This window comes from Salmo salar, chromosome 10 (genome assembly GCF_965601325.2).
Source record: "Salmo salar chromosome 10, fSalSal1, whole genome shotgun sequence".
NCBI lineage: Eukaryota > Metazoa > Chordata > Actinopteri > Salmoniformes > Salmonidae > Salmo > Salmo salar.
Window position 1 is genome coordinate 104,119,211 of NC_138300.1, and position 111,274 is coordinate 104,230,484.

At 42.4% G+C, this 111,274-nt stretch overlaps 2 protein-coding genes across 13 annotated transcripts; both read left to right on the forward strand.

Annotated features, from left to right (window-relative positions):
- Nucleotides 1-12,662: 12,662 nt before the first annotated feature.
- Nucleotides 12,663-49,971, forward strand: bmal2 (basic helix-loop-helix ARNT like 2). 6 transcript variants are annotated; one of them, XM_014125375.3, is made up of 16 exons: nt 12,664-13,347; nt 31,834-31,960; nt 32,413-32,466; nt 32,579-32,620; nt 35,898-36,055; nt 37,852-38,024; nt 40,727-40,844; nt 41,523-41,672; nt 42,002-42,251; nt 42,582-42,688; nt 43,165-43,315; nt 43,463-43,533; nt 43,641-43,755; nt 44,535-44,625; nt 44,726-44,837; nt 45,102-49,971. In XM_014125375.3, the coding sequence occupies exons 1-16, from the start codon at nt 13,290-13,292 to the stop codon at nt 45,257-45,259; spliced, it is 1,935 nt and encodes a 644-aa protein (XP_013980850.1). In that variant the 5' UTR covers nt 12,664-13,289; the 3' UTR covers nt 45,260-49,971. The 6 variants fall into 6 exon arrangements, with proteins under 6 accessions (XP_013980851.1, XP_013980850.1, XP_045544251.1 ...); XM_014125378.3 differs by having other exon boundaries at nt 12,666-13,347; nt 31,883-31,960; XM_014125376.3 differs by lacking the exon at nt 32,413-32,466 and having other exon boundaries at nt 12,663-13,347.
- Nucleotides 49,972-52,880: 2,909 nt separating this feature from the next.
- ppfibp1b (PPFIA binding protein 1b) lies at nt 52,881-104,788 on the forward strand. 7 transcript variants are annotated; one of them, XM_014125367.3, is made up of 29 exons: nt 52,881-53,051; nt 73,583-73,667; nt 74,938-75,149; nt 76,853-76,942; nt 79,124-79,237; nt 79,386-79,505; nt 83,960-84,052; nt 84,331-84,423; nt 85,636-85,753; nt 86,174-86,218; nt 87,363-87,424; nt 87,524-87,605; nt 87,950-88,092; nt 88,514-88,626; nt 89,147-89,203; nt 89,358-89,418; nt 92,326-92,503; nt 94,499-94,531; nt 98,249-98,408; nt 98,878-99,015; nt 99,432-99,582; nt 100,015-100,126; nt 100,381-100,469; nt 100,931-101,053; nt 101,342-101,467; nt 101,675-101,863; nt 102,069-102,224; nt 102,582-102,647; nt 103,396-104,788. In XM_014125367.3, the coding sequence occupies exons 2-29, from the start codon at nt 73,604-73,606 to the stop codon at nt 103,477-103,479; spliced, it is 3,072 nt and encodes a 1,023-aa protein (XP_013980842.2). In that variant the 5' UTR covers nt 52,881-53,051; nt 73,583-73,603; the 3' UTR covers nt 103,480-104,788. The 7 variants fall into 7 exon arrangements, with proteins under 7 accessions (XP_013980842.2, XP_013980843.2, XP_013980845.2 ...); XM_014125368.3 differs by lacking the exon at nt 94,499-94,531; XM_014125370.3 differs by lacking the exon at nt 89,147-89,203.
- Nucleotides 104,789-111,274: the final 6,486 nt, after the last annotated feature.

The following is a 111,274-nucleotide window of genomic DNA, read 5'->3' on the forward strand; positions in this document are numbered from 1 at the left end:
ATCATGTTCCCGGTACACCACTCCCCATTCTTTGGCAGCTTTTCCATAGGACTATCACTTGGATTATCTGTCAGCAGCAACAGAGCTAGCTACCTGTGAGCTATTCAGACAGAGATACTGTAGCTAACTATCGCCAGTGTCATACTACTCTGCAGGTATACACTTACCTGCATGTGCATCTATTCAGTCACACCAAATGACACCTTTATGGGGGTTTCCCTAACTTCATGCTTATTTAACTGATACGGGCAAGCCCCACCAGCCCACCTTCTTCCAGTGTGACTCTCTTTATTTGCCAGGTCATTAAATATGCATGGGGATATTGAGATTTAAAAATGTATCAGTAGACTGCTGGTGGTGCACCGAGCTCTAGACTCTGTTTCACTAATGGGTTGCTCCAGAGTGACGGCTTGGGGCAGTGCTGTGTGTGTGTGTGTGTGTGTGTGGTGTGTGTGTGTGTGTGTGTGTGTGTGTGTGTGTGTGTGTGTTGTGAAAATGCCCTGCACCCACTTTTTCTGCAAGGACCCACTATCCAGACCCTCCAATTCGGTGGCAAGAACATTTAGCCTAAGAGGAAATGAGGGAATTCTGGATTTTGTTTTCCTTGAGGTGGAGATGATGCTCTAGGAGTGTAACTCAGTATGGAGTTATCTGGGATGGAGATGCTATCTGGGACGACATTATGATATGTTGGTTGTGGTTTCATATGATGGGTCATTGATAGGGCCATAAAACTTGGGCCTGGAGCGTTGTCTCACGTCAGATAGAGCAACGACTCTTCATGTTTGCATTAATGTTCATTTGAGATGTGTCACGTTAAAATGATGCCACCTGTCGGAGACAATGGGGTCCGGAGTGTACATTCAACTCCTTTTGGGTTCTTCTCTTTACACTTTCAGGAAAAGCCGTGCCTACCATCTAGTGGTTAGAAGGAGGTACAGGCCTAGACCATATCTATAATGAACCGATTGCTAAGTCTATAACCCCTTTCTAAAAGGTGCATAATTTAAAGTGGTTCTCTAAGCACAATTGCTTCACCTCTTCTTTGTTAATAATTCCAGAGAGAAAAGAACGTGTCTATCTATTTAATTTGGATAGTATGTCTGCCTATTTCCATGTTAAAGCCTCAGCCCTCCATACAAGATACCTTAAGTTTAAATCCATCAAAACCTGCGCTGGATGAATGTGGAGGGCATTGGAGCTGTCGATGATGGGTCATGGACAACCATAGCTAGACCAATGCCTCACTGTTGAACAGGAGCGTTTCTAGTAATATTCTAATGGGGGGACCAAGAACCAGTCATGGGTGGCCATGGAAAATCTGCAAATTGTATCAGAAATAGCATTGAAAATTGGCACACAAGGAGGGGCTGGTGCCACCCCGGCCCCCCTTCTGGTACCGCCCCTGCTGTTGAGTACATAGCTGTATACAGTAGAATAGATCACCTGCTGTAGGCGGTTGTCACTAGTTACCACAGCTACAAAGTCAAGATGGGCTATATTATAAAAATTTATCAAAACAAAAATCAGATTATGGGACTTAATTTAAGGTTAGGCATAAGGTTAGCAGTGTGGTTAGGGTTAGGTTAAAAATCAGATTTTAAGAAGAGAAATCTAAGAAATAGGAGGGTTTAGGACTTTGTGGCTGTGGTAGTGACGACTACTGTAGGCTACGTTGACTCTCACAGCTCCATGAAATCTGCGGCATTAAGCAACATTAATGGGTCTAAATGAGCAAAACGTTTCAAAATAAAAGTTCTCAGCTTCCTTGAACACAAGATAACAAATCGTAGCACATTTTTCCTGTTTCAAGATACGTTATTTTTCTCTGATTCCACCCTCTCCCATTCATGCTATTTTAGTAGGTATTAAGGCTTATTGTTGAGTTCTAGTGTTTATTTAAGTGATAATGCCCGAGAAGCAGGTGTTTGGAGGATATATTTGAACGGGTGTTGTTAGGCCCGAGACCAAGTCAAGGGCCTGCAAACCGTGTAAATATATCCTCCAAACACCGGCTTCGAAGGCATTATCAAATCAAACTTTATTTGTCACGCGTGCCAAATACAGTAAGTGTAGACTTTACCGTGAAATGCTTACTTACAAGCCCTTAACCAACAGTGTAGTTCAAGAAGAGTTAAGAAAATATTGACCAAGTAGACTAAAATAAAAAGTAATACAATAAGGATAACAATAACGAGGGGGCACAGGTACCGATTCAGTGTGCGGGGATACAGGTTAGTTGAGGTAATTTGTGCATGTAGGAGGGGTGAAGTGACTGTGCATAGATAATAAACTAGCGAGTAGCAGCAGTGTGCAAAAGGGAGGGGGGGTGGGGTCAATGTAAATTGTCCGATGGCGATTGTATTAATTGTTCAGCAGTCTTATGGCTTGGGGGTAGAAGCTGTTGAGGAGCATATTGGTCCTAGACTTGGTGCTCCGGTACCGCTTGCCGTGAGTTAGTAGAGAAAATAGTCTATAACTTGGGTGACTGGAGTCTCTGAAAATGTTATGGGCTTTCATCTGACACCGCCTATTGTATAGGTCCTGGATGGCAGGAAGCTTGGCCCCAGTGATTTACTGGGCTGTTCGCACTACCCTCTGTAGGGCCTTATGGTCAGATGCCAAGCTGTTGCCATACCAGGCTGTGATGCAAATGGTCAGGATGTTCTCGATGGTACAGCTGTAGAACCTTTTGAGGATCTGGGGACCCATGCCAAGTCTCCTGAGGGGGAATAGGTTTTGTCGTGCCCTCTTCACGACTGTCTTGGTATGTTTGGACCATGACAGTTTGTTGGTGATGTGGACACCAAGGAACTTGAAACTCTCGACCCGCTCCACTACAGCCCTGTCGATGTTAATGGGGGCCTGTTCAGCCTGCCTTTTCCTGTAATCCATGATCAGCTCCTTTGTCTTACTCACATTGAGGGAGAGGTTGTTGTTCTGGCACCACACTGCCAGTTCTCTGACCTCCTCCCTATAGGCCGTCTCATCGTTTGTCGGCGATCAGGCCTATCACTGTTGTGTCGTCAGCAAACTTAATGATGGTGTTGGAGTCGTGTTTGGCCACGCAGTCGTGGGTGAACAGGGAATACAGGAGGGGACTAAGTACACACCCCTGAGGGGCCCCAGTGTTAAGGATCAGTGTGGCAGACGTGTTGTTACCTACTCTTGCCACCGTCGGGCGGCCCGTCAGGAAGTCCAGGATCCAGTTGCAGAGGGAGGTGTTTAGTCCCAGAGTCCTTAGCTTAGTGATGAGCTTTGTGGGCACTATGGTATTGAGCGCTGAGCTGTAGTCAATGAACAGCATTGTTCCTTTTGTCCAGGTGAGAAAGGGTAGTGTGGAGTGCGATTGAGATTGCATCATCTGTGGATCTGTTGGGGCGGTATGCGAATTGGAGTGGGTGTAAGGTGTCTGGGAGGATGCTGTTGATGTGAGCCATGACCAGCCTTTCAAAGCACTTCATGGCTACTGGCGTGAGTGCCACGGGGCAGTAATCATTTAGGCAGATTACCTTCGCTTCCTTGGGCACAGGGACTATGGTGGTCTGCTTGAAACATGTAGGTATTACAGACTTGGTCAGGGAGAGGTTGAAAATGTCAGTGAAGACACTTGACAGTTGGTCCGCGCATGCTTTGAGTACACGTCCTGGTAATCCGTCTGGGCCAGCGGCTTTGTGAATGTTGATCTGTTTGAAGGTTTTGTTCGCCTTGGCTACAGAGAGCGTTACCACACAGACCAGAGAATCTTGTTTCTCATTGTCTGAGACTCTTTAGGTGCCTTTTGGCGAACTCCAAGTGGGCTGTCATGTGCCTTTTACTGAGGAATGGCTTCCATCTGGCCACTCTACCATAAAGGCCTTGCTAGTGGAGTACTGCAGAGATGGTTGTCCTTCTGGAAGGTTCTACCCATCTCCACAGAGGAACTCCGGAGCTCTGTCAGAGTGACCATCAGGTTCTTGGTCACCTCCCTGACCAAGGTCCTTCTCCCCCGATTACACAGTTTGGCCGGGCGGCCAGCTCTAGGAAGAGTCTTGGTGGTTCCAAACTTCTACCATTTAAGGTTGATGGAGGCCACTGTGTTCTCGGGGACCTTCAATGCTGGTACCCTTCCCCAGATCTGTGCCTCGACACAATCCTGTGTCGGAGTTCTACGGACAATTCCTTCGACCTCATGGCTTGGTTTAATCACACAGTCATCCAGAACAGCTGGTGCTCTCGTGCATGCTTCAGTGTTGCTTGCCTCGAAGCGAGCATAAAAGGCATTTAGCTCGTCTGGAAGGCTCGCATTACTGGGCAGCTCGCGTGTGGGTTTCCCTTTGTAGTCCTTAATAGCTTTCAAGCCCTGCCACATCCGACGAGCGTCAGAGACGGTATAGTAGGATTCAATCTTAATCCTGTATTGACAGTTTGCTTGTTTGATGGTTCGTCTGAGAGCATAGCGGGATTTCTTATAAGCGTCCGGATTAGTCTCCCACTCCCTGAAAGCGGCAGCTCTAGCCTTTAGCTCAATGCGGATGTTGCCTGTAATGCATTATCACTTTTATACAACAGGTTACCAACATATTCAAATAATGATTTACATATTTTAATAAAAAATGTTATTTTGATGAATTTATTCATACTATTTCATCCTTCCACAAGATATAGTCTCGACACAAATCTAGGGTTGCTTCCCAAGCTGGCTGGTCGTTCATTCGGTTGCCAGAGACACGACCCAGTTGTTCAGTCTTGTTCTGTATCTATGGACGCTACCCAGTCGTTCGTTCTAAATGTTCCATTGCCATACTGGCTGGCAACGTTCTTATCCCTTGCTTTCTAGCTAGCCAACTACGGCTAACTTAGAGTCATGTCAAATAACATGAATAACAGCAAAACAGCAAAGCAACTGCATTTGCATTTGTTTAAGCTGTTTTCTGATGAGATTTATTTGGATACATCCATAACAATGAGCTAATGAGGCGTAATTTCGCCTGTCGTGTGATCTCTCGTCAAGACACGGTTGTTCAGAGGGGCTAGCCAACAACATAGCTAACACAATCACTTCAAACTGAAGCTGGAAAGACTGCAAACTGTCTCATCCCGACTCCCAACACGTTCATTACTATAGGACAGCTGGAGTTCTCTACATTAACTAACATATTCCTATCAATTGTAAATGTTTTGCTTGACTTGTTATGACGTGATAATTACTTAAATTAGCTTCCACCGTAATGTTTTGTCAGCCATCTTTGCTGAAGAAAGTCACCAGGGACGGTTGGCTCGCGTCAAATTCGTCATTGGAACCACTCGATATGATTGGTCATATAAAAACCTTGGGACCCAAATGCATAATGAGTGCTCTAACTTCCCCTTGCGGTGGTCTGGAGCAATGAAGCCGTGACGCTGGGTACCTCTATGTCCTGCAGTGTAAGCTCAAAACCTTTAAAGGAGGAACCACTGTAGCTAGCCAACGGTTAATTTACAGTCACGTCAAACAGTGCAGCCAGAATAACAACGAAGTAACTGCATTTGCATTTGTTTAAGCTGTTGTCTAGTGACATTTATTTGGATACATCATGCTCCATTTCACCTGGCATAGAACCTTTTATCTTTCGTCAAGACACTGTTGTTCGAAAGCTAGCAAACAACACAGCTAACACAGTCACTTCAAACTAAAGTTGGAAAGACTTCAAACTAGCAGCACTTCATTTCATTTTGTCTGTTTTCTATTGATAGTTGTTTGTATATATCCATACAAATTATGCTGATTCAAGATTTCGACTGGCTGAGAACAGCTGCCTACCTGTCTGTCTCACCCCGACTCCCGACACGTGCATTACTATGGAACAGCTGGAGATAGAATTTGAATATTGAAACAATGCTGTAAATGTCGGAGAGACAGACAGCAAGGTTTATACAAATCTCTGCTGTTGAAAATGGAATGTTAGTCTAAAAGAAATGTGAGATAATGTCTAGATGCTTTTTATAGAGGAGATCAAGTTTATAAATTGCCTGGCTGGGCTGATGAGACAGTGGATTGTGGAGTCAGTTGGAACAGAGTAAATAGGCATTTTAAGGTCATAGTTTTAGCCAGTGGTAACTTGTGGAATAGACACCGGCTGGAATTCAGTTTTAACCAATCAGCATTCAGGATTAGACCCACCCATTGTATAATTGTAAATAGGTACTCTGCAAAGGTGGATAAAATAAATGTACCTGCAAAATAAATAGCGGGTGTATGTCCTACCGGTAAATCATCAGCCTATCACAATAATGAAAACAAAATGTCAAGAAAACTGTAGACTATTACATCATTATTTATCATTACCATATGTCAGAGACATGAAAAATGAGCGAATGGACTTAAAAACGGGTGGTAGGCCTATAGCCTACACTCCAAAATGTAATGTGGTTTTGCCAAGGCAGAGATGAGTGGCTGACACCGAGACATGCGCTGACAGCAGTGGAGGCATTAATTCTGGTTTAATGACAATCACCAAACATCATTACACTTTTTGGTGTTTTGTGTAACAGATGTCTCTTTCCACCACTGTTTGGAGGCTGGAAATATGTTGTGAACGGATGAACATGCGCGGGTAGCCTAGTAAAGGAGCCCTTTGAAGTGATTGTTTGACAATCAGATGAAAACATCATGACTGGTTGTGTTAATGCCAATATAAAAGGTATTACATTTTAAAAGTTAAATGACAAATCTTGATTTCTAGGCACACAGAGATGTTATTGAATTCATAGTGATTTTAAATATAATTATATGATTAAGCCCCACGGTCGACACGCCTTTTAGGCAGGATTAGGCAGCCGCCTAGAGCTGCAGTTTGACAAGGGCGGCATTTTGCCAACTGTTTCGTTGCAAACAAAACACTCTGGTTTGACATAATAGGCTTTCTTACATGGTAAGAAAGCCTATTATGCTGTCCATTATTCCCTGAAACATCCCTTTTCATTTTCCACCTTTCCTTTGAGACTTTTTCAGAGCGAAAGTTTCTCTTGATTGCCAGCTGTTTTTCCCCAATCAACGAATTTAATAGAGACATTGGTGATATTATCACTGTAATCAGAAGATATTAGAACATGTTATTGACATTTGACTGATTATACATTCTTGTTTAATTTGCCTATGAATTGGGCCGCTATTATGTTCTGCCAACTATTAGCATAGAGAAGAATTGGCCCGCGGCCAAACCTATAGCGAACCCCTGCTGTACACTAGCCTATTATAGTTAAACCGGATTAGGATCTGGGCGGCAATTTTTTGTGTCGCATAGTGTGGCAGAACGTCCAGCGCCGGGCTGGTACAGTATGCCCATTTTTTTGGGTGCACGTGCTTGGGAGGTCCCGTGCAGGGAAGAAATTAAACCTACTGAGGTAAATGAAATAAAATATGCAATCAGAAAACGTAATTAATGTTATGTTAATAAGGGTAAATCAAAATGTGTATTAAAAAACAATGTTAAATATGAATGACTTGAAAAGGAATTCATTTTTGACAGTTCAATAGTCTTCATTAAATAATATCTGGAATAATATTTCAATTTCCATTCCCCTAGATGGCACTGTCCCCCATGCAGCACCTAGTAAGTGGTCTCTGGATTCAGAAACAAAATAGTTTATGCTCTTGAAAGGCATCAGTGGACTGGTAGATGTGCTGTGCATTGTTATAAACAGTTATGTTACACTACTATAAACTGTTATTGACACGTGTAACATAAATTGTATTACATTGTTAAAACAACAGACCTATGCTGTGAAGGTCTTTAGCTTTTTAAAATTAATATTTGTGTTTCGATGTTTACATCAATTGGACAGACAGTACATGTATTTGATTAATTATTACCTGATTCAAAATTTGTGGACAGAAATGTGGGTAGAAATGTGAATACAGTGTGTAGTCTATTCACCAGTTACCAATTATAATACAAAGTATCATGTAAAGTTAAAATAAAATAATGACAAGAACATCTTGTTATTTTTTTATTCTGGTTTTATTCAGAGAATAATTCATTTATTCTATTCATTTATTCAATAATTAACTATACAGAATTAATTTATTCAGGGTAACTTGGTTATCATAGTATTAAGACCTCACTCTGGGACCAGAACTGACTTCAGTATTACTGACCCATATATACCAACTATATAGCCAACCATACAGAGACACAGCAATATCAACAGTATTGGAACAAGATCATAGTGTTTGTCATGGAACTATTATTTTCAATGTTCAAATCCAGAAATGGAAAAGGGTTCATGTACTGCAAAATACAGAGAAATACGAAAATTATAACACCTTCCTCACTCAATGATGAGCTCTGTACTCACTGTAAAAGTCTTCAGGACGCTGTCCAATAGTGTATGATCAGAGGGAAAGAATATGCATGAAACTAAAATGCTCCATCATTTTTGCCAATGCAGGTTAGTCGAAAAAGTCCAAGGTTTTTGTGTTCTAATACTGTAGCTACTAAAAAAGTTTAGATTGTACAAATGGGGCTTGACAGGGCTTTTGCGGTCTCCATGCATACTCTCTCTACCTCCTGGAATGAAGGAAGCGTTGAACATAATACTCTACGGGCATATCAAAGTTTAGAGTGCGATATCTGCTACTTTTAGAGTTAGAATCCAAATTGTAAGCATTAACAACAGAGTAAATGTGGAAATGGATTCAAAGTGTTCACCCTCTGCAGGATGTGCAAGTAAAAGGACGGCTGTGATATTGTTTGTATTTATTTTTTTAACCTTTATTTAACTAGGCAATGACGGTCCAGGAACAGTGGGTTAAATGCCTTGTTCGGGGGCAGAATGACAGATTTTAACTTGTCAGCTCGGGGATTCGATCTAGCAACCTTTCGGTTACAGGCCCAAACCTCTAACCACGAGGATACTTGCCGGTTTCATTGCATCCTATGCCAATTTCTCTATTAAAAATGGGCCATAAGATCCCACTCTGGAACTTTTATATGCCCATGGTGATACCAAATCACCCCCCTTTATTGGAGACAACTTATATATCATTAACAGTACATTAGAAAATAGCTGTATAGTGCTGTAAAAGAGGTCTGCATTGGCCGTAGCTTTCTGACTAAAAAAGACCCTAATGATTCAAATCTTCATGATATGACACAGATGCTATTAGAACAGTCTCTGAGGATTCTAAATCACCCCCTTTATTGGAGACAACTTACACTGCATTTGGAAAGTATTCAGACCCCTTGACTTTTTCCATTTTGTTACGTTACAGCCTTATTCTAAAATTGATTAAATAAATATGTTTTTTCTTCATCTATCTTCACACAACACTCCATAATGACAGATTTTTTGAAATTTGTGAAAATGTATTACAAATAAATAAAAAAACACCTTATTTACATAAGTATTCAGACCCTTTGCTATGAGACTCAAAATTGGGTTCAGGTACATCCTGTTTCCATTGATCATTCTTGAGATGTTTCTACAACTTGATTGGAGTCCACCTGTGGTAAATTCAATTGATTGGACATGATTTGGGAAGAAACACACCTATCTTTATAAGGTCCCACAGTTGACAGTGCATGTCAGAGCAAAAACCAAGCCATGAGGTCGAAGGAATTGTCCGTAGAGCTCCGAGACAGGATTGTGTCGAGGCACAGATCTGGGGAAGGGTACCAGCATTGAAGGTCCCCGAGAACACAGTGGCCTCCATCATCCTTAAATCAAATCAAATTTTATTTGTCACATACACATGGTTAGCAGATGTTAATGCGAGTGTAGCGAAATGCTTGTGCTTCTAGTTCTGACAATGCAGTAACATCCAACAAGTAATCTAACCTAACAATTTCACAACAATTACCTTATAGACACAAGTGTAAAGGAATGAATAAGGATATGTACATAAAGAAATATATGAATGAGTGATGGTATAGAACGGCATAGGCAAGATGCAGTGGATGGTAGAGTACAGTATATACATATGAGATGAGTAATGTAGGGTATGTAAACATATAAAAGTGGCATTGTTTAAAGTGGCTAGTGATACATTTATTACATACATTTTTCCATTATTAAAGTGGCTGGAGTTGAGTCATTATGTTGACAGCAGCCACTCAATGTAATTGATGGCTGTTTAACAGTCTGATGGCCTTGAGATAGAAGCTGTTTTTCAGTCTCTCGGTCCCAGCTTTGATGCACCTGTACTGACCTCGCCTTTTGGATGATAGCAGGGTGAACAGGCAGTGGCTCGGGTGGTTGTTTTCCTTGATGATCTTTTTGGCCTTCCTGTGACATCGGGTGGTATAAGTGTCCTGGAGAGCAGGTAGTTTGCCCCCGGTGATGCGTTGTGCAGACCTCACTACCCTCTGGAGAGCCTTACGGTTATGGGCGGAGCAGTTGCCGTACCAGGTGGTGATACAGCCCGACAGGATGCTCTCGATTGTGCATCTGTAAAAGTTTGTGAGTTTTTTTGGTGATAAGCTGAATTTCTTCAGCCTCCTGAGGTTGGGAGGTCGTCAGAGAACTGGCAGTGTGGTGCCAGGACAACAACCTCTCCCTCAATGTGAGCAAGACAAAGGAGCTGATCATGGACTACAGGAAAAGGCGGGCTGAACAGTCCCCCATTAACATCGACAGGGCTGTAGTGGAGCAGGTCGAGAATTTCAAGTTCCTTGGTGTCCACATCACCAACGAACTATCATGGTCCAAACATACCAAGACAGTCGTGAAGAGGGCACGACAAAATCTTTTCCCCCTCAGGAGACTGAAATGATTTGGCATGGGCTCCCAGATCCTCAAAAAGGTTCTACAGCTGCACCATCGAGAGCATCCTGACCGGTTGCATCACCGCCTGGTATGGCAACTGCTCGGCATCTGACCGTAAGGCGCTACAGAGGGTAGGGCGAACGGCCCAGTACATCACTGGGGCCAAGCTTCCTGCCATCCAGGACCTATATAATAGGCAGTGTCAGATGAAAGCCCATAAAATTGTCAGAGACTCCAGACTATTTTCTCTGCTACCTCACAGCAAGCGGTACCAGAGCGCCAAGTCTAGGACCAAAAGGCTCCTCAACAGCTTCTACCCCAAAGCCATTAGACTGCTGAACAATTCATAAAAATCGGCACCGGACCCCCCCCCCCCCCCCCCCGCCCCCCGCAGTTTGTTACCTATGGATAGTCACTTCGCCTCCACCTACATGTACAGATTACCTCAACTAGCTCGTACCCCTGCACACAGACTCGGTACCGGTGGCCCCTGTATATAGCCTCGTTATTCTTATTGTGTTACTTTTTATTTTAGCCTACTTGGTAAATATTTTCTTCTTCTTGAACTGCACTGTTGGTTAAGGGCTTGTAAGTAAGCATTTCATGGTAAAGTCTACACTTGTTGTATTTGGCGCATGTGGCAAACAAAAGTTTATTTGATAAACCAAGATTGAACTCTTTGGCCTGAATGCCAAACGTCACATCTGGAGGAAACATGGCACCATCCCTATGTTGGTGGCAGCATCATGCTGTGGGGATGTTTTTCAGCAGCAGGTACTGGGAGACTAGTCAGGATCGAGGGAAAGATGAACGGAGCAAAGTACAGAGAGATCCTTGATGAACACCTGCTCCAGAGCGCTCAGGACCCCAGACTGGGGCAAATATTCACATTCTAACACGACAACAACCCTAAGCACACAGCCAAGACAACGCAGGAGTGGCTTCTGGACAAGTCTCTGAATGTCCTTGAATGGCTCAGCCAGAGCCCGGACTTGAACCTGATCGAACATCTCTGGAGAGACCTGAAAATAGCTATGTAGTGACGCTCCCCATCCAACCTGACAGAGCTTGAGAGGATCTGCAAAGAAGAATGGGAGAAACTCCCCAAATACAGATGTGCAAGCTTGTAGCATCATACCCCAGAAGACTCAAGGCTGTAATCACTGCCAAAGGTGATTCAATAAAGTACTGAGTAAAGGGTCAGAATACCTTTGTGATATGTCCGTTTTTTATTTTGAGATATTTGCAAAACATTCTAAAAACCAGTTTTTGCTTTGTCATTATGGGGAATTGTGTGTAGATTGATGAGAAAAACAATTTAATCAGTTTTAGAATAAGGCTGTAATGTAACAAAATTTGGAAAAATTCAAGGGGTCTGAACACTTTCCGAATGCACTGTATATAGAACTAACAGTACAGTAGCAAATAGCTGTAGAGTGATATACCTTCTTTAGTTTAAATGGTACAGAAGCAAACATGTGTAGACTAATCAATCAATCACATTTATTTTATAAAGCTCTTTACAGTGCTTTATAGATACTCGGCCAAAAAAACTAAAGAGCAAGCAATGCATATGCAGAAGCACAGTGCCTAAGAAAAGCTCCTCAGAAGGCAGGAACCTATGAAGGGCAATCTTTGTTTATTTATTTCAATAATATGTCATTTTTTCCCCTTCAATAAATGTATACTTAAGTCACTTTAAACTATGATTAAACTATGATTTTGTTATTTTAAATCAGAAACATTTCCTGTAAGTTAAGTAAAAAAAAATATGGGAAACTTTTATTTAGAAATTTAGCTCATGATCACGTGACCTTAATTTCGTAATATTCACAATAGAGCTCGCCTATGGTTCGTTCAGCCATCCCTTTGAAAAAATGAATGCGGAAAGAATAGAGTTTGGAATAAACGCCGAAAATAAGGTCTGAGGTTAACACAGGTTTAGGATAGTATAGACGTTTTGTTATATGACATTTTACCGTCAGTTAACATTACCTTTATGTGATTTGTGTTTTGTATTATTACATACATTCTTCTAATTTCACAAAAAGCGACATTAGCTCATAAAGATTGTCAAAGAACAAAATGTATCGCCTAAGCCTGTGTTTACCACAATCATTAGTTTCGGTGATTATTCCCCAAAAAACTACAACGCCATTAATTTGCCTCATAGGCTTTGTCCAACGAACCATGGCAGAGTTATCGCCTATAAAAAGGCGCCATTACTATTTCTCTCTATGCCCTCTCTCACCCCGGTTTAGCAAGAAAATCCGTGAAGAGCCGTGCTTTTTTAATGGGTGATTTGAGTGCAGTGATGCCTACCATACTAAACCATCTTTGGCCAGACAGTGGATGGACGCTGTGTCTCCACTTCCGCATGTTCACGGATTTGTAGGTTACGTTGTGTCCCGATTACACCGTGTACTTTCCTTTCACGTTTTTGTGTCCCCGATCGCTCCACCCTTGGAAGAATAAATCAGTCAATTATACAACACACTCTGCCCCCCTCCTCCTTATCCACATGCATTGGAGTCTTGGGCCCCGGCGTACCGGCTCCAGCCATGTCGGCAAGGAATGCAGCGGCTGGCGGCGGTGACAGAGCGACAGGGGAACAGACAGGTAAATTACATTACACCCACTATATCTGGTAGCTTCTACTGGTGTTATTTTTTTCGGCCTGTGTCGACTCGCAAGTGATTGCCCGTTCTAAAGTGGCCGCAGAGGGGTATGGGGAACTATGCAAACGTCTCAATGATTGGCCAAAGCTCCTCTGCGCCCTATCCAAAACTAGGTCAGTAGATCAGTCGAGCAATCTTACACCACGGTATTCCTGTTGACAATGTAGCCAAATTAGGTAGCTAGGTAGCTACTATGTATCGCCGTCGAGGTTTATGAATACTGTCGGCAACTGTAGCAAGAACACACGTCTAATAATACATGTTTCCTTGAATAGCTTAGCATAGTGCGCTATAGCCTACCGTGGGTCGGGCTATGTTATTCCATAGTAGCCTATAGGCCTCTATTGTCAACGTTAGATCCGAAATCTGCTACAATTCAGACTAAGCGATAAAAAATGATGTAGGCTTATGATTTGGTTATTTTTTTTCTAAAGATACGCTGCAGCAATTAGGAAGATATGCATGTGGTTGATAAGCTAAAAGTTATAATTTTCATTTGATGGGCCTACATATAGGCCTATGTTATTAATCTTTGCAACGAAAGGCTATAGCAAAAACAATAGCCTGATATTTAGGCCATGGCCGTCGCCTAAATGGTATGGATACTTTTTGTCTTTGGTTGCTACAAATGTAGAAAATACAACAGTTTTTGGTTGCATTTTGTGTTTGTTACTTGCACTACATTGTGTGATTATCACTGCCATTATTGAAGTGTTAATTGAAGATGGCCTACTTCGTTTCAGTTACCGTTAACAAACAGTCCAAAAACGAGCGTAACATTTATATTGCAGAAAAACAACTTTTTCAATCGTTATTGTATGCCTGATGACTGTGGTAAAGAGAGCCTAGTGGTTGTGCAACCATAGTGCACTAGTGGCCTACATTGCCTTATACTATAGGCTATTTGTTGATAATACTTTTTTAAAACATGTATTTAGCTAAATATATTATTATATTAGGCCTAAACATAAATATGAGGCAAAGTTTTCCACATGTTTAAGCCCCTAATTACTATGAATATACACACACAGACTGAAAAACAGCTTCTATCTCAAGGCCATCGGACTGTTAAATAGCCATCACTAACACAGAGACGCTGCTACATACAGACTCGAAACCATTGGCCACTTTAATAAATGGAACACTAGTCACTTTTAATAATGCCACTTTAGTAATGTTTACATATCTTGCATTACTCATCTCATATGTATATACTGTATTCTATCCTATTCTACTGTATCTTAGTCTATGTCGCTCTGACATTGCTCGGCCATATTTATATATTCTTAATTCCATTCCTTGACTTAGATTTGTGTGTATTAGGTATTTGTTGTGAAATTGTTAGGTATTACTTGTTAGATATTGCTGCACTGTCGGAACTATAAGGACAAGCATTTCGCTACACCCGCAATAACATCTGCTAAACACGTGTATGTGACAATACGATTTGATTTGAAATCACCAAAACAAAATACAGTTTAAGGACTAGAGAAAATAATAATAGCGTGGCCTGTATTTGAATTGTATTGACACTGTATGGTTTTTCGTCATCTGTATATTAGAAAAAATTCACTGTGTTCGATCATTTCATAAAGATGTTCCTTGTCTGTGTGTTATGGGCAGGCTGAGTGCTGAGGTGTGACAGTTATACAATAGGCCTATCTAGGTCAAACAGCAACTCTTCTAGGCCTGACTATGTTGTGCTCTTTCTCCCCTCAAGCTTGTCTCAGTAAGTCTCGTGCACTTATTTACAGAACTAAAACATTGTTTAGGCTACAAATTTCAACATTCATATGCTCTTAAACTGTAGTTTTGTTGACAAAGTTGTGTGGTGAATATGTTAGACGAAGAGAAATCTGCCGCCTTGCGTGTCAGAGTAGCCTACATATCAAGTCACATGGCGCCATTTTGCCTCCATACAATGGCTCAGAACCATAATGGATGCTTGCACACACTGCATATGCTTTATCAAACAGCTATACACACACACACACACACACACACACACACACACACTCACAGTCCTTGAGACATAGGGCAAGTGTCAAGCGCAAGTTAGTTTGAAATGTCATCAAAACTGTCACTCTGGCTTTTTCCAGCCCAAATCCCAGGTTTGCCAATTTACCTATCTAACATCAGCTCACTTCCGCTGAGGTGGGAGGGGTGACAATATTTGAGGTGTGTTCTTAAAAACAAGGGCAAAAGTGACAATTTCATGCCGATCTAATGTGGAGTTATATAAAAAGGTCTCAACGGTAATGCAGTTGATAATGGCATGGATTTTGAGAGCAGAAGCACACAATAGTAGGGGCCGCAATGCAGGTGATTCCTATGGGTACAGGGGGAGAGAGTAATGCAGTACCCTGGAGGAGTGAAGAGAAGCAGTGAAGAGTAGGAACAGTGCTTTCAGAATGTTGAAAAGGTCCCATAATTACCAGCACCTGATTCAGAATAAACAAGCACAAGCAGTAGTAAGGGGATCGTTAGGACAGCTAAGAGGGCCTATTGGCGCCGGTTCTGTGGAAACATAGGCAGGACCACTCCTGTGGGAGAGGTATAGGGGATGATTAAGAGGATGAGTGGGATCAGAAGATATTGGGATCTCCCTGTGCTGAAAAGTGAGGAGTTTGTTGCAGTGAGAGATATGGGGAAGTCAGATGTTAGCCCAGGCATTTGTGAACGTGCACAGCTCAAATAATATGACAAAAGAGGGGCAGCGTGGGAGAGAGGGTAAGAGGAGAACATCCAGGGGTCCTGGATCAGAGCGAGATGGTGGGGGTACAATGAATGGCCCTTTTACGTTGGCTGAGATGAAGAGAGCATTAGCTAAAGTTGGGGTAACATCTCCTGGGAAGGATGATATGTGTTACATCATGATGGCTTATCTCAGTGACAAAACAATGGGGAAAGTATTGGGCCTTTACAATAAGGTGGGGCAGGAAGGGAAGCTGCCTGGAAGTTGGAAGCAGGTGGTAGTGGAAGCAGGTGGTAGTGGTGCCAATACTGAAACCTGGGAAAGACCCTACTACTCTTTCAAGCAAGCCATAGGCTGATAGTGTTGACATTTCACATATGTAAAGTTATGATAACGGAAAGGCTGACTTCCTTTCTGTAGAGTAGAGGACTAATGTCACCAGATCAAAGTGGGTTCAGGAAAGGCAGGGGAACGATGGATCCTGTACTGTGCCTTGAGTCAGTCATACGGAAGACACAGGAAAATAAGGAGGTGGTGGTAGCCGTTTTCTTTGATGTAGAGAAGGCTTATGATGTGGAAGGAAGGCCTACTTATCAAGCTTGATAACATGAGGGTTGGAGGAAGGGTTTTTAACTGGATAAAGGATTTTCTTTTCAGGCAATCAATACAAGTGAGGGTGGGGAGCTTTATGTCTGAAAGCTATGAGGTGGATAATGGTACCCCCCAGGAAAGTGTCATTAGTCCTTTGTTGTTCTCCCTTTATAATTGACAATAGATTCTCTCAGGTGAGACCTGATATGGTTTACTGATGATGGAGCACTGTGGAAGAGAGGGAGAAATATTACCCATACAGCCAGATGAGTTCAAGAAGCAATTAGGGAAGTTGAGCAGTGGTCCCTCAGGTGGGGCTTCAAGTTTTCAGTTTTTTTCTAGAAGGAAGGTTGTGGAGGAAATCTACTTGAAGTTCTATGGAAGGAATCTGGAGAGGGTGGGAGGGTTTAGGTTACTGGGGGTCTGGTTTGACGCTCAAATGATATGGGCAGAGTATATTAACAGAGTAGTTGTCAAAGGAAATAAAATATTGAATGTGATGCGTTGCTTGTCCGGAATGGAGTGGGGGGCAGATTGAATGTCATTGAAAATTATATATAGCGCTGTTAAGGTCATCCATGGATTATGGAAGTATAGCATATGGATCAGCCGCTCAGACATCTTTAAAAAAGCTAGATGTTATCCAGGCCCAAGCCATAAGAATATGTTGTGGAGCACTCAGGACCTCCCCGGTGGCAGCGATGCAGGTGGAGTTGGGAGAGATTAAAGTTAAGAAGACAACAGCTAGCCATGACATATTGGCAAATCTACAAGGACGTAAGGTCAAACAGGGTAACGTTAGTCATCTTCCCTGACTCCTGTGCAGCACTGATGAGCTTAAATTCATGTGTCTCAGAGCAGACAGGATGTATTGTATGAGGTTTTGCAGTGTTTGTATATGGTGAACAGATGGGGGTATTTGTGATGTTCCTCTGGGTACCAGCTCACGTGGGAGTAGAGGGGAATGAGGAAGTGGATATTATTGCCAAGCAGGCTCTTAAACATCCTAATGTTGCGATGGAATTGTCAATCAGTAAAGCAGAAGCCACGGGATTAATAAGAACAGTGGTTAAAATAGTACATTGAAAGTGGTGGGGAAACATCAGACTGGGAGGTGTGATTGTCAGGAGGAGATGGAGACAGTGGAACATGTTCTATTTCAGTGCCAGAAATATGTTTGAGAAAGGGATTGATTGTTATTAGATTTGGGGAGTATGGTGTTGAAGAGCCAAGCGTAAGTGAACTGCTGGGGAATTCTTCAGGGGATGTAGTATTTAATTATGTATTTCGTTTCCTTAGGGAGATGAGAATATTGGGTAGGATTTAGACATTCACTGTCTCTGGTCCACACTCCAGTCCAGTTGGTGGCGGTAATGCACCTTAAAGTTGGTTGCTAACCAGCAAATAAAATCCACGGGGGGAGAAGAAGAAGAAGAAGAAGAAGAAGAGCGGAAGCACAGCCTATCCAGCAATAACTCGCAGTGCCCATGGAAGGAGAGATGTGCCTTCTGTGCCGGTGAATGTCCTATTTATAAACATTTAAAAAATGACTGGTTTCTCCCCCATTTAGTTTAATTTGATTAAAAACCAAGCATAGCCTACTCTCCCCTTAATCAAGGTTAGTTAGGAGCATTGCATAGTTGTCTTTTTATCCTGGCCATTTATAGGCAAGTAGTCTATGAATAAAAGGGTTTTAAATGGTCTGAGTGCTTTGAAATACACTGCTCAAAAAAATAAAGGGAACACTTAAACAACACAATGTAACTCCAAGTCAATCACACTTCTGTGAAATCAAACTGTCCACTTAGGAAGCAACACTGATTGACAATAAATTTCACATGCTGTTGTGCAAATGGAATAGACAACAGGTGGAAATTATAGGCAATTAGCAAGACACCCCCAATAAAGGAGTGGTTCTGCAGGTGGGGACCACAGACCACTTCTCAGTTCCTATGCTTCCTGGCTGATGTTTTGGTCACTTTTGAATGCTGGCGGTGCTTTCACTCTAGTGGTAGCATGAGACGGAGTCTACAACCCACACAAGTGGCTCAGGTAGTGCAGCTCATCCAGGATGGCACATCAATGCGAGCTGTGGCAAGAAGGTTTGCTGTGTCTGTCAGCGTAGTGTCCAGAGCATGGAGGCGCTACCAGGACACAGGGCAGTACATCAGGAGACGTGGAGGAGGCCGTAGGAGGGCAACAACCCAGCAGCAGGACTGCTACCTCCGCCTTTGTGCTAGGAGGAGCAGGAGAAGCACTGCCAGAGCTCTGCAAAATGACCTCCAGCAGGCCACAAATGTGCATGTGTCTGCTCAAACAGTCAGAAACAGACTCCATGAGGATGGTATGAGGGCCCGACGTCCACAGGTGGGGGTTGTGCTTACAGCCCAACACCGTGCAGGACGTTTGGCATTTGCCAGAGAACACCAAGATTGGCAAATTCGCCACTGGCGCCCTGTGCTCTTCACAGATGAAAGCAGGTTCACACTGAGCACGTGACAGAGTCTGGAGACGCCGTGGAGAACGTTCTGCTGCCTGCAACATCCTCCAGCATGACCGGTTTGGCGGTGGGTCAGTCATGGTGTGGCGTGGCATTTCTTTGGGGGGCCGCACAGCCCTCCATGTGCTCGCCAGAGGTAGCCTGACTGCCATTAGGTACCGAGATGAGATCCTCAGACCCCTTGTGAGACCATATGCTTGTGCGGTTGGCCCTGGGTTCCTCCTAATGCAAGACAATGCTAGACCTCATGTGGCTGGAGTGTGTCAGCAGTTCCTGCAGGAGGAAGGCATTGATGCTATGGACTGGCCCGTCCCTGTTCCCCAGACCTGAATCCAATTGAGCACATCTGGGACATCATGTCTCGCTCCATCCACCAACGCCACGTTGCACCACTGACTGTCCAGGAGTTGGCGGATGCTTTAGTCCAGGTCTGGGAGGAGATCCCTCAGGAGACCATCCACAACCTCATCAGGAGCATGCCCAGGCGTTGTAGGGAGGTCATACAGGCACGTGGAGGCCACACACACTACTGAGCCTCATTTTGACTTGTTTTAAGGACATTACATCAAAGTTGGATCAGCCTGTAGTGTGGTTTTCCACTTTAATTTTGAGTGTGACTCCAAATCCAGACCTCCATGGGTTGATAAATTGGATTTCCATTGATTATTTTTGTGTGATTTTTGTTGTCAGCACATTCAACTATGTAAAGAAAAAAGTATTTAATAAGATTATTTATTTCATTCAGATCTAGGATGTGTTTTTTAAGTGTTCCCTTTATTTTTTTGAGCAGTATTCTTTTGGTCATGTAGTGTATGTGGACATCTGCTCGTCGAACATCTCATTCCAAAATCATGGGCATTAATATGGAGTTGATCCCCCTTTGCTGCTATAACAGCCTCCACTCTTCTGGGGAGGCTTTCCACTAGATGTTGGAACATTGCTGCAGGGACTTGCTTCCATTCAGCTACGAGCATTAGTGAGGTCAGGCACTGATGTTGGGCGATTAGGCCTCGCTCGCAGTTGCCATTCCAATTCATCCCAAAGGTGTTCGATGGGGTTGAGGTCAGGGCTCTGTGCAGGCCAGTCAAGTTCTTCCACACCAATCGCGACAAACCATTTCTGTATGGACCTCGCTTTGTGCACGGGGGCATTGTCATGCTGAAACAGGAAAGGGACTTTACCAAACTGTTGCAACAAAGTTGGAAGCACAGAATCGGTTAGAATGTCATTGTATGCTGTAGCGTTAAGATTAACCTTCAATGGAAGTAAGGGGCCTAAACCATTAAAAACAGCCCCAGACCATTATTCCTCCTCTAGCTAACTTTACAGTTGGCACTATACATTTGGGCAGGTAGCGTTCTCCTGGCGTCCGCCAAACCCAGATTCGTCCGTCGGACTGCCAGATGGTGAAGCATAATTCATCACTCCAGAGAACACATTTCCACTACTCCAGAGTCCACTGGTGGTTAGCTTTACACCTCTCCAGCTGACACTTTGCATTGCGTATGGGGATCTTTGGCTTATGTCAGGCTGCTCGGAAATGGAAACCCACTTCGTGAAGCTCTCGATGAACAGTTATGTTGCTGAGGTTACTTCCAGAGGCAGTTTGAAACTCTGTAGTGAGTATTGCAACAGAAGACAGACGATTTTTATGCGCTGTAGCACTCGGCTGTCCTGTTTTTGCTCCTAAATTTTTCCACTTCACAATAACAGCACTTAAAGTTGATCGGGGATACTCTAGCAATGATGTGTTGGAAAGGTAGCATCCTATGATGGTGCCACGTTGAAAGTCACTGAGCTCTTCAGTAAGGCCATTCTACTGCTAATGTTTGTCTATGGAGATTGCATGGCTGTGTGCTCAACTTTATCTACCTGTCAGCAACAGGTGTGGCAGAAATAGACATCAACTAATTTGAAGAGGTGTCAACATACTTTTATATGTGTGAGATAGAGAGATATATATATTTGAGTTTGTGCTCTCATGCTTTATGCACAATTCACGTACCTGCATACTTAATTTTGCTTGTTTAAGTAGGCTATCATCCCCATTTTCAAAGAGAGCCGCTTGTCTGATTTACAAATAGAATGCCATATCAACTGCCGATTTGTATTTTTTTTTTAAATTTTTTTATTGAGAATCTGCCTCACACATTGGCAACAATTGACAGGAGCCTAAGATTTTGTATAAAATATGTTAATTCGTCAGTGCCTTGAATTGAAAATATATTTAAATCTATAACATATACACCTATGCCTACCTCCATACTTAATTTAGCTCGTTCATGTGTCCATCTCCAAAGAGTGCCTCTCATCCAGTTACCAAAGATGCACTCTTCCAAATGTATTGATTTTAGAAGTGCGTTGAGACGAAGGACAGGCTAGGCTCGTTGAAGCCTATTACAACATTGATTGCCAACACTCCAAACATTGGCTATTGCGCAAACTGGAATGTTTTTTTCTCTGCTGTTACTTGTTACTGTAGCCTATGTTATTTAATAAACTGTAGTATCAATCCACAATGGACCAGGAGGAGAATATTCTGTGCCCCCAGCCGAATTGGTTGACGACAATGCAAAGACTGTCAATAACCGAGAGAACTTGAGACATACGCATGCATTGTTAAGCCATGGGACAAGTTGATTGATCAGTGAGTGGCCAAGCCCTCATCACATCTACAACTTGTTTAGTAATCAAAACCCATCCCTTTCCCCCCACCGCCAGCTATTTCCCTTATAATACTGGCTGTGAAAATAGCAATAATATTTCTGACAGCCCCGCACCTAGAGCGCCAGTGCTTAGATTTACCATTGTTAGGTTTGTTAAAATAGACCCTGTAATCTTTAGACAAAGTTAAAACTACCCTCTGTCAATAGCTGGTCAGATGGTAAAGGAAGGTATTGTCTTCATAGCCTTACAAAGGCATAATGACAAGGAATACAACTGTGGGTATAAACACAGACTATCTAAGACCTTGGTCGTGTGAATAACTGTGGCTAAAAAAAGCTTTTGGTTACGTGACGATTAACCTTTTAATAAAAGTAAGTCAAGGGAATTGGGATGTTTTGCAATTCTTTGTCTCTGGCTATCCATGAAAGCTATGGTATCGTTTTTATACACTCTTGCTGGCCACACTGACGCCCATAGATGGAAACAGAGGGCGGTCAGGGTCAAAAAGTGCATGTTCTAACTTGGCGAGTCTGATATGTTTCTCCTGCCAAGTCTAACGACAGTGGCTTCAGGAAGGCTATATAAAGAGATCAGAATGGTGATCCCTAATGAACACCCCCAGCGTGCCTCCGACTGACCTCAGCCAATGACGTCGTCATATAAAAATCTAATATTATTACTCATTTGTTTAAGGCACATTCTAGTTTTGATGCTTCTAAACTCGTCGTATTGATTAGTGATCCCCATGATCTATAGCCATGTTTATCAAGACCCAGGTCAAGACACTGTATTCAGGTTTTCATGTGTGTCACACCTTGATTGCTCCTGAAGCATATAGCGAGGACGATTCCCCATGGCAACTGTCTATATTGCAGTGCAAGACTTGTGAGACGAATAGCTAAATAATGATAGACTTGCAATTGATATAAGTCATTGTAAACTGGGTGGTTCGAGCTCTGAATGCTGATTGGCTGACAGCCGTGCTATATTAGACTATAGAACCACATTTATTTTTACTGCTCTAATTATGTTGATAACCAGTTTATAATAGCAATAAGGCACCTTGGGTTTGTGATATATGGCAAATATACATTGCGTCGTGCTAATGAACAGCCCTGAGCCCTTATATTGGCCATATACCACACCTCCTCAAGCCTTATTGCTTAATTAGACCACCCTTGTAGGCCTACACTGTTTTCACATTAACACATTTTACCTGCATGTAGATGGTTACTACACCTAATCTATTTGGGCACTGTTTTTGACCCCCATTTAGTGGATATACTTGTTTTTGCTGCTTAGGAACCTGGCTAATAATTAAATCCAGAAAAGCAGTGGAAAGGTTCAAAGTTCTGTAACGTGGGAGTAATGCTATTTCCCCTGGAAAGAACCTTGGCCTTGCATTAAACTTCACACTCGGGACACACTCGCCAACAGCCAGTGAAATAGCAGGGCTCCAAATTCAAAACAACAAAAATCTCAATTAAAATTTCTCAAACATAAAACTATTATATCCCATTTTAAAGATGCACTTCTCGTTAATCCAACCACAGTGTCCGATTTCAAAAAGGCTTCACCGCAAAAGCATAACATTAGATTATGTTAGGACAGTGCTAGACAAGAAAAACCACAGCCATTTTCCAAGCAAGGAGAGGTGTCACAAAAACCAGAAATACAGCTAAAATTAATCACTAACCTTTGATGATCTTCATCAAATGGCACTCATAGGACTTCATGTTACACAATACATGTCTGTTTTGCTCGATAGAGTTCATATTTATATCCAAAACCCCCATTTTACATTGGCATGTAATGTTCAGAAATGTTTTGCCTCCCAAAACTTCCGGTGAATGAGCACATCAATTTACAGAAATACTCATCATAAACGTTGATAAAATATCCAACTGTTATTCAAAGAATTATAGATGCACTTCTCCTTAATGCAACCACTGTCAGATTTCAAAGAAGTTTTCCTGCGAAAGCACACTTTGCAATAATCTGAGCACAGCGCTCAGACATCAAAACAAGCCACACAGATACCCGCCATTTTGTAGTCAACAGAAGTCACAAATAACATTATAAATATTCACTTACCTTTGATCTTAATCGGAATGCACTCCCAGGTATCCCAGTTCCACAATAAATGTTTGTTTTGTTTCAATAAAGTCCATATTTGTCAAAATACCTCCTTTTTGTTTGCGCGTTCAGTCCAGCATTCCAAATGCACTGTGCTCGTGCAGTAAGTTCAGACGATAAGTCAAAAAAGTTATTACAGTTCGTAGAAACATGTTGAACGATGTATAGCATCAATCTTTAGGATGTTTTTATCATAAATCTTCAATAATGGAATTGTTGGAATATTGTCTCCAGAAATGAAAGGGAACACACCTAACTCTCATGGGTGTGTGCCTGTCTGAGCTCATGTCATTTTTCTCAGTCATCTGATTCCAATGGCTCTTATTCTCTCCCCAATCACAGTAGAAGCATGAAACAACGTTCTGAAGACTGTTGACATCTAGTGGAAGCCTTAGGAAGTGCAAAATGTCCCCACAGACACTGTATACTGGATAGGCAATCACTTGAAAAACTACAAACCTCAGATTTCCCACTTCCTGGTTGGATTTCTTCTCAGGTTTTTGCCTGCCATCTGAGTTCTGTTATACTCACAGACATCATTGAAACAGTTTTAGAAACTATCCTACCTTCTGGGCCTGAGTAGCAGGCAGTTTACTACGGGCACACTTTTCATCCGGACGTCAAAATACTGCCCCCTACCCCGATGAAGTTAAGTCCCAGTGAGGTCAAATTGATTATCCTGTTTTACAGTACCAGTCGAAAGATTGGGCACATCTACTCATTCAAGGCTTTTTCTTTATTTGTACTATTTTCTACATTGTAGAATAATAGTGAAGACATCACAACTATGAAATAATATGTGGAATCATATAGTAACCAAAAAAGTTTTAAACAAATCAAAATATATTTGAGATTATTCAAAGTAGCCACCCTCTGCCTTGGCACACTCTTGGCATTCTCTCAACCAGCTTCATACGGAATGCTTTTCCAACAGTCTTGAAGGAGTTATGCTGAACACTTGTTGGCTGCTTTTCCTTCGGTCCAACTCATCCCAAACCATCTCAATTGGGTTGAGGTCGGTTGATTGTGGAGGCCAGATCATCTGATGCAGCGCTCCATCACTCTCCTTCTTGGTCAAATAGCCCTTACGCAGCCAGGAGGTGTGTTTTGGGTCATTGTTCTGTTGAAAAACAAATGATAGTCCCACTAAGCGCAAACCACATGGGTTGGCGTATCGCTGCAGAATGCTGTGAAAGCCATGCTGGTTAAGCACCCCCAGATCATCACACCTCCTCCATGCTTCACGGTGGGAACCACACATGCGGAGATCATCCGTTCACCTACTCTGCATCTCACAAAGACACTCGGTTGGAACAAAAAATCTCAAATTTGGACTCATCGGACCAAAGGACAGATTTCCACCGGTCTAATGTCCATTGCTCGTGTTTCTTGGCTGAAGCAAGTCTCTTTTTCTTATTGATGTCCTTTTAGTAGTGGTTTCTTTGCAGCAATTCGACCATGAAGGCCTGATTCGCGCAGTCTCCTCTGAACAGTTGATGTTGAGATGTGTCTTACTTGAACTCTGTGAAGCATTTATTTGGGCTGCAGTCTGAGGTGCAGATAACTCTAATGAACTTATCCTTTGCAGCAGAGAACTCTGGATCCTCATGAGACAGTGTCATCATAGCGCTCGGTGGTTTTTGCGACTGCACTTGAAGAAACTATCAAAGATCTTGACATTTTCCGCATTGACTGACCTTCATGTCTTAAAGTAATGATGGACTGTTTCTCTTTGCTTATTTGAGCTGTTCTTGCCATTAAGCCATAAAATGGACTTGGTCTTTTACCAAAATATACCACCCCACCTTGTCACAACACAAATGATTGGTTCAAACGCATTAAGATGGGGAAAACATCCACAAATGAACTTTTATCAAGCCACACCTGTTAATTGAAATGCATTCCAGGTGACTACCTCGTGATGCTGGTTGAGAGAATGCCAATAGTGTGCAAAGCTGTCATCAAGGCTACTTTGAAGATTCTCAAATATATATTTTGATTTGTTTAACACTATTTTTGGTTACTTCCTGATTCCATATGCGTTATTTCATAGTTTTGATGTCTTCACTATTATTCTACAATGTAGAAAGTAGTAAAAAATAAAGAAAAACCCTTGAATGAGTAGGTGTGTCTGAACTTTTGACTGGTAGTGTGTGTGTTTATTTCGGCCTCGTGTTATCAGAGTGCGCAGAGACGTCATTGAGTGTTTCCAGCATAGTGCTCAGCTGTGCGCTCTGGTTTGTTATTTTTTATTAAAACAACCAATCTTCGTTAAATATAAATACCAAAATGTTTTTTTGCATGGATTCCGCGACACGGGTAACTTTTAACAGCTAAGACCGCCATTTCTTGTCCTGGAGTCCCGCTTAACTGATAGGTTGATGTCTGCTTGACAGAGCCGCTAAGCTGCTAGCTATCAAGCTAACAAAGTTAGTCCAAGATGAGTTTTACAATGTAGCCCTCTTTGTCTGGATAAGTTAATGAACGGTTCCAGGGTTGCAGAAGCTGTATTTACTACACTATTTTTTGGCGACAAAATGGATCACTCAGTTCCAATGCGGCAATTCTTTGCATGCCAAGGATTAAAGGCTTGTGGTGTCTTCCTTGATCACGAAGGTCGCCAGCCTACGTAAAGACATTCAACAAGCACAGCACTTACACAAATGACTGATTGGATGAGAGAAAATTATAATAAAAAGATTAGGGGGGCTGTTTTGTTAGACTATAGTGCGGCTTTTTACATTAACGAGCATAGTCGAATGCTGGAAAAACGTGTTATGGCTTCATCCCCTGCTTTATTGTGGATAAAGAGTTACCTGTCTAACAGAACACAGTGTGTTCTTTAATGGAAGGCACTCCAACATAATCCAGGTAGAATCAGGAATTCCCCAGGGCAGCTGTCTAGGCCCCTTTTTTTCAATCTTTACTAACCACATGCCACTGGCCTTGAGTAAAGCCAGTATGGCTATGTATGCGGATGACTCAACACTATACGTCAGCTGCTACAGCGACTGAAATGACTGCAACACTTAACAAGGATTTGCAGTTCATTTTAGAATGGGTGGCAAGGAGTAATTTGTCCTAAGTATTTCTAAAATGAAAAGCATTGTATTTGGGACAAACCCTTCACTAAGCCCTAAACCTCAACTAAATCTTGTAAAAAAAATGTTTTTAAAAATGGAAATTGAGCAAATTAAAGTGACTATACTGCTTGGAGTAACCCTGGATTGTAAACTGTAATGGTCAAAACATATTGATACAACAGTAGCTAAAATTGGGAGAAGTCTGTCCATAATAAATGACTAGCACATAGCTCAGACACCCATGCATACCCCACAAGACATGCCACCAGAGGTCTCTTCACACTCCCCAAGTGCGGAACAAACTATGGAAGGCGCACTGTACTACATAGAGCCATGACTACATGGAACTCTATTCCCCATTAGGTGACTGATGCAAGCAGTAGAATCAGATTGTAAAAATCTGTTAAAAATGCACCTTATTGAACAGCAGGGACTGAAGGAACAAACATGCATACACACACGTGATAACATACACACTATACACACACACATGGATTTTGTGTTGTAGATATGTGGTTGTGGAGTAAGGGCCTGAGAGGACACACTTAGTGTGTTGTGAAATCTGTTATGAGATGTAATGTTTTTCATTTTGCCAGACCCCAGGAAGAGTAGCTGCTGCCTTATTTGGAAGAGTAGCTTTCAGACGGTTTTGGTGGTAAGGCATTTTGGCCTGTCTGGTGACATCACTAGGTGTTAAATTACCTTTTTTACATTTTAGTAATTTAGCAGATGCTCTTATCCAGAGTGACTTACAGGAGCTATTAGGGTTAAGTGTTGTTCTCAAGGGCACATCGACAGATTTTTCACCTAGTCTGCTAATGGATTTGAACCAGCGACCTTTCGGTTACTGGCCCAAAATCCGGAAACTTCCAAGTGATTCCATACATTGAAACTAGTTCAGTGGAGTTTGCTCACTCCCCCTTGTTCTCTCCATGTAGTGCTGTACTGAAAAGACAGCAAAAATGAGTCACGTGACGTTGCTGGATGCAGGCCTCACTCTACTCTCTTGCCAGTAAATTCGTGATTCAGGAATCTGCAAAGTGTGGAAAAATTTCTGCTCCGAACTTCAGCTTGCCTCCAGAAATAAATGTGTGCCCGAACAACCCAAAAAACCTCAACCAAGTCCAAAAGCCGAAAATCCCTCGCCCTCAAAGACATCACAAAATGTTGTCATAATATATGCATATACTGGGAAGCATGCAGATGCCTTTAAGGTCAATGGCATCATGAACTTTACCAAGTACCAGGACATTTTAGCCCAAAACCTGGTTGCTTCTGCCAGGAAGCTAAAACTGGGCCGCAATTGAATCTTCCAGCAAGACAAGAACCCCAAGCACACATCAAAATCCACAAAAATGGTTAATTGACCACAAAATCTCAGTCTCCGGACCTGAACCCCATTGAAAACCTGTGGTTTGAGTAGAAGAGGGCAGTCCATAAGCGCAGGAAGGATATCAAGGATCTGGAAAGATTCCGTATAGAGGAATGTTCTAAGATCCCTCCCAATGTGTTCTCCAATCTTATAAAACATTTTAGATAATGTCATTATCCTTGCAAGGGGAAGGTGCTGGAGTATTGAAAACAGGGTATCCAATCATTCCAATCATTTTTATTACTTGTTAAACAATATCTTTCTCTGAGCAATTGTATTAGTATAAAATATACCTTTTTGCGCATACAATACAGCTCAGTATTAGTATTTTTTTTGTTGAGGTAACAGCACCTTGGTATTCCCATCCCAACCTGGTCTCGGAGCATTTCGTCCTATTCTGTATATAAATCTAAGATTAACCATTTAGAATAAAATGTTATGAATTACAATTAGTATTAAATGTTACGTATTTGAAAAACGTACAATATGTCATGAAATTTACAAATGTACTATATGTTACGAATTCCAGATAGGTGGCTAGCATTAGCTAGCTGGATAAAGTTAGCTAGGCTAGGAGTTAAAGTCAAGGTTAGTGGAAGGGTTAGCTAACATGCTATGTACATTAGTTGCAAAATATCTAAAAATAAGTAAGTAGTTGAAAAGTTGCTAATTAGCATAAATACTAAAGTTGTCCGTGACGATATTTGAAATCGCAACCATTCGGTTGCTAGACGTTGGTGTTATACACCCACCCCGACCAACCACCTTACTTTCATTTTTGCCTTAACCATTTGTTGTTGTAACTTGATGGGGGTGTAGAGTGCCAGTCTAGTGGTATTTCAAGCCCTTTAGTTCCCACCTCTTCATAGGAAATGTTCATATGGTATGTGTAACATTTAAAAAAATAAAATAAAGTAGTTCTGTCTGCTTCTGTAGTTGAATTATGCATTATACTATGTACCTGTTTGCATGTATAGATTTGCTCACTTGACCTTTTGACATATGCAATTAAAAAGAAGCCTGGTGTGTGTGCGCGTGCGCTCACCATTCACACGGGTGGTGGCTTGATTACCGAAACGTTTGTGTTTTGCTTTCTCACCTTTCTATTCATGCATTTTTCTGTGCAATTTTTTATTTATTTATTTATTTAACCTTTATTTAACCAGGTAGGCAAGTTCTCATTTACAATTGCGACCTGGCCAAGATAAAGCAAAGAAGTTCGACACATACAACAACACAGAGTTACACATGGAGTAAAACAAACATGCAGTCAATAATACAGTAGAAAAATAAGTCTATATGCAATGTGAGCAAATGAGGTGAGATAAGGGAGGTAAAGGCAAAAAAGGCCATGGTGGCAGAGTAAATACAATATAGCAAGTAAAACACTGGAATGGTAGATTTGTAGTGGAAGAAAGTGCAAAGGAGCTAAATAAATAAATACAGTAGGGGAAGAGGTAGTTGTATGGGCTAAATTATAGATGGGCTATGTACAGGTGCAGTGATCTGTGAGCTGCTCTGACAGCTGGTGCTTAAAGCTAGTGAGGGCGATAAGTGTTTCCAGTTTGAGATTTTTGTAGTTCGTTCCAGTCATTGGCAGCAGAGAACTGGAAGGAGAGGCGGCCAAAGGAGGAATTGGCTTTGGGGGTGACCAGAGAGAGATACCTGCTGGAGCGTGTGCTACAGGTGGGTGCTGCTATGGTGACCAGTGAGCTGAGATAAGGGGGGCTTTACCTAGCAGGGTCTTGTAGATGACCTGGAGCCAGTGGGTTTGGCGACGAGTATGAAGCGAGGGCCAGCCAACGAGAGCGTACAGGTCGCAGTGGTGAGTAGTGTATATGGGGCTTTGGTGACAAAATGGATGGCACTGTGATAGATTGCATCCAGTTTATTGAGTAGGGTATTGGAGGCTATTTTGTAAATGACATCGCCGAAGTTGAGGATTGGTAGGATGGTCAGTTTTACGAGGGTATGTTTGGCAGCATGAGTGAAGGATGCTTTGTTGCGAAATAGGAAGCCAATTCTAGATTTAACTTTGGATTGGAGATGTTTGATGTGAGTCTGGAAGGAGAGCTTACAGTCTAACCAGACACCCTAGGTATTTGTAGTTGTCCACATATTCTAAGTCAGAACCGTCCAGAGTAGTGATGCTGGACGGGCGGGCAGGTGAAGGCAGCGATCGGTTGAAGAGCATGCATTTAGTTTAATTAATTTTTGGTAATTAACTTTTGGCCATTATGTTGTCCAAATTAACATCTATTTTTTGCATTCAAGCTTCTGTTTTGGATTTATTCCTATTTTTTTCACCGTGTACGTGTCACCTCTTCCAGTATTCCAAATGTCATACCTACGCACCTGGAACAGATACTGTTTTGTATAAGCTTAAACATACCTTCAAATATAAGCATTTCATTATAATGTCAAATAACTGCAAAGTGACTATTACAAAAGAGGGTTTTAGATTCATAAGGCATCAATTAATCTCTCACCCTGCTACAACTGAATGTCCTTCTTCCTGTGTGACATCAACCTAGTTCTCATGTGAGTGAGCCCTGGACAGTAGGTTATGTGAGTGCAGGAAACTGATTCGGAACGAGCGTGAGTTAGTGAATGAATGAGATGGAGGGGTGCGTGTGGCCTGAACATCGTCCCCTATCCAAAGCCCGGCAATCCCTCTACAGATCTTCAGTGGCAAGAGCAGGATTAAACATCAAATTTGGTAATGGGGTTATTTGGGTCTGTGGAACAGGCACTGTGTAATAAATAGGGGACAGGGACAGGAGCTACGCTTGGCCTATCCTGTGTTATTGTCCCCTGGCCTGGACCTATCATGAGTCATGACCAGACACACGTGCACACTCATGCACAGTGCCCAGTGAGCAGGTTAGGCTCCGGTCTTTTACATTTGTCATTTTGCAAGACTCTTATCTAGAGCAACATGGAGTTAGTGCATTTATCTTAAGGGAGCTAGGTGTGCCAACCACATATCACAGTTATAGTAAGTAAAACCGTTCCTCAATAAAACAACTGTCAGCAAAGTCGGTGCTAGTGAGGAAAGACAGATGGGAGTGTTAGCGCACGAAAGGCACAGCTGTTTTTTTCCCCCCACGTCGGAGTGTCTTAAAGAGCCCTTTGCCAAACATCCTCTTAAATAGGCTACAACAAGCCTAAATAAAATGAAAATATACTACTAGTACTGAGATATAGCTTACATCTGTTGGTAAATTCACGTTTTTTTTTGGTTCGTTTTGAACGAAAATGTAGGACTGTCCATTTCCAGCCTGGATGACCAACACAGTTGTTCACCTACTGCTCTTAGGATTGTTTACTCAGATCTTTAATCCATTGTTAATGGATACTGTGTAAATGTGTGTTGATTGTAGGGGATGTGTTGGTGGAGGAAAACCAAAGCCATTCTGTCTCTCTGCCCAGCTTGATGACCCCCACCTCAGCCGCTGGCATGACCTCAGGAATGGAACTGCCCCGGAAACGCAAGGGAAGCATGGACATGTAAGTGTGTGTGATTTAAAAAATATATATATCTCTGCCATTATCACATCCATCTCTTACAAGATTATTGGACACCATTTTCATTTAGTAAATAAAATTACAGTACAAAATTGTACAAATTGGTTAGTGTGTGGTGTTTGCGCTTTATGTGCCTGCTTGCGTCTTTTTTTTTTTTTCTTCCCCTGGAGGGTTGATACCTCTCACTGTTTGGATTTACTGTGCATGTGGGTGTTTGAGTGAGAGACATGAGAAAAAAACAGTAAAAGCACAGCACCCTTAATTATCGATGCATCGTGCAAACAACATCTTAACAGCATCTCCAGAGTCCAGACTGAAGTCGGGAGGACTTATGTTCGGTATCAGCCAGGCTAACTAGGCAGTGCAATTGACTTTTTAAAACGGAAGATGTAATTGGTTTTGAGTTTAAATAGAAGCATGCACTTTGTTCCCAGGGAAATCAAATCGGCCTCCAGTCTGGTTGCAGATATGAAAGATGAAGAAGACCGGTACCGTTCAACGACTCTCAGGGCTCTGAGCGCTCTATTCAACACACACTATTAATCCACTAGACTGTAGATGTGATTTGATTTGAATCTACTCTCTGTATCTCTCTTATAGGTCTGAAGGGGAGGACTCTCAGGCTAAAATCAAATGCTTCAGGTATCTGGGTTATTCATTGACCACAAACTGGCAACTTTGTTGGTGTTATGTGAGTTTAAATAAGATAGTATATTCACCTTATACATATAACCTCTATGTAATTATCATGTAATAGGCTAGTAAATACATGCAGTTATGGATGGAAAATACAATATGGCTATGTGGGTGAAATACAGTATATCTAAAAACTTGGTGAATGAACTACAACCAAGGTTTACAGTGCCTTCAGAAATGATTCTCTCCCCTTGACTTTTCCACGTTTTCTTGTTACAGCCTGAATTTAAAATGGATTAAATTGAGATTTGTTGTCACTGGCGTACACACAGTACCCTATAATGACAAATTGGAACTATGTTAAAAAAATTAAAAAATAAAAATTATTAAACATTTCAAAATGAAATGTCTTGAGTCAGTGAGCATTCAACCCCTTTGCTTAAAGCTGAGTCAGTAAATATTCAACCCCTTTGCTTAAAGCTGCAGTATGTAACTTTTTGGGCGACGTGACCAAATTCAATTAGAAATGTGAGTTATAGATCTTACATTCTCATTGAAAGAAAGTCTAAGAAGCGGCATATTTGTTCTATGTCCGCTATTTCTATTCTTCCCATTCTTGAGTTTCGTTTTGGTTCTTTTACTTTCGGTTTTGTACACCAGCTTCCTAACAGCTGAAAATACAATATTTGTGGTTATGGAAAATATTGTACAATGACTCTACATTATACTTGCTTCTTTTGTCTCAAACTCAAATTAGCCGAACTATTTGAATTTTAGCAACCCGGAAATGGCGGAGCGATTTCTGCATAGTGCACCTTTTGAATAAGTCACATAATAAGTTGCATGGATACCTGTGTGCAATACCTGTGTGCAATAATAGAGTTAAACATGATTTTTGAATGACTATCTGTAAGGTCCCTTGGTCAAGCAGTGAATTTCAAACACATATTCAACCACAAAGTCCAGGGAGGTTTTCCAATGCCTTGCAGAGAAGGGTACCTATTGGTACATTTTAAAAAAATTACACTTTGGATGGTGTATCAATACACCCAGTCACTACAAAGATACAGGCTTCCTTCCTAAGTCAGTTATCTGAGAGGAAGGACACCGTTAAGGGATTTCACCATGAGGCCAATAGTGACTTTAAGACAGTTTGAGTTTAATGGCTGTGATGGGAGAGAACTGAGGACGGATCAACATTCAAATCAAACTTTATTTGTCACATGCGCCGAATACAAGTGTAGACCTTACCGTGAAATGTTTACTTACAAGCCCTTAACCAACAGTGCAGCTCAAGAAAGAGTTAAGAAAATATTTACCAAATAAACTAAAGTAAAAAGTAACTACAGCCCCGTCGTTAATGGGGGCATGTTCGGCTCACCCTTTCCTCTAGTCTACGATCAGCTCCTTTGTCTTGCTCACATTGAGGGAGAGGTTGTTGTCCTGGCACCACACTGCCAGGTCTCTGACCTCCTCCCTATAGGCGGTCTCATCGTTGTCTCTGATCAGCCCTACCACTGTTGTGTCATCAGCAAACTTAATGATGGTGTTGGAGTCGTGCTTGGCCACGCAGTCGTGGTTGAACTGGGAGTACAGGAGGGGACTAAGTACACACCCCTGAGGGGCCCCAGTATTGAGGATCAGCGTGGCAGACATGTTGTAGACTACCCTTACCACCTTGGGGTGGCCTGTCAGGATGTCCAGGATCCAGTTGCAGAGGGAGGTGTTTAGTCCCAGGATCCTGAGTTTATGATGAGCTTTGTGGGCACTATGGTGTTGAACGCTGAGCTGTAGTCAATGAACAGCATTCTCACATATGTGTTCCTTTTGTCCAGGTGGGAAAAGGCAGTGTGGAGTGCAGTAGAGATTGCTTCATCTGTGGATCTGTTGGGACGGTATGCGAATTGGAGTGGGTCTAGGGTATCTGGGAGCATGCTGTTGATGTGAGCCATGACCAGCCTTTCAAAGCACTTCATGGTTACTGACGTGAGGGCCACGGGGCACTAATCATTTAGGTAGGTTATGTTCGATTCCTTGGGCACAGGGACTATGGTGGTCTGCTTGGAACATGTAGGTATTACAGACTCGGTCAGAGAGAGGTTGAAAATGTTAGTGAAGACACTTGCCGGTTGTTCCTTGCATGCATTGAGTACACGTCCTGGTAATCAGTCTGGCCCCGCGGCTTTGTGAATGTTGACCTGTTTAAATGTCTTGCTCACATCGGCTGCCAAGAGCGTTATCGCACAGTCGTCCAGAACAGCTGGTGCTCCCATGCATGCTTCATTGTTGCTTGCCTCGAAGCGAGCCTACAAGGCATTTTTGCTCATCTGGTAGGCTCGCGTCACTGGGCGTTTGGGTTTCCCATTGTAGTTACTCCAAAATATGAACTTAATTGACAGAGTGAAAAGAAGGAAGCCTGTACAGAATAAATATATTTCAAAACATGAATCCTGTTTGCAACAAGGCACTAAAGTAATACTGCAAAAAATGAGGCAAAGCAATTAACTTTTTGTCCTGAATAGAAAGCGTTATGTTTGAGGCAAATACAACACATTACTGAGTACCACACTCCACATTTTCAAGCATAGTGGTGGCTGCATCATGTTATGGGTATGCTTGTAATCGTAAAGGACTGGGGGGTTTTTCACGATAAAAAACAAACAGAATGGCACCTAAACACAGTCAAGCCTAGAGGAAAACCTGCTTCAGTCTGCTTTCCATCAGACACTGGGAGATTAATTCACCTTTCAGCAGGACAATAACTTAAGTTGCTTACTAGGAAGATGGTGAATGTTCCTGAGTGGCCGAGTTACAGTTTTGTCTTAAATCTATGGCAAAACCTGAAAATGGTTGTCTAGCAATGATCAACAACCAATTTGACAGAACTTGAAGAATTTTGGAAAGAATAATTGGAGAATGTTGTAGGTGTGGATAGATCTTAGACTTACCCAGAAAGACTCGCAGCTGTAATCGCTGCCAAAGGTGCTTCTACAAAATATTGACTCGGGTGTGAATACTTATGTAAAATCTGATATTTCTGCATTTCATTTTCAATACATTTGCAAAAATGTCTGAACATGTTTTCACTTTGTCGTTATGGGGTATTGTGTGTAGATGTAACAAAACATGGAATAAGTCAAGGGGTATGAATAATGTAAGTGGATAATGTTAGGTTGAATTTTGAGAACACAATCCCATAAAGCCAGACCAAGAAGTGTGGAGGTGTCATGAGAGAAAATGGGTTCACCACATCTGGTGTCATTGAGTGTCCATCTCTCTCCAGGGAACCTCACAGCCAGATCGAGAAGCGGCGGCGGGACAAGATGAACAACCTGATCGACGAGCTGTCAGCCATGATTCCCACCTGTAACCCCATGTCCCGCAAGCTGGACAAACTCACCGTGCTCAGGATGGCTGTACAGCACCTCAAATCCCTCAAAGGTAGCCTACTGTACAGTTGGTTGGCCTGCTCACCCACTTAACTTCCCTGGGCTAGGTCCCACCCTAGTCAACAGCCAGTGGAATCGCATGGCGCGAAATACAAATGCCTCAAAAATGCTATAACTTCAATTTCTCAAACATATGACTATTTTACAACATTTTAAAGACAAGACTCTCGTTAATCTAACCACATTGTCGGATTTCAAAAAGGCTTTACAGCGAAAGCAAAACATTAGGTTATGTCAGGAGAGTACCCTGCCAAAAATAATCACACAGCCATTTTCAAAGCAAGCATATATGTCACAAAAACCAAAACCACAGCTAAATGCAGCACTAACCTTTGATCTTCATCAGATGACACTCCTAGGACATTATGTTATACAATACATGCATGTTTTGTTCAATCAAGTTCATATTTATATCAAAAAACTGCTTTTTACATTGGCATGTGATGTTCAGAACTAGCATACCCACCGAAAACTTCCTGTAAATTTACAAAATTACTCACGATAAACGTTCACAAAATACATAACAATTATTTTAAGAATTATAGATACAGAACTCCTTTATGCAATCGCGGTGTCAGATTTTAAAATAGCTTTTCGGCGAAAGCACATTTTGCAATATTCTGAGTACATGGCCCGGCCATCACGGCTAGCTATTTTGACACCCACCAAGTTTGGGGCTCACCAAACTCAGAATTACTATTAGAAAAATTGGATTACCTTTGCTGTTCTTCGTCAGAATGCACTCCCAGGACTTCTACTTCAACAACAAATGTTGTTTTGGTTCCAAATAATCCATAGTTATATTCAAATAGCTCCGTTTTGTTCGTGCGTTCAGGTCACTATCCGAAGGGTGACGCGCGAGCGCATTTCGTGACAAAAAATCCATTACCGTACTTCGAAGCATGTCAAACGCTGTTTAATATCAATTTTTATGCTATTTTTCTCGTAAAATAACGATAATATTCCAACCGGGCGACGTTGTATTCATTCAAAGGCTGAAATATTTTTTTTTAGAATTCTCATGAACGCGCACTGTCACTGTCCCCAGGCTGACCACTGACAAATTCTCCTGCTGCTCTTGCCCAGAGACTGCAGACACCCCATTCCACTTTCTGGCGCCTTCTGAGAGCCAATGGAAGCCTTAGAAAATGTCACGTTACAGCAGAGATGCTGTATTTTTGATAGAGATGCAACAGAAGGACAACATTGTCAGACAGGGCACTTCCTGTATGGAATCTTCTCAGGTTTTGGCCTGCCATATGAGTTCTGTTATACTCCAGACACCATTCAAACAGTTTTAGAAACTTTAGTGTTTTCTATCCAAATCTACTAATTATATGCATATTCTCGTTTCTGGGCAAGAGTAGTAACCAGTTTAAATCGGGTACGTTTTTTATCCGTCCGTGCAAATACTGCCCCCTAGCCCCAACAGGTTAAGTCTACCTCATATTTGTAAAGTATTAAGTAATGTGAGTTAATACTGTACTAATACAAGGTAATACTTTATTTATACTAATACTTTCTTAGGAGACATGGTGATAGTTTAACCACCAACTGTCACCTTGTCTTAGATGGTTTCGGGTCATTTTAAGTCGCAAATTGTTAAGTATATTGTACATTGTATTAACTGTAAACCTGATATTATTTTTATGAAGAAAAGCCCAAGTATATTTTTTTCTTCTTTGGCAATGGCTCCTAAATATCACACACATTAATATATTGCTTTAATGCCACTTGACAGAAACAAGAAATCCTCTGTCCTCTCTGACCTCTGTTATACTTACCCAGGTTCCACCTGTTCCTTTGCTGAAGCCAATTATAAGCCTTCATTCCTCCCTGATGACGAGCTCAAACACCTCATTCTCAAGGCTGCAGACGGGTTCCTGTTCGTAGTGGGCTGTGATCGTGGAAAAATAGTCTTTGTCTCAGAGTCCATCAACAAGACACTGAATTACAGCCAGGTGAGAAATCTCACCACTACACACTTTATTAACATTTTCAAAAGATTCACACAGTTTCTGTTACAGAATAATAGTTCTGATGTTCTTTGTTAGCAATTTTTAGGTTGCATTGGAACAACGTTAGGTTATGATTTACTTTGACTACATATACATAATTCATTTATTACATATATAAGCATTTCATTAATGTGTTAGAACAGGTCCCAACCGCATTATGTAAGGGAAAATCAATGAACGACGTGGAAGATATGTTGGAGTGGAACTGACCTTCCATGGAGTTGCATTATTTTTCAGAGAACACAGAGCCCTGAGTTGATTACATTATAGCCATGGTATAAAAGTGAAACACATTTGCCGGTAGACATGTGTTCAACATCCACTGAAGTAGCTAGATAGCTACAGTAGTTGACGTGGTAACCAAACAGACTTGATAGTGTAGCTAACCAAGCCATCAGTCGTAGCTTGCCATTATGAGAATCAAATTCAACAATGCCCCCAAAAAAGTATATTTGTCTTTTGCTTTCAAAAGCAGCTCAAACATAAAACATGTCTCAAATAACTATAGCCATTGAGTTCTGCTGTTCAAATATACTGTGCGTTATAGGAAATTATGCACGCTCTAGAATGCACTTCAAATCAATCAGAAACAAGTATTCATTAATGCCAGGGTATAGTAAAGGTTAATGAAATATATCCATAGCATATCTATAGCACATTCGTGTCAAGCAATGCAATAGCTCATATTTCTGTATCTTAATAGATGCATCATTGCAATGACAGCATTTTGTCATCATTATGGCTGTTCTCAAAAGTGCGCTTTTATCATACCAGTGTTGGTGAATATGCCAAAAGTTTAAACCCACGTTTTGATGATGATATATAGCCTGAACTACCCCCATTTCCCCCACCAGGCAGTATAGGCCTGTGACTTACCAGAGTGGCAAACTGCGCAGTTAATTACCATGAAGTGCTAAACTATAAATGGGAAAATAGATTTGACTTTACATTGACTGCAGTGCATTCGGAAAGTATTCAGACCTATTGACTTTTTCCACGTTTTGTTAAGTTACAGCCTTATTCTAAAATGGATAAAATGTATTTTTTCCCGTTAGCAATCTACACACAATACCCCATAAAGACAAAGCGAAATCAGGTTTTTAGAAAGTTTTGCAAATGTATTTAAAAATAAAAACATATACCTTTTTTTTTTACAGACCCAACTTCATTATAGTCAACCTGTGGGGAAACTCAATTAATTGGACATTATTTGGAAAGGCACACACCTGTCTATATAAGGTCCCACAGTTGACAGTACATGTCAGATAAAAAAATCAAGCTATGTGGTCAAAGGAATTGTTTGTAGAGATCTGAGACAGGATTATGTCGAGGCACAGATCTGGGGAAGGATACCAAAACATTTCAGCAGCATTGAAGGTCCCCGAGAATACAGTGGCCTCCATCATTAAATGGAAGAAGTTTGGAACCACCAAGACTCTTCCTAGAGCTGACCGCCTGGCTAAATCTGAGCAATTGGGGGAGAAGGGCCTTGGTCAGGGAGGTGACCAAGAACCCGATTGTCACTCTGACAGAGCTCCAGAGTTCCTCTGTGGAGATGGGAGAACCTTCCAGAAGGACAACCATCGCTGCAGCACTCCACTAATAAGGCCTTTTATGGTAGTGGCCAGACGGAAGCCACTCCTCAGTAGAAGGCACATGACAGCCTGCTTGGAGTTTACCAAAGGAATCTGACCATGAGAAACAAGATTCTCTGGTCTGAAACCCATATTTAACTCTTTGGCCTGAATGCCAAGCGTCACGTCTGGAGGAAATCTGGCACCATCCCTACAGTGAAGCATGGTGGTGGCAGCATCATGCTTTGGTGATGTTTTTCAGCGGCAGGTACTGGGAGACTAGTCGGGATTGAGGCAAAGATGAACGGAGCAAAGTACAGAGATCCTTTATGAAAACCTGCTCCAGAGCACTCAGGACCTCAGACTGGGGCGAAGGTTCACCTTCCAACAGGACAACGCCCCTAAGAACACAGCCAAGACAATGCAAGAGTGGCTTCGGGACAAGTCTCTGAATGTCCTTTAGTGGCCCAGCCATAGCCTGGACTTGAACCTGATCAAACATTTCTGGAGAGACCTGAAAATAAATGTGAGGTATTGTGTGTAGATTGATGAGGGGGGAAAAGCTATTTAATACATTTTAGATTAAGGCTGTAACAAAATGTGGAAAAAGGCCAGGGGTATGAATACTTTCCAAATTAACTTTAGATCCTTCGTGTGTGTTTTATAGACCAGTATTACCAACTTAATTGTGATGTGGAGGAGGGCTGTCAATGAAATACAAAAGTTATGACCCTCAACTACAGTATTTAATCTGTAAAATGTACCCTGAGGGTTCAACCATGTAGGGATTTTCATGCACCATTCACCTCAGTGAGAGGAAGAAGGTAAGTCACAGACCCATACTGGCCAGTGGGGGAAATGGGGCTGGTACAGGCTAAATATCAGCATCATTTTCAGAATGTGGTTTGTCCTTTTGGCATATTCACTTACGCTGGTAATGCGGTTAGGACCTGTTATAACACATTAATGAAATGCTTAAAGATATGTAATGAATGTGTTATGGAGATGTAGTCAAAGTAAGTCATTACTTATTATCAGCAAGTGGAGTTGATTGGTTGTTTTTGTTTACAGACGGAACTGATTGGACAGAGTCTCTTTGACTACATTCACCCAAAGGACATGGGGAAAGTAAAGGAGCAGCTCTCAGCTTCTGAGTTATACCCCCGCGAGCGACTAATAGATGCCAAAAGTAAGTATGTGTGACTCTCAGCTGTGTGTGGGGACAGGGTGTGCAAAGTAAGGTGTGTGTGTGTGTGTGTGTATATATTTTCCATAAGGAAAATGTTGACCACAGGAATGCTGAAATGACAGTGGTAGGAGACTGGGTGGTTTCCATAAAAAAGTAGAGCAGTGTTACACCCTAACACATTGGGGTCCTCCCCCCAGGAAGTGAGTCAGCAGCCAGTGAAGGAAAGCTCTCAGGAGTGGAGTTTACCTTGGCCCATACCATGGAGAACACTGCACTGTGTGAGTGGGTCAGTTGGATGATTGTCTGAGGAGTGGGCAGGACCTTTTGGAGCAGTGTTGTACTCATGCCTGACAGTTGTAGTGGAAAACATCAATTTCTGAGAATGCTGTTTTGACATTGAAAATACCTGTATTATTACTTGCAGTGATGAATAGTCTCAGCTGATCTATCGTGTGTGTGTCTACACTATGTTCTGCTAACTGTATGTCATTCTGGATAAGAGCTTCTGCTAAATTACAAAAATGTACAAATGTAAATGTGAGGGGAATTGCGTTGGTATTGTGTGTGAGTGTGACTGAATCTCCACTGTGTGTCTGAGTGTGTGTGCGTCCGCATGCCTGTGTCTTACTCACTCTACTGTGTGTATGCCTCTGTCTAATTGGCCTTTCTTCTCCACAGCGGGCCTGCAGGTCCAGGCTGACCTCCCGGTCGGAGCAGCTCGGCTGTGTCCGGGCGCGCGACGCTCCTTCTTCTGCCGCATGAAGTACCACAAGATCTCGGTCAAACAGGAGGACAAGGAATTCCAGCCCAGCACATCGAAAAAGAAAGGTAGGGGAAAAGTCTGTCCCCATTTATAAAGTATGGTCTTCATAAATGTGATGGACATTTGGAACCTGTCTGTATAACATTGAGAGAATATTCTCCCCTCTTTAATGTGGATTGGTGTGAAGGAAAATAGTTTCCCATCTGTTCCTTAAGTGTGTGTTTGTATAAGGCAGGACTGCCCTTTTTTTCATAATAAAACATAAAGTGAAATGTATTCTCTGGATTGGAGTAGCTGCTAAACAATGAATGTAAATGTGTTCATTAAGATTTAACTGTAATGGAAAAACAAATGGATGTAAAATGTCTACGTGTTTCGCTGTCCCCCCATGTAGAGTCTGAGAAGTACTGCACTGTCCACTGCACAGGCTACATTCGCAGCTGGCCCACCAGTCAGCTGGGGGAGGAGGGGGGTGAGGGGGAGGCTGACAAGGACAGCTCTCACTTCAGCTGCCTGGTGGCCGTGGGCCGTGTCCACCCCCACGCCGCCTCTCTTGTCAACGGGGTCAACGAGGTCCTGGTCAAAGCAACGGAGTTCGTCACGCGCTACGCCATGGATGGCAAGTTCACCTTCGTCGACCAACGGTGATTGTTTTCCTCACTTTTTGATTTAATGTTTAGTTTCTCATTACACTCAATGGGAAGGGGTTTGTCCTCTTGGTCTACAAGCACTGGATGGCAAATACTGGATAATGTAATTATCCCATGAGACCCATGACAGTGTGGATGTGGTGTCTCTAGAGTCTGGGTCACTGACTCATATCACTCAGGCTCGAGTTGCCTTGAATTGAAGAACTGCACAAATTTGTGCATATCAGACTGACCTCTTCATAACCACATTGGCTCCACTGAAGAAGAAATGACTAGAAATCACATGATTACTAACAATATGTTCAACACCTCTACTCCTTACAGAGCCACCACTGTCCTAGGATACTTACCCCAGGAGCTGCTTGGAACGTCATGCTACGAATACTTCCATCAACATGACTTGCCACATTTAGCAGAACGACATCGAAAAGGTAGGATCTCGTTAGTTCAGCCAGTGGTTGATTACCAAACTAGTTTATGCTGTCGCTTGCACCATGCCTTTCCTGTTACCAACCCGAGAGACGAGAAACATTCAAAGTCTTCCCTAGAATTCCTAGAATGTGGAATCAAATCATAACCCAGAAGCAAAGAGCCAGAGGCTAGCCACAACCCACCAGTAGGGCCCCAAATCACTACATGGGAGAAATGGTCCTAGTTTTGAGCCATGTTGCTACACAACTTCAATGTTTTTCCTAGTTTCAGAATTTCCCAAATTTTTCCCCCCATTGTTTTCCTCCGGTATTCCTCTGAAATGGTCATCAAAAATGAAAAAGAAAAACATTCCTATTTGCATGCCATAAGCAGCTTTTATGCTATTATTACTCTTGTTCTAACCATACCTAGATGTTAAATGGAATAAAGAATATCTATCTCCTCCAACTTAAACTTTCACACCTTTTCCTTTCAGTGCTGCGGAGTAAAGAGAAAATAGAGACAAATTGCTACAAATTCAAAACGAAACATGGCTCTTTTGTCACACTACAAAGTCGGATGTTTAGTTTCATAAATCCCTGGACCAAAGAAGTAGAATACATAGTGTCAACCAATACTGTCATATCGTAAGTACAAATCTTCTCCTCCTTAGGATCATCACTGATCTTTCTGTACTGTCGTTGTAGCTTTGTGACACTGTGTAATTCAACCTTTTTTCTCAAAACTCTTTCTCAAAATGGTTCTCATGTGTCCACATTCTCTCACGTCTCCAGCAGTGACCAATGTCCAACAGACAGATCTGGAGACAAAGCAGAACAGTCAACTAATTCCAAGGCTTCTGAAGGTTAGTTGAGATGTCAACTTGAAAAAGCTGACGATTGGTGTTATATAAGCATTGAGGTCTATAGCTAAATAGACCTAACCTGTGGCTAATGAATGTTTTCCTCCTAGACGATGGCAATAAGTCTCTTCCCATCATCCCGGGGATCTCCTGTGCTTCCACTACCATGATCTATGCAGGGAGCATCGGGACCCAGATCGCTAATGAGCTGCTGGACTACAACAGGTGGGTGATGGGGTGGGGTGTGGTAGCCTATCAGTGAAGACGGACATGTGGCAGAGAAAGGGGAGGAGGATGTGTGTGTGTGTGTGTGTGTGTACATTACCAGTCAAAAGTTTGGGTTTTGCAAAGCTGTCATCAAGGCAAAGGGTGGCTACTTTGAAAAATCTAAAATATGTTTTGATTTGGTTAACACCTTTTTGGTTACTACATGATTCCATTTGTGTTATTTCATAGTTTTGATGTCTTACCTATTCTACATTGTAGAAAATAGTAAAAATAAAGAATAACCATGGAAAGACCATGTGTCCAAACTTTTTACTGGCACTGTCATTTATTTATATGTTTATTATTAACGTTCCAATATAACTATTTTATGTACAACCGGTATGCTTCCCTGTCTCATTTGGGGAATCGTGTCAGCTCCTAAAAGACATTTCTATCTGCAACGTTCAGTGCTTGGCACCCTCTTGACAAGATCCTGGTGAAACTTTTCAAACTGCAATAAGCTGTCAAAAATTCTCAAACACTCTCTTGAGAAGTTGCAGGTGTGAAAGACGCACAAGTTTGGACCCGCGCCTGGAGATGTCAAAATATGTTCTTTAATTTATATCACTATGAATTAGGTATGCTGTTCAAGCTATGCTTGAATGTGCTCAATGATATTGTTGGTACCTCACTGGATATATTCTGTTTGGCATTGTTGTCACTGTACCAAAGCAGTAAACAAGCTCAGAAATGCCTGAGGTGTGATTGTTGTGATCAGTTTAATCTGTCTGTTTTAGGATGAACTCGTCCCCATCCAGCGGTAATGTCAGCCCCTTCACTGTGCTGAAGGACAAGTCTCCTCTGCAACTTACACTGTCCAGCAGCAACGTAAGTCTCTAGTGTGTGTGTGTGCACAGTCTCTGTGTGTGTGTGTGTGTGTGTTCATGTATGTATTGCTTTAACTTTTTTCTTCCCCTGTCTCATTGAGGTGCCAAATGGAGAGGTGGCAGACCTGGAGATGCCAGGGAAGTCCAGTTTAGAGGAAGGAGAACAACAAGAACACAAAAGACCACAATTCCCTGCAGGAGAATCACTCATGGGTACAACATCACATCTCATCCCTTTAGCCCATTACAATCTTGACTAGTTTAGAATTTGTCCTTTGTGATACTGAACAGAGTTTTTGATGATGGTACTCTTCTTGCTGAAGATACATTGTTCAGTCGTAGATGATGTGGTTCTGTGACTGGTTTGTAATCCTCTCTCTCTTCCTTGCTCTCTTTCTCTCCCTCACACACTCTTTCTGACTCTTTCTTTTTCTCTGACCATCTTTCTCTCTCTCTTCCCTCTCTCTGCTCCCCCAGTGGAAACTTCCCAGCTGGATATGGAGAATATGATGGACCCTGGCCTGGGAGGCCTTAGTAATGACGAGGCGGCCATGGCAGTGATAATGAGCCTGCTGGAGACGGACGCCGACCTGGGCGAGGCCGTGGTCATGGATGAGATCAACTGGTCCCTCTGAACTGGTCCCTCTGTCTCATCTCTACTGAAACTCTCCACGTCTCACTAAAATTGACTGCACTGATCTCTCTGAAACATGCCACAGCTCACTGAAATTCGCAGCCTCTCTGAAATGCCCCCCCCCTTAGCTCTCTGAAACACACTACAGCTCTCCATAACTCGACCCAAACACAGCATTTCCCTCAGTACAGTTTTCTCTCTCACCAGATATCGGCTCCCTTTTTAAAACATATTTTTATTTATTTATTAGTTGTTTTAGTTTTTTTCCACATAAGCTGTGTAATCTTCAGGTGGCTGTTTTCATTTTTTTTTTTTTAAGACAATGCGATCGATTGGCGATAAGGGACAACAGCTCTCCACCACTTTCAGTAGGAGGAAGAGAAGAGTCTGAGGCTGTGCCTACAAAGCCTTTCAGGTGGCCATTTTGACTGTTCTTGGCGGCTAATTGTCCGTATCTGCTTTCCTCAGACCTACAGATCACGTTCCCCTGCTCAGACGTTGCATGCGTCTACCAATTATTGCGTGCCAAGTCATCGGCTGTGTCATCGACTGACCGATTACTATAACATATGATGTGGTTAGCTGATACGTACAATTCTTATCCAGGGGTTATAAGATCTGGCATGCATCAGCTACGCCTGGGCAGAGGAACGCGCCCACAGCCCCTCCCCATCTCTGGAGTGGCCTTAGGAGGCGTGGCCTATTTGAGCAGCAGCCATTTTGTGTCCCCACATGTCACATCCTGTAAGACTATGGCTGAATCCCAAATCACTCCCTTCACCCCTTGACCCTCCATTTGCGCTTTCACGTGTGCCTCCGCCATATGCACAAGTGTCCCAAAGCAGAGGGAGAGATTAGACAGCCAAGCAAACAAGGTTGCAGGCTTTAGAGCGAAGTGCTATCCCGACACGCTCCGCGATATGTTTTGAGTTTCCGCAAATATTTTTATTTGAATATACAAGTAGTTGAATATTGGAATGCATTTGGCAATACACTTGGAAAGTATTGGCATGTATTTGAAAATAACCAGTATTTATACAAATATTTAAATACTCCCATGCTTTTGAACCCAGGTCTGTTTGGTCCTAGGTTTATTTTAAATCATATATTTGGAAGTAACCATTTGAAAATACTTATGCTTAAATAGTAGGCTATTTTATAGGAAATCATTTGAAAATACTTCTAATAGAAGTAGTTGATTTGGCACCACATTATTTGAAAATGATTAAATACACATTTCTGGTCGACATTGAGAGTCACTGATAGTCCGCTATCAATGCGCCACTTCGAGATTTTCCCACCATCAGAGGAACTGGGTGGGTGGGTGCGGGTCACGGCCTAACCACCAACTCTCTGGCACACAGCATTTGGACCGACGTGTGAAGACCTGGTATGGATAAATGCCACGTTCATCCACCATGTTGACACAGTCTTAAAAACAGAAATGGAGGTTTAAGGGAATAGACTTAAATTCTATTATTAAAGTAGAGATGTATCAAATACCTTATATCAAAGTGTACAGTTTATAAATGATCTCTGAATCAGGGATCACTCAGGGAGCAACAGAACAGAAACCACCCCTCATTCCTCCATTTCATGTTTATTCAATCTTTTAAATTTTTTTTATCACTTGTAGCAGTGTTTATTTCTCAGGCTATATATCAAAAACCTATAGTACGTGGCAGTACAGACGTTGGTGTTGTTGTAAAGTGATTTTGTTTTTCGGCTTTATGACGCCCATGCTTTGACTTAATTTCATGTGTCATAATGCACTGATAGACAACAGTCTTATACAGCTCGTTCAGGAGGTGCTACTTCAGAGGTCAACCGAGTAGTTTGTGGTGTGTGGATTCTTTAAGGGACTACTATGCAGAGTGAACATTCCAGAACATCAATATACATCTCTGTCTCTCGCTTACTGTTCAAACCAGGGGTTGTAACCATAATTATTTTTCGTTACATTCCACTGTTCCGACCAGCAAAATAAAGTTCTGAACCGGTTCAAAACCCCTAAAAAAATAATGGTTTATATCATTCCTTTCTCTTCCTTTTTAAACTTCTTTAGCTCAACATTAAATGACTTCACCAATCCGTGTGGATGGAGCAGCTTGCTATGGAGTGGGCAAGCTGTGATAGATGTTTACATGCATTGGGCACAAGATGTGACTGAAATTTTGCAGGTGGGGAGAGAGCGAGCAAGAGGGTGGAGGAGACTTGGCTTGAAGTGCTGGGTATTTTGTTATGACATGCATTATCTGAATTAGGATCACAGCATTATACTTGTGGAGGAGCAGATTCAATGAAGGAACTTTGAATGTCTTTGAACTTCCAAGAGTTGGCTTAACTTTGGACCAGAAGCTTGTGTGTGTGCAGAGCGTCACCAGAATTAAAATAAAAACACATTTGACCTTTTTGTAGTTATTAAAGCCAACTTGAAACATGATAAGTATAGTATCCTAGTATTGTGTAAGTTTATCCATTCTTCTCAAATAAAAAAATCTATCTCCCTAATTTCGGAGTAATCACACTCAATGTCAGTAGGCTAATAGCCTATGCTTCAGACGGCGAGAGATAGGTAGCCTACACACACTGGCAAAGATTTTCAGCTGGCAGGCAGACACTGGAATAAGTTTCTGAGTGACAGAGTGAGGGCTTTGCATAGGCGCTTTTTTTTTGTGGGACTGAGAAAAAAATGCCCCAAATGTAAAAGAACAAATGAACCAGTTCCCTTGCTTCAAAAATAACGGTTCTGTTCCGGAACAGTATAGATCACTTTCGTTCCCAGTTCTGATTCTGTTCCTCAATTGTTGTTATTTTCCAGTCTTTGGTTTTGTTCCCTGAACCTGTTCCAACTCCTAGTCACAACCTAACCTGTCTGGCAAACAAGTTTGCTCAGAGGTTATAAATTAATGGGCATGCTGCCAAAATGGCAATATGATATGAAGCATGATTTGAGAATTTAAGTGGGTTGTCATCAAACAATATGGATTCCATAGCCAATTACTTTTTTTGTGATCAAATACACATGGACAAAGAAACAAGTAACAAGACCTGGACAAGACAAAAATTGCCAACTACTTTATTTGGAGTTGCCCATTTTACCATTGCCCCACCAAACTATAAGAAGCTAGATAAGCATGCTTTTTAAATGTGGTGGCTCGAGGTCATGTCAGTAAGCCCATCACCTGCCATCTATGGTCACACTGATTGGTCTATGGTCACCATGCTTTGAATGAATAATGGTTTTGTGGCAGCCTTATGTGAGGTAAGACTAAAGTCCTGAAATGTCTTTAAAATGATGCTATTTAAACTCCAATGCCTGTGTGCATACTGCTGTTTTAGCCCATCCCGCCACAGTCGTCACTTTTTAAAGTCTGTTCACGTTTTGTGCCAGTAATGATTTTGGTTCGGTTCTGAGGGTGGGATGGATGGAGGTGTATTGTGAGTTCTGAAGAACACTGTCTCTGGAGCTCCACTTTTGCTTCAATACTGAGGGAGGCACCAATCCCACTAGGACCCCCACTACCTGTCTGTGTCTGAAGTGCCTCATGCCGTTTCTGCATGGATACCTGAGAAGTGTATATTACAAACCATCAGTCCCACCTTACCTCTCAACACATTAAATGGTATGGCATTTCCCCTAGCGACTGTTTATTGGATCATGGGATTAATCAGAAGTATGAAACACGATTGGTGGCTGGATTTGACGTGCCAATCACGAGCCTGATCACAGATGATGGCATTCAACAAGCAAGCTGTGAAAGCATGTGCCATAGATACAGGCTGGTCCTATAAAAGGAAAAAAGCTGTATGATTTTGGTTTGTTTTAAGAAATGTTTTTCTTCTAATATCATTGTACTGTATTTGTGAATGCCCTGAGTTGTGAAACCGTTAGTGTACGTTTGTACAGTTGGACTGCTGCCCACCCTATTGTCATTGTGTGGTGGCATTGAGTGGAAGTCGAGTACTGTTCTGTACTTTGGTTAGAGTCAACCTCAACTGTCCCTGTCCCAGTTTGAAGTACTGAACATTATCCAAGGTATAGTTAGATTTAGTTGGGGTTTTTTTTGGTTCCTTTTATGTCCCACTCAGTTGATCTTATTGCATGCAGCTGCTTTTGTATCCTTTTTTTTTGTTTTTTAATACATTTTTTGTGTTTGCCTTATAAGACAAACTAGAGTATGAGACAGACCGGTGTGTGTGTGTGTAGGCGTGTGAATGAGTAACCATAAACCGTTATCTGTGGACTGATAAGGCTTCAGAAACTGTTTCCCAGACTAATGCTGTTTCCCAATTGATGCGGATGCCCTAGAATCTAGATATACCACAAACCAATGTTTTATAGTGCTTGTGGCACAGGGATCCCAGTTGGCCACTGTTAGCCTGTTAGCCTTGCCTTTTAGCCTATCCACACACAAGCAAGGCCCTTCTTTACCTGTGGGCTCAGAGAAGAGCTGTTTGTTAGCAGGGGAGGCTAGTCAGTGACACATTCACATTTACAGCTTCAAAATCACCTGTCCTGTTTTTTTAATATACTGGATTTGTTACTGTTAGTATCTGTTTTGTTTGTTTGTTTTATTAGTGGGCTTAAGAAGCACTTAAAGATTCATGGCGTTATTGCTGCTTCAACAGGTCTGGTTTATGGCAGAGAAGTTGTCTCTAAGCTGTCTTGTGAAAAAAAGGTTATTCTTAATAAACATTAGTTTCCTTTTACTTCACAGTGGTGTTTCGGTTATGCACACATGCACAGTCTGCGCACACACATGTGCACTTCATATTAAATCAATGTTTCCTGTCTGTACAAATGTCCTCTTTCAATCCATAGCCTTACTGCGACACCTTCCCTGTAGAGCTCATAATGAGATCACTCATGACTACAGCTTTTGGTAATTATATTTAGATCAACCCTGTCCTCTCCTCCTTTTTGCCCCCCTGCTAGGAGAATTACATTTCCATCATTTTACAAATGTGATACCACTTGGGTAAGTGTGATTAAGTGTGCCCATGGTAAGCTGGTGTAACTTTCTGTTTTCATAAAGCATCTCAGAGTAGGAGTGCTGTTTAAGGATCAGTTTTGCTTTTCAGATCCTAATAATTAAGACTGGGGGAACCTGATTATATGTCAGCGCTCCTACTCTAAGACGCTTTGTGAATATGGGTTGTGGTGTGTACATAGTCGGCACTGTGGAGGTTCCATTCTGTTGATGTGACAGGCTGCATCTCTACCCTGCAGGAGAGGAACTACCTATGTCACAGAGCTCTGTGAGTGGTTTAGGTAAGAATTCTAGCTATGTCATTTCAAAATATTTATTTTTTGTTAAGTTAAATATAAAATGTCTCTTGTTCACGAATGATAGCAATCAGAAACTGACCATAACCAAAGGACATTCAACTTAAAAGCAAGAAAAGCAATCTACTGTATTACACATTGAACCTCTTAAGAAATCCATTTAACTTTTTTGGGACAAAAGTAGGAACTAGTATCTGAGAATGACAGGGAAAGATAAGCTTCTGTTAGTCTAGCTGCCATTGTTTTTGCCATTTTCTATAACTCTATGGAACTCTGTCTTTGTGACATACAGTACAAATGTTTAAACCAAGAAACAGCCACTTTGAAAGAGTTTTTAAAACCGTTACAAATACAGCTTAATCTATATAATTTTACGTTATTGATTGATTAGAGTTAAACTACAAAATGATATCTAATCTTTTCATTTCAAAATATTTATCTCTTTTCTTTGGTTGTGCATTTGTGATAGAAAGTTTATGAATGTGTGCCCAGGTGGACTGATCACTCTGCATGAGTTCCGGAGATACTTCTGTAATGGAACTGGGGGCAATGAGTCAGCTACGCTGAGCAGATATTCACCACCTTGGAAAGTAACAGGGTAGGCACCAAAAATGTACTTTTCTTATCTTTAAACAAACTTTTTTTCCTTTGTCTTTTCAGTCTTCTCAATACTTTTTTCAATGTTAGCCATCCTCAGAACAGACAGCAGCTCTGTATTGCTGCACTGTTATTTGCATAATTCTTTACAAAATACTGGCAATACTTTACATTTTGTTACTCTGCTACCGTTGTAGTATCACTAACTATTATCTAACAAAATTGTACTAATATATTGTCAGTACAGGTAACTGCATAGTAGTAGAATTAAGCCTTTTTTACACAAGTGGAATAGGGATCAGGTATAAGGGCAAATTAAGGCAAAGTGTTACCAGAATATGTAATACTGTGTGAGAGACTGACGATCTGTGGTTATGCACAGGGTGGGGTTGTTGGTTTACAGGAGTATGTGACAGCCATCAGTATGCTGATTTGAAGTTACCCCAGTAGAGAGACATTATATTTCATTATGTCATCCCAAGGGGTACTGCAGGTGCAATGCATTATGAGGATGAAAATTGAACAATGTTACTGTTCTTTGCCTTGCTCAAATGTCTTTGCTCAAGATCAAATCCCTTCTCAGGGGAATTCAATATAATTGAATCATTAGTGGGATTTGTGTGGGTGCCATGGGAGGCTGGGAACCTACTGGCACTGCGTTGCACTGGCACTTGCCCTAGCTGCATTTGTAGCAGATGTTACTATGCTTGTTATTCACTAGATGGTGCTAAATGTCAAATTTCACAAAGTATATGGTCTCTGATTACACAGGCTGTGTACAAGATGAGTGTGGCAGCCTTGTTCCCCATGCCTAACCCACTTACAGCTGTGGAGCGCACCAACTGAATATTTGTAAGATTAGATATAGACAACAATGTTAAGGATCACACAGGAACCATTTCAAAACACAGGTAATCCTAATGTAAGGTTACAAAACCTCCAGCATCCCAGGCAGCTGGTTAGCTATTGCTGCAGTTCCTCTACCTCTATTCTAATTATCCAGCCCTGCCTTGAACTGTATTTTCTGGGATTTGTGATTGTAACTACATCTTGTGAGTGTGCAGCCAATACAAGGCTGTAAACATATGATGTTGATCATTCTATTTTCTTCCATAACATTGAGTTTTATTTAGCTATCAGCCTGGAGAAGTTCATCGTGGGGGCCCTGGATGATGAGTGGATCAGGGAGATGCTGGAGTGTGACCCCGACACTGAGTGTGGAAAGGATGGCGTTTGAGTAAAGACAGACAGAGAGGTGATGTGGATGGATCCAGACCTTAATTTCATTCTCTCCTTGATGTCAGCTGATGCACTGAACTGGGACATATGGGCTGGGACAATCTCTGGAATCTAGCTATCTGTGCAACGTTTCAACAGTTTCCAAGGGCCAAGACTATCAGTGTTTTTATGTGTTACAGATCTTGAAAGCAATACTGTAGCCGACTTCCATTCCTAAACAAAATACCATTCTATTAACAAGGTCTAAGATGTTTTTTCCCCCTTATTGTACAAGAAAGGCAATAGAACACTGGAAATTTGAAAAAAGTAATTATGAAATACATTTTCCAGACCACTTCACTTAGGCTACGTGTGTGCCCCCTACAGACCACATAGGGCTTGCTTTTTAAAATTGATTGGCAGGCACGTCCCAAACTCTGAAAAGATCACAGAGAAGTTCCTCTTGCCAAACCAATCCAGTCGGGAGCGGGGCGGGATGTGCCTGCCTGCGATGACGTTTCCACTTTCCAACTTCCCATTGTCCCGTTTCCGACATGGCGTAGAGAAGAGGCAACGCAGCGGGCTGGCATTGGAGCGGAAAAGTTGATCAAGTACAGGGATTTCGTTATTTCAGTAGGTGGATATATAAACAGTTGGAAGTTATAACTGGGATTCAAGCAAAGTTTCGGTAAGTGCGACATTTATGCAGATGTTTTGTATCCATCTAATTCAGTCACAGTGAGTAGCGGCTGCTGTGATTTGGCAACAATGACAATGTTGACAGTCGTAATGTTACTTTTATCCAACTCATTCTAATATTAGAACTTGTAATGACATACTATTGCAATGTTAGTTTTGCACATTGAGTTCTTTGCAAGGAAACTTGACAGCTTTTATTTTGTTCCAGTGAATGAGTGTAGCCTACGTACGTCAAATTAGTAAAAAAAAAAAGTGAAATTGTATAGGAATTAAACCCTAACAGATAGCATGTAGCCAGCAACGTGGCTTCTCACTTTAATCTACAGCAGGGGTCTTCAACCTTTTCTTGCCCAGGGACCCCAATCATATGTTAACAAAAACAAAATCTCACGTCCTGTCAGATGAATGATAATGGCAAGGAGAAGTAATCAACATTTAAAAAATTATATAATTTAGTTTTGACCTCCCCACGTTGTTGGAAGAGGAAGTATAACTCGATTTCAGGGATTTTCAACTAAATATAGCTGCGGGACGATTTATTTTTTTCTTCTTGAGCGATGGTCAGGGGGCCCAGTCTGGTCTCATTCTGTCTGTTAATCTGAGACACTCGATTTAGTATGATATGTTGTTACTTTTCGTATGGTATGTATTAATTTGTGGATGTCATCAACCTTATATTTATTTCGGATTGGACGTTAAATGGGTGTCCTGACTCTCTGTGGTCACTAAAGATTCCATTTATCGTAAGAGTAAGGGTGTTAACCCCTGTGTCCTCGCTAAATTCCCAATCTGGCCCTCATACCGTCAATCAACTAATCATCCCCAGTCTAGAATTGGCTCATTCATCCTGGTAAAATAAGGGTTATTTATTATTTTTTAAATATGTTACTAATTACAATTTGTATTATATGTTAGGAATTAGCGAAACGTACAATATGTTACAAATCTGAAAAATGTACTATATGTTAAGAATTTGCAAAATGTATGATTTGTTACAATTCTAACTAGGTGACTAATGTTAGCTAGCTGGACATTCGCGTTATACGCCCACCCATCCACCCCGACCAACCACCCAACTTTTGTTTTTGCCTTAAATAACCATATGTCTTATGTAACCATACCAAACATAACATACTTTTGGTCATGTAGTGTATGTGGACACCTGCTCGTTGAACATTTCATTCCAAAATCAAGGGCATTAATATGGAGTTGGTCACCCCCTTTTCTGCTATAACAGCCTCCACTCTTCTGGGAAGGCTTTCCACTAGATGTTGGAACATTGCTGCGGGGACTTCCTTCCATTAAGCCACAAGCATTAGGGAGGTCAGACACTGATGTTGGGTGATTAAGCCTGGCTCGCAGTCGCGTTCCAATTCATCCCAAAGGTGTTTGATGGGGTTGAGATCAGGGCTCTGTGCAGGCAAGTCAAGTTCTTCCACACCAATCTCGACAAACCATTTCTGTATGGACCTCGCTTTGTGCATGGGGGCATTGTCATGCTGAAACAGGAAAGGGCCTTTCCCAAACTGTTGCCACAAAGTTGGAAGCACAGAATTGCCTAGAATGTCATATGCTGTAGCGTTAAGATTTCCCTTCACTGGAACGAAGGAGCCTAAACCATTAAAAACAGCTCCAGACCATTATTCTTCCTCCACCAAACTTTACAGTTGGCACTATGCATTTGGGCAGGTTGCGTTCTTCTGGCATTTGCCAAACCCAGATTCGTTCGTTGGACTGCCTGATGGGAAACGTGATTCATCACTTCAGAGAACACATTTCCACTGCTCCAGAGTCCAATGGAGGCCAGCTTTACACCAGTCCAGCCGACGCTTGGCAGTGTGCATGGTAATCTTAGACTTGTGTATGGCAGCTCGGCCATGGAAACCCATTTCACGACACTCCCGACGAACAGTTATTGTGCTGACGTTGCTTCCAGAGACCGTTTGGAACTCGGTAGTGAGTATTGCAACCGAGGACAGACTATTTTTACTCGCTACGCACTTCAGCACTCGGTGGCAAACTGACTTGTTGGAAAGGTGGCATCCTATGACATTGCCATGTTGAAAGTCACTGAGCTCTTCAGTAAGGCCAAGCAAAGAACTTGGGTCGCCAATTAAAATCACCTGTGGGCCAAATCCGGCCTGTGGGCCGCCAATTGATGAAACCTGTTCTATAGGCTATTAGTTAGAAAGGTACTGTAACTCCAAACCACATTTTCGCTAAGAGCAGCTGTTTAGCTAGTTAAACAATGGTTAGCCCTGTGCTAGCAAAAATGTATGTCCAAGTCAAGAAAGCCTTTACACGGGTGCTTTTTCAAAGCCTATGTCAGATACTCCAGTGAGTATAATTGGCGCCAATGAGTGTAACTTGCTCAATATTAGGACTTGAAAAATAAAGTTGACATAATTTGACAGATTATCTCCTCTGTTAATACTGTAGGTATGTAATTCAAAGTTTGTTCGGTTGCTAGCAATATTCATAAAAACATGGGGGGACCAATCCATATTTTAGCGGACCAACTGCAGTACCTCCGCGGGCCCCAGGGGGCATACCCCTGATCTACAGACAGCTGTGATGCTTTCAAACACTTGCTTCCATTCATCAATATGTTACCGATTTCGCAACAGTTGTTCAAACAGCAGCATTTTAACAGATGGCCACGAATGTTCTCACCTAGATTCAGGTTGATTCATTCTTTTCGCTAAGCTTATAAGGTAGAATTTATTTTGATCCACACACTAGTTGAGTCAACTGTTATATACATATATACATATTTTGTTCTATTTCTTTAGCGCAGGGCTCTCCAACCCTATTCCTGGAGCGCAACCCTCCTGTAGGTTTTCGCTCCAACCCTAATCTAGCACACCTGATTTTAATAATTTGCTGGTTGATTAGCTGAATGAGATTAGTTACAGCTGGTTGGATTGAAAACCTACATGAGGGTAGCTCTCCAGGAACAGGGTTGGCGAGCCCTGCTCTAACGTCTTCTGTTAGTGTATATTTCTGCATGAGCTGTTCGATGGAGAATGCTTCTCAAAAGGAGGCTACTGCAGCAAATAGCCAAATAGACTTCAAGATGACGACAATTATAATTTTGCCCCTTTTTCAGAGCACTGCTCTCCTCCTGTCTTTTCCATAAATGTGCTGCTACACTGTTTCAAATGTCAGGGAACCCCTTGAGCTCATTTGTCAGAGCTTGCTCTCCTCTCCACTGCACAATAGCAAATATATGCTAAGTGGGATCCTTGGGACATCCCTAACTTTAATCCGTACCTTAACCATTTTAAATGTCAACTTCAATGGGGTGATGTCAGAGCTGGACGTCACCCCATTGCAAGGATCCCATTTAGACTTTTCCGATAGCAAATATCTTTCAGTGAAATGGAAGTGAATGGTAAAATCAGTTTGACTGTTCAATGGAATCATTGGTATGTTCCCTTATCAGGCATATGTTTAATGTCTTTTTTGTTGAGTGGCATTTTTTATTTATTTTATTTTACCTTTATTTAACCAGGTAGGCCAGTTTAGAACAAGTTCTCATTTACAACTGTGACCTGGCCAAGACAAAAACAACAGAGTTACACATGAGATAAGCAAACATAGTCAATAACACAATAGAAAATCTGTATACAGTGTGTGCAAATGAAGTAAGGAGGGAAGGCAATAAATAGGCCATAGTAGCAAAGTAATTACAATTTAACAATTAACACTGGAGTGATGGATGTGCAGATGAGGATGTGCAAGTAGAAATACTGGTGTGCAAAAGAGCAGAAAAAAGACAAATATGGGGATGAGGTAGGTCGTTGGTTGGATGGGCTATTTACAGATGGGCTGTGAACAGCTGCAGCGATCTGACAGCCGATGCTTGAAGTTAGTGAGGGAGATATAAGTCCCCAACTTCAGTGATTTTTGCAATTCGTTCCAGTCATTGGCAGCAGAGAACTGGAAGGAAAGGCGGCCAAAGAGGTGTTGGCTTTGGGGATGACCAGTGAAATATACCTGCTGGAGCGCGTGCTACGGGTGGGTGCTATGGTGACCAGTGAGCTGAGATAAGGCGGAGCTTTACCAAGCAAAGATTTATAGATGACCTGGAGCCAGTGGGTTTGGCGACGAATATGTAGCGAAGACCAGCCAATGAGAGCATACATGTCGCAATGGTGGGTAGTATATGGGGCTTTGGTGACATTAAATAGCAGGGCTCTAAATTAACATTTTGGGAGTGAGTCTGATCTGCTCTAGAGAGGTCCAAATTGGAATGCAAATGTTTCTTCCTATTTGTGCTGTTGGAATGCTTAAGCACCGAAGCTGAATAACTGCTTCTCTTACGTTCACTCAGGTGTATAGTAGAGGTCGACCGATTAATCGGAATGGCCAAATAATTAGGGCCGAATTCAAGGGTTCATAACAATCGGTAATCGGCATTTTTGGACACCGATCATGGCCGATTACATTGCACTCCACGAGGAGTGGAGAACGTATCTTATAAAAAACAATCAATCTTAACATAATCACTAGTTAACTACACATGGTTGATATTACTAGTTTATCCTGCGTTGCATATAATCGATGCGGTGCCTGTTAATTTATCATTGAATCATAGCCTTCTTCGCCAAACGGGTGAGTTTACAAGCGCATTTGCGAAAGAAGCACTGTCGTTGCACCAATGTGTACCTAACCAAAAACATCAACGCCTTTCTTAAAATCAATACACAAGTATATATTTTTAATCCTGCATATTTAGTTAATAACAAAGACAGCCAACTAAGCCAAACGGGATGATTTAACAAAAGCGCATTTGCGAAAAAAGCAGATTTGTTGCACGAATGTACCTAACCATAAACATCAATGCCTTTCTTAAAATCAATATACAGAAGTATATTTTATTAAACCTGCATATTTAGTTAAAAGAAATCCAGGTTAGCAGGCAATATTAAACTAGGGAAATTGTCACTTCTCTTGCGTTCATTGCACGCAGAGTCAGGGTATATGCAACAGTTTGGGCCGCCTGGCTCGTCGCGAACTAATTTGCCTGAATTTTACGTAATTATGACATAACATTGAAGGTTGTGCAATGTAACAGGAATATTTAGACTTATGGATGCCACCCGTGAGATAAAATACGGAACGATTCCTTATTTCACTGAAAGAATAAACGTTTTGTTTTCGAAATGATAGTTTCCAGATTTGACCATATAATTGACCTAAGGCTCGTATTTCTGTGTTATGTTATAATTAAGTATATTATTTGATAGAGCAGTCTAACTGAGCGGTGGTAGGCAGCAGCAGGCTCGTAAGCATTCATTCAAACAGCACTTTCATGCGTTTGCCAGCAGCTCTTTGCTGTGCTTCAAGCATTGAGCTGTTAATGACTTCAAGCCTATCAACTCCCGAGCTAGTTAGCGGGGTGCGCGCTAATAGCGTTTCAATCGGTGATGTCACTCGCTTTGAGACCTTGAAGTAGTTGTTCCCCTTGCTATGCAAGGGCCGCGGCTTTTGTGGAGCGATGGGTAACGATGCTTCGAGGTTAGCTGTTGTCGATGTGTTCCTGGTTCGAGCCCAGGTAGGGGCGAGGAGAGGGACGGAAGCTATACTGTTACACTGGCAATACTTAAGTGCCTAAAAGAACATCCAATAGTCAAAGGTATATGAAATACAAATGTTATAGAGAGAAATGGTCCTATAATAACTACAACCTAAAACTTCTTACCTGGTAATATTGAAGATTCATGTTAAAAGGAACCACCAGCTTTCATATGTTCTCATTTTTTATTTATTTTATTTCACCTTTATTTAACCAGGTAGGCTAGTTGAGAACAAGTTCTCATTTGCAACTGCGACCTGGCCAAGATAAAGCATAGCAATTCGACACATACAACAACACAGAGTTACACATGGAATAAACAAAACATACAGTAGAACAAAAGAAAACAAAAAGTCTATGTACATTGAGTGCAAATGAGGTAAGTTAAGGCAATAAATAGGCCATGGTGGCGAAGTAATTACAACATAGCAATTAAACACTGGAATGGTAGATGTGCAGAAGATGAATGTGCAAGTAGAGATACTGGGGTGCAAAGGAGCAAGATAAATAAATACAGTATGGGGATGAGGTAGGTAGGTGGCCCATCTGTAAACAGCCCATCTAAGTACAAGTGCAGTGATCTGACAGCTGGTGCTTAAAGCTAGTGAGGAAGATGGGAATCTCCAGCTTCAGAGATTTTTGCAGTTCGTTCCAGTCATTGGCAGCAGAGAACTGGAAGGAAAGACGACCAAAGGAGGAATTGGCTTTGGGGGTGACCAGTGAGATATACCTGCTGGAGCGCGTGCTACCAGTTTTCTGTTCTGAGCAAGGAACTTAAACGTTAGCTTTTTTACATGGCACATATTGTATTTTTACTTTCTTCTCCAACACTTTGTTTTTGCATTATTTAAACCGAATTGAACATGTTAGGTTATTTATTTGAGGCTAAATAGGTTTTATTGATGTATTATATTAAGTTAAAATAAGTGTTCATTCAGCATTGTTGTAATTGTCATTATTACAAATGAATAAATACATTAAAAAAATCTGCCGATTTAATCGGTATCGGCTTTTTCTGGCCCTCCAATAATCGGTATCGGCGTTGATAAATCAGAATCGGTCGACCTCTAGTGTATAGTCTGAGTAACGTTAGAATGTGAGGTTTATTTTATTTATTTATTTTATTTCACCTTTATTTAACCAGGTAGGCAAGTTGAGAACAAGTTCTCATTTACAATTGCGACCTGGCCAAGATAAAGCAAAGCAGTTCGACAACATACAACAACAGAGTTCCACATGGAGTAAAACAAATATATAGTCAATAATACAGTAGAAAAATACGTCTATGTACGATGTGAGCAAATGAGGTGAGATAAGGGAGGTAAAGGCAAAAAAGTCCATGGTAGCAAAGTAAATACAATATAGCAAGTAAAACACTGGAATGGTAGATTTGCAGTGTAAGAAAGTGCAAAGTAGAAATATAAATAATGGGGTGCAAAGGAGCAAAATAAATACAGTAGGGGAAGAGGTAGTTGTTTTGGGCTAAATTATAGATGGGCTATGTACAGATGCAGTGATCTGTGAGCTGCTCTGACAGCTGGTGCTTATAGCTAGTGAGGGAGATAAGTGTTTCTAGTTTCAGAGATTTTTGTAGTTCATTCCAGTTATTGGCAGCAGAGAACTGGAAAGAGAGAGAGCCAAAGGAGGAATTGGCTTTGGGGGTGACCAGAGAGATATACCTGCTGGAGCGCATGCTACAGGTGGGTGCTGCTATGGTGACCAGTGAGCGGAGATAAGGGGGGACTTTACCTAGCAGGGTCTTGTAGATGACCTGGAGCCAGTGGGTTTGGCGACGATTATGACGCGAAGGCCAGCCAACGAGAGCGTACAGGTCGCAGTGGTGGGTAGTATATGGGGCTTTGGTGACAAAACGGATGGCACTGTGATAGACTGCATCCAGTTTGTTGAGTAGGGTATTGGAGGCTATTTTGTAAATGACATCGCTGAAGTCGAGGATCGGTAAGATGGTCAGTTTTACTAGGGTATATTTGGCAGCATGAGTGAAGGATGCTTTGTTGCGAAATAGGAAGCCAATTCTTGATTTAATTTTGGATTGGAGATGATTGATGTGAGTCTGAAAGGAGAGTTTAGTCTAACCAGACACCTAGGTATTTATAGTTGTCGACATATTCTAAGTCAGAACCGTCCAGAGTAGTGATGCAGGACAGGCGGGCAGGTGCAGGCAGCGATCGGTTATGCTATCTGAAAGAATAGCAATAGCCTAAGTCCTCCAACCAACTGAACAAGGCATGCATGTAGTGAAAGACGTTTAACTCCATAAAAAAATGTGTTCAGATGCTTGTCATCACATTCAAACTTTTAATCTTAGCTCACAGCAGCCTCAAATTTTCTCGGATACATTATATATATTTTTTGTGGCTCCTGTATTGTTGCCTGACTACCCAGTCCCTGCTCCGGCTAAACGATACGCAACTGCCACAGACGCTAGTTTCTTCTCCGCGATGAGTCTGGATCTGAGTTTCTACCCACGGATTTCTAGAAAGCAAACACATTCTAACTGTTCTGATTGGACCCAGAAATCGATGGGTTGGGCCAGAGCCAGAACACACGTGGGTAAAGCAGTGTTTTGACACTTCGTTGGCTTTGATACTCTGATTAGAAATGATCCAATCACTGATGACTTTTTGTACATCACCACAATCGACTTCAACAATGACAGTCGGGCTGAGTAGCAGATCAGCAGAAGTATTCAGTTCAAGTCATCAGGCAACCTGTCTTGCACCATGTGCATATGAAAATTCCATAGAGATTGAGTATTTTCACAGTTAACGAAGCATATACATACATACATACATACATGCATACATACATACAGTTGAAGTCGGAAGTTTACATACACCTTAGCCAAATACATTTAAACTCAGTTTTTCACCATTTCTGAAGCTTAATCCTAGTAAAAATTCCCTGTTTTAGGTCAGTTAGGATCACCACTTTATTTTAAGAATATGAAATGTCAGAATAATAGTAGAGAATGATTTATTTCAGCTTTTATTTTTCATCACATTCCCAGTGGGTCAGAAGTTTACATACACTCAATTAGTATTTGGTAGCAATGTCTTAAAATTGTTTAACTTGGGTCAAACGTTTCAGGTAGACTCCCACAAGCTTCCCACAATAAGTTGGGTGAATTTTGGCCCGTTCCTCCTGATAGAGCTGGTGTAACTGAGTCAGGTTTGTAGGCCTCCTTGCTCGCACACGCTTTTTCAGTTCTGCCCACACATTTTCTATGCCATGGAGGTCAGGGCTTTGTGATGGCCACTCCAATACCTTGACTTTGTTGTCCTTGAGCCATTTTGCCACAACTTTGGAAGTATGCTTGGGGTCATTGTCCATTTGGAAGACCCATTTGCGACCAAGCTTTAACTTCCTGAGTGATGTCTTGAGATGTTGCTTCAATATATCCACAGAATTTTCTTTCCTCATGATGCCATCTATTTTGTGAAGTGCACCAGTCCCTCCTGCAGCAAAGCACCCCCACAACATGATGCTGCCACCCACGTGCTTCACGGTTTGGATGGTGTTCTTCGGCTTGTAATCCTCCCCCTTTTTCCTTCAAACATAACGATGGTCATTATGGCCAAACAATTCTACTTTTGTTTCATCAGACCAGAGGACATTTCTCCAAAAAGTACAATCTTTGTCCCCATGTGCAGTTGCAGACTGTAGTCTGGCTTTTTTATGGCGGGTTTGGAGCAGTGGCTTCTTCCTTGCTGAGCCGCCTTTCAGGTTATGTCAATATAGGACTCGGTTTACTGTGGATATAGATACTTTTGTACTTGTTTCCTCCAGCATCTCCACAAGGTCCTTTGCTATTGTTCTGGGATTGATTTGCACTTTTCACAACAAAATATGTTCATCTCTAGGAGACAGAACGCGTCTCCTTCCTGAGCAGTATAACGGCTGCGTGGTCCCGTGGTGTTTATACTTGCGGACTATTGTTTGTACAGATGAACGTGGTACCTTCAGGCGTTTTGGAAATTGTTCCTAAGGATGAACCAGACTTGAGGTCTACAATTATTTTCCTGAGGTCTTGGCCGATTTGTTTTGATTTCCCCATGATTTTAAGCAAAGAGGCACTGAGTTTCAAGGTAGGCCTTGAAATACATCCACAGGTACACCTCCAATTGACTCAAATGATGTCAATTAGCGTATCATAAGCTTCTAAAGCCATGACATTTTCTGGAATTTTCCAAGCTATTTAAAGGCACAGTCAACTTAGTTTGCAAACTTCTGACCCCCTGGAATTGTGATGCAGTGAAATAATCTGCCTGTAAACAATTGTTGGAACAATTACGTTTCATGCACAAAGTAGATGTCCTAACCGACTTGCCAAAACTATAGTTTGTTAAGAAGAAATTTGTGGAGTGGTTGAAAAACTAGTTTTAATGACTCCAACCTAAGTGTATGTAAACTTCCGACTTCAACTGTATATGTATGTATGTATGTATGTATGTATGTGTATATATATATATGGATGGATGGACGAAGGCCCCTTTAGCCATCTCTCTTTTCTTATAGTTGTGTGGGGTATAACATTTGTGATATATTTTGCCATCTCACCCAGACCCAGGTTTGAAATAGCTGGGGGCTATTTCAGATCAGCCAGTGTCCCAGAGGCTGCCTGCCCTGGATGGCTCAAATGCATCTCCTGCCTGGGGAATAGCAATGCCTTGATCATATGCAGGTGGGAATAGCTCTGGACAGCTCTGAATGTGAGGACAGCACGTGTAAATTAGGGATGGAAATTATTTCACTACTATTAGAATAATATCATTTTTGGGGGGTTCGGGATATCCGGATTGTCAATGCATGTGTTTTTAAAGATATTCAATTTTTTTTCTACTTCAATGGGGACTTGTTCACGCAGTCAACTGTTCTTGTTTCCTCACACACAGGTGGGGAGGGGCGCGAGAGAAGCAGGGGTCAGTGTGTCTGACATCTAGGGGAGGGTGAAAGTAGCCAAACCGACTCGTGCAAGTTAGACAAAATAGGCAACAACAAAAAATATGAATACTCTTGCAAGTAATTTAATACTAATGTTTCTTTGGCTATTAGAATAACTGTGCCTATCCTTAGTGTAAATAGCAACATGTTGGCATACTGGCACTGTGTTTGTTGCACGTACATTGGCATATAGAAATGGGGCACTTATAATAGAGAGCAATATAATAGATTTTTTGGGGAACCAAACTTACAGTAGAAAAACATCACTAGACCGCAGCGAATACTGCTGTACGAGACGGTACTGAATAGCAAGAGATATTACATTTACATTTTTTTACATTTTAGTCATTTAGCAGACGCTCTTATCCAGAGCGACTTACAGTAGTGAATGCATACATTTCATAATTATTTTCTCCGTACTGTTCCCCCGTGGGAATCGAACCCACAACCCTGGCGTTGCAAACACCATGCTCTACCAACTGAGCCACACGGCATGAGCTAAATAACTTTTGTGACTGAAAAGATCCAGGTAACCTCCAGTGCTCTGTCACTTAGCAATGTTATTACCTTCTGTCCTTCACCCTCAGTACAGCAGTCTGGCGTTGCTATTTCCTGTGCTGGGGAGTGCATTACGCCTTGGAGCTAAGAGGAGAATATTATAGAGTAAGAAAGCAAGGCTCAGAATTGGTCAAAAAGTCTGCGTGTTCAGTGTCGTTAACTGGGGAAAGGTGTTTAGTCAAGGCATATGAGTCAACTCGAGATCAAATCCTAAAAGGGAAGCAAGTCTTTCTACAACTCTTTAAATGACATCTTCGGTAGATCCAGCACTGGCTGAATCAGAGGTTTGTATGTTTATGAGTATCTTTAGATTTGCATTTATTTTATTGTCAACTGGATAAACATTACTGTCCTTCACTGGCTGTCTGATGCTACACATAGGAATTGGTGCCAACATCGTAAAGTCCTCTTTCCTATACAGAGCACTTTACTGCCAGAGAAACAATGCATCGCAACCCGTCTCAGCTCGATCTCTTGGAAGTCAGAGCCAGAGTTGCATGGCTGCCATAAATGCTTATTTTCTTCCCCAGATGAGTGGCCCTCAGGACAGTGTTTTTCTGCAGCATGTACCAGGAGATGGGTTTCTCTCTGTTAGGCAGGCAGGCAGAGTTCAGCGTATGTCAGGGTTGTGTTCATCAGGGCACACAGCGGAAAACGTTTTAAAACATTTCTCAACTGAAATGAAAATGAGCATTTCTTATTGGACAAGTCCAAGTTGTCCCTCTCTTTTTCAGTCCATTTTCTTCTGTTTGGTGCCTGATTAAATATGACCTGGGACTAGCGTAGTGCTCTGTGCTGTGCAGAGGATGGGTTGTGATGCTTTCTCAGCCTGAAGAGCCCAAAACTGATGGATCTGAAAAGCCATTAGTGAGAGTCTCTCTCCCTTCTTTCCCTTGAGCTCATTACTCTGCCCCAGTGGATTGCATGCCAGAAGTTTCCTCTTGAGGACAAGAGTGTTTGTGAGTGACTGTTGAATAATGTTTTTACTCAGTAGAGTACTGTAGGTCTGAAAAGCATATTCAGTCAGACAGCTGCCATTACTGTGCAGTGTGTTGTGGCTTGGTATTGTCATTGTGATTTCTTGCACACGTTCTTAGTCTTTGTAAGCTTGTCAGTTCAAAACCCTTTCAGCGTCAACAATAGCTGATTGTGTCTTCTTGCACTTAGTAGAAGTGGCGCTTATGGAACACACAGAGACTTGATGTGCGTGGCAGGGTTTCCATTAGGAAAAAGTGGTGCCGTACAACATGCCCGGGAAGCAACCAATAAAACTTCATTTTCAAACATTTGCCAACATGCAATACAGTACCAGTCAAAAGTTTGGACAAACCTATTCATTCAAGGGTTTTTCTTCATTTTTACTATTTTCTACTTTGTGGAATGATAGTGAAAACATCAACTATGAAATAACTCTTTAAAGTTGCCACCCTCAAATGCTGAGCACTTGGTGGATACGTTTCCTTCACTCTGCAGTCCAACTCTTCCCAAACCATCTCAATTGGGTTGAGGTCTGGTGATTGTGGTGGCCAGGTCATCTGATGCAGCACTCAGTTACTCTCCTTCTTGGTAAAATAGCCCTTACACAGCCTGAAGGTGTGTTTTGGGTCATTTTCCTGTTGAAAAACAAATGATGGTGCCCCTAAGTGCAAACCAGATGGGATGGCGTATCACTGCAGAATGCTGTGGTAGCTATGATTGTTAAGTGTCCCCTGAATTCTAAATAAATCACTGACAGTGTCACCAGCAAAGCACCCCTACACCATCGCTGCTCCTCCTCCATGCTTCACAGTGGAAACCACACATGCGGAGATCATCCGTCCATTGCTCGCGTTTCTTGGCCCAAGCAAGTCTCTTCTTATTGGTGTAGTGGTTTCTTTGCAACAATTCGACCATGAAGGCCTGATTCACGTAGTCTCCTCTGAACAGTTGATGTGTCTGTTACTTGAACTCTGTGAAGCATTTATTTGGGCTGCAATTTCTGAGGCTGGTCACTCTAATGAACTTCACCTCTGCAGCAGAGGTAACTCTGGGTCTTCCTTTCCTGTGGCGGTCCTCATGAGAGCCAATTTCATCATAGCGTTTGATGGTTTTTGCAACTGCACTAGAAGAAACTTTAAAAGTTTTGAAAATGTTACACATTGACTGACCTTCATGTCTTAAAGTAATGATGGATTGTTTCTCTAATTTGAGCTGTTCTTGCCATAATATGGACTTGGTCTTTTACCAAATAGGGCTATCATCTGTATGCCCCCCCCCTACCTTGTCACAACACAACTGATTAGCTCAAACGCATTAAGAAGGAAAGAAATTCCATAAATTAACTTTTAACAAGGCACACCTGTTAATTGAAATGCTTTCCAGGTGACTACCTCATGAAACTGGTTGAGAGAATGCCAAGCGTGTGCAAAACTGTCACCAAGGCAAAGGGTGGCGACTGAATAATCTCACATAAAATATATTTGGATTTATTTAACACGTTTTGGTTACTACATGATTCCATGTGTTAGTTTTTATGTCATCACTATTATTCTACAATGTAGAAAATAGTAAAAATAAAAACTTGAATGAGTAGGTGTGTCCAAACTTTTGACTGGTAGTCTACACTGAGTGTACAAAACACAAAGCTCCTTCCATGACATACACAAGCTATCATCCGTTATTGGTTTCACTTGACAAATAACGTTTGTCACATGCGCCACGTCACGTGTAAAACTGAAAGCTCGATCTACCACTTTTAACCACGGAAAGAGGTCTGGAGATATGGCTGAATGTGTAAACATTGTAGTTATTTGCTCCGCAAGGCAATCAAACAAGCCAAATGCCGATACAGGGACAAGGTGGAGTTGCAATTCAACGGCTCAGACACATGACGTATGTGGCAGGGTCTACAGGAAATCACTGACTACAAAAACAGCCACGTCACAGATACCGACATCACGCTTCCAGACACACTAAACACCTTCTTTGCCCGCTTTGAGGATAATACAGTGCCACCGTTGTGGATCGCTAACAAAGACTGCATCCCCCTCTCCTCCTCAGTGGCTGAGTAAAACATTTAAACTTGTTAACCCTCGCATGGTTGCTGGCCCAGGCAGCATCCCTAGCCGCGTCCTCAGAGCATGCGCAGACCAGCTGGCTGGTGAGTTTCCAGACCTATTTAATCGCTCCCTATCCCAGTCTGTTGTCCCCACATGCTTCAAGATGGTTACCGTTGTTCCTGTACCCAAGAAGGCAAAGAGAACTGAACTAAATGACTACCGCCCCGTGTCATCATGAAGTGCTTTGAGAGGCTTGTCAAGGATCATACCACCGCCACCTTACCGGCCACCCTAGACCCACTTCAGTTTGCATACCACCCCAACAGGTCCACAGATGACGCAATCGCCATCTCACTGCACACTGCCCTATCCCATCTGAACAAAAATAATACATATGTAAGAGTGCTGTTCATTGACTACAGCTCAGCATTCAACACCATAGTACCCTCCAAGCTCATCATCAAGCTGGAGGCCCTGGGTCTCAACCCCTCCTTGTGCAACTGGGTCCTGAACTTTCTGACGGGCCGCCCACAGGTGGTGAAGGTAGGAAACATCTACACTTCGCTGACCCTCAACACTGGGGCCCCACAAGGTTGTGTGCTCAGCCCTCTCCTGTACTCCCTGTTCACCCACGACTCCGTGGCCATGCACGCCTCCAACTCAATCATCAAGTTTGCAGTCGTCACAACAGTAGTGGACTTGATCACCAACCATGACGAGACAGCCTACAGGGAGGAGGTGAGGCCACTCGGAGTGTAGTGTCAGGAAAATAACCTCACTCAATGTCAACAAAACAAAGGAGATGACCGTGGACTTCAGGAAACAGCAGAGGGAGCAACCCCCTATCCACATCGATGGGACAGTAGTGGAGAAGGTGGAAAGTTTTAAGTTCCTCGGGGTACACATCAGACACTGAAATGGTCCACCCACACAAAGACTTGTGGTGAAGAAGGTGGTCTGCACAACACATCACCGGGGGTAAACTACCTGCCCTCCGTGACACCTATAGCAGCCGACGTCACAGGAAGGCCGAAAAGATTAGCAAGGACAACAACCACCCGAGCCACTGCCTGTTCACACCGCTATCATCCAGAAGGCGAGGTCAGTATAGGTGCATCAAAGCTGGGACCGAGAGACTGAAAAACAGCTTCTATCTCAAGGTCATCAGACTGTTAAACAGCCATCACTAACTCAGTGATTTGGCTGCTGCCTACACTGAGACCCAATCACTGGACACTTTAGTAAATGGATCACTAGTCACTTTAAACAGTGCCACTTTTAAATAATGCCACTTTAATAATGTTTACATATCTTGCATTACTCATCACGTGTATACTGTATTTTATACCATCTACTGCACCTTGCCTATGCCACTCGGCCATCGCTCATCCATATACTTATATGTACATATTCTCATTCACCCCTTTAGATTTGTGTGTATTAGGTAGTTGTTGGGGAATTGTTAGATTACTTGTTAGATATTACTGCACTGTTGGAACTAGAAGCACAAGCATTTCACTACACTCTCATTAACATCTGCTAACCATGTGTATGTGACCAATAAAATTTGATTTGAATACAACAGGTGTAGATAGACCTTATCTTGAAATCCTTACTTACGAGCCCTTAACCAACAGTTTTTTTTAAAGTAATACAAATTAGCGAAATAAAGGAAAAATAGTAACACAATAAAATAACAACTAGTCTATATACAAGGGGTACCTATACCGAGTCAATGTGCTGTGATACGGGTTAGTTATTAACATGTATGTCGGGGTAAAGTGATTATACATACAGTGCATTTGGAAAGTATTCAGACCCCTTCCCTTTTTACACATTTTATTACGTTACATCCTTATTCTAAAATGTATTAAATAATATTTTTTCCTCATCAATCTACACACACTACCCCATAATGACAAAGCCCAAAAATGTTTTTTAGAAATTTTAGCAAATTACAAATAAAACGGATACCTTATTTACATAAGTATTCAGACCCATTGCTGTGGGACTCGAAATTGAGATCATGTGCTTCCTGTTTACCTTGACCATCCTTGATGTTTCTACAACTTTTGCTGCAGGAGGGACTGGTGCACTTCACAAAATAGATGGCTTCATGAGGAAGGAAAATTCTGTGGATATATTGAAGCAACATCTCAAGACATCAGTCAGGAAGTTAAAGCTTGGTTGCAAATCGGTCTTCCAAATGGACAATGATCCCAAGCATAGTTGTGGCAAAATGGCTTAAGGCCACAAAGTCAAGGTATTGGAGTGGCCATCACAAAGCCCTGACCTCAATGGCATAAATTTGTGGGCAGAAGTGAAAAAGCGTGTGCGAGCAAGGAGGCCTACAAACCTGACTCAGTTACACCAGCTCTGTCGGGAGGATGGGCCAAAATTCACCCAATTTACTATGGGAAGCTTGTAGAAGGCTACTCGACACGTTTGACCTGCTCCTCTGCTCCTCACTCTCCTTCATATCTCATAGTGGGAATGGGGCCTAATAGCATATTTCCCTTGACCTTGAAGAGTTCATGGTCTTTTTTGTATTGTGCTGAGTCAAGTGCAGTCTACTGTGGCGAGTGAAAAAGACAAAATAAAATACTTTTTTTAGCTGATTTTTGCCGTGAGTCAAGTCTGTTTCAATCTCCAATCTCTCTCTGTAATCTTTAAAGCTTTGAACGTTTTGCAGCTAACATAAGTGAAGATGCAACTTTTTAGAAAGAAAAGTGACTGACTTTTGTTGTGCTTTATGACAGTTTTGTGTCACTGATGTTCATTGTCTTGGTGACATGATTAGGCTAGTTCTATTTTTCGTCATGAGTTTTGGAATATTTTTTTCCTTTTTAAATGACTTCAAACGTGGGCCTGATACAAATCCAAACTATTTAGAAAAACGACTGCTTCTGAAAGTTACTAAATAAAGATTTACTAGGAACTCTGGAATTACATTTCTGGGACAGAGAAAAGATAAAAGGGTGTTAGCAACTCTTGAAAGTGTTTAACAGAAATCCTTTGAATGACTTTAAAATGACTGATTAGCCCCAAATTATGTATGGAAACCTTTTGGGGGGTAGCATTAGCAAAGCACACATTTTTGTGCTCTTCTGATAATGGCAGCTAAATACTAATTTACTTAACACAGCTCTTTAAGTTAGTGTGAAGTTAATTTCAGGCCTTCTCTCAAAAACCTAGGCAGAGATTTTTGGTTGTTCGCTACTATAGCCTAAATCATCTCAACAAAATCTCTAATTTACACAATTTGCTGAAGATATGAATGACTCATAAATCATCTGATAACGATAATACAACATTGTAGGTGTTTTCAACAGCATTTTCAACACTGTAGCAGGGAAAATCCTGATGCATTCATTGTATGTGTTTTCCATAAGGAAGATGTTGACCACAGGAATGCTGAAATGACAGTGGTAGGTGGCTGGGTGGTTTCCATAAAAGTAGAACAGTGTTACGCCCTAACACATTGGGGTCCTCCCCCCAGGAAGTGAGTCAGCAGCCAGTGAAGGAAAGCTCTCAGGAGTGGAGTTTTTCTTGGCCCATACCATGGAGAACACTGCACTGTGTGAGTGTGTCAGTGGGAAGGGTAAAGGGGATACTTAGTCAGTTTTACAACTGAATGCATTCAACTGAAATGTGTCTTCCGCATTTAACCCAACCCCTCTGAATCAGAGAGGTGTGGGGGGCAGCCTTAATCGACCGTGATTGTCTGAGAAGCAGGCAGAACCTTATGGACTCAAATTGGAAAGCAGTGTCGTACTCATGCAAGACTGTTGTAGCTCAAAACATAAATTCTATGAGAATGTAGTTTTGGCATAGAAAAGGTCTGTATTGTTAGTGATGAAGAGTCTCTGTGTGTGTGTGTGCCTTTTGATCAGGAAGCTAGACTGAGAGAATGGCCATGCTGTGCTTTTTGGGCCTTTCTCCAAGCTAGGGCCCAGAAGATGTTTCCTCACTGGTCTCCAAAACAAAGTGTCCAGTGTCCATAGCGGTGGCTCACTCACTGTGCCAATAAGTGGGGTAAATGGCTTAATTATTATTCTAAATGTGTGTCCAATGACCCACGCCTGACAGGGTAACCTAGGGAACACAGGAAGGGCTTAACATTGGCCAACATTTCACCTTAAGCACAAGAAGGAGATCATATTTCTCGTTTGGATGTTAATTTGGGTGGATAGATTATGAAATGACAGGCTTATCAACACAGCTCCTTATTGAGGTGTACAGTCAGGAGCTGCTGCTGGGGCTTTAGGACTGCTCTGGATTTACTACATGGCTGCTCAAAAGCTGTTCAGATGTTTGATACAACTGAATCCAAAGATATCTGGCTATTTGTGTTTTCCAAAAGAGAACCTTTAACTATGCACAACATTATTTTTACAACATGATTCTGTTCCAGAATGCCCTGCACTTATTTTCTTTATACTTTTTATTATTTCCAGTTCCTTGTTTTGCAGCCCTTGTATACACACAGAGCCACTGTAATACTGTAGCTTATTTATGACGACTGACGTTTACGGTGTTGTGGAGACAAGTCCATGTGAAATACAGACTATTTACAGAATACAGATCTATGAATGACATTTCTCTAAGATGATGATGCTCCATTTGTCACGTCTCCTCCATGATATGACGTTATTAACTGTAAGTCTACACTCGCATATTTCTGTCTCCTCAACAGTTGTCTACTTAGTGTAAACTATTCTACCCAACCATGTGTTTTCATGACCGGCTATGTTGTCAGCAGCCATGTATGACTAAGAGGAATCCTTTAAGTTCTAATAGTATTCTTCTTGTTGCTACCATGTTGTCATTTGGTGTTGCTACCATGCTGTGTTGTCTTAAGTCTCTATGTAGTGTTGTGGTGTCTCTCTTGTTGTGATAATAAATATATATATATATTATTATTTTTATCCCAGCCCCCATCCCCGCAGGAGGCCTTTTGGTAGGCCATCATTGTAAATAATAATTTGTTCTTAACTGACTTGCCTAGTTAAATAAAAATAGCCAAAACCTAGCCATGTTTTTTTATGTTCTTGCGCATTCTGGTTCTTAGCAATCTCTTAGAATGGCGCTTGTGTCAGCAACCCAGTAATTATATTTTCCTGTGAAACACTGACGATAAGAAAGTGTTGCATATTTCTTAGCAGGAATTTCCTCCCCTCACTTCCTACCTTTTCAAACTCCATAGAGTTTGTTTTTTAAATGTATTTATTTATTCTTTTTATTTTTTTTAAGACTTCAAAATCTCTTAAGCTCTTGCTCTAGTGATGTGGAGATTACGTCTAAGTAATAAGGTGTAAGTAGACCTACAAGCCTATACCTATGGCCAGCAGTTTTTCCTGAGCTTTCACGAGAATTTTCAATCCCAATGATAATAACTAACAATCAATAAGCTTTGACCAATCTCCGAGGTTTGTAAGACCCTGGGTTTAATAATAATTAGGCAAAGACTCAGCTTATGCAAAAGGTCCGTAAAGTTTATTCACGAGAACGTTCTGAATACAAAATACAAAGAACATGTCATTTTATAACTCACTCCCTCCCTACTTACGTGCATTAACTACACACAAACAGTAGATGGCCTACGCACATACATACACACGAACAGTAGGTGGGATGTATCCTTTCCAATAGTTCTCACCACTGTTTATCACTACCAAGCTGGCAGTTCCATTCCCCCGAGATTAGAGGGACCTTGATGGGACTCCCTTTCCTGCCGTAAGTTTCTCAGAGTTCTAGCCAGGTCAGGTCATACACAGTTTAATTGTTCTCGGTATTTTCTTAGTCACACACATTTCTACTTGTCTCGACCAAACCTTATTAGACTGAGTTTATCATTCTAATTCATTATACATGTTACAGAATCTAATTATTACTAATAGTTACATTTGTCTAATTATTCGTTATATATGTTACATAATGTCATAATTACGTTTCAGGGTGGAATTGTTTAGTCATTACCTTTAGACATATAAATTCCCTTATCACCTGACCACGGCTCAGTTGGTAAGAGCATGGCACTAGTAATGCCACGGTCATGGGTTCCATTCCACAGGGATCACATACAAAAAATGTATGCACTCACTGCAAAGTAAGTCAATCAGTGGAGGCTGCTGAGGGAAGAACGTCTCAAATGGAATGGCATCAAACACCTGGAAACCATATGTTTATAGTATTTGATTCAATTCCACTGATTCCACTCCAGTCATTTACCATGAGCCCTTCCTCCCCATTTAAGGTGCCACCAACCTGTGAAGTCAATAAGTGGCATGTATTGCCAAACCCTAGTGGGTCAGGAAAAACTCCTAGCCCTTAATTACATATAGCTTAATGGTTCATTGTCCCTTTTCTTTCTCCCAGGGTGCCCACTGAGTGTTGAAGATGATGTCTGATGCCAGTGACATGTTGGCAGCAGCCTTGGAGCAGATGGATGGGATAATAGCAGGTAAGAATATCTGTCTGTCACTGCTGTGTTGGCATGCTGAAGAACAATGACTGATCTCTCAGTGGCGCAACACTATCGGAGTTGGATAGTTAGACCTGGGACTGTGTTAACAAAGAGTCTGAGTAGTAGTGCTGATTCGGGATCAGTTTGGCCTTTTGGATCATAATGAATAAGATTATATGGAGGGGTCGGAGAGCTGATCCTAGAGCAGCACTCTTCCTCTGAGACACTTGATACATACAGAAATTAATTTACAGTACAATATGCCTTTCTCAATGCTCACTGAAGGATTAATGGTCATACCTGGCCCAACCAGTGTAGCTCTGCAACACACATTTCAAGAGGCAGAAGAACATTTTTAGACTGACTAATTAACTGTGAATACCAGATCATTATGATGATCACACTCTCAGGCTAGTTTGAGCAAGTACTATCCCCTCATGTCTGTATCCCTAATGTTAACTGTTTTTGATGATCATGTTTTCAGGCAAGAACTGCTATGTCAGGCCATTCCCTAAAGTTTTTTTCTTCAAGAAGTGGACATTTCCCATTGTGGTTTGATAGATGAATTCACCACGTGGCAGTTAAATGTATTACTGTAGCTGATGGGGATAAATGTGAAGCCCATCTCAGTACTTCAGTATGGCTGTATTAGTACAGTAATGTTAATGCACAGAGTCAGCATGGACAAGCTTTAAGGCTAATCTTATTTTATGCATTGGGTTAATTATAGGCCTGACATTTCAGTTAACTGTCCGATCACATGATGTCTACGTTTCCCAAGTAACTCTAGCCTTTCTTCTGTCCTCATTCAAGCTCTTTCTCTCTGTCTTGCTCTCTCTCTCTTGTTCTCTTTCTCTTTCTGTCTCTCTTTCTGTCTCTGTCTCTCTTTCGCTATCCCACTCTTTCTCTGGCCTGTAGCTGTGTTTCCCTGTAGAGTTTCGTGTGTAAATTAGCTAGATTTCCTCACTTGTCGTGTCGGCTAGTTCCTGTAATGAGGAGCAGTGACGTAATGGTATAACCGAGAGTTATTTTCACTCTACTCTAGAAATGCAGGGCTGTTGTGAACCTGTTATACATTGCACAGAATGTCCTCTTTCTTGGGCTAAAATACAACATAGTCATTTGATGAAGTTATAACATTTAATAGACCTTATAAATGACTGAACTTCTTTCATGGGGAGGCTAACTGCAAATAGAGCATCTTTCTCCATCTTTAAAGTATGGAAACTGTTTAATTGAGTGTTCCCCCCCCCCCCCCCCCCCCCAGGTTCCAAGGCTATGGACTACTCTAACGGGCTGTTTGACTGCCAGTCGCCCACCTCTCCCTTCATGGGCAGCCTGCGGGCGCTGAACCTGCTGGAGGACCTCCGGGGCGTGCTGGAGCTGATGGACACAGAGGAGAGGGAGGGCCTGCGCTGCCAGATCCCTGACGCCACCGCAGACAGCCTGGTGGACTGGCTGCAGCAGGGACACCTGATGGTGAGACCAGTCAAAAGTATTGCACTATATAAGGAATAGGGGGCTGTTTCAGATGCATCCACCCATGATGTTGATGATACATCTCTGTGGTTGAATGTGCTGTATCACAGTGTGGGGACTGCAAAGTCTTCCTGGTTTCGCTGGTGCTAAAATGTACTTTATCTAGCACCTTCTCAAAGCCATGTGTATGAAATCCTTTGTCACATCTAGTGATTAGGGAGAGACACACAAATCTGTGATGAGAGGACTAAGAGAATGTCAGACGTACTGTAAACCGACATGTTGCATTCATTTAAAGTTCATGTTCAGCTCCAATGACATCCCTCATCACATTAGTCTCCACAGCGGTGTCGTGTTACGGCTGGTGTTTGTCCAGACATGTCACGGAATGTGTAAATATAGGCCTGCTGTTGCTGTGTGGTGATTTACGGTGTGATAAGGTTAGATCCACAAAGGGGACCTCTGTTGTTGTGGTGTCCCTCCTGTTATTCCCTCCTGTGTCACTGCAACAACAACATGCCTGAGACTCGTCTGGTGGGGAATCTGGGATGGTACGTTGAGCTCTACTGCTATTTAAAGGAGAAGTATGTTATGAGGGGATACATTATCACAGACATTTCCTGGTCAGTTTTAGCAGCAGAGTAGTAATATATAAACTCTCTAAATGTTGGTTGGGGTTGAAGCTCCATTGGGCAGCCAGAGGATCTTGCTCTAGAGCAACAAGCCAGCACACCCTTATCAAAGGCAACTGGTAAAAACGTTGATTCTTTGTGCTGACTAATAGTATATGAATGATTAAGCCTATAATCTCTTCGTTCCATTCTGTGTTGCAGCTGTTTTACAGCAGAAATGTTTCTGGAACACTGAGTTCAAACTAACTATGTGAAGCCCATCTGGCCATTTACCTGATCGTCTTGTTCGCAGTTCTTCAGCCTGTCCTTGCTTTGAATGTTACAAGAACACCTCTAATATGAGGCTCCAATCTCCGGGAACAGGTCCTCGGAATTTACAAAGCAAACATCTCCCTGAACTCTTAGAGTATGCTGTAGTCAGTATTCTCCTGGAAATGGGAGATAAAAGCCAGGGTTTGTGACAGACCGCTGTGAGAAACAACCCACTGATGTGGTGGGAACCAACTGCTTGCTGCAGAGACCACTGGGATCTAGGATCTGGGCCAGGGAAATGCCAGAGCCTGTGTGTACACCAGTAACTCTCAGCTGAAACCCACTCTGTGTGTACGTTAGTCTCTTCAACCATTTAAGGTGTTGCAGGCAAAGGAAAGGGCAAATGCAACATCAATCACACAAAGCTGTCACTCGAAAGACTCTTGTGCGATTTGTTGTCTGATAATTGTCTGTGTTTAAGGCACTTCAAATATGCCGTGTTCACCCTATGACAAACTCCAGAGTACCGCAGTGACCAATGGTGCCACAGCACCGCTCTTTAGCGTGATCTGACTGGATCTTGACACATTAAGCACTGAGCATGTCATAAAGCTTTACCAGTATAATAGAGGCTTCATCTCAGAACCCAAAACCACCTCGTGTCCACGCTGTCCAGCTACTCATAACTTGATGAACATTTATGTTTTAACAGTCTATCACAAAATACTATTGGAGGCTGTATGTTAACACTCACAGACAAATCCCAAGAGCTACTCTTTCACTGACTCTTAATGTTGTCTTCTCTGTGCCTGCCTGCAGTCCAATGGTCACCACATCTCCATGGGTGGGGACCTCTACCAGGAGAGACTGTCTCGGCTGGAGGGTGACAAGGAATCCCTGGTGCTTCAGGTACTGTACACAACAACATGTCATAGTTAGTAGCCATCTTTCCCAGGCAGCATTAATGGCTCATTTAAGGGCGTTACAACAAAACTGATTGTCAGTAAGTTACCTTTTTATTGTAATGAACTTAGCTTTGTCCCAGAACTGATTTTACTTAAAATAGCCAATTTACAATTATGTTTGGCATGACAATGACCATAACCTCCTAACCTGCTACCAAAACCTGCGGGCTCTCCTTCACCGCAACCAACGTGAGTAAAACATTTAAACGTGTTAACCCTCGCAAGGCTGCCGGCCCAGATGGCATCCCTAGCCGCGTCCTCAGAGCATGCGCAGACCAGCTGGCTGGTGTGTTTATGGACATATTCAATCAATCCCTATCACAGTCTGCTGTTCCCACATGCTTCAAGAGGGCCACCATTGTTCCTGTTCCCAAGAAATCAAAGGTAACTGAGCTAAATGACTATCGGCCCGTAGCACAACCTTCTGTCATCATGAAGTGCTTTGAGAGACTAGTCAAGGATCATATCACCTCCACCCTACCTGACACCCTAGACCCACTCCAATTTGCTTACCGCCCCAATAGGTCCACAGACGATGCAAACGCCATCACACTGCACACTGCCCTAACCCATCTGGACAAGAGGAATACCTATGTAAGAATGCTGTTCATCGATTACAGCTCAGCATTTAACGCCATAGTACCCTCAAAACTCGTCATTAAGCTTGAGACCCTGGGTCTCGACCCCGCCCTGTGCAACTGGGTCCTGGACTTTCTGACGGGACGCCCCCAGGTGGTGAGGGTAGGAAACAACATCTCCACCCCGCTGATCCTCAACACTGGGGCCCCACAAGGGTGCATTCTCAGCCCTCTCCTGTACTCCCTGTTCACCAATGACTGCATGGCCATGCACGCCTCCAACTCAATCATCAAGTTTGCAGACGAAACTACAGTGGTAGGCTTGATTACCAACAACGACGAGACGGCCTACAGGGAGGAGGTGAGGGCCCTGGGAGTGTGGTGTCAGGAAAATAACCTCTCACTCAACATCAACAAAACAAAGGAAATGATCGTGGACTTCAGGAAACAGCAGAGGGAGCACCCCCCATCCACATCGACGGGACAGTAGTGGAGAAGGTGGAAAGTTTTAAGTCCCTCTGAGTACACAGCACGGACAAACTGAAATGGTCCACCCACACAGACAGCGTGGTGAAGAAGGCGCAACAGCGCCTCTTCAACCTCAGGAGGCTGAAGAAATTTGGCTTGTCACCAAAAACACTCACAAACTTTCACAGATGCACAATCGAGAGCATCCTGTCGGGCTGTAATCACCGCTTGGTACGGCAGCTGCTCCGACCACGACTGTAAGGCTCTCCGGAGGGTAGTGAGGTCTGTACAACGCATCACCGCGGGCAAACTTCCTGCCCTCCAGGACACCTACACCACCCGATGTCACAGGAAGGCCAAAAAGGTCATCAAGGACAACAACCACCCGAGCCGCTGCCTGTTCACCCCTTTATCATCCAGAAGGCGAGGTCAGTACAGGTGCATCAAAGCTGGGACCGAGAGACTGAAAAACAGCTTCTATCTCAAGGCCATCAGACTGTTAAACAGCCATCACTAACATTGAGTGGCTGCTGCCTACATACTGACTCATCTCTAGCCACTTTAATAATTAGAAATTGGATGTAATAAATGTATCACTAGTCACTTTAAACAACGCCACTTTATATCATGTTTACATACCCTACAATACTCATCTCATATGTATATACTGTACTCCATACCATCTATTACATCTTGCCTGTGCCGTTCGGCCGTAGCTCATCCATATATTTATATGTACATATTCTTATTCATTCCTTTACACTTGTGTGTGTATAAGGTTGTTGTGAAATTGTTAGATTACATGTTAGATATTACTGCACGGTCAGAACTAGAAGCACAAGCATTTCACTACACTCTCATTAACATCTGCTAACCATGTGTATGTGACCAATAAAGTTTGATTTGAGGAATTGACTATACAGCACATACACATATCTGGGACCAGGCTTTAATGAACTTGGTGTAGTAACTCAACTTCATTACTATGCACCATAGTTATGTTAATGTTAATATTGTAATTACTCTCTTACTACACAGGTATAAGAGCAACTTAGTCTTACCCATGTGTTCCTGTGCAGGTGAGTGTGTTGACAGACCAGGTGGAGGCGCAGGGGGAGAAGATAAGGGACTTGGACATGTGTTTGGATGAGCACCGGGAGAAACTGAACGCCACTGAGGAGATGCTGCAACAGGTCAGTTTGGAGGAGAACGGCCCCTGAACATGGGGCTCTGTTGAAGTTATGTTATTGTCACCACTGCTGAACAGCAAAACCAGGCAAGCAAGGCAAGCTCTGTGCGTGTGTGTTGACTATATTTAGTCTGTGTTTTGTGGTTTCACAGGAGCTCCTGTGCAGAACGGCTCTGGAGACTCAGAAACAGGACCTGATGGCTGAGGTGTCCAACCTGAAGCTGAACTCATCTGAGACGGACAGACTGCACTTTGACTTCAGCGACAATGAGGTATGGAATGGGAGGCCTCTGCTTTAGGATTGATTCTTCTTGCAGTCTTTCTCTCTTTCTCTCTCACTCACACACACACACACACACACACACACACACACACACACACACACACACACACACACACACACACCCTTTCTTGCTGCCTGAAAACTGTGTGGGGAGGGGAGGCTTATGTCATCATGTGTTCAAAGCCACAGTGTGTTGGGGCAAGTAAAGAGACTGTTCAATGCCAAGAGAATGCCAGTTACCATGGCCAGGGGCACTGGAATTGTGCCTTGTTTGAAAATATGCATGAGTTGCTCTTACACAAATGTCTGGCATTTGGGTTTTGATAATGGGGAAATGTGTAGATTTGACTTACCTCTGGATGTGTGGTGGCCAACAAAGACCAAAAAGGTTGTTCATATCTTGTTTACACGGCAGTTCGGAGCAAAGCAGAACAGCTCTGGGATTTCTACTGTCCCTGTAAGGTAGTCGCTCATCACATTTATTCTTATTTCACCTTTATTTAACCAGGTAGGCAAGTTGAGAACAAGTTCTCATTTACAGTTGCGACCTAGCCAAGATAAAGCAAAGCAGTTTGACACATACAACACAGAGTTACACATGGAGTAAAACAAACATACAGTCAATAATACAGTAGAAAATAAGTCTATATACAATGTGAGCAAATGAGGTGAGAAGGGAGGTAAAGGCAAAAAAAGGCCATGGTGGCGAAGTAAATACAATATAGCAAGTTAAACACTGGAATGGTAGATTTGCAGTGTAAGAAAGTGCAAAGTAGAAATATAAATAATGGGGTGCAAAGGAGCAAAATAAATACAGTAGGGGAAGAAGTAGTTGTTTTGGGCTAAATTATAGATGGGCTATGTACAGGTGCAGTAATCTGTGAGCTGCTCTGACAGCTGGTGCTTATAGCTAGTGAGGGCGATAAGTGTTTCCAGTTTCAGAGATTTTTGTAGTTCGTTCCAGTCATTGGCAGCAGAGAACTGGAAGGAGAGAGCGCCAAAGGAGGAATTGGCTTTGGGGGTGACCAGAGAGATATACTTGCTGAAGCGTGTGCTACAGGTGGGTGCTGCTATGGTGACCAGTGAGCTGAGATAAAGGGGGACTTTACTTAGCAGGGTCTTGTAGATGACCTGGAGCCAGTGGGTTTGGCGACGAGTATGAAGTGAGGGCCAGCCGACGAGAGCGTACAGGTCGCAGTGGTGGGTAGTGTATGGGGCTTTGGTGACAAAACGGATGGCACTGTGATAGAGTGCATCCAATTTATTGAGTAGGGTATTGGAGGCAATTTTGTAAATGACATCGCTGAAGTCGAGGATCGGTAGGATGGTCAGTTTTACGAGGGTATGTTTGGCAGCATGAGTGAAGGATGCTTTGTTGCGAAATAGGAAGCCAATTCTAGATTTAACTTTGGATTGGAGATGTTTGAGTGAGTCTGGAAGGAGAGTTTACAGTCTAACCAGACACCTAGGTATTTGTATTTGTCCACATATTCTAAGTCAGAGCCGTCCAGAGTAGTGATGCTCGATGGGCGGGCAGGTGCAGGCAGCGATCGGTTGAAGAGCATGCATTTAGTTTTACTTGTATTTAAGAGCAGTTGGAGGCCACGGAAGGAGAGTTGTTAGGCATTGAAGCTCGTCTGGAGGGTTGTTAACACAGTGTCCAAAGAAGGGCCAGAAGTATACAGAATGGTGTCGTCTGCGTAGAGGTGGATCAGAGGCTCACCAGCAGCAAGAGCGACATCATTGATGTATACAGAAAAGAGAGTCGGCCCAAGAATTGAACCCTGTGGCACGGCGCCCCCAGAGACTGCCAGAGTTCCGGACAACAGGCCCTCCGATTTGACACACTGAACTCTATCAGAGAAGTAGCTGGTGAACTAGGCGAGGCAATCATTTGAGAAACCAAGGCTATTGAGTCTGCCGATGAGGATGTGGTGATTGACAGAGTCGAAAGCCTTGGCCAGGTCAATGACTACGGCTGCACAGTATTGTTTCTTATCGATGGCGGTTAAGATATTGTTTAGGACCTTGAGCGTGGCTGAGGTGCACCCATGACCAGCTCTGAAACCAGATTGCATAGCGGAGAAGGTACGGTGGGATTCGAAATGGTCAGTAATCTGTTTGTTGACTTGGCTTTCGAAGACCTTAGAAAGGCAGGGTAGGATAGATATAGGTCTGTAGCAGTTTGGGTCAAGAATGTCCCCCCCCCTTTGAAGAGGGGGATGACCGCAGCTGCTTTCCAATCTTTGGGAATCTCAGACGACACGAGAGGTTGGAACTGGAAGGAGGTGCTCTTATTTTCCATGGACTTTAGTGTCCCAGAACTTTTTTGAGTTTGTGTTGCAGGAAGCAAATTTCTGCTTGATAAAGCTAGCCTTGGCTTTTCTAACTGCCTGTGTATATTGGTTTCTAACTTCCCTGAAAAGTTGCATATCACGGGGACTGTTCGATGCTAATGCAGAACGCCACAGGATGTTTTTGTGTTGGTTAAGGGCAGTCAGGTCTGGAGAGAACCAAGGGCTATGTCTGTTCCTGGTTCAACATTTCTTGAATGGGGCATGCTTATTTAAGATGGTGAGGAAGGTATTTAAAAAAAATAACCAGGCATCCTCTACTGACGGGATGAGGTCACTATCCTTCCAGGATACCCGGGCCAGGTCGATTAGAAAGGCCTGCTCACTGAAGTGTTTCAGGGAACGTTTGACAGTGATGAATGGAGGTCGTTTGACCGCTGACCCATTACGGATGCAGGCAATGAGGCAGTGATCGCTGAGATCTTGGTTGAAAACAGCAGAGGTGTATTTAGAGGGCAAGTTGGTTAGGATGATATCTATGAGAGTGCCCGTGTTTACGGCTTTGGGGTGGTACCTGGTAGGTTCATTGATAATTTGTGTGAGATTGAGGGCATCAAGCTTAGATTGTAGGATGGCTGGGGTGTTAAGTATGTCCCAGTTTTGGTCACCTAGCAGCATGAGCTCTGAAGATAGATGGGGGGCAATCAGTTCACATATGGTGTCCAGAGCACAGCTGGTGGCAGAGGGTGGTCTATAGCAGGCGGCAATGGTGAGAGACTTGTTTTTAGAGAGCTGGATTTTTAAAAGGTGAAGTTCAAATTGTTTGGGTACAGACCTGGGTAGTAGGACAGAAATCTGCAGGCTATGTCTGCAGTAGATTGCAACACCGCCCCCTTTGGCCGTTATATCTTGTCTGAAAATGTTGTAGTTAGGGATGGAGATTTCAGAGTTTTTGGTGGGGTTCCTAAGTCAGGATTCAGACACGGCTAGGACATCCGGGTTGGCAGAGTGCGCTAAAGCAGTGAATAAAACAAACTTAGGGAGGAGGCTTCTAATGTTAACATGCATGAAACCAAGGCTATTACGGTTACAGAAGTCATCAAAAGAGAGCGCCTGGGGAATAGGAGTGGAGCTAGGCACTGCAGGGCCTGGATTCACCTCTACATCGCCAGAGGAGGAGTAGGATAAGGGTACAGCTAAAAGCTATGAGAATTGGTTGTCTAGGACGTCCTGAATAGAGAGTAAAAGGAGCAGGTTTCTGGGGGCGATAAAATAGCTTCAAGGTATAATGTACAGACAAAGGTATGGTAGGATGTGAATACAGTGGAGGTAAACCTAAGCATTGAGTGATGATGAGAGAGATATTGTCTCTAGAAACATCATTGAAACCAGAAGATGTCATCGCATGTGTGGGTGGTGGAACTGAGAGGTTGGATAAGGTATAATGAGCAGGGCTAGAGGCTCTACAGTGAAATAAGCCAATAAACACTAACCAGAAAAGCAATGGACAAGGCATATTGACATTAAGGAGAGGCATGCTTAGCCGAGTGATCATAAGGGTCCAGTGAGTAGTGAGGTTGGTTGGGGTCACGGCGATTCAGACAGCTAGCCAGGCCATGGGTTGCAAGCTGGCAGAAGATGGTCTGTTTTTAGCCACCTCGTGCGTTTCCGTCGGTAGATTAGTGGGGTTCCGTGTGGTAGAGGGGACCAATCCAATTGGCAAAATAGTTATAGTGGCCCAAGAAAATTGTCCGATAGACCTATGATATGGTCTCCGTGGGGATCAGTAGTTGGCCTTGGAGTATGTGGGAGAACGTTCTGTATTGGCTTATTTTGATAAGAAAAAGCAAAGCTGCACACTCGAATCACTCCGATGTGATATGTCTAATAAGCGGACAGCTAAGCTGCCTTCTTCAGGGTTCAAAATATTTATTTTGATCAAATGAAAACCATGGCCAAGTTTTGACGTATCTTAAGTAGCGCATGAGGAACAAGCAGTCTTACCATTTAGTTTATCAAGCCATCGGGGTGACTGTTGTAGGACTCCTTTTACTTTTGAGAAATTCTCTGATTGAACAAGCATGTTGTATGCAGCTTCCCTCCTTCCCCAGTACACTGTGGGTAATGCGGTCTTTCTCTCCCCTATCAGGACATGGTTCTGGAGATGAATGAACTGAGGTACAGAGTGACTGAGATGGAGAGTGAAAGACTACAGTATGAGAAGAAACTGAAATCCACTAAGGTGAGTTATCATGTGGTCCTGTGGAGTAAGCTTACCTATACTGCAATATGTAAGCATGAATGATTCATTCTGCGAAAAGAAATCTACCTCCAGAAGGAAAACTTTTCCCTATAGCCTAAATTTCTTCTTTACACATATATCCTCTCTTCTTTCTTTGACTATTTTTCAAATCTTGAGTGTCCCCTTCTCCTCCTCCTCCCCCTTTTGCTGTCTTTTCTTTCATAACATCTCTTTTTCTCTCTCTTTCCTTGGCTTACCTCTTCCTCCACCGCTACTAGTCATTAATGGCCAAGCTTTCTAGCCTGAAAATCAAAGTGGGCCAGATGCAGTATGAGAAACAGAGGAAGGAAAACAAACTGCAGGCCCTGAAGGTTGGCTTCTCCCAGGGTTTCTGCTTGTTGCCATCTGATATGGGGTTTTGGCCTTGTTTTTGTGTGTTCAGTTTTTTTTTGTTTTTACATATTTCTAGCCAAGATTAAAGGTGTGTTAGCAGAAAAAGACAAACTCAACTGACTTATCATAGAAAACAATCGAATTTTCCAAATGGTTAAATTGATGTGCTTTTTTTGGTGCCGGTAGGAAAAGCTAAGCACTTATACATACAAATTTAAACATATCCTGAAATACACCACTTCCTTTAGGTGACATCCACAAGACACCAATTTAAGCATATAGCACATTTAATGTAAACCACAGGTATGTCTTCATTTTGGCCTTTTGTGACCTCTTTTGGAAGTCTGTTTTGCAGTTTCTTTCATTTTTTTCCTCCCTCCCTCTTTCTTATGGATGAAATGTACTTTCTCTGTTTTGTTTTGAAATAATTCCTGCTTGATGTTCTATCCCATGACATTTTGACACTAGCCAGGTCCCAGATCTGTTTGTTGTTTTGCCAACACCTGTGGTCAATGGATTTGGCAAGACAGCACAAACAGGCCTGCAACCAGGCTATTAAGACACTACCATGTAAAATGGCTCCTCCCACACTTGATGAGACATCAACCACCCCAGACTCCCGCACTGACCCCCACATCCCCACCTCCTCCCTTAGTCACACCTGTTCTGGGTGTGTGTGTGTATTATTGTCTCTGCCTGTCAAGTCAGCATCTGAATGTTTGTGTTGTGGTTTGTTTGTGATGGTGGGTGTTTGGTAAGGATGGCGGTGGGAGAGGGGGCGTTAAGTCAGTGGCCATGTTCCTGGCTGACTACATTGCAGAAGCCTGCCAGATCTCACAACACCTGGATAAGTGGTTAACATATCGGTTAACCACACCATAGTTATTGGGTGCGTTCCTCTGCCCAGGTGTTGCTGATGCATGCCAGAATTTACATCAGCTAACCACGTATGTTATAGCAATCTGGTGACTGACGGCACAGTCGATGACATGGCACACAACCATTGGTTGATGCAATGCAACGTCAAAGCAGGGGAACACGACCATTCTCTTGCTCGACTGCGCAGTTGATGACGTGGCACACAACCATTTGTTGATGCAATGCTGCAGTACGTCTGCAATGTAGTTGGCCTGGAATGCAACCAGTGTTTTTGTGAGGATGTCGCTGACTAACTGTTGTGTGTTGAGCAGGAGGAGCTGGCAATGCTGAGGAGGCATCTGGAGGGAAGAGACAGAGAGCTGAGGAGGTTACACGACGAGACTGGGTTCAGAGGCATCACACCGGTTGGAATGGACAGTGGAGACAGAGGTGAGATCATGGGCCGCAGTTGACTTTTTCTCTGTCTCTGTCTTTACTCAATGGGCCGGTTTCCCGGACACAGATTAGGCCTAGTTCTAGACTAAAAAGTATGCCCAATGGAGATTCTCCATTGGACTCGGCTAAATCTGTGTCTGGGGAAACCCACCCTGTAAGACACATGTACCAGTTCCATTAAGCAAAGATAACATTTTGGTCACACTTTACTGAAAGCAGACCGGTATAATGCGTTATAAGCATATATGAGCATTTGTCTTATTATTATGCTTATAATATATTATGTCTCTGAAATTGCAGTTTGTCATAACTTGTAACCAATCAACATGATTTAAAAGAGTACAGTCTTGATAGAAGTCGTGATGAAACTGAAGTCTTCAGAAACTGAAGCCAGTAATTGTTTGTCCTGTTTAGTCTCTCACCCAGATGAAACTCTTAAATTGAGGCTGAAAGAGAAACGTAAGGTTATGAGTTTTATCAATGCTTGTATTTATTATTATTTGCTCTTGCACATCTGTCCCCTGTTTGCATGTATGGGCATGAATGACCCATCTGAACTCTGCTTGTCCATAACCCATTGGAAAGCTATTTAATACAGTGGATATACTCTGTGAAATCATTTTATCAGTTCAGCCACCGATATTTTAGAACTCAAATAAGAGAATGAAAAGATGATATCAGTCGTTTGTATTGCAGAAAGGTTGGCCTTTATGTACTGTAAGAATGGTAAAGTTAGTTTACTTAATGGAAATATCTTAAAGGTGCAATCTGTTAGTTCTCTGTCCTCCATGGCAACTAGATGAAGTTCAAACGTAAACGTGTAAAATGCAACCTATACACAACAACAAGAAATATGTTGTTGAAATGTATTCACCTGCTCTTCTTTGGTATTGTGATTGCAACGGTCCCAAAAGCTCTCTACACAACATATTGATTACAATGTAAATCGAATTTATGGATTGTGCCTTTAAGACTGCCCTAGGGATTTATAAATATATACGATGATAGACCGTCTACATGTCAAAACGTCCCTTCCTCTCATCTGTAATGGTATAGATGCCCGCTCGCTCACTGTTCAGTCTGTTCTCCCATCTTCCTGCTTTCTCCTTCAACCAACACCTCCTTTTACCACAGACCTCTCCTCCTCACCCTTTCCTTACCCTTCTCTCCTCTCACCACTTGCTCTCTCCATCAACACCCAGCGTGCTGTCTGCTAACCCTCATCGTCAGACCATCACCGTTGTCATCCTCATGTCTTTATTGTGACAGCTATAGAAAAGCGCATTGACATAGTTTTACCCACCAAGTCGAAATCCTTCACCTCAACGTTCCCTCAACTGTTAGATGTGGTGCTCTTTTCACTGTGAGGCTAGGAAGTAGTTAGACTACATGGCTAGGGAGTCACAATGTCCCCCAGGAGGACTCCCTGACTGTTTAGATAGTACTGTTGGATACTAATATATATTGACAACTCTCTAAATAGATGTACTGTTGTACCATAGATCACTATGGATGAGTTAGTCAGAGAACCCCAGACATAGCTTTGCCCAGAGTTGACCCAGCTGTATATTCTCTGGCTAAAATCCATTTCTTTACCCTTCAGATGTGGAAGTGCAGAGAATGAAAAAAGCAGTGGAATCACTGATGGCAGCCAATGAGGAGAAGGTACAGTAAACTACAGTTGACCCCACGTCCCTCCATCTCATGATTCTCAGATGGTTCGTTTTTTCAAGTTTGATCTTTGTGACCCCTCTGCACCTGTAGGATCGTAAGATTGAGGAGTTGAGGCAGTCGCTGCTGCACTACAAGAAGGTCCAGGACAGGAGTTCAATGCAAGGGGAGAAAGGTGTGAGAAACCATGTTTTATCTCTCAAACAATGTGCTATTACCATGTTCTATTTCTAGGCGAGAAACACTCTTGTTATGATACTGTAGTTTGTTTGTTCAAGATCAAAGAAGTAACTACAAACGATGCTGAGTGACCTTGTGAATGATCAGTCAGATGCAGTTTAATGTTAGCAGTGATTTGTAAGAGCAGATAGAAATGTTCTTGAGGTAAATATTTTAAGAATTTGAACGTCAAAGCCTCATATCAGGCAGTGGGCTCCAATAGAATGGCCAACTCTGAACTCTCTCTCTGGGCTACATAAATATCTGCCTGATAAAAATAACTTTCATATTCCATTCCAGAGAGAACCCAAGACGGCGAGAGTGACGAGAGTAACAGCGACAGCTCCCTCTCCATGATGTCAACGACAACCGCCCTGGTTGCCATGGAGTCGGAGAGGCACGCTCTAGCCGGAGACGAAGTTGCAGGGAAAAGCCCAGACGCGGTACAAGATGACATGTCATAACTACTTAGCTTCATGCATAGAAATATATTGACTAGAACGGGTCAAGGCCCTCTGATCACAGAACAGATTATATTTCTATGAATGAATGTTTCATCCTCAGAAAACCTCAAAGCCTTCAGATGTCCTCCAACCAATAAAACTGCCAGTTACACATTTTTGAACGAGGTGTTGAGTCACTGTCACTTCGTCAAATTAGGTTGATAACGTTCAGTATCACTTTGCAGTGACACTTTGGATGGTTGTCTGTTTTGAAAAATGACAAGCACCATCTTTACTGCTCGTTACCCTTAATCTACTAAATTGTGACAACACAGACACGAGGAAGGTAAACTCTGGCATTTTTGGCGGTTGTATAAAACTAAATGTTCTTTCCCGTTTGGTCCTCTGCTTCATTGTGAAGCTGGAGATGCACTATGGAGTTACTGAAGTGTCTTCGCCCACACCCAGCCCTTCAGTCCAGTCAGCATGCGATCCAAAAAGGGGGCCAGAGCTGGACCAACCTGAACCAGAGAGGTGAGCTGAACTAGAGATAATAATGTTCTAGAATCCTTGAAACAACAGGCTTTGTCTAAACCTCTGGGACAATTTCCAAATTTCTTCCAGAACAACATTGGTGTCTGTCCAGTGCTGGGGTGTTTTCGCTAGGAACCAAACAGGAACAGATCTACCTGAATATCTCCAATTCTTACTTTAGTAAACTTTTGTTTTTGCTATGGTGTAGACCTACTTCCTGAAATGAGACCGGCCTTGGAAAAGGTCAATATCTAGGCGAGCTACTATGCTTCATCTCGCCCTTAGCATGATAAATGCGGCATAATTGATGACATGTCAACACCACAAGGTCCAATGTGTCTCACAAATGTGTATATATCAGCTTGAATGACTAATAAGGCTTCCTTGGACAAATATTTATAGCCTCCACACCCAGGTTTGACCACAGCCAGTGTACAGTATAGGTGCAGCAGACTGCTCGCAACTTGTCCATGTTAGCATCGGGTTAGCATCCCAACACTTGTCTGTTTATCCCCTGCAGCGAGGCAGGGGGCCAGGAAGAGTCACAGCAGGCCCCCCTTTCATGTGATACTCCACAGTGAGTATGTCTATGGTGTGAGGCTGCATGTCATATCCTGTCGCTTTATGCTTCAAGGTTCTGTCAGAATTCCTTCCTCCCAAAGGTCAGCGGTTCAGTACATATGTTGGCCAGATGTTGTTAATGTTCACTGTGATGAGCTTTGTCATTTCAGGACCCTGGATAGCCCCAATTCAGGGAGTCAGGACAACTTGTATGTCAGCAACAGCGAAAAGGTAAAGAGATTTCTGATGAATTCTAAAGTCCTCAGTGAATTTCATCACTAACACTCCATCCCATCATATCATCTGTGCCAGATTACATTGGTGATGGACGAAAAGCCAACAGTCTTTTCTCTGTGGTCTTCTTTCCAAATTTCAGTCACACTTTTTTGCTCATCCTCTCTTTATCATTCTTTATATTCTCTTCCTCTATCATTCTTTATATTCTCTTCCTCTTTGTCTCTTCCATCTTGTTAGAAAGCCTCCTGAAGGTTAGCATCCTCAGTAAGGCTAATGTTTATGAGTGTGTGTGTGTGTAGGGATGGACATGTGTACTGGAACGGACGACAAAGCTTGATCTTTAACTTCTATGGGCTACGTGGGATGCTGGCCCATGTTGACTCCAATGCTTCCCACAGTTGTGTCAAGTTGGCTGGATGTCCTTCTTGATACACATGGGAAAATGTTGAGCATGAAAAACCCAGCAGCATTGCAGTTCTTGACACAATCAAACCGGTGCACCTGGCACCAACATTCAAAGGCACTTCAATCTTGTCTTGCACATTCACCCTCAATGTCACACGTACACAATCCATGTCTCAAGGCTTAAAAATCCTTCTTTAACCTGTCTCCTCCCCTTCATCTACACTGATTTGAAGTGGATTTAACATGTGACCTCTAAGGGATCATAGCTTTCACCTGGATTCACCTGGTCAGTCTATGTCATGGAAAGAGCAGGTGTTGCTAATGTTTTGGACACTCTGTGTAAATGCCTATAAAAACTTATATCTAAATGATGGGATACACACGCTACATTCCTTGCCAAATGATGACAGTTTTATCACACATTCAAAATGGACTGGTTGATTGAAATAGGAAATATGTGTTCCAAAAAGAGCTGCAGTTATGAAATACTTTTGTCCCGTCTATTTTCCGCTTAAGCTACTTTGCGAACTGCTAGTGCTATATAGAATTTGTTAGCTTAGGCCCCTCAAACTCAATTCTGGACCTCGAAGCCAGTTTCACTGCATTGTTTTATTGTTCCTCTCTAATCAGGGACTGATTTAGACCTGGGACACCAGGTGCTTGCAATTAATTATCGGGTAGAACGGAAAACCAGCAGGCTCTGGACCTTGTAGGATGCGTGTTAAATACCCCTGGCCTAGGTTATAATCCACCTAAACATAGACAGGATCCACACTGAAAATATGCAAAAACATTAGTTTGATCATTTTCATCAGAATCATTAAGCATATGCATACTCCCCAAACATAAAATGGGTGTCTTGACTGGAAATAAGAGCGTCGTGTCTGCTAAATTAACAAAACAAGGCTATGCCATTGTACAGCCATAGGCTTCTACAAGCTATCGCCAATACTTAATTTATTTCATTTTATTTTATTGAATATCCAAAACATACAATATACTTGCAGTGAAGCCGCTCAACAACTGCACCATGCCAGTCATCCAACAGATTCTCATTCAGAGCGACACACAGAAGCATCCAGGGTCAATGCCCTGCTCAATGGCACGTTGACAGATCTCCCACAAGGACAAAAACAGGGACCCGACTCCTCCAAGATCCCCCCCACAGTTCCCCAAGAGCTACCCATCAACCATCCAAGACCCCTCCCACAGTCGTTGCCCCCCCCCCAAGAAAAAAATACAAATAATTCCATTCCCCACCCCCAATGCACCAATAACCAAGAAAATGAACTAAATAGAGAAAAAGACAAAACAGAAAACAATGCAAATAAACAAAGGACAACTAAAATCATAACAGCAAGGCCAACTGTATATGTTTGAGTGCATGTCTGGCACTATTTGTGTGTGTGTGTGTGTGTACAAACACCTGAATGGCATCAGCCTCAGGCAAACCGGCATTAGCTATAAAACACTGCCTTTCAGTATCATTCAAACTTTTTATTATGTTTTATTTTTACTTTATTTTTTATACTTTTATCTTTGACCATCATTCTATCCCCCGCCCAGCAACTCCTCTCCCACTTGTCTCCAATTCCACATCCCTTCCCTCAGCCCACCCCACCCATCTCTGTTCATCTCCACTACTGAGGTTACTGCCTTTTGGAAGATTGTGTTGCACAATGTTATATAACCAGTTGATATTACGGTTTCAATAAATGAATCTTAAATGGCACTTGCTTTTTTATTGACTGAATATACAGTATATGGGGCAATTAGGATGTGTTATCTATAATGGTTATGATACATTAGGCATTGTTCCGATCTGTTGGGGCGGGAGGTAGCCTAGTGGTTGGAGTGTTGGACTAAGGTTGCAGGATCAAATCCCCGAGCTGACAAGGTAAACATCTGTCGTTCTGCCCCTGAACAAGGCAGTTAACCCACTGTTCCTAGGCCGTCATTGTAAATAAGAATTTGTTCTTAACTGACTTGCCTAGTTAAATAAATGATTTAAAATATATATATAGACAGGCAAGTGAAATTCCATTGCGTGTAAAAAATTAAATAAATATTTATTCATTTGAATACTTGAAATAAAATCAGAGTACTCTCGAACAGTAAACTTTTTTTATTCCCATCCGTGTGTGTGTCACCTTGATTTCGTTGCATGCATTGGGTTGCCTTTTATCACATTCAATTGAAATGTATGAGTTCTTTACGCTTTAAGCCAACTCTGCACTGTCTGGTATTTTCAAATCCAATTTCCCATAGTTTGTTTTATGTTCGTGCGTGTGTGATATGACATGGTTCTGGCGTTGTGTGCACTGATTTAGCAGATAGCGGCTAATTTTGAAGAATAATTTGACTTGCAGTGATTGTCATGTGTTTGTTTTTACCTTCCTTAGTTGAATGCACTGATTGTAATTGGCTCTGGATAAGAGCGTCTGCTAAATGACTAAAATGTAAATTTGATGTCAGCTCTTTTCTGCTACTGTTCAGAATAAGGCTGTGGAGGAGATCAGTAAGATCAGCGAGCGCCCGCCCAAGTCTCCCTCTTCGTCTCACCCCGTGACCACGGAGGATGACCGCTTCGGTAACAAGAAGGCTCGCTCCTCCTTCGGCCGTGGCTTCTTCAAGATCAAGGGAGGCAAGAGGACAGCCAGCACCCCTAACCTGGGTAAGAGAGGGTGGATGGATGGCCTGGTGTGGGTGGATGGGCTCTGGGTCTCAGGTGGAAGCTTTGTGGTAACAGATCCCATATTCACAAAGTGTATCAGACTACGAGTGCTGATCTAGGATCAGGTCCTCCCCGTTCGTATGATCTAAAAGGCCAAACTGATCCTAGTTTAGCACTCCTACTCTGAGATGCTTTATGAATAAGGCCCAGATACTGTGTAACACTGATACTCACTGGTTCCTGCCTGCTAACTCTGCTTCTTTTGGGCTCTTTTGACTTGTATGATGTGGTATCTTGTGCATTTTGACCAATTCATGTTAGGTATGATTAGATTTGTGAGATGGTAGTCTTTTTTATTTATTATTTTATAAAAAAAATACTCTTCATTAACAAAAGTATGTGGACACTTGCTCGTCGAACATCTCATTCCAAAATCATGGGCATTAATATGGAGTTGGTCCCCTCTTTGCTGCCAGAACAGCCTCCACTCTTCTGATAAGGCTTTCCACTAGATGTTGGAACATTGCTGTGGGGACTTGCTTCCATTCAGCCACAAGAGCATTAGTGAGGTTGGGCACTGATGTTGGGCGATTAGGCCTGGCTCAGTCTGCATTCCAATTCAGTCGGCGTTTGATGGAGTTGAGGTCAGGGCTCTGTATGGACCTCTTTGTGCACAGGGGCATTGTCATGCTGAAACAGGAAAAGGCCTTCCCCAAACTGTTGCCACAAAGTTGGAAGCACAGAATTGTCTAGAATGTCATTGTATGCTATAGCATTAAGATTACCCTTCACTGGAATGAAGGAGCAAAACCATTAAAAACAGCCCCAGACCATTATTCCTCCTCCACCAAACTTTACAGTTGGCACTATGCATTAGGGCAGGTAGCGTTCTCCTGGCATCCTCAAAGTCCAGATTCGTCCGTCGGACTGCCAGATGGTGAAGCGTGATTCATCACTCCAGAGAACGCGTTTCCACTGCTCTGGAGTCCAATGGCGGCAAGCTTTACACCACTCCAGCCGACGCTTGGCATTGCGCATGTGATCTTAGGCTTGTGTGTGGCTGCTCGGCCATGGAAACCCATTTCATGAAGCTCCCGACGAACAGTTCTTGTGCTGACATTGCTTCCAGAGGCAGTTTGGAACTCGGTAGTGATTGTTGCAACCAAGGACAGACGTTTTTTTCGCGCTTCAGTGATCCTATTCTGTAAGCTTGTGTGGCCTACCACTTAGCGTCTGAGCCGTTATTTCTCCTAGACATTTTCACTTCACAATAACAGCACTTCCAGTTGACCGGGGCAGCTCTAGCAGGGCAGACATTTGACGAACTGACTTGTTGGAAAGATGATGTCGTATGACGGTGCCACATTGAAAGTCATTGAGCTCCTCAGTAAGGCCATTCTACTGCCAATGTTCGTCTATGGAGATTGCATGGCTGTGTGCTAGATTTGATACACCGGTCAGCAATGGGTGTGGCTGAAATAGCCAAATCCGCTAATTTGAAGGGATGTCCACATACTTTTGTGTATATATAGTGTATATATATTTTAGGAGTTTCTGCCACTTAATTCAGACAGTAAGGAACTTAGAGGGGTAGACAGGCAAGTGAGAGAAATGGTGGAAAGGGTGTTGTATGTGACGTGCTGGGGAATGTTACCATTACAGCGCTGCACAGCCTTTTGGTTTATTCTGAAGTCTGAGCGGCTCTTAACAAAGAGCTTGGTTTTTCTATGCAGCATTTAATGTTTATTTTAATTTTTTTATGTTCCCCAAAACCACACCCATAGTTAAAATGCATACCATAATGACTAGTCCCAGAAACTTCTCCCGGTCTAATTATGAAAATGTTGCCTACTGTGTTATGTATGTATCTTATCTGTCTCCTCCTCCTACCATTATACTATGAATCTCCCCTGTTGTTTTTTCCCTTCGGTAACCTTTGACCTCTGTCTTGTTCCTCTCGTGTCATGTGTCTGCTTTGTGTAACACATTGTGAAGATCGCAGCCGGAGTGCGAGTGCGCCTATGCTAGGTACAGTATAATGGAGCCATCATGTCCTCAGGGCAAGGCAGGGCAGCAGTATGGCCTCCCTGGGGGAATTACCACTACTGGATATGACCCTTGACCTCATTCCCTCCGTCCTCTTCCTTCCCAAACCCTCTCAACCAACTCCTCAACCAACGGTTGAATTTCTACTTTCACCTAACTCACAAATGTTATGTGAGCTGAACTGTCTTTTGCAATTCAATTTCATAAATCATGATTCTCCCCAGACTTAGTTTAAAAAAATGTACAATTTCTTTCTTTCTTGGGTGACCGCTCTATATGGAATATGAGTTGAAGGTGACTTTACATATTCCATAAGCATGCTCGTGTTGATAGAGATGTAAGGGTAGGAATTTATATTCTTATATATATAATTCATGATTAACCCAAGTCTTATGCTAGGTCTTGGTGGTGACCTCGTTATTTCAAGACTTAATGAAGCATGCTCATGTAGATATAACTTGGGAGTTCACACACAGGTTTGAATTTCCACTCTAAACATTAGACATTTGAAAAGAGGTTACATGGCAAGGCATTATCGTTGCTGCTATTTTGGTATATAATTCTACAGTAGCTACAGTAGACATCCTCACATGCAACCACACCCATGTTACCAGCAATTGTTCCGAGGAACAGCTTTGCAACATGGCTGGATAACATCAAAGATCGGAGCCTTTTTTTGTATGTTTTGTTCTGTGTGTCGGCAAACTGCATGTATATGATCATTTCTGTTCATACTCCCCTCGGAACAAACCATATCCCGGTTTTATAACCAAATGTCACCTGCAATGACGTTCCCTGATAGTCTTCATGAAGGTCATTTCTTTACTTGAATGTTATGTTCTTCCTGATATTTTGGCTCTTATCAGTTGATCTGCTGTTCACTACTCCTGAAAGCAAAATTCAACTCCAAATATTCAAATAACCTTTTTCCTAAACCCACCAAACACAGTTAAATCCTGATTATGTTGTGGTTTCCTAACTTGGACCACCTCACTCTCCCATGTACAGGTTGAGTTCAGTGAAGTGTCATGCTTGCTGTAACCAGAAGCCTAGTGAGTCTCATTTAGGAATGTGTGTGTGCATGAATTACACTCTTTAGCTCCCGAGTGGTGCAGTGGTCTAAGGCACTGCATCTCCGTGCTAGAGGCGGTTCAATTCCAGGCTGTATCACAACCGGTGATGCACAATTGACCCAGCGTCGTCCGGGTTAGGGGAGGGTTTGACCTGGGGGAGGCCGTCATTGTAAAAACAAATAAAAAAATATTAACTTCTATGGGCTAGGTGGGACGTTTGCGTCCCACCCTAGTCAACAGCCAGTGGAATCGCGTGGCGCGAAATACAAATACCTAAAAAAATGCTATCATTTCAATTTCTCAAACATATGACTATTTTACAACATTTTAAAGACAAGACTCTCGTTAATCTAACCACATTGTCGGATTTCAAAAAGGCTTTACAGCGAAAGCAAAACATTAGATTATGTCAGGGGAGTACCCTGCCAAACATAATCACACAGCCATTTTCAAAGCAAGCATATATGTCACAAAACCCAAAACCACAGCTAAATGCAGCACTAACCTTTGATCTTCATCAGATGACACTCCTAGGACATTATGTTATACAATACATGCATGTTTTGTTCAATCAAGTTCATATTTATATAAAAAAACAGCTTTTTACATTAGCATGTGATGTTCAGAACTAGCATACCCACTGAAAACTTCCGGTGAATTTACTAAATTACTCATGATAAACGTTGACAAAATACATAACAATTACTTTAAGAATTATAGATACAGAACTCCTTTATGCAAACGATATGTCAGATTTTAAAATAGCTTTTCGGCGAAAGCACATTTTGCAATATTCTGAGTACATAGCTCGGCCATCACAGGCTAGCTAATTTGACACCCACCAAGTCTGGGGCTCACTAAACTCAGAATTACTATTAGAAAAATTGGATTAGCCTTTGCTGTTCTTCATCAGAATGCACTCCCAGGACTTTTACTTCAACAACAAATGTTGTTTTGGTTCCAAATAAACCGTAGTTATATCCAGATACCACCGTTTTGTTAGTGCGTTCAGGACACTATCCGAAATTCGAAATATTCCATTACCGTACTTAGAAGCATGTCAAACGCTGTTTAAAATCATTTTTTATGTTATTTTTCTTGTAAAATAGCGATAATATTCCAACCGGGCAACGTTGTATTCATTCAAAGGCTGAAAGATTTTTTTTTTGAGAAGTCTCATGAACGCGCATCTCAGTCTCACTGTCCCCAGGCTGACCACTCACAAACAGAGCTGCTGTACTTTGCTCAGAGACAGCAGACACCCCATTCCACTTTCTGGCGCCTTCTGAGAGCCAATGGAAGCCTTAGAAAGTGTCACGTTACAGCACAGATGCTGTATTTTCGATAGATGCAACAGAAGGACAACAAATTGTCAGACAGGGCACTTCCTGTATGGAATCTTCTCAGGTTTTGGCCTGCCATATGAGTTCTGTTATAGTCACAGACACCATTCTAACAGTTTTAGGAACTTTAGAATGTTTTCTATCCAAATCTACTAATTATATACATATTCTCGTTTCTGGGCAAGAGTAGTAGTAACCAGTTTAAATCGGTTACGTTTTTTATCCGGCCGTGAAAATACTGCCCCCTAGCCCCAACAGGTTAACTGACTTGCCTAGTTAAATAAATGTTCAATAAATAAACACTGTTCAAGATTTAGGATGCCTCCAATATCTCTTCAAGTATAATATTGACATTTGAATTGTATGCGTGTTTTGTCTATACACCAGTGCACAACTAGTCTTTGACTGCAACTAAAATAAAATAACTCTTTAGTGCTTCAGGAGTCTCCACTCCATTGCATGCAGACATTAACAGACCAGATTCAAATCAAAGTTTATTTGTCACGTGCTGATACAACAAGTGTAGACCTTACCGTGAAATGCTTACTTACAAGCCCTTAACCAACAGTGCAGTTCAAGAATTAGTTAAGAAAATATTTACCAAAAAACTAAAGTAAAAAGTAACACAATAACGAGCCTATATACATGGGGCACCGGTACTGAGTCTATGTGCGGGGGTATAGGTTAGTTGAGGTCATTTGTACATGTAGGTAGGGGTGAAGTGGCTATGCATAGATAATAAACGGTGAGTAGCATTGTCTGGGTATTAGTGTTATACCATCCCTATGATTTCTCTGTCTGGGAGTTGTGTGGTTGGCTATAGGGTGTTTCTGGGCCACAGCCTCTGGCCCTGAGATGCAGATATCTGTGCATGGCTGCATCTGAAATGGCATCCAATTCCCTACAGGTGAGGAATCTTTGACCGGTTTTTCACAGCAGGAAAGTAATCCTGCAGCAACAGTAAATGTGAATTATTTGGACTATAATGAATGGATAATTTTGTAGGGGTCGATACATTTTTATTTGGGGCAAATCAAGTCTAACATTTTAAAGTGAAAATTACACATTTTAGAATCCTTTTTAAACCTACAAGTTTGCATTTCCTGCTGTGCAGAACATTTATACAACAGGAAGATCAATTTAAGATCCTACACCTGATTTATATTGCACTACTTTTGACCAGTGCCAAAAGGGTGCCATTTTGGATGCACCCCATGGCTGTCACCATGGTGACATGGCGGTGCTGATGTCCTGTTGTCATTGCTGATGTCCTGTTTCTACAGCTGAGACTGAGCGAGAGGAGGGCACTGACCATCTGGACCTGGCCGGTCTACCCCAAAGGTCAGCCAACAGCGACAGCACCAACACACTGACAAGTGTAACCTCCACTACATCCCCCGAGTGCAAGAAGAAGTCCAGGGGAATCAAGGGGCTCTTTGGAAAGTAAGTGTTAAAGTTGTTTGGTACAGAACTCTTGATGACACTGTCCTGTAAGACATCAATATTGAGATTTGGGTGCCTGGGTCATATTCATTAGGCACCAAAACAGAAGGAAACTGACTGAAACTGGGAGGGAATACTTGAACTTGTTCAATACAAAATGCTTATTTTTTGGTTTTCTGTTGCAAAACATTTTGCTACGGTGTGCCCTAATGAATACAACCCTGGTCAATATTGATCTGATTTAAAACTCTTAATTACGTCTTGACTAATCAAAAAACTAAGCTTGCAATATAAGGAAGAGAAACATGTTTTGTGTGTTCTTTTATAATAATTTAACAAATGCTTTCAGCTATGGTAACCCCACCAGAACCATGGTACATTAGTTTGGAGTCATAAGTGCTTAGCTTTCAACCATGACCAGACTTGAATTTAAATGATGTATTTAACATTTTTGTAAAAAAAATTTAAGGCTGAGGAGAAGTCAGTCCACCACGTTCAACCTGGATGACAACCTATCAGAGGCAGTCGAGTTCAAGAGAGGCGGAGTCCGAGCCACAGCAGGTCCCAGACTGGGCTGGTCCCGTGACCTACAGAGATTACCCAAGAAGTTAGTGTGCACCATGATTTCACCTTGAATTAATGAGAAACAACAAGTTGGTGTGCTCAGTGCACTCCCCTTGAGCACTGAGAAACATTATGTGCGTCACTTGGCTTTCCTTTAGCTTTCTGTGTGCTGAAATACACAGAGGAAAAACAATGCTATAAATGACTTTCTCTTACACTACTCTTATCCAATCATGTAGCCTGGTCCCAGATTTGTTGGTGCTCTCTTGCCAACTCCTACAGGCATAGAGAGCCTAGCCAGATCTGGCGCCAGGCTATGTGATGAAAAGGAAGTTGAATCTAAACTAGTCCGGTTTTGCGCCCTACCATGGTCAAGTCATTGTTAGAAGGCAATACTGTGTTCCTTTATGAACGGGTGACCCACATTAAGCCAGCATGTCCTCATTCTTTCGCTCGTAGTGACCTGGACACCCCGTTTGCCCGCTGGTCCAAGGATCAGGTGTGTGACTGGCTGCAGGAGCAGGGGCTGGGGCTCTACCTGAACATGGCCCGCGTGTGGATCTCTTCTGGACAGACTCTGCTGCAGGGTTCACAGCAGGACCTAGAGAAGGTGAGCACTGAGCAGGAGAGATTGTATCTCAATGAGACTAACCTGTATGAATAAAAACACTTGGACTCTGCAGTACAACCAGATGTCATTTGTATTGATCCCCTATGAGGCAATTCGCCCCATTAGGTTTGTGGTTGATGCTACCCGGGTGTAAAACATCTATTCATTCTACTGTACATTAAGGACCTTAAATATGTGTCAAATAATCCTGTAAGGGATGGGTCACTAAGGGTGACTTTACACATAAATGAAAATATTATTAATTCAGCACTTTGTTAACCAAGGCACTGCCTCTCTTTATACTCTGTGGCCAAAAATACTGTACTCTATGACCGGAGAAAGTGGATGGAACTAATCCTCTGTTCTGTCCTGGGGGTGTGGCTCTGGGTGGTTGTTATCTCTCTCTGTGTGTGTGTGTGTGTGTGTGTTTAGGAGCTGGGCATTAAACACCCGCTGCACAGGAAGAAGCTCCAGCTGGCCCTGCAGGCCCTGGGCTCTGAGGAGGATGACAACAAGGGCAAACTGGACTACAACTGGGTGACCAGTGAGTAGATGAACTGCCAGTATGGGAGTCATGGTTTATACTGGGGTTTTACTATGCTTAACATCTCATGTTGTCAATTATATGGTGGGTGTTTCAAATTAATTGTAATCCAATAAACAAGTTCTGAATTTGATTCAAGTTTTCTCGAGATGTACGTTTTGGTTTATTTGATTTCTAATGTGGAAATTGACTGGCAGGTTGACAGATTTCTCTCCCCCCCCCCCCCCCCCCCCCCCCCTCATCTCCCCCCATAGGGTGGCTGGATGACATTGGCCTGCCTCAGTATAAGACCCAGTTTGATGAGGGGAGGGTGGATGGCCGCATGCTGCACTACATGACAGTAGTGAGTGTCGAAGAGAGAGACACACGCACACACTGACTCTCCTGTCCTCAGGCCATGCATGGATAGGCCTGATCAGATTCAGAGCCATAGATTAAGATACTGTATGGCTCTAGGCCTAATGATCACACTGCCAGTTCACATTAAGCTGAACAGACTGTATAGCATGGACTACAGAGTGTGGTTAGTAACACTGGAAAAGGCCTAGTCTCACCCTCTGTGGATACAATGACTACACAATGGCTTGAAACAAGACGGCAAAAACAAACACTAGCCTCATACCACACTACTATTAGTACAATCAAATAGAATCTCGTCAGATTGTCGGACCTTACCTGCTGGGAAAGTTTTTTTCTTTGCGAATGGTAAAATCCTCACTAACTCAATGTAGGAGTCCTCCTGCTAACTATTTCCATCTGACCTGACACTCTTTTTAACATTCTTGCTCCTGTGTCCTCTGTCAGGATGACCTGCTATCTCTGAAGGTGGGCAGTGTGCTCCACCACCTCAGCATCAAGAGAGCCATTCAGGTGCTGCGCCTCAACAACTACGAGCCCAACTGCCTGCGCCGACGGCCCTCCGACGAGGTAGGTCCACTGGTTGTTTTCATTAGGCCCCAAATAGAAGAAAACGGGCACATTTTTGCTTTCTGTTGCAAATGTTTTAAATAGTTTTCCAGTGTGTGCCCTAATGAAGACCACCCTGGTTCCAGAAATACATGAACACTAGTCAATGCTACTGTACCATCCACTTTTTGTTGTGTCCTCCTTCTCCACTTCTTCAAGCTAAACAAGTATTTAACAATTATTGGCGCACAATCATTTGGTCTGTTGATAAACACCATTATTTTCTCTCTCTGTCTCCTGATTGGTCAGAACAACATCACGCCGGCAGAGATCTCCCAGTGGACCAATCACAGAGTGATGGAGTGGCTGAGATCAGTGGACCTGGCAGAGTACGCCCCCAACCTGAGGGGCAGCGGCGTTCACGGGGGACTCATGGTGAGAGAGAATTATCAGAGAGCCTATGATCCGGGGTGGCCCACAGTGGTCTTGGTAAAATAAGACCAACGTTTTTTGTTGTTTTTGAAAAATGACTAAACGGCTAAAACCAGTTGGAGACTACATAGAAATGAAAATGGGGTTTTATCTTAGAATGGGATGCGTCTCAACCTAGCTCACATCTTACAATGTTCCCTCTTCCCCCAGGTGCTGGAGCCACGGTTCAATGTGGAGACCATGGCCCTGCTGCTGAACATTCCCCCCAACAAGACCTTGCTGCGGAGGCACCTGGCCACCCACTTCAACCTGCTAGTAGGCTCTGAGGCCCAGGGGCTCAAACAGGATTGTCTGGAGAATCCCGACTACACCCTGCTCACCGCCACCGCCAAGGTCAAGGTAGGGGTCAAAAGTAATGCACAATATAGGGAATAGGGCGCATTTTGAACGCAACCATGGTTTTGGGTAGGGGTAAGGAGTGATGGAGAAGGGGAAGACGTGTGTTTGGGTGTGGCAAGATTGTTTTCATGTGTTTGACACTGGTTTTGGTTATGAGCTGTAGTCTCAATTTATAATAATTTGAGAAATAATCTGTTCCCACCAGCCGAGGAAGATGTCGTTCGGGAGCTTCGGCAGCCTGAGGAAGAAGAGGCAGGATGACAGTGAGGAGTATGTCTGCCCCATGGACGTGGAGATGCCAAAGGGACGTAGCTTCCAGAAAGGCTATGAGCTTCAGCTCTACGAGGACGACATTGACCGGGTAAACTTTAGTCTGGTACTAAGTCTGTTTGTGCTGTCTTGCTAACTCCTATGGTCATTGTCAGACCAAGCATTTTGGCAAAGCATTTCTCTGTAAAGGTTGCATGGTGCACAGTACACACTTAATATGTTCTCCAAGTAATTAGTAAGTCATCTCATCAATACTAAGATTCAACCTCCACCTTTTAGATTGTTCTCTACACGATGTTTCCAGTCTGCCTGTATTACATACAGACCTTTTTGGTCGTTCGCTGCCGTGACAGGAGATGGCAGCACTGCCTAGTTTCTATATTCACTCAGAGCAGCTGCACAGACAGGTCATCTTAGTAATGGTGTTGAGTCATATCTGTTATTGCAGATGGAGGACTCAGAGGGAACTGTGAGGCAGATCGGAGCTTTCTCCGAGGGCATCCAAAATTTGACGGTAAGAAGGAATCTTTTTTTCTTTCTGTTTTAACTGTGCTTAAGTGTTATGTTTATGTTTTGTGGATAACAATATTTAGGGTATAAGCATTACGGTGCCTTCAGGAAGAATTCATACCACTTGATGTATTACAAAAGATTTTACAGCCTGAATTCAAAATTGGTGAAAAAATGTTTTTTCATCTACACACACTACCCCATAATGCCAAAGTGAAAACATGTTTTTATTTTAGCAAATATATTGAAAATGAAATACAGATATCTCATTTACATAAGTATTCACACCCCTATGCTATGACATTCCAAATTGAGCTTCGGTGCATCCGTTTGATCATCCTTGAGATGTCACTAGGACTTGGTTGGAGTCCACCTGTGGCCAATTCAGTTGTTTGGACAGGATTTAGAAAGAAACACACCTCTCTAGATAAGGTCCCGCAGTTGTCAGAGCAGAAAATATACCATGAAGTCCAAGGAACTAGAATTGTGACGAGGCATATTTCATTTTCAATACATTTGCAAACATTCAAAAAAAAATTAAGAACTTTGTCATTATTGAGTATTGTGTGTAAATGGGTGAGCGAAAAGCATCTATTAAATCAATTTTAAATTGTGGAATAAGTCTAGGGGTATGAATACTTTCTGAAGGCACGGTATAAATATATAAGGCATTTGTGACATAAATATAGGTTCTTACATTTCTTCTCCAGTATTAATTTCTTATTTCATGCATTGTGTCCTTGTGTTTCCAGAGCATGCTGAAAGACGATGAATTTTTCAAAGAGATCTCCAACTCACCCAACCCCAGCATAACAGATGACGATTCCAACATGTGACGCTGACCGTCGCCATGTGACCCTGTTCCCTAGTGCCGTTGTGAACGAAACAGTCTCCACTAGCAGACCAGGATTCAAATACTATTTGAAATCATTTCAAATGCTTCAGCTGTGCTTGTTTGAGCTTGCCTGTTGGAATACAATGGGAAGAGAAAAGTCAGCCCATCTAGCACTCCAGGCAGGCTAAAGCAAACGCTCAACGGATTTCAACCCGGGTCCTCCACCAGCACACACTCCAGACTCCACCGTAACCCCTACAACCCTCGCAGAGCAAGCACCAGATCTCCTTTTAGTATTTTAGATGAGGTATAAAAAAAAATCTATATTTTAAAGAAATTCAAGACCATGTCTGATGTCATGTGAACTGACACCCTCCTCTGTTTTTGTAAGGTGTCAATCCATTTTAACTGACCTATTGGGAGAGGATTTATTTCAGAGCAATACGCCACCATAGTTTGCCTACCAGCTGGATACTGGAGACATTTGTAATCCTTGTTTGTATACTGGACATCTTTCTGTGGAATTAAGTATTAAAGTGAGCCATATCAATATCTGATACTTTTTTACAGTAACATGTACTGTAGGACTATTGCAAAATCTAATATATAATTTTAAAGAATATGTTTGGCTTTTGAACGAAGTTACTGTCTGTAGAAAAATAATGGTGTATGCTGTGCAGATTTGCCCAAGTTAAGTGGTATGCCCATAAAAAAGTTGATAAGGTTTATGCAGAAAACCAGACTATTAGCTGCATAATTTCTATACTTTCAACATATCGCGCCATATCCTAGACACTCCCGGTAATGGTGTTTCTTTGCATGCATTGGCACCGATACTGTATGTATTTTAGTACAATACACAGTTCAATGCAAATGGTTCCTGTTAAGTGTCATCATTGCATATTATTGAAGCCTTTCTTGTAGCCAAAATGTTGTACACCTGCCAACAGAAGACAGACTTTGTTTTATCATTGTACTGAGAACTATTCTTAAACATTGCCAAATAGCATAGTTATTTTCCGAGTATTGTAGCTAGCCTGGGTGCCTGTCTGTTTCTGCTCTCGTGCCAACTCTTATGGAATTGTCATGCCAAACATATTGTTTGGAGTGAAGAGGAGTTGACAAGAGAGTAGGAAGTGACTGGCACCCAGGCTACATTGTAGCATGTTGAGAGAGCTGAAGCAATGCAAGAATGTCTCAAAAGCAAAGATACTATTATGGAACGCCCTAACCACATGACAAGAAAGTGTATACTGTGTACTGGTTGAGGTTTTACCCATTTCTAAGGTTAATAAAGTAATTTAAACCAAGTGATGTCTTTCAATGCTCAAGTAGGAGGCTTGGAAATGTAGAACATGAAGTGTATAGGTAATTTTTGCTCTGCAGTGCAGATTCAATACCATTTAAAAGCATCCATGTTCGTACAGACCCTTATTTTTGTCAACACCAAGCAAATAAAGGGATACTTGACAGTCACAGACCATTGCGTAGTTAGTAGTTGCCCAAATTGAGCAACTGTGTAGCCTACCCATTGTGTGCACTTTAAATTAAAGGTTTGACAAGCCATTATTTATTTATTAAAAGTAATATACATTAGGGGCAGGTGCATTGCTCCTCCAGTTCTGTTCAGGCAGAAGTAAAGTATGCTGCTCATGTGAAACCATAACTGAGCCACCTCATTCACAGCTGGCTGCTATTGATGTAGTCTGAACAATGTGTTTTGCATGGAAATCATCTTGATCTTACAGCATGATATATTGGTGCTGAGCTGAACCTTGGATACTGGATACCTTGGATAATGAAGGAATGACTAGAGGTTTCATTGAAGAAAAATAACACTACTCATCTAAGGGTCTTGTACTTGGTTTTAGTATTTTTGATTGTCTTTTAAATTTTGGCTCTAATGGGGGAAACACTTTTTCATTAGCTTGTCATGACGTTGCCCTCTTTGGGTTTTCTATGCACCATCCCCCTACCTCTGTCTCCCACACCGAGGCTCTGTGAGAGCAGTCGTAAATTCCTAAAAATAATGTCCTGCCTCATGGCCACAGTATGGAGACAGAGTGGGTTTCATAGAAAGAACCAAGGAGTTCTTCCACCTCACAGGACTGGAGAACCGAATGACATTTATGTTCTGGAGAAGGTATAAAAGATCGGTGAAGAATCCAGCTACGAACTGGTCCGTTTGGTACAATTTTGTGAAGCTCATGAGAGACAATACGGCCACATTACCATGGCACTGTTTATATAATAGCCTCAGTTGTGAGACTTACATCTGATGGTTGTATAAAAATGAATGAATAAGGATAAAGCAATTGGGAATATGTTGGGATGCTTGTAAGATGTTCATGTGAGAGAATTGTATTTTTGTTTAAAGTTTCACCAAGTCATCGGCACGCCCCCATGAACAGACGGGACCTGGCGTCATGAGACAGCCTTTTTCTGTTATTCCGAATATAACCCCCACCCAGGGTTTCTATCACCAGACCAGATTACCTCGATAACGAGAGGGCCAAGGTTTGACCATGTATTCCTCTTTCTGAACGTTAACCATACCACGTGGTTAAACTCTTAGACTATTGATACCGACAGAATAAGAACAAGTCTTTGATATTAATTAATAGTCTGCAGCTAGGAATTCGGTATCATTGCACGCGAAGACCGACGAAACATCTGTCCTATAACGACATTAATGAATGTCACTTTGAAATATCCATTCAAACCGAGAGAGAGAGAGAGAACACGAGGACAAACTCTCCAACAGAATGAACTTTTCAACAAAGATCCCGACGACACACTGAGCGTAAATATATACACTGCTCAAAAAAATAAAGGGAACACTTAAACAACACATCCTAGATCTGAATGAAAGACTGTTTTCTCACGCAATTGCATAGCCTATTGAAATGGACTCTCATGAAGTGTATGATTATACACTGCTCAAAAAAATAAAGGGAACACTTAAACAACACAATGTAACTCCAAGTCAATCACACTTCTGTGAAATCAAACTGTCCACTTAGGAAGCAACACTGATTGACAAATTTCACATGCTGTTGTGCAAATGGAATAGACAACAGGTGGAAATTATAGGCAATTAGCAAGACACCCCCAATAAAGGAGTGGTTCTGCAGGTGGGGACCACAGACCACTTCTCAGTTCCTATGCTTCCTGGCTGATGTTTTGGTCACTTTTGAATGCTGGCGGTGCTTTCACTCTAGTGGTAGCATGAGACGGAGTCTACAACCCACACAAGTGGCTCAGGTAGTGCAGCTCATCCAGGATGGCACATCAATGCGAGCTGTGGCAAGAAGGTTTGCTGTGTCTGTCAGCGTAGTGTCCAGAGCATGGAGGCGCTACCAGGAGACAGGCCAGTACATCAGGAGACGTGGAGGAGGCCGTAGGAGGGAAACAACCCAGCAGCAGGACCGCTACCTCCGCCTTTGTGCAAGGAGGAGCAGGAGGAGCACTGCCAGAGCCCTGCAAAATGACCTCCAGCAGGCCACAAATGTGCATGTGTCTGCTCAAACAGTCAGAAACAGACTCCATGAGGATGGTATGAGGGGCCGACGTCCACAGGTGGGGGGTTGTGCTTACAGCCCAACACCGTGCAGGACGTTTGGCATTTGCCAGAGAACACCAAGATTGGCAAATTCGCCACTGGCGCCCTGTGCTCTTCACAGATGAAAGCAGGTTCACACTGAGCACGTGACAGAATCTGGAGAGCCGTGGAGAACGTTCTGCTGCCTGCAACATCCTCCAGCATGACCGGTTTGGCGGTGGGTCAGTCATGGTGTGGGGTGGCATTTCTTTGGGGAGCCGCACAGCCCTCCATGTGCTCGCCAGAGGTAGCCTGACTGCCATTAGGTACCGAGATGAGATCCTCAGACCCCTTGTGAGACCATATGCTGTTGCGGTTGGCCCTGGGTTCCTCAAAATGCAAGACAATGCTAGACCTCATGTGGCTGGAGTGTGTCAGCAGTTCCTGCAAGAGGAAGGCATTGATGCTATGGACTGGCCCGCCCGTTCCCCAGACCTGAATCCAATTGAGCACATCTGGGACATCGTGTCTCGCTCCATCCACCAACGCCACGTTGCACCACAGACTGTCCAGGAGTTGGCGGATGCTTTAGTCCAGGTCTGGGAGGAGATCCCTCAGGAGACCATCCGCCACCTCATTAGGAGCATGCCCAGGTGTTGTAGGGAGGTCATACAGGCACGTGGAGGCCACACACACTATTGAGCCTCATTTTGACTTGTTTTAAGGACATTACATCAAAGTTGGATCAGCCTGTAGTGTGGTTTTCCACTTTAATTTTGAGTGTGACTCCAAATCCAGACCTCCATGGGTTGATAAATTGGATTTCCATTAATTATTTTTGTGTAATTTTGTTGTCAGCACATTCAACTATGTAAAGAAAAAAGTATTTAATAAGATTATTTCTTTCATTCAGATCTAGGATGTGTTGTTTAAGTGTTCCCTTTATTTTTTTGAGCAGTATATATTGATTGCAATTGTTCCCGAATGAGTGAGTGTTCATGTGCAAAGGTTAGCATTTCAATTGTTATAATTATCAACTCTTATCAACCCTTTTGTCTAACAAGCCGCCATGCCGGTTTAGCCCACTAGGGCACATTTCTCTATCATTTCTTGTAACGATATCTACTGTTTGGTATGCATTTCTGTGAATTACTTAGTTAGTAAATAAATGATTTTAAGACAATTGATGTATGGATGACTCATAGTGAAGATTGGGTTCGTGCAGATAACCAAAAATTTACGACGTTTGGAATGAGACTGACGAGGTAAACTAATACATCATTAATCAGAAGACGCCTAGATCAGATATGATATCTGAAAGTTATATTAGGAAAATTATAACTTTGTAATCTGAATATTTTCCTTGATGCCCCGACTTCCTAGTTAATTACAGTTACACGATTAATCAGTTTAATTGCGTAATAGTAATTACAGAGAGTTATTTGATAAATATGTCTTCAGTTTTAATGATGCCAAAGACATGACAAGCTCTACAGTCGTGGCCAAAAGTTTTGAATGACACAAATATACATTTTCATAGTCTGCTGCCTCAGTTTGTATGATGGCAATTTGCATATACTCCAGAATGTTATGAAGAGTGATCAGATGAATTGCAAAGTCCCTCTTTGCCTTGCAAATTAACTGAATCCCCAAAAAACCTTTCCACTGCATTTCAGCCCTGCCACAAAAGGACCAGCTGACATCATGTCAGTGATTCTCTCATTAACACAGGGTTGAGTGTTGACGAGGACAAGGCTGGAGATCACTCTGTCATGCTGATTGAGTTTGAATAACAGACTGGAAGCTTCAAAGGAAGGATGGTGCTTGGAATCATTGTTCTTCCTCTGTCAAACATGGTTACCTGCAAGGAAACATGTGCCGTCATCATTGCTTTGCACAAAAACGGCTTCACAGGCTTGGATATTGCTGCCAGTAAGATTGCACCTAAATCAACCATTTATCGGATCATCAAGAACTTCAAGGAGAGCGGTTCAATTGTTGTGAAGAAGGCTTCAGGGCGCCCAAGAAAGTCCAGCAAGCGCCAGGACCATATCCTAAAGTTGATTCAGCTGCGGGATCGGGGCACCACCAGTACAGAGCTTGCTCAGGAATGGCAGCAGGCAGGTGTGAGAGCATCTGCACGCACAGTGAGGCGAAGACTTTTGGAGAGATGGCCTAGTGTCAAGAAGGGCAGCAAAGAAGCCACTGCTCTCCAGGAAAAATATCAGGGACAGACTGATATTCTGCAAAAAATACAGGGATTGGACTGCTGAGGACTGGGGTAAAGTCATTTTCTGTGATGAATCCCCTTTCCGATTATTTGGGGCATACAGAAAAAAGCTTGTCCAGAGAAGACAAGGTGAGCGCTACCATCAGTCCTGAATAAAGAATGGTACCAACACATCCTTCGAGAACAAATTTTCCCAACCATCCAGGAACAGTTTGGTGATGAACAATGCCTTTTCCAGCATGATCGAGCACCTTGCCATAAGGCAAAAGTGATAACTAAGTGGCTCGGGGAACAAAACATCGATTTTTTGGGTCCATGGCCAGGAAACTCCCCAGACTTTAATCCCATTGAGAACTTGTGGTCAATCCTCAAGAGGCGGATGGACAAACAAAAACCCACAAATTCTGACAAACTCCAAGAATTGATTATGCAAGAATGGGCTGCCATCAGTCAGGATGTGGCCCAGAAGTTAATTGACAGCATGCCAGGGCGGATTGCAGACGTCTTGAAAAAGAACGGTCAACACTGCAAATATTGACTCTTTTCATCAACTTCATGTAATTGTCAATAAAAGCCTTTGACGCTTGTGAAATGCTTGTAATTATACTTCAGTACTCCATAGTAACATCTGACAAAAATATCTAAAGACGACAAGCAGCAAACTTTGTGGAAATTAATATTTGTGTCATTCTCAAAATATTTGGCCACGACTGTAGACTAAAAAGTTTGCTCTAGGTTAAATTTGAGATTTTAGATTTCAGTAGAATAGATTGATGATTGCTACCAACATGGGCCTGGGAAACTCAGGAGCTGAGGAGATCCTGAGGCAGAGGGACATCAAGTCTGAGGTTTTGTCCCGGGCATCTCTCTATGCAGCCCGCCAGCTGAGGAACTCCCTGGGTTTCCAGAACCCCCAGAACCAGCTGCAACCCAGCCTGGGCACCCCCAATGACATCTTCCTGGTCCAGTTAATATTTTCCTGCATAGAGCGGGGTCTCTACAACTGTATTGTCACCATCAAGATGACCAAACAGCAGAGCCTATTGCTGGGGGGGAACTGGCTCTGGGGCCTGATGGGGGGATCCTTTTATTTTTTTATTTCACCTTTATGCCTCCCTGTGGCTCAGTTGGTAGAGCATGGTGTTTGCAATGGTGTTTGCAACGCCAGGGTTGTGGGTTCGATTCCCACGGGGGGCCAGTACGGGAAAAAATAAATAAAATAAATGTATGAGATGAAATGTATGCATTCACTACTGTAAGTCGCTCTGGATAAGAGCGTCTGCTAAATTACTAAAATGTAAAATGTAAATTTAACCAGGTAGGCCAGTTGAGAACAAGTTCTCGTTTACAACTGTGACCTGGACAAGGTAAAGCAAAGCAGTGAGACAAAAACAACACAGTTACACATGGGATAAACAAACGTACAGTCAATAAATCAATAGAAAAATCTATGTAGTGTGTGCAAATGTAGAAGATTAGGGCAATAAATAGGCCATAGAAGTGACATAATTGCAATTTAGCATTAACACTGGAGTGATAGATGTGCAGATGATGATGTGCAAGTAGAGATACTGGGGTGCAAAATAACAAGAACATAAATAATATGGGGATGGGGTAGTTGGGTGTGCTATTTACAGATTCGCTGTGTACAAGTACTGCTCTGACAGCTGATGCTTAAAGTTAGAGAGGGAGATACAAGACTCCAGCTTCAGTGATTTTTGCAATTCGTTCCAGTCATTGGCAGCAGAGAACTGGAAGGAAAGGCGGCCAAAGGAAGTGTTGGCTTTGGGGATGACCAGTGAGCTAAGGCTGGGCTTTACCTAGCAAAGACTTATAGATGACCTGGAGCCAGTGGGTTTGGCAACGTATGTAGCAAGGGCCAGCCAACGAGAACATACAGGTCGCAGTGGTGGGTAGTATATGGGGCTTTGGTGACAAAACGGATGGCACTGTGATAGACTACATCCAATTTGCTGAGTAGAGTGTTGGAGGCTATTTTGTAAATGACATCCCAGAAGTCAAGGA

Coding starts and splice junctions, on each gene's coding strand:
- bmal2 (XM_014125375.3), top strand. CDS start 13,290: ATGTCGGCAAGGAATGCAGCGGCTGGCGGCGGTGACAGAGCGACAGGG. Junction 13,348..31,833: donor AGCGACAGGGGAACAGACAG/GTAAATTACATT, acceptor TGTTGATTGTAG/GGGATGTGTTGGTGGAGGAA. Junction 43,316..43,462: donor TCAACCAATACTGTCATATC/GTAAGTACAAAT, acceptor TCACGTCTCCAG/CAGTGACCAATGTCCAACAG.
- ppfibp1b (XM_014125367.3), top strand. CDS start 73,604: ATGATGTCTGATGCCAGTGACATGTTGGCAGCAGCCTTGGAGCAGATG. Junction 86,219..87,362: donor ATTGAGGCTGAAAGAGAAAC/GTAAGGTTATGA, acceptor TTTACCCTTCAG/ATGTGGAAGTGCAGAGAATG. Junction 100,127..100,380: donor GGACTACAACTGGGTGACCA/GTGAGTAGATGA, acceptor CTCCCCCCATAG/GGTGGCTGGATGACATTGGC.